We start from the raw sequence: 144,179 nt of genomic DNA, 5'->3' as shown, positions 1-144,179 counted from the left end.
ATTAATAAAAAAAAGCTCTCATCCCTATCATCGTCAACACCATTGATATAGACTAGAACATGTACACCCCTACCAACTTCCCCTCCCCTTCCCCCAGAAGTCAATGGCCAGCTCTTTTGTTTTGCTGACATTGAGGGAAAAGTTGGAAGCATGACACCATGTCACTCAGCTGTCCATCTCCTTCCTGTGGTTATTTCCTCATTGTTATCTGAGATATAAACCACTACAGTAGTACCAACTCCAATCTTGTAGATCAGGGGCTCCCAACCTACAGCCTGTTAATTATTTGCTTCATGGTATTGATCCATGGCATAAATACGATAGGGAATGCAATATAGATGGAGTAAGAGGACAGTTGTTTATTTTTCTAGATTTCAGTACCTACAGTCTCTCCTTTGAACTTCTAACATTTTGTTTGACAAGTTGCTAAAGGTACTTTTTAAATGGAAATATTTTTTCTTGCAACAAATCATCTACACTTCACTCAGGCCAGTTTTCATGTAAAAGTGTCAGGATGCATATGCTGACAGCTTGGTGAACACACGACTTCAAATGTTATGGACGGCAGGAAGCTAGGCACGGTCAGGAAGAATCCATTAAGATTAACTTGTTCCCCTGGACAACTAGTTCTGCAACACAAAGCCAAGCAAGTTTATTTAAAGATATCTTTCCGCACCAGTGCCATGCGAGCTGTTTTCTTGATAGTGATAAAAAGGCAACTTTAAAAGTGAGCACGTTAGCTAGGTGAAAGGAGTCTGGAGATTCATATCTCTCTCTCTCTCTCTCTCTATAAATATAAATATATATAATATACAGTACGTGCAAATGTCTCAGGTGCTACTTTTAGACAGTTCTGGAGTATTTTTCATGAAAAAAAATCCTGACGTATGTGAGTGATGATAAACCTGATTCTGATATGGGTCTCTAATGTGGACTGAGATTGGGAAGGGGGCAGTAGAGGGGAATTATGGTTGTGAATAGGGAAAGGGAGAGGAGAGGGAGCAGGAAGCACCAGAGGATCATTCTCCAGTGGTCATTAAGCCAATTGCTTGGAATCAAATGACCTTACCTGGTGTCTCAGGGCTGGGTGTATCTTCACACGTGCCACCTCCTGCCCCTGGCACTCCTTCTCTGCCATCTCCTGTAGCACTTCACCGTGGACATTCCCAAAATCCTTTGCTGCCGCCAGATTTGCAAGCTCGCTCTCCCCTCCACTTTGACAAATACAATACTGTGCAATAGTCTTAGGCAGCCTAGTTATATATATGTATCTCTAAGTCTTTTGTACAGTACTGTACACACACACACACACACACACACACACACACACACACACACACACACACACACACACACACACACACACACACACACACACACACACACACACACACACACACACACACACACACACACACACACACACACACACACACACACACACACCTCCAGCTAGATAGATATAAAGACACAGATATAAACAAACCCATATATCCTTTGGTAGGGGAGTCTCAAACTAGAGGATGTACTTTCGACTAAATTGAGAGCAGAAAAACCTAAAAGAGATTTTAAAATCAGTACTTTAATTTATTCCTCAGCACCATCACATATAACTAACTGCGTTGTTAAACTAAGGTACATTTGCACAAACTGAATTGGGATTTTATATGGATAAATGTAGGCACAAGATCACTCCCCATTTCTGGTAAGTTTTTGCCTTCAGCATAACTACAGTCTAGAAAACCAGTGTATTTTAAACGTTTTTGACTGACCCAAGGAGAATTCCTATGTTTTTTTATATAACTTTTTCTCTTCTCTTCCTTTAATGTGTAATTGGTTTTTGGACGGTGTTGAATGGAGCAGAAGCCTTTATCCTGGTCAGAGAGTTAATGTGATTCAGCTTAATGAGACATCCTGTTCACCCTGTACACATCAGACTTCCAATATAACTCGGAGTCCTGCCATGTGCAGAAGTTCGCTGACGACACGGCCATAGTGGGGTGTGTCAGGAATGGACAGGAGGAGGAGTATAGGAAACTGATACAGGACTTTGTGATATGGTGCAACTCAAACTACCTGCATCTCAATATCACCAAGACCAAGGAGATGGTGGTGGACTTTAGGAGATCTAGGCCTCATACGGAGCCAGTGATCATTAATGGAGAATGTGTGGAGCAGGTTAAGACCTACAAGTATCTGGGAGTACAGTTAGACGAGAAGCTAGACTGGACTGCTAACACAGATGCCTTGTGCAGGAAGGCACAGAGTCGACTGTACTTCCTTAGAAGGTTGGCATCATTCAATGTCTGTAGTGAGATGCTGAAGATGTTCTATAGGTCAGTTGTGGAGAGCACCCTCTTCTTTGTGGTGGCGTGTTGGGGAGACAGAGCCCGCCTTCCTTACCAGCTTATTAAGATGTGAGGCGTCCCTCTTCTTAATGCTTCCTCCCCAACACACCACCACAAAGAAGAGGGCGCTCTCCACAACTGACCTATAGAACATCTTCAGCATCTCACTACAGACATTGAATGACGCCAACCTTCTTAGGAAGTACAGTCGACTCTGCGCCTTCCTGCACAAGGCATCTGTGTTGGCAGTCCAGTCTAGCTTCTCGTCTAACTGTACTCCCAGATACTTGTAGGTCTTAACCTGCTCCACACATTCTCCATTAATGATCAGGTTCCAGAGGGTCCCTGAGGCCTCTCGGTGAGTTCCAAGCTCCTCATCAGTCTATATTGCCCTGCTGTTTGCCTCCATCTACAATTCTTGTTCCAGAGCCCGAGGCTACGCATGTTGACCATACCCGCTTGATGCTGACTGAAAGACGAAGGAGAATCAGCACCCGCTCCTGTCTGTACTGTGGCCAATCAGAACATTTCTTCTCCACCTGCCCAGTAAAAAGCCAGTGCTCACCAGTAGGATGAGGAGTATTGGTGAGTGTGACCCCTGTCTTGTCCTCCTCAACACCACTCAGTTTCATACCTGCTTCTCTGGAGTGAGGTGTCCAACGGCGAGCAGTCTCCACCTTGGTCGATTCTGGTGCGGAGAGGTGCTTTATCGGTTCCGGCTTGGCTGCCCAGTGGGGACTAATGCTGCTCTCCAGTCACTATTAATGGCCAATGCCTTGAACGGTCAGAGACTGGCTAACATCACCCATGTCACGGCCCTGGTGAGTCTCAGTTTATCTGGCAACCATCATGAACAGTTAACCCTTTGTGTTATTGACTCTTCTCAAGCTTCCATTGTCCTGGGCCATCCCAGGTTAGTCAGACACAACCCCCACATTGACTGGCTCAGTCGCAAGATTGTAGGCTGGAGCCCATTCTGTCCCTCCCACTGCCTCTGCCATGCTCGGACCCCCATGTCTCCAAGCCCAGATTTCCCCCCCCCCCCCCCCCGCCGAGGAATTTCTGGACCTTAGTACCATCCCTCCCGAATACATGGATCTCAACGCTGTGTTCCGTAAGTCCCGGGCCACTTCCATATCATTGCGCCATTGACCTCTTGCCTGACACATTTCCCCCAAGGGGCCGCCTGTATTCCCTGTCCATACCCGAAACAGAAGCCATGAATAAGTACATTCAAGAATCTCTGGCTGCTGTCATCATCCGGCCGTCTTCCTCCCCTGCTGGTGCTGGGTTTTTTTCTCATTTTTTCCCGCATCTGCGAAAGGGACGAGTGGAAGACGGCCTTCAACACCACCTCAGGCCATTACGAGTATTTGATCTCACCATTGCCCCTGCCATCTTCCAAGCCCTGGTAAATGATGTTGTCAGGGACATGCTGAACCAATTTGTTTCTGTGTATCTCGACGACATTTTGATTTTTTTCTAAGTCCCTTGCTGAGCACACAGGTCACGTCTGTAGAGTTCTCCAGCACCTTCTGGAGAACCAGCTCTTTGTGAAGGCTGAGAAATGTGAGTTTCATCGCAATACCGTCTCCTTCCTGGGGTATGTAATTTCAGGCGGTTCCATTCAGATGGACCAACAGAAGGTCAAGGTGGTGGTCGAATGGCTCCAATTCTCGACTCATCGGGTGTTGCAATGCTTCTTGGGCTTTGCTAACTTCTATCGCCGCTTCACCAGAAATTACAGTACACTGGCTGCACCACTCACTGCTCTTACCTCATCTTCTGTCAGATTCTCCTGGCCCCCTGCTGCTGAGAAAGCATTCTCTGACCTGAAGGAACGTTTCACCTCTGCCCCCATCCTGATTCAACCCGACACCGACCGGCAGCTCAGTGTGGAGGTGGATGTGTCTGACATTGATGTAGGAGCTGTTCTCTCTCAGCGCTCGGCCAAGGATGAGAAGGTTCACCCCTGAGCCTCCTTCTCTCACCGCCTCGCTCCCACAGAGCGGAATTATGATGTTGGAAACGGGGAGCTGCTGGCTGTGAAGCTAGCTCTGGAGGGATGGAGGCATCAGCTGGAGGGAACAAAGGTGCCATTGTTAGTCTGGACTGATCACAAGAATCTGGAATATATTCACATGGCCAAGCATCTCAACTCCCGTCAAGCCTGTTGATCCTGTTTATCTCAAGATTCAATTTTACCGTCCTTCTGCCCCAGTTCCAGGAATGAAAAACCTGATGCCCTCTCCCAAAGATTTCCTTCCTCTGAGACCCCTGAGGTACGCAATGCCACCTTCCCTGCTTACTGTCTCGTGGGTGCAGCGCAATGGGACATTGGAGCCATGGTGCGAGCTGTTCAGCAGAGCGAGGCAGCCCCGAGTCAGTGCTCCACAAACTGTGTTTATGTTCCCAGCTCTGTCCGCTCACGGGTATTGCAGTGGGGTCATTCTTTCCGGTTATCCTGTCATCCTGGAACCAAGCGCACTCAGGCCTTCATCATTTGGCGGTTCTGGTGGCCATCCGTGGGAGACAACAACTTTGTCTCAGCCTGCTCGGTCTGTGCTCAAGGCAAGAACTCCAACTGGTCACCCGCTGGTCTGTTACAACCCCTGTCTATCCCCAAAGGACCCTGGTCCCACTTTACCCTGGACTTTGTTACTGGTCTTCCCCCATCAGATGGTAATACCACCATTCTCAGTAGTTGATCGTTTGTCTAAGTCTGTACACTTCATTCCTTTACCTAAACTCCCCTCGGCCAAAGAAACAGCCAAATTACTAGTACTGCATGTTTTTTAAATTACATGGTTTAACTGTAGATGTTGTGTCAGACAGGGGCTCTCAATTCACATCCAACTTCTGGAGGGCATTTTGTAATCTGGGTGCCTCTGAGTCTGTCTTCAGGATTCCACCCACAGACCAATGGCCAGACCGAGCGGCCAACCAACAGCTAGAGACTATATTGCAGTGTCTGGTCTCCCAGAACCCCTCCGCGTGGAGTCAGCAGCTACCCTGGGCCGAGTACACCATAAACTCTCATCCATCCACATCCACCGGTCTGTCCCTTTTCGAGTGCTGCCTTTGCTACCAAACTCCACTGTTTCCTGCCCAGGAGGAGGAGTTTGGTGTTCCATCTGCCGAGGCGTTCATCCGCCATTGTCGGCGGACATGGAGGCGCACTCGCTCTGCCCTTCTCCGTGTCTCTGCTAGGATCAGGCATCAAGCTGACCGCCATCGCTCCAAGGCCTCACGTTACTGCCAGGGACGGTCTGTGTGGCTTTCAACCCAAGAACTGCCCCTCATGGTGGATTCCTGCAAGCTCACCCCTCACTTCATTGGCCCCGCTCCCATTGCTAAAGTCATCAGCCCTGCTGCCGTCCGTCTCAAGCTCCCCTCCACTCTCTGCTGTATTCATCCAACCTTCAATGAGTCCTGTATCAAGCCTTTTATGAGCCACCCGTGTCCTGTCCCCAAACCCCTCCTCCCCCACGGCTCATCGATGGGTCAGAGGCCTTCACGGTGCGACGACCGCGGGATGTTCGTCACCAGGGCCGTGGCCTCCAGAACTTTGTGGACTGAGAGGGCTACAGTCCTACAGTCCCTGCCTGTAACATCCTGGAACCCTCCTTCATCGGGGACTTTCATCGCCAGCACCCAGCTCTACCTGCCGTGATGCTCAGTGGCATCTGTGGGGGGTACTGTCGGTACCTCCAGTTGAACTCTGTCTTTTTGTGTGTTTCCCCCTAGCTGTCAGTCTGTGGTTTTGTATTGCCATGAGCTCCTGTCCCCTCTCCTGCTCTACGCCGGCCCCTGTATTACTGAGTACTCCGTCTCTCACCTGTTTCTCATTATTACCTGTACTGCTGCCGCCTGTATCTCATTGTGCTCCACCTATGATCTGCCTCTCTGTTTATTGCTCAGTGTATTTCAGTCCTGTGTTTTCACCTGTTTGTTGCTAGATTGTGCCAGTGAATTTTCCTGAGCCTTTCTAGCATTTATATCTGTACTCTGCCCGTCTGAATATCAACTCTGCCTGTTTCCCAGTTCTGCTTTTTGGAGATTTCTGGCTGTACTTTGACGCAGACTTTGTTTACACTTGGGATTTGTTACTCAATTAACATCACTGTGCACAGTACTGGGTCAGCAGTTGGATCCATGCTCCAGCTCCCTGACAAGTAGTGAGGTAGTGTTCATGGGTTCAATGTCCATTCAAAAATCGGAGGGCAGAGGGGTAGAAACTGTACCTGAATCACTGAGTGTGTGTCTTCGGGCTCCTGTGCCTCCTTCCTAATGTTAGCGATGAGAAGAGGACATGTCCCGGGTGGTAGAACAGTAAGAACTTCATCTCTTCCAAATGTGTGGCTGTTTTCATGAGTCACAGCTCTGTGGTATTTTGCCTGAATATTCTCAGTGGCACACTCAGCTGGGGAAGGTGATCAAGAACAATAATTGGGTTATTCTTTCACTCTGTCATAACTACTCAGGATGTAATTTAATGTCAAAACCAGACATTGTCATCAGACAGGTGTTCCTGAATTATTTGAGCGTGGGCAGTCTTTTCCTTCTTGATGCCTATGGCGATGACTTGGCTGCACTGAGAGCTCTTTTGTCACCGGACCTGAAGGCAGCATCCTGGGCTTTTAGTAGGGAGTACACCTCAGTGTTCAGCCAGGGCTTCTGGTTGTGCTGTGAGATGTCTGTTCTTCAGGTACCAATGTCATCTACACACTTACTGATGTAGCTGATCACAGATGGGACATATTCCTCCAGGTCTGTGTCTTCTCCATTTGTTGTGACCTCCTTCAACATTTGCCAATTTGTCCATCAAAACAGCCCTGAAGCATAGAGATTGCCTCATTAGGCCGTACACTGATGGTCCTCTTGACTCGATTCTCCATTTTCAGTAGCGGTAAGGATGCTGGGATTAACGTTATGGAGGAGTAGTCAGAGAGACCAAGATGAAGTGTGGGATAGATTTTTAAATACTGCATCTGTTTGATTAAGCATGGTCTGGTCTATTATTCTCCAGGTGACCATGCTGGAATTTGTGTAAAATGTCCAACAGGTTAACATGATTGAAGTCTCTGCAATTATGAGGAGATGACCTGGATGCTTGTTTCAGAGAACTGGTGATACTGTAAAGGTCTCCCAGTGGGAGCTTGCTGTTTGCACTCAGTTGTTGGGGTGGGGGGCAGGTAGGGAATGTAGACAGTGGTAATGATTCCAGGATTTAATGGCTATTCATATGAAGAAGGTTTGATGACCCTGGACCTGTATTCACTGGAATTCAGAAGAATGAGGGCTGACCTCATTCTGATGAGAGGTCTCAACAGAGTGGAGGTGGAGAGGATGTTTCGGGATTGTCTAAGACCAGAAGACATGGCCTCAGAATAGAGGGGCATCCTTTTTAAAAGGAGATGAGGAGGTATTTCTTAAGCCAGAGAGCGGTGAATCTGTGGCATTCTTTGCCACAGGCAGCTGTGGAGATCACGTCTTTATGTATACTTAAGGCAGAGGTTGATAAATTCTTGATTGGCTAAGGCATAATGGGATGCAGAAGAAGGCAGGAGAATTGGTACTGAGAGGGAAATGGAACAGCCATGATGAAAGGGCAGAGCAGACTTAATGGGTTAAATGATCTAATTCTGCTCCTATATCTTGGGGTCTAATGAACGTAACAGTAAACATCTTGATCAGGTAATGTGTCTGGCATTTAACTGTAATGTGTTCAATTGCCCCAGGTCATTCCAGGTAAATGGGAAATCCACTCCTAATTTTCTTGGTAAAGTTAATATCCAGTTGAACTGAGGCCTTGACCTGATGTCTCATTCACATAGTGGTGCCTCTGAGCATTGTGAGGATCTTCAAGCCAATATCTTCTGACTTATTTCCATGGATGTGTTGCAAGTAATAGGAAGCTGACAGCATGATAAGGGATAACAGATCATGATGGACCTGACTCAAAGGGCTGAATGGCCTGATGCTCCTCCCTTGGCTTCTGATCTTATGAACAAATAAAATATCAAGCCTTGATGAAAGAGAATCATAAGGTTCGAATGCTGGAGACCAGAAACTAAAGAGAAGAACACATTAGGTTATGCCAACTATCATGATCTAAGTGGATTATCCCTAATATGATGCACATCTCAACAAAACAGACTATTAGAAACAACAGGAGCTGCTGTAACTTACTGTGATGAAGGGTCTGTGCTGTGGTGAACCGCTCAATGGTCAATGAATTACCCTACAGTTATAGCAAGACTGTGGTGCCAGGATTCCTAACCTGGGGTCCACAGACCTCTCGGTTAGTGGTAGGAGTTCGTGACGTTAAAAAGGTTGGAAATCCTTGCTGTAGAGGAACAACACCACAGGGAAGGACATAACGTAGAGGCAGGATCTACCTCTCCACTGGAAAGGGCAATATTGGACGTTTTATTTAAGATATAATGTATAGGATCAAATGACAATAAAAGTGAACTTGAAATTTATTTCCTCTGGTCACAGTGTGTACTATTTACAAAATCACTGAGTTTTTCATCAATGGGCGCAGTAAAGGAACTACAGTGAGAGGAATTTGGTAGATGAGATGAAGATCTTTTGCTTGTTAACAGCTGGTTTGTATATTTATTCTGCTGATGTATCTTGATTTGCCTGTCACTGACACAGCTTGCTAACCTACAGGATAACAAGCTCATCTTCAGATTACACTAAGTGCTGGCCAGTTGACAGTTCACACGTGTTGAGTTGGACATGGGTACACTGTGTACCAGAAGCATGCTCATTTGTGAGGTCACACATAAATAGATGTAGCTTATCATTATTATGTTCAGTGCCAAAGATGAAACCATTTATTGAGTTGCTTAATCAGCAAGTACAAACGTTTGTATTTTATCTCTTTCCGTGAATAGTTACTATGATGCAGGATATCATGAACTGACATCTCTGAGCTTTCTGTTGAAGGCTTTCATGTGGGTAATGCACAGTGTGTTTCAGTAAAACTTCTACAACCCTGGATGCTCGGAAGTCCCCTGCTAATTTTTACAAAGGTACATGATGAGGTTAAATGGAATTGGGAGCTGTGGCATGTTAAGGATAAAGGGAGCAGGGGTGGTGAGCCTGGTGCGTTGAAGAGAAGTGAGGGTACTATGACTGCACAGAGTTTAAAGGGAACTGAGGTTTTAAGACCATAAGACATAGGAGTCGAATTAGTTCATTAGGTCTATCAAGACTGCTCCTCCATTCCAATAATGATTGATTTATTATTCATCCTTTGGTTAAAGAGATTCTTCTTCATACCTTTAGTGAATTTGATGGAGTCATTGAGGAATACAACAGAGATATAGGCCCTTCGGCCCAACAAGTCTATACTGACCATGGTGCCTACCCAGCTAATCCCAATTTCCTGTGTTTAGACCATATCCCTCTAAGCCCCACTCCTCCGTATATGGATCCTAGTGCTTCTTAAATGATAGTATTGTACCTGCCTCAACCACTTTCTCTTGCAGTTTGTTCCATATATTTACCACCTTTTGCATGAAAATGTTGTCTCTCAGATTCCTTCTGAAGTCTTTCCCCTCTCACCCTGAAATTATGCCCCTGAGCTTTGTATTCCCCTATTCTAGGGAAAGACTGTTCCCATCCTCCTATCTCAATTTTGAACACTTCTGTGATGTCGCCCCTCATTCTCCTACAATCCAAGTTTTAAAAAAAAAAGACAAGGCCTGGCCAACCTCTCTCTCCCTATAACTCAGACCCTCTGGTCTTCAATACTCTCATAAATCTTCTACACTCTCTTTCCAGTTTATCTATGTTTTTTTCTATAATGGAATGATCAAAAATGTACACAATATTCCAAGTGTACCCTCACCAATGGCATACAACTCCAACGTAATGTTCAATTTATGTTGAGTACACCAATGAAATAGATTAGATTAGATTCAACTTTATTGTCATTGTGCCAAGTACAGGTACAAAGCCAAATGAAATGCAGTTAGCATCTAACCAGAAATGCAAAGAATAGTGTTATTTACAAAATAATTGAATGAAAAGTAAGTGCTACAGCGCACAAATATAAAAGTACTGAGACAGTACAATATGGGTGCAATACTGCTTAGTGCCGTGATGTGAGGTTCAGCAGGGTCACAGCCTCAGGGAAGAAGCCCTTCCTGTGCCTGCTGGTTAAGGCCAAAGTTCAAAGTAAATTTATAATCAAAGGACATACATGTCACCGAATAATACCGTGAGGTTCATTTTCTTCAGGCCACTGTGCTAAAAGCTTTTTTCAGCACCATGTCTGCATGTGATGCTGCTTTCAATCAACTGTACCTTAGAGCTCCTAAGTCCTTCTGGCCCATTATACTTCCTAGTGCCCTACTGTTCATAGTATAAATCTGACACTAGTTTGACTTTTTAAAATGCATCACCTCACACTTAACTGCACTGACATCCATTAGCTGCTCCTCGGCCCACTTCTCCAGCTGATCATGAAGCCCTTGTGACCTATGATAGCCTTCTTCACTGTTAACACCACCTCCTAATGTTATGTCATCTGCATTTTGTGATGTTATTATTTGTGAGTGGCAAGGGAGGGGGCAAACATCATATGTATGCCATATATTGAGCCATTAGGATTCCTGGATAGCAAATGATTGGAGTTTCACTGTATTGCCTGAATCTGAAAGTGTTCCCAAAGCTCGGGAGGAAGTGAAATTTACATTGTGCGTAAATGTGAATGGAGTAACTTAGAAACAAGAGATTCTGCAGATGCTGGGAATTTTGAGCTCGGTAGGTCAGGCATCGTCTATGGAGGAAAATAAACAGTCAAAGTTTTGGGCGAAGACCCCTCATCAGAACTGGAAAGGAAGTGGGGTAGAAGCCAGCCACATTTTTCAATAATGAATAGATTGGGTTTTCACTGTTTGGATTGAGTTCTGATGTAAGAACACAAGACATTCTACAGATGCAGGAAATCAAGAATGACCTACACATTTTGCTGGAGGAACTCTACAGGTCTGGCAGCATCTATGGAAAGGAATAAAGAGTTGATATTTCAGGCCAAGACCCTCATCAGGTTTCTCTCTTCACTAATGCCAACTGAAGGGCTCAATATTTCCAACTTCTACTCTTAAAAGTAGAGCTGTTCTTTTGCCGAACACATCTTCAATTATTTTATTTTCCTTTATAAATCTTGAGTCTGATTTACCAGTCACATCACACAACTTTGGTCAGAGAGAGCAGATGACTCAAATATTCCTTATACGCCTGATCGTGTCGATGGTCAGCTGCACCATTACTCTGTGCGGTTGGATTGTTTCCATTGACGCCAGGTTTCTAGTGGGAACAGCAACACCAGAATGCAGATAAAAGCAGGAAAGGATACTACACACTAATACGATAATGAGCTATATGAAAGGGCTTGTTTTCCAGAGACTCCCAAGCAGAGAGTCGAGAGGCAGATCTGGTAGTGTATTGGTTAGTGCATGGCTTTGCAGCTGTAGCGGTCACTGATTTGGATTCAGTTCCCGCACTGTCTTCCAAGAGTTGCCATGTTCTGCCCTTTACTGAGTGGGCTTTCTGAGGGTACTCTGGTTCCCTCCCACTTTCTAAAGATGTACCATTAGGGTTAGTGAATTGTGGGCAAGCTCTGCTGGTGCTGGAAGCCTGTTGAACATTGCGGACTGTCCCAGCACAATCCTCAGGCTATGTTGGTTGTTAACACCAAACAATGCATTTCACTCTAAGTTTCAATGTTTCCACGTACGTGTGAAAAATAAAGCTAACCTTCGTAATCTTTTTTAAGATGCGCTCATTGGGACATGCACGCACAGGTGCAATTGAAAACTTGATTGTATCAGCATCAGAAACATGTCAAGAAAAGTTTAAATTAAACATAAATTATTGACTATTTTACAAAAGAACACAATTAGATCCAAAAAAAAAAGCTAAGTCTGTTCTTGCGCAAAGTGGTCAAAGTGATTATGGTGTTGGTATACCGCCACAGTGATTATTTGTGTTGGTTCACCCAAGAACTGAATGGTTGAAGGGAAGTAGCTGGACCTGAATGTGTGGGACTTCAGGCTTCTGTACCTTCTGCCCAGTGGTAGCCGTGAGAGGATGGCATGGCTCAGATGATGGAGAAGTTCGATGATGGATTTTCCCTTGAAAAACCACGCTCTGCAGCAGTGTGAGTCAAACACTGAGGGAAGTGGAATTCATCTAATACATACTTCCAGCTGGAAAGAATTTTTTGAAGTCACTGATTAGGAATAACACCTGTTGTCTATGGCTGTTTTATGAATACTGAGACCATGAGTCGCAGATTCCTTGAAAATGAGTCAGCAGGTTGTGGAATCAGTTTAGGCTTGTGGCGGGTGAAGTTATCCACGCCAGTTCAGTAGGATTTTGTGGTCAAAGTAACAGAGACTAAGATGAAAAAAAAATCCAGACTAATTTAGTTATTTAAAAGTTAAGTATTTTAAAATAAGTGCTTTGATAACATTTACTTTGACTAAATCATCTGTTTAAAAAAGCATTTATTTATTTAGGGGTACTGCATGGTAACAGGACCTTCCGGCTCCACAAGCCAGTGCTGCCCAATTACCACCATGTGGCCAATTCACCTAAAACCCTGTAAGCCTTCGGAATGTGGAAGGACACCAGAGCACCTGGAGGAAAATATGCTCTAATAGCATTATACCAACCACTGCTCTCCTTTGATGGATCACATTCACTTAATTCTTTTAACTGGTGCAATTTTAATTGAAAGTATGCAAACTGCATGTTCTTTCTTTTTCAATCTTTTTATTAATATCAACATCGTAAGATTGATACATAATCATTGGGATTACAAAATTACAATGAACATAAAAGGATACATAAACAATAAGTGCAATATAGTTAAGTCATCCCAAATCACACATGATACGAGTACAATATGAACAAGACAAAAAAAAACTCGGTATATCGATATGAAAAAAAAACAGAAAAAGAAGGAAAAAAATTACCCCAGAAAACAAGAACTAGCAAACTAACCACTAACTAAAAAAAAAGGAAAAAAACATGGGCTGTTTATAGTATCTAAGAAAAGGCAAAGACTCGTCAGCGTCATCAACTCCAATCCTCTCTACGTGTATATAATCAGAAACAGAAAAAAAATAGGATTGGAACAGGGTCAAATTACATCATATGAAAATATTGAATAAATGGCCTCCAAGTCTTTTCCAATTTAATAGAAGGGTCATATATGACACTTCTAATTTTTTCCAAATTTAAACATAACATAGTTTGAGAAAAGCAATGAAATGTGGTATGTGGCATGTTCTATTGTACCATTTTGTTGAAAATCAACAAACCTGTCAAAATTCATGGGGAAGCAATGGCAGGCTTAAAATTAAGTAGACTTATGCAAAAAATATGGAGGCACGAGAGTGCGAACATAATTGAAGATCAGGGAAGCAGTAGAAATTATAGTATCATCATAGAGATCAAAATGAAAGATACACTCATTGGCCAGTTTATTAGGTACACTGGTACACCTGCTCATTAATGCAAATATTTAATCAGCCAATCATGTGGCAGCAACTCAATGAACAAAAAACATACAGACATGGTCAAGACGTTCATTTGTGGTTCAGACCAAATGTCAGAATGGGGAAGAAATGTGATCCAAGTGACTTTGACTATGGAATAATTGTTGGTGCCAGACAGGGTGGATTGAGAATCTCAAAAACTGCTGATCTGCTGGAATTTTTACACACAGCTATCTGTAGGGTTTACAGAGAAAGGAGGAAAAACAAAAAAATAAATCCAGTAAGCATGATACAAAGGATATACTTTGTATCGAAAGGACGGGCAGGAAGGCATAGGCAGTGGTGTGGCTCTGTTGGTAAGAGATGGAATTACATCTTTAGAAAGAGGTGACATAGGGTCAGAAAATGATGAATCTTTGTGGATGGAGTTAAGAAACTGCAAGGGTTAAAAAAAAAAACTCCTTATGGGAATCATATATAGGCCTTCAAATGATAGCCAAGGTGTAGGGTTGAGATTGCAAAGGGAGGTGGCATGTATTTAGAGTAATGACACAATTGTAATAGGGAACTCCAATGTGCAAGGGCATTGGGAAAATCAGGTTGGTGTCAGATCACAAGAGAGGAAAGTTGTTGAATGCCTATGAGGTGGCTACGTAGAGCAGCTTGCGGTTGAGCCTACTTGGGGAAAGATTATCTTAGATTGGGTGTTGTGTAATAACCCAGATTTTATTAGGGAGCTTAATGTAAAGGAACAATTTGGATAATATATATATAATAATATGATAGAATTCATACCGCAATTTGACAAGGAGAAGTACACATCAGATGTGTCAGTATGAAATTGGAATGAAGGGAGTTACAAGAGGCATGAGGGAGGAGCTTGCCCGGATGGATTGGAGGAGGATGCTGGCAGAGCTGAGGTGGCTGAAGTTTCTGGGAATAGTTCACAAGGAGCAGGATAGATATATCCCACAGGGGAAGAAGTTCTCACATGGCAGGGGTAGATAAAAGAAGATCAGGACTGCACAAAAGCCAAGGAAAGGGCATATAAGGTAGCAAAAGTGAGTGGGAAGTTGGATGACTGGGAAACTTTTAAAATCCCAAAAGACGGCAACTAAAAATGCTATAAGAAGGAAAAAGATTAAATATGAGGGCAGACTAAGCAATAGTATAAAGCAGGATACTGAAAGTTTTTTTCAGTTACATAAAAAGTAAATGGGAGGTGATATTAGACTACTGGAAAATGATGCTGGCAAGGTAGTAATGGGGGACAAAGAATTGGCAGATGAACTTAATGGCTACTTTGCACCTGTCTTCGCTGTGGAAGACACTAGGAGCATGCAAGAGACCTTGAGTGTCAGAGAGCAGGAGTGAGGACCATTGCTGTTACAAAGGAAAATTGCCAGGTGGATAAGTCACCTGAACCAGCTGGACTACATTCCCAGAGTCCTGACAGAGGTTGCTGAATAGATAATGGATGCATTGGACACAATCCTTCAAGAATCGCTTGATTCTGGCATGGTCCTGGATGACTAGAAGATTGCAAATGTCACTCCACACTTTAAAAAGGGAGGAAGGCAAAAGAAAGAAAATTATAGGCCAGTTGGCCTGACCTCGGGGCTTGGAAAAGTGTTGGAGTCTATTATTCAGGATAAAGTTTCAGGGTACTTAAAGACTAATAATAAAATAAGTCAAAGTCAGCATGGTTTCTGTAAAGGGAAATCTTGCCTGACGAATTTGTTAGAATTATTCAAGGAAGAAACAAGCAGAGAGGACAAAGGAGAGGCAGTGGATGTCATTTACTTGGATTTTCAGAAGGTGTTTGATGAGGTGCCACACACGAGGCTGCTGAACAAGATAAAATCCTATGGTGTTGCAGGAGAGATTCTGGCATGGATAGAGGAATGGCTGGCAGGCAGGAGGCAGTGAGTGGGAATAAAAGGGAGCCTTTGCTGGTTGGCTGCCAGTGGGTAGTGGTGTTCCTCGGGGGTCAGTATTGAGACCGCTACTTTTCACATTGTTTGTCAATAATTTGGATAATGGAATTCATGGCTTTGTGGCAAAGTTTGCAGATGATACCAAGATAGGTGGAGTGATAGGTAGTGCTGAGGAAGCAATGCCATTGCAACAGGACTTAGACAAATTGGAAGAATTGGGCAAAAAAGTGGCAGGTGGAATAGAGTGTTGAGAAATGTATGATAATGCAGTTTGGTAAAAGGAACAATAGTACAGACTATTATCTAAATGGAGAGAAGATTCAAACATCATAGGTGCAGAGGGGCTTAGGAATCCTTGTGCAAGACTCTGAGTAAGATTCATTTACAGGTTGAGTCTGTGGTAAAGAAGGCAAATGCAATGTTAGCATTTATTTCAAGGGGAGTAGAATATAAAAGCAAGGATATAATGCTGAGCCTTTATAAGACACTGGTCAGGCTGCACTTGGAGTATTGTCAACAGTTTTGGGACCCATATCTCCGAAGGATGTGTTGTCATTGGAGAGAGTCCAGAGGAGGTTCACGAGGATGGTTCTGGCAATGAAGGGGTTAATATATGAAAAGCATTTGGCAGCTTTGGTCCCATACTCACTGGAATTTTAGAAAAATGCAGGGGGATGCCATTGAAACCTACCAAAGGTTGAAAGGACTAGAAATGGTGGATGTGGAGAGGATGTTTCCTATGGTGAAGGTATCCAGAATTAGAGGGCAGAGTCTCAAAATTGAGGGGCAACCTTATAGAAAAGAGGTAAGGAGGACTTTTTTTAGCTAGAGAGTAGTGAATCTGTGGAAATGGTCTGCCACAGACTGTGGTGAAGGCCAGGTCTGTGGATATATTTAAGGCGGAAGTTGATTGTTTCCAGTCAGGGCATCAAAAGGATATGGCAAGAAGGCAGGTGTATGGGGTTGAGTGGGATTCAGGATCAGCTATGATGGAATGGCGGAGCGGTCTCAATGGGCTGAATGGCCTAATTCTGCTCCTGTGTCTTATGGAACTGCAGTTCTGCGGGTGAAAATGCCTTGTTAATGACAGAGGTCAGAGGAGAATGACCAGACTGGTTCAAGCTGACAGAAAGGTGACAGGAATTCAAATAACCGTGTGTTACAACAATAGTGTGCAGAGGAGCATCTCTGAACGCACAACATGTTGAACCTTGAAGTGGATGGGATACAGCAGCAGAATACCACAGAAACAGCGGAGACACCTCCTTCTCCCTCATTAGGAAGAAAGATGGCCTGTGGTATGTTGTATACCGGGTGAAACGCCAAGTCTTTGGGGTAACTGCAAGTCTGTGTCTTTGCTATTGCTTTGCTCACGTCTGAGCGCTCGGTGACTTTTTTTTGCTGGTGGGGGAGGGGGGATTGTTGCTCGCTGCCACTTGCGTGGGGGAGGGGAGCTAGGGAGAACTTTGGGGTTCCAACGTTCAACTGTCGTTCATTCTTCGGGGCACTCCTTTGTTTTTGTGGATGGTTGCGAAGAAAAAGCATTTCAAGATGTATATTGTATACATTTCCCTGACATTAAATTGGACCTTTGAACATACACTCAGTGGCCACTTCCTAGGTACAAGAGGTACCTAATAATGTGGCCACAGAGTATATAATGGGAGTAGTTAGAATGCTGACAAGTAATATTAAGTCCAGTGAGTCATGTATGCACAGGCAATGCTTAGATTCCTAAAATAAAGCAACGTATTTTCTCAGCATTCTTAATTTCCTTGTTGGTAAATGTCTTTCAAGCGTACAGAAATTGCTTGGGAATACACAAATATAAAGACGCAAAGTTTAAATGTTTCCTGACCACCTCAATCATTCACAAATTTTGTTTAAACATGTTCCAAACTTCTTGGTATGCCGACCTGTTTACCTTGACTAGGCCTCATTTACAATGGGCTTCTTTTGGTCTTCGGCACTCCTAGCTCTTCAATGTAATTCTCCATTCCTGGCTACATCCCTGTGAGCTTCCTGCGCATTTTATTCCTGCAGTTCCATTATTCTCATATCACTGGCAGTTCTTGAGTCATAGGGTAATGCACCATGGAATCAAGCCCTTCAGCCCTACTTATTCATGGTGGCCAAAATGAGCATCAAATTTAGTCGCATTTGTCTGTGTATAGCACATATCCCTCTCAACCTTTCCTATCCAATGTACCTGTTCAAAGGTCTTCTAAGTGTTGTTATTGACCTTGACCACTTCCTCTGACAGCTCACTCCATATACGTGCCAATATCTGTGTGAAGAAATTGCCCCTCTGGTCCCTTTTAAATCTTTCACCTCTTACTTCAAAACAATGGCTGCTAATAATTCCCTTCCTCTGTGAATAAAATACTCTGAGTGAAGCACTAGATCCCGTTTCAAAATACTGTGTTCATTTACCCTTTCTATGGCTCCATGGATTCGCACACCCCTCAATCTCCTACGCTCAAAGGAATAAGGGCCAAACCTTCCCTTTAACTCTGGCCCTGGCAACATTCTTCTAAATCTTCTTTGCACTTTTTCGCACATTATTATGTTTTTCTTATAACCTGGTAACTAAAACTGTACACAATACTCCAGGTGTACCCTCAATAGTGTCTTGTACAAATGCAACATAGTTTTCAGCACTTCGAGTCCTGACTGTTGAAGACCAACACCAATCTTCTCCACCAATCTTCATATCATCTGCAAACATGGCAACAAAGCCATCATTTAAATCATTGATATCCAGCATAACAAGAAGCGATCCCAACACCGGTCTCTGCAGAACACCACTGTTGAACAAGTTAGGTCTTTATTCTTTAGAGCGTATAAAGTTGAGGGGGGACTTGATAGAGGTATTTAAAATTATGAGGGGGATAGATAGAGTTGACGTGGATAGGCTTTTTCCATTGAGAGTAGGGGCAAAAGGGGCAAAAGTTTAGAGGTAACACGAGGGGGAACTTCTTTACTCAGAGAGTGCTAGCTGTGTGGAACAAGCTTCCAGTAGAAGTGGTAGAGGCAGGTTGGATTTCGTCATTAAAAAAAAAATGAATCGGTATATGGACAGGAAAGGAATGGAGGGTTATGGGCTGAGTGCAGGTTGGTGGGACTAGGTGAGAGTAAGTGTTCGGCACGGACTAGAAGGGCCAAGAGGGCCTGTTTCCATGCTGTAATTGTTAGGTGGTTATATAGTCACTGGCAGCCAACCGGAAAAGGATTGTTTTATTCCCACTTGCTGCCTCCTACCAATCAGCCAATGCCCTAACCGTGGCAGTAACTTTTCTGTATTACCATAGGCTCTTAACTTGGTAAGCAGCCTCATGTGTGGCACCTTGTCAAAGGCTTCTGAAAGACCAAATATACAACATCCACTACATCCCCTTTGTCTATCCTACTAGTAACCTCCTCAAAGAATTTCAACAAGTTTGTCAGGCAAGATTAAGGAAAACATGCTGGCTTTGTCCTATCTTGACCTGTGTCAACCTATTTTAACTTATGACTTGTATGTGCTTGTAATCCTATGCCCTTCTGTTCTACGGCACTCCCCAGAGCCTGCTATATATATATCCCCTCCCTCACCGGTGCATCGGGACATGCCTTACCATTTCTTTAACATTTCTCTGCTTTGAGGTCAAGTTGTTAGCTCAACGCTCATCCCAGAAAGGCTGGAAGCAAGGAGCTGGCTGGATTCAAACCGAGGACCACTCGTACCGAAGCCCGGTGCCGATATCATTACACCTCCACTCGGCTATAATGCCAGTGACGTTAAAATCAATTCTGATACCTTTCTTTACTGTCTATGAAACCAGCTGCAAAGTAACTATTAGTTACATTCTCTTCCAAGTCATTTATATAGAGGAACAACGATGGTCCTAGCACTGACTCCTGGGCCACATTACAAGTCACAGACTTCCATTCCTAAAAACAACTGTCTACCATCATCCTTATAAGTTCCATTTTATTGTTCCCACAAACAAACATACACAGGGTGTAAATGCCATGAAAGTTTGTTTTGTGTCGCAGCAGCACAGTACAAGGTGAGGGCAAACATAAGTTAACATTCATTATAGATTGTTTGCATGATACACCGAACTAAACTCCATGATGTTAGTGCAAGACTGAGTGAAAATTAATCATTTGAGGTAGTGTTAAGAAGTAGGTGGCAGCGGGGAAGAGGCTGTTGTTGAAACTTGAGGTTTGCATCTTCAGGCTCTGTTTTCTACCATCAAGCCAATCCTTAGTCATCTCCCCTGGATCCTATGCAATCTCAGCTTCCAGATCAGCCTTCCATGTGGGACCTCATCAAAGGCTTTGCTGAGCTCCATGCACACAACATCCACTACCCTACCCACGCCAATCCTCTTGGTTACATCTCCAAAAAAACCCTGAACAGATTTACCTTGCAAAAAGTCATGGTGACTGTTCCTAATCAGTCCCTGGGTCTTTGTCTGTCCAAGTTCGAACAGATTTTGCATTTACATGACCTGAGATAGTGTTATGTTTTGTAAATTCAAAACTTTAAACTAGTTCAAAGAAAATCACGGGCATCTGGGAATGCATATGTAGCTTTGCCATATCTTTAAGCGAGGTACACATGTATCACATGGTAGTATGATGACATTTGCAATTAATGTATTTTTACATAGAATCTTTTTAGCCAGAGGATGGAGAAAGGGTGGAGTTCATTTCCACAGACATCAGTGGAGGCCAAATCATTGAGTATATTTAAAGCGAAGGTTGAAGGGTTCTTGATTATTGAGCGTGTCAAAGAGTATGGTGAACAGGCAGGATAATGGGGTTGAGAGGGATAATAAATCAACCATTATGGAATGGTGGGGCAGATCTGATGGACCTAATGACCTAATTCTGCTCGTATGTCTTATGGTCTTAACACCCCAGTTCCCTTTAAGCTCTTGAGTTCAAAGTTCCCTCACTTCTCTTCAACTCACCAGGCCCACTACCCCTGCTCCCTTTAACCTTAACATGCCCATGTTCCAAATTCTATTTAGCCTCACCATGTACTCTTTTAAAAATTACCAGGGAACTTACGGGCATCCAGAGTTGTGGAAGCCTTACTGTAAAACGCTGTAAAAGCCTTCAACAGAAAGCTCAGAGCTGTCATTCCACGAAATTCTGCATCATGGTAACAATTCAGGGAAAGAGATGAATTACTTGCTGGTTAAGCACCTCGTAAATGGTTTCATCTTTGGCACTGAACATAATCATGATAAGCTACATCTATTTATGAGTGACCTCACAAATGAGCATGCTTCTGGTACACAGTGTACCCATGTCCAACTCAACACGTGTGAACTGTCAACTGGCCAGCACTTAGTGTAATCTGAAGATGAGCTTGTTATCCTGGAGGTTAGCAAGCTGTGTCAGTGACAGGCAAATCAAGATCCATCAGCAGAATGAATATACAAACCAGCTGTTAAAAAGCAAAAAATTCTCATCTCATCGACCAAATTCCTCTCACTGTAGTTCCTTTACCGCGCCCATCGATGAAAAACTCAGTGAATTTATAAATGGAACACTGTGACCACTAGAGGAAATAAAGTTCAAGTTCACCTTTATTGTGATTTGACCCTATACAACAGTATACCGTAAATAAAACAGTGTTCCTCTGGGCCAAGGTTGCACAACACAGTACATACAACTCACACACAACACATGAAGTAGCATTATCACTAATAAGTTAAATAGTAAGGTATATTTCAGAAGGTTGACATTTAGCATAAGGTACATTTACGACACATTAAAAAACAAATGGTGTAATGCTCTTCTATGTGATGAGACCTGGGTGGTGACAGGGAGTTCAGAACCCTCACGCCTGGGGGGAGAGGCGGAAAGGATTAGAGGGGTTGCTGAAATACCAAATAAACAAGTTACTTTCTACTAATGGTGTCATACCTTCCAGTTTTGTTTCTTTTCCCTTTTCGTGTAGGGAGGTGGTTGATGGCTTTTCTGTATTTCATGGCTACCTGGAGAAGACGAATATCAAGAGTTGTATTGCACATGCACACTTTAACAATAAAATGAACGTTTGAAACTTCCAGTGTTGTCCTTTCCACTGTGCAGTATATCCTTCCTCTACAGTATGTTCTTCCATGTGGTGTCATTCCTCTACAGCAAGGGTTCCCAACCTTTTTTTAATGTCATGAACCCCTGCCATTAACCAAGAGCTCTGTGGACCCTAGTTTGGGAATCCCTGTACTACAGTCTTGCTATAACTGTAGTGTCATTCAAAGACCATTGAACAGATCATCACAGTACAGACCCTTCATCATGGTAGGTTTAAGCAGCTCCTGTTGTTCCCAATAGTCTGTTTTGTTGAGATGTGCATCATATTAGGGATAATCCACCTAGATCATGATAGTTGGCATAACTTAATGTGTTCTTCTCTGTAGTTTCTGGTCTCCAGCATTCGAACCTTACGTTTCTCTTTCATCAAGACTTTATATTTTATCTGTGATCCTAAGACCATAAGATATAGGAGCAAAAGTAGGCCATTCAGCCCATCAATCTTGGGCTGATCCAATTCATCCAGTCATCCCCACTCCTCTGCCCTCTCCCCACATCATTTGATACCCTGGCTAATCAAGAGCCTATCTATCTCTGCCTTAAATGCACCCAATCACTTGGTCTCCACAGCTGCTCATGGCAACAAATTCCACAGATTTACCACCCTCTGACTAAAGTAATTTATCCACATCTCTGTTCTAAATGGACATCCTTCAATCCTGAAGTCATGCCCTCTTGTCCTAGACTCCCCTACCATGAGAAATGACATTGCCATATCTAATCTGTTCAGGCCTTTCAACATTCAGAAAGTTTCTATGAGATCTCCCTCATTCTGCTGAACTCCAGGGAATACAGCCCAAGAGCTGCCAGATGTTCCTCATATGGTAACCCCTTCATTCCTGGAGTCATTCTCGTGAATCTTCTCTGAACCTTCTCCAATGTCAGTATATCCTTTCTAAAATAAGGAGCCCAAAACTGCACCCAATACTCCAAGTGTGGTCTCACGAGTGCCGTATAGAGCCTCTACATCACATCCCTGCTCTACACCTCTAGAAATGAATGCCAACATTGCATTCGCCTTTGTCACAATCGACTCAACCTGGAGGTTAACCTTTAGGGTATCTTGCCCAAGAGCTTCCAAGTCCCTTTGCATCTCTGCATTTTGAATTCTCTCCCCATCTAAATAATAATCTACCTGTTTATTTCTTCCACCAAAGTGAATGACCATAAACTTTTCAACATTGTATTTCATTTGCCACTTCTTTGTCCATTTCCCTAAACTATCGAAGTCTCTCTGCAGTATCTCTGTTTCTTCAATACTACCCACTCATCCACCTATCTTTGTATCATCAGCAAATTTAGCCACAAATCCATTAATTCCATAGTCTAAATCATTGACTTATATTGTAAAAAGCAATGGTCCCAACACCGACCACTGTAAAACTCCATTGGTAACCGGCAGCCGGCCAGAATAAAATCCCTTTATTGCCACTCCCTGTTTTCTGCTGATCAGCCAATGCTCCAACCATCCTAGTAACTTGCCTGTAATTCCATGGGCTCTTATCTTGCTAAGCAGCCTCATGTGCAGCACCTTGTTAAAGGCCTTCTGAAAATCCAAGTACACTACATCTACTACATCTCCTTTGTCTACCCTGCTTGCAATTTCCTCAAAAAATTGCAGTAGATTAGTCAGGCAGGATTTTCCTTTCAGGAAACCATGCCGGCTTTGGCCTATATTGTCATGTGCCACCAGGTATTCCATAACCTCACCCATAACAATCGATTCCAACAAATTCCCAAATACTGATGTCTGGATAACAGGTCTGTAGTTTCCTTTCTGCTGCCTCCCACCCTTCATAAATAGCGGTGTGATATATGCAATTTTCCAGTCATCGGTACAATGCCAGAATCTATTGATTCTTGAGAGTTCATTGTTATTCCCACCGCAATCTCTCCAGCTACTTCCTTCAGAATCAGAGGTTGCCTACCATCAGATCCAGGAGAATTATCCACCCTCAGACCATTAAGCTTCACATACTTCACTTCCTTGGTGCTCTGAAATGTCCGGTATACTGCAGGAGTCTTCCACTGTGAAGACTGATGAAAAATAAGCTTTCAGTTCCTCTGCCATCTCTGCATCTCTCATTATACTACCTCCAGCATCATTTTCTATCGGCCCTACCCTCAACTCTCTTTTATCCTTTATATACTTAATAGGATCAGAAGACATGAGAGGAACATTAAGCTGTTAAACCATTGGGTCTGCTCTGCCATTCCATCATGGCTGATTTGTTATCACTAATCATGCTGTCAGCTTGCTTTTACTTGTAGCACTTCCATTGAAATAAGTCAGAGGATATTGGCTTGAAGTTCCTCTCAGGTTCCTCACAGCGCTCAGAGGCACCAATATGTGAATGAGACGTCAGGCCAAGGCCTCAGTTCAACTGGATATTAACAATACCAAGGTAAAGCTCAAAGAAGATTGGGAGTTGTTTTCTCATTTACCTGGGAAAATTGACATGGGGCAATTGAACATATTACAATTAAATGCCGGACGCATTACCTGATCAGGACGTTTACTGTTGTGTTCAGTAGAACGTAAGTCCATAGAGCAGATTTAAACCATTTGACCCATTAAGTCCGCTCTGCCATTTCATCATGGCTAATTCATTTCCCACTCAATACCAATCTCCTGCCATCTTTCCTACATCCCTTCATGCCCTGGCCAATCAAGAATTTATCAACCTCTGCCTTAAATATACATGAAGACTTGGCCTCCACGTCTGCCTGTGGCAAAGAATTCCACTGATTCACCACTCTCTGGCTTAAGAAATAGCCCCTCAAATCTGTTCTAAAAGGACACCCCTCTATTCTGAGGCCATGTCCTATAGTCTTAGACTCTCCCACCATAGGAAACATCCACTCTATCGAGGCTTTCATCATTTGATAAGTTTCAATGAGGACACCCCTTATTCTTCTGAATTCCAGTGAATACAGGCCCAGAGCCATCAAACACTCTTCATATGACAAGCCATTGTATCCTGGAATCATCACCACTGTCTACGTCCCCCACCCACCACCAACCACCCCCCACCCCAGCCACCAAACCATACCAACCAAGTGCGAACAGCAAGGTCACAGTGGGAGACCTTTACAATATCACCAGCTCACCAGCTCCCTAAAACAGGTATCCAGTTCATCTCTTCATAATTGCAAAGACTTCAATCATGTTAACCTGCTCGACATTTTACACAAATTCCAGCATGGCCACCAGGAGAATAACAGATCGGACCATGCTTATACAAACAGATGCAGTATTTAAAAATACATCCTATCCCTCATCTTGGTCCCTCTGACTACGCCTCCATAACGTTAATCCCAGCATCCTTACTGCTACTGAAAATGGAGAAACCAATCAAGAGGACCATCAGTGTATGGCCTAATGAGGCAATCTCTATGCTTCGGGACTGTTTTGATGGATGAACTGGCAGATGTTGAAGGAGGTCACAACAAATGGAGAAGACACCGACCTGGAGGAATACGCCCCATCTGTGATCAGCTACATCAGTAAGTGTGTAGATGACATTGGTACCTCAAGAACAGTCATCTCACAGCACAACCAGAAGCCCTGGCTGAACACTGAGGCGTACTCCCTACTAAAAGCCCAGGATGCTGCCTTCAGGTCCGGTGACAAAAGAGCTCTCAGTGCAGCCAAGTCATCGCCATAGGCATCAAGAAGGAAAAGACTGCCTACACTCAAATAATTCAGAAACACCTGTCTGATGACAATGTCCAGCATATTTCACTGGTTATATTACTGACTACACAAGGAAAATCAGCGTCAAATGTACCAGTGACACCACCCTCCCTGAACCTCTAAAAACTTTAATGCACGTTTTGAAGTATGCAACACAGCACTGACCATGATAGCTACCCGTCTCCAAGTGAGCAGCCACTATCTGTATCAGCTACAGACGTAAGAAGGTGCAGAGTCAGCCACAGTAAGCCAGCCAGGCCAGATAACATCCCAGCCAAGTACTCAGGGAGTGTACATCCCAGCTCACTGACATCTTCAACACTTCAGCCATACAGACTGCTATCCACACATGCTTCAAATCAGCCACCATCATCCCCTCTACGTTTTCAGAACTAAATAACTTGTGTCCAGTGCCACTTACACCAATCACCTTCTTTGAATGGATGATAATGGTGCATATCAAATACTCCATTCCTGCCACACTGGACACTCAACAATGTGCTTACCAACAGAATGGTCTACGGTCTCAGATGGTCACGATGCACAATTGTTCCTCACAACGGGTGCCCCAGGGGCTGTGTGCTGAGTCCATTGCTGTTGTTATGATCCAGCAACAGTGAATATATAACTGAGACAGGTTTTTTATAACAAATAAGACATTTATTAAACACTGCTAAAAAAAAAACCCAGAAGTAAACAAACGACTAATTTAACCGGAAGTCGACTGCTCTACAGCAGCTCGAACAGTTCTTAAACCGAGAAATGCGAACTCAGTTCTTTAAAGTAGTATTGCAAAAAAAAAGTCCAAAATGATTTACAGTCAGTTAGGAGAGACTTTCCTTGAAGTTTCCGCCAGGAGTAAGATATGTTAAGGTGCCGGGGTTGATTGTATTTAGTGTATTTAAGTAAACTACTTAAGAACTTTTTAAAAGCTATTATTAATGCTTTTGGAGAGAGTGATTTAGATGCATATCATATTTTTACTGAGTTAAGTATTGTATGTAATTAGTTTTGCTACAACAAGTGTATGGGACATTGGAAAAAATGTTGAAATTCCCCATGGGGATGAATAAAGTATCTATCTATCTATCTATCTATCTAATAAAATCCTCTTTCGTGACGTTACTGCTGATCCCAGCTGAGGTATGCTTTGCCGAAGGATTTACGATTGAAGGAAATAAAACGGCTTAAAGGCACTGTCCTTTCCTTGGCAAAACTCTGTGTCCAGCTCTTTCTGCTTTCAGAAATGCAGGAGCTATCTTAGACACAAGTTACTAATGCCTTGCAGGAAGATTAAAAAAGGTCAAACCTGCTTTACAGCCGACAACACCAACTTTCCTGGATTCCTCGGTTTCCCAAACTTCGATAAATCTTCACTCTCTGACTGGACTGAACTGCAGTATTTTAGCAAAACTGCCGGCAATAACCTTTGAGACTTAAGGCAGAAAGTAAAACTCCACTTTAAAACAAAAATGTGTCATAACATCGAATGTGCAGCAGAACGGAGTCACTGGCGAATTCAATCATGAACTGTCCCGCGTCACAGGGAGGGGTACCCCTTTTATACCCTGTTGAAAAAAACTATCACATGACCTCTCACTGGTGGGAAAATTACGTCAATCCACCATCACAAGACCATTACATCATGCCCAGCAGAGCCTTAATTACATCATGTCACGTGACAGGCACAAGATACCCATGGGTGCATAACACTGTACACCCTGCTCACACACGACTGCATGGCCAAACACCCGGGTAATCACATTGTCACGTTCGACATTGGTGGGGCTCATCACAAACAACAATGAGCTGGCCTACAGAGAGGAAGTGGAAGAGCTCGACGCTTGGTGCCAGGCAAATAGCCTCTTCCTCAATGCAAACAAGACTAAGGATTTGGTTATTGACTTCAGGAGAACTTACAGCATTCACAACCCTCCTTACAATGGCAGCGCCATAGGGGAAACTGTGAGCAGCTACAAACTCCTGGAAGTGCATGTCTCGCACAACCATTCATGGTCCCAGAGCACATCCCACATAGTCCAGAAAGTTCACCAATTTTCTGAGGAAGCTATAATGAAATGGACTTTGTATATCTATATTTCTACTACAGATGATTAGCAGAGAGCATCCTAACAAGCTGCATCACTGATTGATACAGAAACTGCACTGCGGCAGACAGGAAGATGCCACAACAGATTGTGGAAACTGCCCAATGCATCACCAGCACCAGCCTACCTGCCATCAAAGACGTATATACAGAAAGGGCCAGTAACATCATAAAGGATCTCAACCTCTCCCGTCAGGGAAGAGGATCCGTAGCATCCATTCCAGGACCAAGTGACTCAAAAACAGTTTTGCTCCCCAAGCAGTAAAGCTGATCAACATCTCCACCCACTAATCCGCTGCTCCACACCCCCGACGACTAATACTTTACCATTTCCTATCAGTCACCTTCTGTACAGACACTCCTGTGCCTAGCATCACTTTATGGACATACAATCAATCTTATATATAATATATATTTATATTTATTCTGTTTCTATTTATTATTGTGTTCTTTATCCTATTGTGTGTGTTTTTTTGTGCTGCATCGGATACTGAGTAGCAAATATTTTGTTCTCCTTTACACTTGTGTTCTGAAAATGACATTAAACAATCTTGAATCTGGGGACTTACCAGTACGTGGCATAAAATGGTGCCGTCCCATATTTTATTACTGACTGTGAAACAGATTGCTTTCTGTTATTTTCAATATTACAGTGATGAATATTTATTTTCTTGACTGCAAATCACCAGGAGACAGAGGTTGATACTCTAGGAATATAAAAACTTTATATTCCCTTGTGTGACCTTCCCTGGTTTTGTCATTCAATTACATCCCGAGTATTTGTGACAGAGCGAAAGAATAACCCAATTATTGTTCTTGATCACTTTCCCCAGCTGAGTGTGCCACTGAGAATATTCAGGCAAAATGCCACAGAGCTGTGACTCATGAAAACAGCCACACATCTGGAAGAGATGATGAAGTTGTTATTGCCATATAGATAATGAGAGTTACTGTGTACAAAACTGAAAAAGATCGATACTTTGTAAAGATAAAACGGCTTCATGGCAAACCAAGTGGTGCCTATAGCGGAAAGTATTTAAGATTGAGGACAATCCAGTTTGGTTGTAGCTGGGAAGATAATGCCAGTAGCCAAAGCACCACAATCGTTGTGGATGAGTAAGAACGTAGTGGAGATAAAATAGGATGTTTGAAGCTATAAATGAGATATGACAGTGGCCATATTTCATTAGGAGTTTGAGGAGAATTGGTATGTCACCAAAAGCACTCACAACTATCTGCAGATGTAGTGCGGAGAGTATGCTAGCTGACTGCGTCACTGTCTGGTATGGGCAGGTGGGGTGGGGGGGAGAGAGCTATGGCACAGGATCACAGTAAGCTGCAAAGATTTGCAAAATTAGCCAGCTCCATCATGGGCATGAGCCTCCATGGTATCCAGGACCTCTTCAAGGAGCGGTGCCTCAGAAAGGCAGCATCCATCATTAAGGAATTCCACCACCTAGGACATGCCCTCTTCTCTTTAAAACCATGAGGAAGGATTACAGGAACCTGAAGGCACACATTCAACAAATCAGGTGCAGTTTCTTCCCCTCTGCCATCCGATTTTTAAATGAACAGCGAACCCATAAACACTACCTCACTACTTTATCTTTTATATCCTATTTTTTCACTACTTGTTTAATTTAGCTATTTAATGTACAGGTATATTTTTTTCTCTCTATTATCATGAATGCACTGTACTGCTACCACAGAATTAACAGATTTCACGACGTATGCCCGTGATACTAAACCTGATTCTAGTTCTGATTTCTGATTCTGAATTTAATAAGAGTTGCTAGTTATGGCTCAGTTGCTCAGAATGTAGTGACAGTACAGATTAGCCTAGTAAATCCGAGCAGATGGCAAGATAACTAACACAGCTGGAACTGAAAACTACAACAAAAGCTCAACAAGTCAGGCAGCAACTATGGAGAGACAAGGACAGCTGACATATCAAATCATGACCCTTTATCAGAGATGGAGGTCTGGATGGCAGATGGGAAGAGTTGGGGCAGGAGATCCAGTGAGAGGAATTTGTTGGTGATGGCCAGATGGAGTTGATATGATTGACTAATCTGACCCATACTGCTGTAGTTAAAAGATATGAAAGATATTTGTTCACACTACGGATTTTCTAGAGAAACTAATTCTGCTCTCCTCACATAATGTATATTTGTCTTAAAGTATAAACATTGAAACCTGTTGAATGTTGAAAGTCCTCAATACAGTGGATGTGGAGAGGATGTTTCCTATGGTGGGGGAGACTAAGACCAGGGGATGCAGCCTCAGACTACAGTGATGTCCTTTTAGAATAAAGATGAGGAAGAATTTCTTTAGTGAGAGAGTGGGGAATCTGTAGAATTCACTACCACAGGCAGATGTGAAGCCCAAGTCATTAAGGCAGAGGTTGATAGGTTCTAGATTAGTCAGGGTTACAGGGAGAAGACAGAAGACTGGGGTTAAGAGGGAGATGGATCAGCCAAGATGAAATGGCGGAGCAGACTCGATGGGCCAAATGGCCTTATTTTGCTCCTATATCTTATGGTCTCATGGTCTAAACATCAGGACCATAATGAGTGATTAACTTCAGTTTCAATGGTTATAATCACCTACTTACCTTTAACACTTTGAATGTAGACAGGTACTTTTGCAGAATTACGTATTTACCATGTTTGCATATCCGAACAAGCAAAACCCCTTTGGAAATTCTATACAGGTGGCTGGTCTGAAAGCTTCTCAGCAGACGCATTGATGAACTCTAACCATACCATCGACTCCAGGGGACCCAAAATGTGCCTCTTCTGTGACGGCATAGAGGTATGGCCTGTGAAAGTACAACTAGCCAGAACTTTACAACAAAAGAGACCTACTTTGACCATTTAATGATGTTTTAATACAGGTGATGGCCATTTAATGCTTTCCCTGATCTCATCCTGAAGCTTACAAGGAGCACCGATTAACATGAGCTGTTCCCTTACTACTTCTCCTCATCTGATTATTACCTCTCTCTGGGGCCCCTCTTCCTTCCCTTTCTTCCATGATCCACTCTCCTCTCCTATCAGATTCCTTCTTCTTCAGCCTTTTACCTGTTCTACCTATCTGCTCCCAGCTTCTCAGTTTATCACACACCTTCCCCTTCACCTGGTTTCACCTTTCACTTTCTAGCCTGTACTCCTTCCCCTCACCCAGCTTTTTATTCTGGTTTCTTCCCTCTTCCTTTCCAGACCTGATGAAGGGTCTTGCCCAGCGATATCAGCTCTTTGTTACTCTCCAGAGAAACTGCCTGCCCTGTTGAGTTCCTCCAGCGTTTTGTGTGTGTTACTCTGGATTGCCAGCATCTGCAGAATCTCCTGTGTTTATAGGTTGTCAACAGGAATTATATCCTGTTTGTATGCTCTGGTATCCTCTTTATAATTAATATCAGAATCAGAATCAGGATTATTATCACCGTCTTACACGTATGAGGTGAAATTTGTTATTTCAGAGCAGCAGTACATTGCAGAGGCATTAAATTACTATTACTTACAAAATAAATAAACAGTGCAAAGCAAAAGGAAGAGTGAGGTGGTGCTCATGCTTTCACGGAACATTCAGAAGTTTGATCGTGGAGGCAAAGAAGCTGTTTCTGAATCTCTGATTCTGCAGTGTTCAGAACTCCAGAATTATTTCTAACAGACTGGGTGGAGGAGGGGAAAATCAGGCTGATGAGGGTGGGGGTAGGAGGAAGTCAGTGAGGAAGGAAGAGAAGGCAACAGAGAGTGGGAGGTAGGTTGGAGAAATTGGAGATTGATGCAGCTGAAGTTGAATCATACCTGTTTGAGATTCAAACTGCTGTGTTGGTCATAAAAATGTTGCTGCAATATTTCATGTTACAATGCTAACAACCGTGAATGAAGGCTTTGTGTGTGGTTGTAACTAACTCTGGAAAGAATGCATCCGAAGACCTTGTCAGATCAGATGTCTCATTAAGCTGAATCACATTGACTCTCTGACCAGGATAAAGGCTTCTGCTCCATTCAACACCGTCCAGAAACCAGTTACACATTAAAGGAAGAGAAGAAGGAAAAGTTATTTATAAAAACATTGGAATTCTCCTTGGGTCGGTCAAAAACCTTTAAAATACACTGGTTTTCTAGACTGTAGTAATGTTGGAGGCAAAAACTTACCAGAAATTGGGAGTGATCTTGTGCCTACATTTATCCATATAAAATCCCAATTCAGCTTGGGCAAATGTGCCTTAGTTTAAGAAAGCAAATAGTTTTTTGTGATGGTGCTGAGGAAATAAATTAAAGTGCTGACTTAGAAATTTGTTTTAAGTTTTTCTGCTCTCAATTTAGTCCAAAGTACATCCTCTAGTTTGAGACTCCCCTACCAAAGGATATATGGTTTTGTTTATATCTGTGTCTTGATATCTATCTAGCTGGAGTAGCTGGAACTGTGTGTGTGTGTATGTGTGTGTGTGTGTGTGTGTGTGTGTGTGTGTGTGTGTGTGTGTGTGTGTGTGTGTGTGTGTGTGTGTGTGTGTGTGTGTGTGTGTGTGTGTGTGTGTGTGTGTGTGTGTGTGTGTGTACAGTACTGTACAAAAGACTTAGAGATACATATATATAACTAGGCTGCCTAAGACTATTGCACAGTATTGTATTTGTCAAAGTGGAGGGGAGAGCGAGCTTGCAAATCTGGCGGCAGCAAAGGATTTTGGGAATGTCCAGGGTGAAGTGCTACAGGAGATGGCAGAGAAGGAGTGCCAGGGGCAGGAGGTGGCACGTGTGCAGACACACCCAGCCCTGAGACACCAGGTAAGGTCATTTGATTCCAAGCAATTGGCTTAATGACCACTGGAGAATGATTCTCTGGTGCTTCCTGCTCCCTCTCCTCTCCCTTTCCCTATTCACAACCATAATTCCCCTCTACTGCCCCCTTCCCAATCTCAGTCCACATTAGAGACCCATATCAGAATCAGGTTTATCATCACTCAAATTTTTTGTAAATTTTTTTATGGCAATTTACTACAGAACTGTGTTAAAGTAGCACCTAAGACAGTTGCACAGTACTGTGTGTATATATATATACATAGAGAGAGAGAGAGAGAGAGAGAGAGAGAGAGAGAGAGAGAGAGAGAGAGAGAGAGAGAGAGAGAGAGAGAGAGAGGAGAGAGAGAGAGAGAGAGAGAGAGAGAGAGAGAGAGATGAATTTCCAGACTCCTTTGATCTAGCCAACCTTCTCACTTTTAAAGATTTTTTATAACTATCAACTCCCATGGCTCTGGTGTGGAAAGATATCTTTAATTAACTTTGCTTGGCTTTATGTTAAAGAACTAGTGGTCCAGGGGAATAAGTTCATCTTTAACGGATTCTACCTGACTATGCCTAGCTTCCTGCCATGCATGACTTTTGAAGTTGTGTGTTTGCCAAGCTATCAGTACGTGCATTGGCAGCTTTACATGAAGATTGGCCTGAGTGAAATGTAGAGGATTTGTTGCAAGAACAAATATTTCCATTTAAAAGTATTTTCATTTAGCAACTAGCCAAACAAAATATTAGATTCCAAATTAAAGATAGTGTAAGGAACAATAAGCAACTCTGCTCTTACTCCATCTGTATTACATTCCCAATCTTATTTATGCCACTAGGATAAATAAGTGGCAATTATATTATTTATAATGCCACTAAGGCGGAATTAGTGGCATCTTATTCCACTAAGATGGGTGGATCTTAGTGGAATACCAAGATCCACTAAGATTCTTGGAATAATGACTAACGGCAAAGACGAGTTCCCAGGAAGCATACGTGGCTGTGTTAACAAGTCTGGGTGAGCACATGGTTGAAAGTCAGAGAGCAGCAGAAATCACAGTGCAGGAGCAGTGAGAGAGGGTCTTGTAGAACTCCCATCAAAGAGAAGATTTAAACTTTTTAGAGTAAGCATACCTCGAAGAAACTTTGCGGTGAAAAAGTAAATCATAGACACAAGAGATACTGCAGATGCCGGAGTCTTGAGGAAGGGTCTCAGCACGAAATGTCGACTGTTTATTCCCATCCATAGATGCTGCCTGAGCTACTGAGCCCCTCCAGCATTGTGTGCGTTGCTCCAGATCTCCAGCATCTGCAGTACCCCTTATGTCAATGAGGAAATGTTCTTTTTGTAACTGGATCCTCTCCAACCAGGGAGGTTCATATCCCAGACTTTCATTTTAACATTGTGCAGAGCTTTGATCTTATGCATATTGACACTTAGAAATGCACTGCTCTGCCAAGCACTTTAGTTTTGTAGTTTTACATTGTTCGGGTGAAAATACTTCTGAAAGAGGAAGCGGAACAGACTCTGGTTTCACCTGAGTGATTCCACTGTGGATCTCATGCCTGCATTCGCAAGGACTTAGAAGAACGAGGAGTCATCTCAGAGAAACATACAAAGTTAATCCTTGGCTTGGCAAGGTAAAATGCTGGGATGATATTGTTGTTCATTATCATTAGTTAAATAATGTTTGCATAGGCAGCCTTGAAGTGTACTTTCTTGAATTTATTTGCAGGCTGGAGTGCTTTGAATCAGGATTCCACTTAAGACTTCAGCCATTCAGAGTGGAGATAAGAAAATTGCTTCACTCAGAGAGAGGTAAAGGTTTGAGATTCCTGCACAGCCTACAGGGCTGTGGAGGCCCAGCCACTGAATGCATTTAAGACAGAGAAAAATCGATAGAGAAACAGAAAATGCTGGTAATGAGTCTCTGAGGGGTCTTGGCACGAATCTTCAACTGTTTCTTGATTTCCATAGGTGCTGCCTGACCTGCTGAGTTCCTCCAGCATTGTGTATGTGTTGCTTTGGATTTCCACCATGAGAGGCAGCATCTATAGAGAGAGATGGTGTGAAGGTTTTGGGTAAGAGACCCTTCGTGTGAACTGGAAGGAGAGGCAGTCTTTTCCTGAGTCATGGTGTGACAAAGCCTGGAAGAAGCTCCTTCAGTCCAATTGTTCATGCTGACCAAGGTGCCCACTGGCGATGATCCCATTTGCCTGCATTTGGCCCATATCCCTTTGAATTTTGCCTCTTCATATACTTGCGCTGTTGCCATTTAAATGTTTTGAAGAAAGGCCCAAAATGTTAACTGGTTGTTCATTTCCAGCCTGACCTGCTGATTTCCTCCAGCATTTTGTGTGTGTTGCTTTGTATTTCCAGCATCTGCAGAATTTCTTCTGTCTATTATTTAAACATTGTAGATTATCTTGCTTCTAGCACAACCTCTGGCATCTCATTCCAAATGCCCACACTCCTTTTGTGAAAATGTTTACCCTCAAGTTATTTTTAAATCATTCCCTTACCCGCTAAAGTCACGTCCTCAAGTTTTAGATGTCCCCTCCCTAGAAAAAAAACTTTATCAACACCCTTTCTACATCTTTCCTGATCTTATATACTGTACCTCTGTAAGGTCACCCCCTCAGCCCCCGGTGCTCCAGAGGGAAAATAAGCCCTATTCTCTCCAGTCCCACTTCATAACTTAAGTCATGACTTAACATCTGGTGAATTTTATGTTCACTCTTTACACAGAAACAGACAGACTGAGTGAGTGAGAAAGAGAAAAAAAGAGAGAGGGAGATGCCCTCCCACCCCTTCACCCCTTCTATTTATTGCTCCTGTCACTGCATTGTAATGCTATTTACTTTGTAACTGAATGCTGGTATTTATTTATTTAGGCACATTTTATTCCATATCTGTACTTTAATCTCTTGTGTTATTTGTATATTGTTCTTTATTCATTGTTGAATGTTGTTTGTTGTTGCGCATCACACCCCAGCAAATTCCTGATACATGTAAATGAACTGTATATGGAAAATAAAGTTGACCCTTGACTCTTGATGCTCGAGAAGGAGATTGATTGCTGGAAACAGAAGTACGGACTACATAGTCTGAAGGGAATGCCTTTCCAGAATGCTGGGAAGAGAGGGGAGGTGAAGATATGAGCAAAGGTGAAATCTCATTAAAGGTAACAGAAAGTGCATCAACATATTCACTGCAGAGACTAGTAGGGTGAAAAGTGAGGACTATGGGAGCTTTATCACCACTCTGTCCAATAGATAAAGCAGGAATGTGAGGAAGAACCAAGATGCAGTCAAGAACCCCAATCACAATGGTCATGGAAAGGTCATGATGTAGGAAAAAGGAAAATATCTCCTAGACATCTTGGACTTCAATAGTATTAGTTATTACATTCTGGAGTCAAGGTCTGGAGCCCCGGATGCAGCTTGCCCTGGGGTTGGAGGCCTGTTTGTGTGTGTATGATGGCGCAGGGGTGAGAAGGTGGTAAAGAAAATTGTTTTGTTGTTGTCTGTTTTTAATTTTGTTGCCGTAGTGGTTGTTGTTTGTACGTTCTGGTGAGCATTGTGGGCACGCTACGTTGACGCCAGAATGTGTGGTGGCATTTGTGGGCTGCCCCCAGCACATCCTTGGGTGTTTTGGTTGCTAATGCAAATAAACATGTTTCACTGTGTGGTTCAATGTACCTGTGATAAATAAATCTGAATCTATATTTTAAAGGCATCAAGGAATATGAGGGTAGAGCAAAATGTGGCTCTGAGCTACAAATTATAACCGTACTAAGTTCAAATGTTCAAAGGTCCAACTTAATGTCAGAGAAATATGTACAATATACATCCTGAAATGCTTTCTCTTTGCAGCTATCCTCGAAAACACAGGAGTGCCCCAAAGAATAAACTACTATTGAATGGTAGAACCCCGAGGTCCCCCCAGCTCCCCTCCCTCCCACACGTAAGCAACAACCCCCCCCCCAACCACCGGCAAAAAAAAACCATCGGCACCCTCCACCGAGCACTCAAGCGTGAGCAAAAACACCGACTTGCAGTTACCCCAAAGATTTCACATTTCACCCGGTAAACAACATACCACAGCCTCTCTCTCTCCCTAATAAGGGAGAAGGAGGTGTCTGTTTTCCCAGTGAGCAGGGAGACGTAACAAGCATCTCACTGGTTTATGATGTTTAAAGTCTGATCGGTCGCTTTTTTCGAGCTCTGTGCCTGAAGATCTTAAAGATCTCAGGTTTCCGGGCGTATAGCCGTAGATGTTTCGACTGCCTCAACGGCACACGGGTCTTCTGCCGTGACACCGACCCTCAATCCACCCATCTCCAGAGCCCCAAGATCTTAGGCTTCCAAATCCGAGCCGGACTCTTAGGCCGAGCCCTTGGCGGGCCAACAAACGGCCAGTTATGAAACCCCGAGAGCAGGTCCCATTCCCACAAAGAACTGAAGTCAGCGTATAAGTGATGGAACACTGAATTAACTTAAGTTTGACTTAACGTTTATGACCAATTGGGAATTGAGGCACAGCCAGGGAACAAACTTCAAAACTGAAGGAGTTCATCAGCTTTCACGTGATCAGCCATGCAGGTGTATGGCAGTGCCTCTCATGCAGATATCACAATTTATGAGAGTGCTATAATTAAGAACAACATACAGTTTTATCTAAATTTAATTGTGGTCATGTTGTGTTGGGGCTGGAAGCATGGAGACGCTTGTACAATCCTCGCTGATTTGATTTGACATAATGCATTTCACTGGGGTTTTTTTATGTACACACAGGGAAAAAGGCAAAGACAATGAACTAGAGGTTAAATATCCAACATTTCCAAAAGGTTCTTCAACTACAAGAAATACTGCACAACAGGCCAATAAATGTGGTCATGGTGGAAAGTCGGTCAGATAGCTGCAGGGGCTGGAATTGCTCTCTACATCAAATGGCCTGAGTTTTCAGGTATCAGGTCCATAAGGTGAACAATAGACAGTATTTGTTCAGTAAGGGGCATTATGCCTGTTTAAAAATAGACACAGTACTAGGTTAGTAATGGATAGTGACACAAAATCGATGTTGCTCTAGTCAGTAATTGTGCTTGGTAAATCGTGAGCAATGAACTGAGGCGGGGGGGGGGGGGGAATATGGTACTGGGTCATATGAAGATAGTGTACTGGACTAGTAATAGACCCTGTACTGGGCCGCTAATAGACACTGTGCCGGATCAGTGACTGACACTATGCCGGGTCAGCAACGCGCACTGTCCCGGCGATCGGACGGAGAACGAGTGCCGGTCTTCCGAGAGCCGCTCGGGTCGCTGTGTTAACAGCTGCAGTCTGGCTGCCGGGAAATCACATGGCCCAGGGGAAGGTTGCGAAATAAAGTCGGTGCCAAGACAGAAGTGTGCGTTGTTCGCTCAGTCCAGGTATTGCCTGCAGCCGCTGAGCCATGTGCACTGACATTTGTGATGTGATCTTTCCCTGAGAAGGCACGCTGTCGAATCCCCGGAGTTACTCCCGACATCTGCTCCCTATGAAGAAACAAGCGGCTCCCTGCAAACTCGAGGCAAGTGACACTTGGTGCTAAATCGGTCTCCCGGTGCGGGCTTTCGTACAAGTGGAGAAGTTTCACTAATTGTTGTCAGGGCTTTCTCGCAGAGGGAGTCTTGGTTCGCCTCGGGCGCGCGATTATTTCCACTAAACTGATCATGTACAACCGATTAGGTCGCATCGAATCTGTTTCGCCTGTACTTTCACTTTCGAGCTGTTGTCTTTTACTCTTCTCTGTCTCCGAAATGCTGCGCTGTGAGAGTATCTGCATGCGAATAGACCCGTGCTCCCCAGTCACTGAATCCTGTTGGCCCCCTTCGCGTTGTTAGCCCACTCCTAAGATAACGTCACCTGCCGAGACCTGACCAGGTAAGGTTTCTTCTTGTCCCTGACTTTTTAAGAAAACGCAGCAGCGCGCTTGTGTTGCACTTCAGCGCGAGAGGGGTTATCTCCAAATCCAGAAATGATTCAAGGGCTGTTTTTGCGAAGGCCTCCTTCCCAGTGAGGTCCTTCAAATGCACCGTCAAACTTCACCTCTGCGTGCTCGCAGGTACATGTGTAAAGGCTCCTGATTTTATTGTGAGAGCACCGCCTAATCTTCCAGTCAATAAGCACCCAGATAGACTTCCATGCTTTCTGTCTGTGTGCGCGCGATCTTGCTGTGGCAAATTTCTTACACAATGACTTTAACCCAAAGTTATTATTGCTGTGACTTGATAGAGGTGTGCAAGATGATAGATGGATCCCTTCTAATCCGTAAACGCCCTGCGGGATATTTGTTTAATCTTTAAATTTGTGTTTATTAGTGACCAGTTTTTTTTTGAGTTACAGCGCGGAGCAAGATCCGTGGCGTCCAGCAATCCCCCGATTTAACCCTAGCCTAATCACGGGGTAATTTACAATGACCGAATAGTTCACCAACCCGCAGGTGTTGGGAATGTCGGTGGAAACCGGCGCACACCCAGGTGCTCACGGGGAGAACGTACACATTTCTTACTGGCAGCGACGGGAATTGAACCTGGGTTATTGGCATCGTACCCTCTAATTTGTAATGACCAATGCGTGCATAAAATCTTGTGCTGTGCAATTTTTTTTTTTGACCAGCGACAACAACATGTGCGCACCGAATAATTTATTCAATAATAACAGTATAAATAAGCCAGTTCTAAAATCTGCAGACGAATCATCGCAAACTCCACGTTGTCAACGCCGTCCGCATCGGAAATTGGAAAAGGTACTGTGATTGTGAGCGATCGTGAAATGTTCCTAACATGCCAACGAGATAGAGGGTGACAACTTTTTGTGTGCAGTTTAAGTTCCTTTGTGTGATAGTAGCAAATGATGTGTGCATGCACACACCTTAGAGGGTACGTTGGTTGCTGGCACAGTAAAGGATTGTGCTGACCACTTCACTACTGTGCCACCCAGTCTCTTGGTTTGGGTTTTCACCTCCTCACTCCATCCGCTGTGAAACCCCATTATTTAAAGATTAGTCAAGCCCCGACCTTTCCTGAGAACCGCCTTTTGGCAAAGGAGAGATGTACCAAATCAGATCCACTGTCACTGACTTACAATGTGTGAAAGTTGTTTTGCAGCCAGAAAGCGGTGCAAAGAGATGAAATTACTATAAACCTTGGAGTAAATAACTAGCGCAATAAAAACAGGAATAGCAAGGTAGTAGTGTTCATGGGTTAAGAGACCACTTAGAAGTCTGAAGCTGTTTTTGAATCGGTCAGTAGTGGATCTTCAGCCTCCTGCGCTACCTTTCTGGTGGCAGTAACAAGAAGAGGGCACGTGTTCAATGGTGGGGATTGTTAATGATGCAAACTGCCTTCCTGTGGCCTGCTGCATTTTGTGTGTGTTGCTTGAATTTCCAGCATCTGCTGATTTTTTAGTGTTTGCCCTTTATAGTGGGGAGGGTTGTACCCATGATGGAACTGGTTGAGTCTATAACGCTCTGCATCCTCTTGCGATCCGATGCACTGGATTCTCCCCACCAGACGCTTGTGGAAGTAGTGAGGAGAATAGTCTTATAGCTGGGTAGCTTTTGAAAAGTGATGGTCTTATCTCTTTGAGGTCGTTAAAATCATGAGGGGCATGGATACAGTGAAAATGTTTTTTCTTCCCCCGGGGAAGGGAAATTAAGAGCCAGAGATGACAGATGAGCTGGGAAAATTTTAATGTAAATCTGAGAGGCAACTTTTGTGTAGACAGTGGATGGTCCAGATATAGAACAGGCTGCTAAAAGAAGTGGTAGAGGCAGGTACAATAGCAGCTTTCAAAAGATAGCTGAATCGGTATGTGGATTGGAAAGGATTACAGGGATACGGACCACATGCAGGCAAATGGGACTTGCTTGGAAGGGCGTCTGGGTCAGGGTAGAGCAGCTGCACTGAATGAATGCACATTATGATTGAATTTCTCATACAAATGGAGGGTGCAATAGCTCGATCTTAAAACTTGTTTAGTGTTCTAAACAAGGAAGGCTACTAGGGGATGAAGGAGGAGTTGGATAGAGTAGACTGGGAACACAGGCTATATGGTGGGATGCCTGAGAAACAGTGGAAGACTTCCATTGAGATTTTTCTTTGTGCTCAACAAAAGTATATTCCAGTTAAAAGCAAGGACAGTAAGGGTAGGGAGAGTCAGCCATGGATAACTAAGGAACTAAAGGAAGGCATCAAACTAAAAGCTCGTGCGAGGTATCTGGAAAGAAATGGATCCATCAGGCAGACGTAGCATGGATTCAGCAAAGGCAGGTCCTGTTTGACAAACTTACAGTTCTTTGAGGATATAAAAAGCACAATGGATAGAGGGGAACAAATGGGTTATTTACGTGGATATTTAAAAGGCATTTGATAAGGTGCCACATAAAAGACATCCATAAAATAAGGATGCATAGAGTTGGTGGTGATGTATGAGTATGGATAGAGCAATAGAAAGCAGAAAGTTGGGAATCACGGGTGTTTCTCTGGTTGGCAAAGAGTAGTAAGCAGTGCGCCGCAGGGGTCTGTGCTGGGCATGCAACTGTTCACGATATACATTAATGAAATGGAAGAGGGGATCAAGTGTAGTGTATCTACGTCTGCTGATGATGCTAAATTGAGTGGAAAAGCAAACTGTGCAGAGGATACGGAGAGTTTGTAGAGAGATATAGATAGGTTAATTGAGTGGGCAAGGGTCTGGCAGATGGAATACAATGTTGGTAAACGCAAGGTCATCCTCTTTGGAAGGGAAAATGGAAGATCAGATTATTATTTAAGTGGTAAAAGATTGCAACATAGAGCTGTACAGAAGGACTTGAGAGTGCTTGGGTGTGAATCGCAAAAGGTTGGCTTGAAGGTGCAGCAGGCTATCAAGAAGGCAAATGGAATGTTGGCCGAGAGAGATTGAATTTAAGAACAGGGAGGTTATGCTGCAACTGTATAGGGTACTGGTGAGGTGCTGAAGTACTGCATGAGCTTCTGGTCTCCTTATTTGAGGAAGTATATTCTGGCTTTGGAGGCAGTGCAGAGGAGGGTCACCAGGTTGGTTCCAGAAATGAGAAGGTTAGACTATGAGGGAAAATTGAGTCGCCTGGGACTGTATTTGCTGGAATTCAGAAGGATGAGAGCAAATCTTATAGAAACATATAAAATTATGAAAGGGATAAATAAGATAGAGGCAGGAAAGTTGTTTCCACTGGTAGGATAGACTAGAACTAGTGGACATAGCCTCAAGATTCAGGGGAGTAAATTTAGGACTGAGATAAGGAGGAACTGCTTTTCACAAAGAAGCAGTGGAGGCTACTTCAGTAAATATATTTAAGAAAAGGTTGGGTGGATTTTTGCATAGGAGGGGAAATGAGGGTTATGGGGTAAAGGTAGGTAGGTGGAGATGAGTCCACGGCCAGATCAGCCATGATCTTATTGAATAATGGCGTAGGCTTGATGGGCCAGTTGGCCTACCCCTGCTCCTTATTCTTACGTTCTTATGAAGGACCTTTTCTGTGCTGTATGATTTTATGACCTCCTTCTGCACTGTTCAAGGACATGCAGAATCATTTCACAAACCCCGTTTTTAGCAGGATTCAGCTGTGGCTGTAGCACATACTCCTCCTTGCAACAAAATACCAGGGTAATCAATGTATGTGGACTGACTTTCTGGATCTCCACCTTTTGGTCTCTTTGCTGCCCGCGCCAACACAGCACGCCCATCATGTTCAGTAGAACAGCACAAAAGCCTCTGCAACAACTACACAAAACAAGCCCCTTTTTCCCTCAGATGCACAGACAGGCCTGCAACCACATGAGAGGCTGCCTCTGGTCCCCCAGACCTCCAGTCCCTGGCCTGGACATAGGGCCTACAGTTTCCGGACACCACCTCACTATTCCTCTTCCACACAATTTATTTATTTATTTTTGCAACTTATAGTGATTTCTATGTCTTGAACTGGTCTGCTACTAAACAATGCAAAACACCAAGTTTCACAACATTCCTCAGTGATAATAATTTAGATTCAGATTCTGTAGCCTATTCATAACAGCCTTGCTATTCAATATGATCAAACCAATCTATCCCAGGCTTCCTCTGTTCCACATTCTCCTAATCCTCAGTCTCCTGATCACTAAAAGGTATTTTTAATGAGCTGGACTCTCCAATTCTCCCGGGTGGAGAATTCCAGAGATTCACAACACCATGGTGAGAAGAAATTTCTGCATCCCTTAGTTACAAATGCTACCTCCCCCACCCATGCCCGATTTGGAAACTATGTGCCCTCTTTCAAGACTCTTCCACTTAAAAACATCTAAACATCTACCCTATTATATCTCCTTAGGATAAAGTATGTTCCAAAAAGCCTTGTCTGTGAATTCTCTAAACTCCAAAGAAAACAGACCCAAACAGTTTAACCTCCCTTGGCCAGCCAAGGCAATCAATTACCAAGCTCAGAGTAATGCAGTTATTAAAGGAAACATAAATCCTTGATATATTTAACAGCTTGAGAAAGGGAACTAAAGAATTTTGCTTCCTCTTCTTATGGGCCTACAGTTTCAAGCTAAGAGTCCTTATTGGATGGTAGTAGGTAATAAATTTAGTAGGAAATTATAGAAGACATCAGAATCAGATTCATTATCGTAGACTTACATATGTCGTAAAATTTTGGTTACTTTTGCAGCAGCAGTACAGTGCAATACATTAAAAATACAAAAGGTTACAATGAAAAATATAAAATAAAAATATTGCAGGAAGAGAGCAAAATAGGTAGTGTTCATGAGTTCACGAGCTGTTCTGAAATCTGGTGGCGGACAGGAAGACGTTCTTTCTAAAACATTGCCTATGCATCTTCACTCTCCTGTACCTCCTCCCTGATGGCAGTAATGAGGAGGAAAACCCTGAATGCTGGGGGCCATCAGTAACTCTTGAAACGTCACCTTTGGAAGATGTCCTTGATGTTGATGAGGCTTGCTCCCATGATGGAGTTGGCGAAGTCTACAAACCTCTGCAGCCTTTTCTGTTCCTGTGCAATGGTGCCTCCATACCAGTCAGTGATATAATCAGTGAAGATACTCTCCATGGTACATCTATAGAAATTTTCTAAGATAGTATACCAAATCTTCTGAAACCCCTAATGAAGTAAGGCCACACACAGGTGTACCTTTTTTGTGATTGCATCAAAATGTCAGACTCAGGATAGATTCTCTGAGATGCTGACACCCAGGAACTTAAAGTTGCTCACCCTCTCCACTGCTGACCCCTTAATGTGTTCTCCTGATTTTTGCCTTCCTGAAATCCAAAATCAATTCCTTAGCCTTACTGACGTTGACTGCAAGGTTGGTGGTGTAACACTGCTCAATCAGCCAACGTATCTCATTCCTGTTTGCTTGCTTGTCACCATCTGACATTCTTCCAACATCTGTGTCATTGGCAAATCTATAAATGGCCTTTGAGTTGTGTCCAGACAGAGTCATGGGTGTAGAGAGTGTAGAACAGTGGTTGAGCATGTACCCTTGAGGTGACCCTGCATTGTTTGTCAGTGAGGATGAAATGTTATTTCTGATCTGCCGACTGTGGTCTCCCAGTGAAGTGTACAGTTATAGAGAGAAGTACTGAGGGACAGGTTCTGAAGCTTGCTGATTAGCAGAGAGGAGATGACATTGAATGCTGAGCTGTAATCAATAAACAGCAGCCCATGGCAGGAGTTACTGTTGTCCAAGTGGTCCAGAGCCAAGTTGAGAGCGAGTAAGATTGCTTCCACTGTAAAACTGTTGTGGGTGCCACAATAGCATAGTGATTAGTGCGGCACCGGTATCCAGAGTTTGGAGTTCAACTCCAGTGCTAACCGTAAGGAGTTTGTACGTTCTCCCCGTGAACAGTGTGGGTTTCCTTCGGGGGCAAAAATTTCCATCCACAGTCCAAAAGATTGACCGATTAGTAGATCAACTGGTCATTGTAAGTGGTCCTGTGATTAGGCTAGGGTTAAGTGAGTGGGTTGCTGGGTGGTGCTGCTCGTTGGGCTGGAAGAGCCCATACCTCATTGTATCTCTAAATAAATAAACAAACAAATTGCAATGAATAGTGAGAATTTATTTGCTCATGGGCTGTCACTGCCAATGGCAGCACTTATCGTATATCCCTTGTAGCCTCTCAATTGAGGAGCTGATTAGTCTTCAGCACTGGGGGTGGGAGTCAGGCACAGTCTGGATTATGTAAGGATGGCAGATTGCCTTTCCAGTGAAATTGTAGTGAACCAAGCAGGTCTTTACATGGAGGTGCAAGAGATGCAGATGAATAAACATGAGCAAAGTCCATCTCAATGGACGTCAGACAGCATCCGCAGAGGGAAATAGATTAAGTCCTCTCATCCAGCCTCTAGATGATGGGTCTCAACCTGCAGTGTCAACTTCCCATTTCCCTCCACTCTTGGTTTTTATATGGTTTCATCACTGAGATTAGCTTCTTTTTTCTTCTTCAAAAATCCTTTTTTTTAAAAATTTATTTGAATTCTCTGTGGGACAGGGATGGCCAACCTCTGGCGCATGTGCCAAAAGTGGCGCATTGCACCCCAGTGATAATAATAAAAAAGTAAGCCTCCTCATGCAAAAAGTATTAACCAAAAACTGATTTACAGAAAAAAATCTATAACAGGAATTAGCTTAGAGCTAGAAATGGGTTTTACTTTACTGAGAATAAATCTAAAATTTAGCAATTAGCAATTTTATTATTTCGTGCACACCTTTTGGTGAATGTTATCTTCTTTCACATTAATCTGTTTTCAATTTTTAAAAATGTTCAATGAATCAAACTAGGAAAGAAGGACTTTTGTTCTGTAGTCATTCCATAACTGTTCGATACACGTATGATACTTGTTTGATCCAGAGGCACTAGGTGTCTGTACCAGCGGTGTGTCGCAGGTTTTTGCCAGTTTACAATTCACACTCATGCGCTATGGAGTTGTGCTTTGTTCATCCGTTGTGAACATTTGTAGTCTTATACTTTTTCGAAAATTAAGCCTTGTTTTTACATTCAGTTACCCATCACAGTACAAAAGAAAAGCAGAAAGTGATAGTAAACGTGAATTCAATGAACAGTGGGAAAATGAGTTCTTATTTATAGCGGGTCCATCAGGAAAACCGTTCTGCATTGTCTGTGAAAACACTTTCTCACGTAATGATCTTAATAGACACTATAAAACACAGCATCAGACTGAAATAGAAGGAAAACTGAAGCTAGTGCTTGGGTCTGAGTTACAGAAAGAATATGTGATTAAGAAAAAGAAAGAAATGAAAAGAAAACAGAATATATTTGTTAAAAGTCTCATTAAGGTAAGTAATGTTTATCTTGATTTTATATTAAATCAATATATCATGTAAAAATGCTAAATATGTCTATATTAACATATTTTTACAAGAATTGAATGGGGGTACAAGAGTTGTATGGCGCATCTGAAAAAAGTTTACACATGGAATGTAAAAGGTTGGCCACCCCTGCTGTGGGATTTGAACTCAAGGTGCATAGTCTAGAACTCCAGCTGCTAGTCTGGTAACGTAGCCACTGCATTATCACATCGCTTGGTATGACTGTCCGCAGATGATATGGTTACAAGGGTGTGGCTCTGTTGATCCAACACATAAATAAACACTTGAGGGAAGAGGGAATGATTCACTGTTCTGAGGTTTGCTGGTGGTGGAGAAGTGGTGCAGGCTAAACACTAGCATGGATTAGATGGAATCAATGGCCAGTGTCTGTGCTGATGCTTTATGTACTCTAATGAAAACAAACAACTGGTTCTTAGTCTAACACCACATGCTGAAACTTAATAGTTGATGTTGGGAATTGTTCAAATTCTGATGTACAATCTTATCTTAAAGTATTTTTACTTTTTATTTGTTCAACAATGAAAAATGTCAGTGTTTGTGCTAACACTTTCAGGAGATACAGCATGCCCAGATTATCAAGAGGACTTTTTATATTATGTAACTAAGGGCAGTGGAAAGCCCCGAGACAGATTACTTGCTTTAGAAGGGAAAGGAGGTTATGGCAAAGGGGTCGGCTAGGGAGTGGGGAGAGGGTTTGTGTGGGGTATGTGCATGGATACCATCTCATTCTATACGGTACGTTCTGCAATGAAGATAGTGCGTATACCATTCATAACCATGAGGGGATTAAACCATAGAACATGAAACAGTAGTGCAGTCACTCAAATTGAGTATGATGTTCTCCAAAGGGGTTGTGTATTGGCATGTCCTCAAGTGGCTGTAGGGGCCAGTCTGCGTTCTACATATTCCATGGGACTTAATCCAGGATGTTAGCATGGATTCCCTTAATTATCAAGGGAATTATTTAATTATTTCCAAGTTAGTTTGAGCCTGTTGGAATTTTAGTGTGCAATTCACCTTAACGCCCTGAGATTTTCAAACATGTCAATAAAAGGTTCTCATTCCAGTTCTAATGAAGGATCTAAACCCGAAATACTATCTCATTTCCCTCCAGAGATGCTGTCTGCCCATTATGCTGCTCTGGGACTTCTTTTTTTACTGATCTTCATTCCAGTACCTGCAGTCGGCTGTGTCTACATACTGACCTTCCTCGCAGACTTGCAGTTTTTAGCTCCTGGGATATTATTGCTGTGTTTTCATGTTAATCTCGACAAGCCAAATGTTGTGCTGTAGCTATGGAGTTGTACAGTACAGAAACAAGCCCTTTGGCCACCTCATTCATACTAGCCACTTTGCCCACATTGGGCACATAAACTTGCCTATTGAAGTGCCTGTCTAAATATCACTGAAACACAGTGATTCTATTTAATTCTGACTACCTCCTCTGTCACCATGTTCCAGGTATTAACCACCCTGATGTGCATTTAATCTTCAAATCCACTTTAGAATCAGAATCAGGTTTGTTATCACTAGCACATCATGAAATTCATTTTACTTCGTGGCACACATAAAGAATAACTAAGTCAGCAGTAAGAGACCCGGATCTGGGCCGTACCTTCCAAATATCTGGACTGGACTTGCACTACCTTACTTTCCCTTTTCTATTTTCTAATTATGATTTATAATTTAAATTTTTATTTATTTTGATTTGTATTTCAGGGAGCGCAAAGCGCAGAAACAAATATCACTGTGATGATTGTACGCTCTAGTATCAATTGTTCGGTGACAATAAAGTAAAGTAAAGTTTGTAATAAATAGATTAGGTGGATAGAGCTAAACAGTGAAGTAGTGTTCATAGTTCATAGACTGTTCAGAAGTCTGAAGGTGGGGGGGGGGGGGGGAAGAAGCTGTTCCTAAAACGTTTATCGTACAGAAGCATTAAGTCACACACTCAAAGATTTAGGTTCTTCCCCTTTGCCATCTGATTTCTGAATGGCCATTCAACCCATAAACATTACCTCACTACTTTTTATTTCTATTTTTGCACTACTTAACTATTTTATATATATATATATACTTACTGTAATTAAGGACCATTATTATGTATTGCATTATACAGCTGCCGCAAAGTCAACAAATTTTACAGCTTATGTCAGCGATATTAATCCTGATTCTCTAAACCCCTTACTCGCACCTTAAACCAGGGCCCTTTTGTTTTTGATACCGTTACCATAGAAGAAATGTTTCTAGAGCAACATACACAAAGTGCTGAACTCAGCAGGTCAGGTAGTATCAATGTAGAGAAATAAACAGTCAGCACTTGCGCCAACATGCTTCAACAGGACGACAAAGTCTCATGATTATGAAAAGTTTATATCTGTCCCAAGTCTCTTAGCATTATACATACCCCTATCATATCGCTCCTCATTCTCTTGCACCTGAGGGAAATCAAGTCACTCTATCCAGTATCTCCCTAAGTTCCTCCAGTATAGGAAAGGTCCTGGTGGACAGCCTCTGCCCTCCTGCCATCACCACCATATCCTTCCTGTAGTGTGGTGACCAGAAATGCACGCGGTACTGCAAGTGCTTTGTAAAGTTGCTTTATTGACCTTAAAGTGAGGGTGGCACGATAATGTAGCAGTTAGCATAACACATTAGAGTGCCAACTGTAAGATCGGGGTTCAGTTCCCACCACTGTCCCTAAGGAGTTTATAAACTTTCCGAGACCATGTGGGTTTCCTGTGGACGCTCCAGTTTCCTTCCGCATTCCGAAGATATATGGGTTAGGATTTGTAAATTGTGCACATGCTCTTGCCGGGGTGCCTTCAGGGCGCCAGTTGACACGTTGCACAGAATCTATCGACGTTTCAATGTAAATGTGACAAATAACGCTATCTCCTTAATCTCTTTAAATCCCATTTCGTACATCCCTGTGGTACGAGGTACACACAACATATGGCTGTGTCCCTCCATTTCCGTCATCTCAGTGCCAGCCTTTTGTTTGGCCGCTCTGTAGCTGTCACGCACTGATTAATTTAAGGTCTGACACTTGTTGCAATGTGGGTGATCATGCCTCGGTCAGAACACACCCAGGGAGAAATTGGCTCCAACTTGTATATGGACATTTCACCCTAATATTTACCATTTCCAGGTGTCATTTCTGTGTTTAATAACGGTCATAAGATATAGAACTAGGCCATTTGGCCCATCAAGTCCATTCCACCATTCGGTCATGGCTGATTTGTTACTCTTCTCAACCCTCTTCTGCTGCCTTTGAAACCCTCCACTTTAACTATACCTAATGATTTGGCCTCCACAGCCGTCTCTAGCAATGAATTGCACAGATTTGCCACCCTCTGGCTAAAGGACCAAGCCTGCTCATATTTCCTCTGTTACTAACACTGGGAACTTTGTGCAACTTCTGTCAAAAACCATGCAGGTTATGTTTCTACCTCTGTTAAATCTCGGTCACATCGATTGGTTAACTTTTTATGATGGACTCTGATTGGATGTTGCTGTTATTCACAGCGGATGTCTGATGCATCCAGAAAGGGCGTTTACCAAATATCTGGTAGTTCTTTTGATCCTTGGAACCAGATTTAACAATGGGCTGATGGGGTGGCCTCCTATTCCCACAGACTAATAGTTTACATAAGAGATTATGTAAACGCTGGAAATGCAGAGTAACCGATGCACAAAATGCTGGAAGAGCTCAGCAGGTCAAGCACCATCTGGGGAGAGGAATAGACATAGTTTATCGACAGAGAAAGAGGCTTCAAATGCAGCCCTTCCCACCACAGCCAGTGAAAAAAGAAGGTGCTGGAGCTATTCAGCATCTGTGGAAAGAGAAAATCTATTGTTATTTCACTTTGATAGCTCTTCCTCGGCACTGGGACTTTTGCTGTGAATATACAATTGGGTAGCCAGTTGTGCAGCAAAAACTGCTACCTCATTGCTCCAGAAACCTAGGTTCAATCCTGACATTTCCCTGTACTTCAGAGTGTGTGTATTTTCTCCCTGTGACTTCGTAGACTCCCCCTCCCCTCGTGCTCCAGTTTCCTCCCACTTCCTAATACGTGTAAGTGAATTGCACCTAGTGTGTGTTAGTGCTGGTGGGCGGTGAAATCTGGGAGGAGTGGAAAATGGGATTAACCCAAATGGGTGCTGGATGGCCAGCATGCATTTGTCGGGAGGGAGGAGGAGAGAAAGGTTGAGAAAAAGGGAGGAAGGCAATTATTTGTCACATGTACGTCGAAACAGTGATGATTGTGTTGGGCAGCCGGCAAGTGCCGCCGTGCTTCTGGCGCCAACAGGGCATGCTCGCAGCTGACAAACCCTAACGCGCATGCCTTCAGAATGTGGGAGAAAACTCGGGCAGGCAGAGAAAACACCTGCGGTCATGGGGGATAGAGCGGAGGGAATTAAATCCCGATCTTATGGCTGTCACGGTAAAGCAGTGCGCTAACCACGTCGCCCCACTTCTACTGTGCAGCCTCTGCCTCAGGTGGGACCAACTGAGCTGAGGTTTAGACCGACATTAATGCAGAGCACTCTGGTGTTCATAATGGTTTTGGAGAGTGCCACAAAAATGCTAGCCCTTCATCCTAATTGAAATCGGTTTGAAAATTCCCAACTTGAAGAGAGGTGAAGAGCACCCGCGAACATTAACGTACAGGTGTCCCCCGCTTTACAAATGTTCACTTGACGCCACTTCGCTTCTACAAAAGCCCTACAATAGTAACCTGTTTTCGTATTACAAAGAGGATTTTGGATTTTACGGAAATTTTTCCCATATAAGTTAATGGTTCTTTGCTTTACGCCATTTCAGCTTAAGAAAAGTTTCATAGGAATGCTCTACCTTTGTAAAGGTGGGGGGGGGGGGGGGACACCTGTACATGATTCAGGTACATGTAAGCGTTGACAGCAACAAGGGATCATTAACATTGTGGTTAAAGACTGAGATAATGAAAACTTACGCAATTGTACACCCATGCTATTATCTGTATGGGTGTGTTTGAAATTGCAATTAATTATCTAGTAAGATTAATTCAGAAACATTGTTTTCTTCCACACTGCACAACTAACTCATGGAATTTTCAAATCTTAACAGTAGAGGTTAAAAGTTATACCTATTGACTTCCTGCCCGATGACTGTAACTGTATGTCGCAAACTAAAATACTGCAGATGCTGGAAATCTGAAATAAAATCAGGCAAAGCTAGAAAAAGAGTCGTTCAGCATCGTAGTGGTTATTGCAATCACTTTATAGCACCATATCATCGATCGGGGTTCAATTCCCGCTGCTATCTGTAAGGAGTTAGTACGTTCTCCCAGTGACCACATGAGTGTCCAATGCATGCTCTGGTTTCCTTCCACCTTTCAAAGATGTGTGGGTTCGGGTTTGTGAGTTGTGGGCAGGCTGAGTTGGCTTCGGAAGAGTGACCACACCTGTGGGCTGCCCCTCCCAACACAATCCTTGCTGATTTGATTTGATGCAAATGACGCATTTCGCTGTGCATGTGACAAGTAAAGCTAATCGTTACCTATCTTTTTCTAAAAAAACGCTCAGCAGGCCAAGCAGCCGCTGTGAAGTAAGAAACAGATTCCATGTCAGTCGCTTTTCGTCAGAATACAGGCCCTGTAATGGGATCAGGGGGTTGGAGAGAAAAAATAAATAGTTGTGTAAGCAAGATAGGGCATCAACAAATCACAGAAGGTGAGTCTCAAGGAGAAGCAAGCATGAAAACGTGAATAAACAAGAGGAGATTGCCATGTAAATGTTTGGCAGGAAAGAATTCAATCATGATCCTACGATTCAAACCGGCTGTTGCTCCTTTAACTATATTGAATGGAAAAGCCTAAAAAGATTAAAAATGCAGGTAGCATCTCTCCCTGAAAAGAGAGCAAATAATTAATGTCAACAAACAATACAAATCAGGAATCTAATTTGGACAGAGCCACATTAACCTCAGGAATAATGTGGTTTGTGTCCTGTTTTAGGTTATGCAATGCCACAAGTAAACAGTTTGAATCTAACACACTGCATCATTGTTTATGCTGGAATGAGTGCTGTTGGTATAAATCCCTCCTAACACACAACTTTAGGCTTCATCTGCAAAGGGCAAATTTATGAAGGACATTGTCGTGTCTTTAATGTTTTAGTAATATTTAAGTAACCTTGTATTGCTTGATTAAGCACTTAAATAATTCATTACGAGTTATATGTAAATACATGTTAATTGCATACACTATCACGCTACATGATATGCATGCACCTCGCTTAAAGTAAACCCAATGTTAGACTCACATTTCATAATCCTTTGTCTTACTTTGAACTAGTTTAATGTTTTGATGTTACAAAACACAACAGACATGCAGTATTATACACCAATGACTTCTTCCTCCTCTGCTTCTAAAACGGCTCAGCATGGTCAAGGATGACTTTTTGAGATGGTCTCTTTTTCTCAGGCAAACAAAGGTTGAGATGCTGTCCTGGAGGTGGTGATCTTTATCATCAGTATGAGGTGGGTGTTCCTACCACACAGACATGATAGAATAAGATTGTGATCCAACAGCAAGGGGGTCCAGGAAGATTCTCACATATGTGTATATGGACTTGCTTGTGTTTCCCACTTAGCACACACACACAGAGCTTCTATGTGCTCCTGATGCACAATTCCAAAGGTCTCAATAACCTCTTCCACCTCCTGGCTCTCACTTCATAATGCCTTCTCTGCACACCCATCCTCCGCCTCACCCATCACCTGCCAGGTTGTAGCCTCCGTCTCACCCACACCTTCCTACTCTGGCTTCTTCGCCTTCCTTTCAAGTTCTGGTAGAGGCTCACAGTCCAAAATGTTGGCTGTTTATTCCTCTCCATAAAGGCTGCCCGACTTGCAGAGTTCCTCCAGCCTTTTGCGTATGTGAGAAAGTGAAGGAGGTTGTTTTCATTGCGAGGAGCGAAATGACGCCGGCCGGGAATTGAACGGGAAGTAGAGACGCAGGTCCCCAGTACAGGGTTGTGACTAGAAATCTGTATATTCCTTCCCCCCTCCCCCCGACAGCAGATGCTGCTCAGCTTACTGACTTCCTCTGGCCGATTGCTTGTTCCTGGAGCAATAAATAATCTAATGCTCTTTGACCCATTTCATAACCACAAAATATCACCCCCCATGGCCAATTATTTCTTCCTGCAGCGCATTCACCCTGAACTCTGAATGCTGTGAGCTGAGGCATAAATGTTGACTGGGTCGTCAGGAAAACCCCTGGCCATGTAATGGGAGCTTTACTTTATCTGAAGAATATTGAGAAGTATTGAACCAGCATTGCATCATGTTTGCACTAAGCTGCCAGCTGTGGTTACGGAGTGGGGGTGCTTAAATGCACAGCCTTCAGACTCATTAAGGAGAGCTGCAATGAGTCTGTTTTCTAGCTTCGCTGGAACATTAAGTGGTCCCGTCACAAACGCAAGAAGATCTGCTGACGCTGGAAATCCGAGCAACACACTCAAAGTGTTGGAGGAACTCAGCAGGCCAGGCAGTATCAGTGGAAAAGAATACAGTCGACATTACAGGCCGAGTCCCTTCATCGGGACTGGAAAGGAAGAGGAGAAGTCGGAGTAAGAAGGTGGGGGAGGGGAGGAAGAAGTGCAAGGGGGCAGGTGATAGGTGAAACCGGGAGGGGGAAAAGGGTAAAGTAAAGAGCTGGGAAGTTAATCAGAGAAAGAGATAACGGGCTGGAGAAGGGGGAATCTGATAAGAGAGATACTATCGATGAAAACGATACTAATAGTGGATTACGATTTTGCCAAAACCTCTAAATCCACTGGGGGGGTGGAGAATAAGTGAATATGGGTCAGTGCCCTCTCCTTGGCTTACATCACTGGCATTAAAACCTTAAGAGCACTTGGGTCCATGCCTGGATCGAGACTCCTGAAATGAACACTCTATTCCATAAAATTTAAAAGCAAGCAAGATGTCTCGTAGTTACAACGATGCCTTCTTATTGACTTTCCATGCAACTCAGGAGTGTTTCACAGACACTGCTTGACACGTTGCTACTGTTATAAAGCAGGACGTGCACAGGCCAAGTAATGCTTTGTGAGTACTGCTTGGCAAATAGAGATGCTGATCATAGCATCGGGTTTAATTCCCCTGCTCACGTGTTGCTTTATGTCCCCCTGAGAGGCCAATGGTGTCTTAAGACCCGACGTAAAATGTACGAACTCCAAAAGTGGCCAAGTTTCAGCAGTCCAACATTCAGCATTCTCCCTTGTTGACACTAAAGACTGTGCCATTTTCTCAATTGTTTCCAATATCATGCACTGTGCTAGCAGGTTCAGTAGCCAATCACTCTCCAACTGAAGCAGACATGGTGAAGGAGGCACCAACTTTGGTAGGTTTACTGAACGTCTCTGGTCAATCATTAGCTGCCAGCATGAGTGAAAGAAATGGGCACAATGCAACCCACTCTCCACAGTGAAAGAGTGCGGGGGAGAAGGCCAAACGTTGCACACAGCAATGACAAACGTGTGCCCAGGATGGAAGGAAAGAAAGAAGGAAGATGGAGAGAATAGCTTTATTTGTCAAATGTACATTGAGACATGCAGTTAAATGCGTTGCTTGTCCCCGATCAAGTCAGACAGGATTGTGGTGTGCAGCCCACAAATCTCACTGCACTACCGGAGCCAATATAGCATTCCCACAACTCATTAACCCTAACCCGTGTGGCGTTGGAATGTGGGCGGAAACCAGACGACTCTGAGGAAACCCACGCCGTCACAGGGAGAACATAAAGAACTCCTTCTAGACAGCGGAGGGAATCGAACCTCCCGATCTTATAGATGGTGCTGCAAAGCGTTGTGCTAGCCACTATGTTACCATGGAGATATAAGCATGAGTTTGACAAGAATCAATGCCATATTGGAGTGAAACTGGAATATAAAAAATCAAAGATGAAACTGCAAAGAAGTTAATCCAAAAGAGTGCACAGAGTAGCTTTAGCTTGTGTTTTTGATAGGTCAAGCCGAAACTTTGAACAGAAGATTGCTGTGTTCATAAGGTTAGACAGGAAGCCCCAAGAGAACAAACTGCCCTGCTCCTGCCTCTTTACAGTAAGCTCAGTGCTGCTAACTCAAAAGCCAATTGTGTTGTGATTAATATGTCACGGCAACCGATTAATAGTGAATGTGAATACCTTACAAATCATTTTCTAAACAAAAAAGTTAATTATTAAATTTTGCATTGATTGTTCTTTTTGAGTTTATTTTAAATCCGAAAGAAGTTCTGAGATTGAGAGGCGAGCTATGGACAGGGAGTCTCTGCTGGGGATTAACATTCAGGCTTCAATTATCATCTCTATACCTTCAACCACATATGAACCCAAATAATCTTTCTCTGGCCACTGTAGCTTCTGCTGCTACAGTAATGGCAGGAACCTCAGCCATCTGACTCCCAGTCAATGGAATCCTGCACTAATCCTTGTGGTATCTCGCATTAAAGAGATCTTTTCACAGCAATGTCTTGAGATACGCATCAAATCCTCAGAGGGGAGCATCTGGCTTTTTAACTATTTTTAAATAAAAATAGTCTGGGAATGGAATGAGTTATTAATAAAATCCTGTTATTTTTCCCTTGTATGTTTATTTTCTAACATATTGTTGCCATTGCCCTCTCCAAGGTGTGCGTGTGTGTGTGTGAGAAAGAGAGAAAGTGATTCCATATCTGTGTGCTTCTTCCCCTCCCCCCCACCATTTTACCCTGTCATCTTCCCCCTTCCTTTCCAATCCTGAAGAAAGATCTTGGCCTGAAACATGAACTGTTTATTCATTTCTGTAGACACTGCCTGACCTGCTGAGTTCCTCCAACGCTCTGTGTGTGTTGCTTTAGATTTCTGGCACCTGTAAAATCTATTGTGTTTTTAACTTGCTATCTTCCTGTGTCTGTGTGACGAAGTACCTATGGCAGTTATGTGTCAAGGAGTTTGCATGGCAGTATCTTGAGCACATGTGTCAATGGGCAAACAGGAGGAAGCTCCAGCTGAATCTTTGCAATTTTTTTAAAAGACAATTTTCATAAATCTATTCAGCTTGTTTATAATGATAAACTAAATCACATCAGGAGTGAAATTCCTTGGGAATAGATCAGACATTATAAATGAGGAAGAGCTTCTTTCCCAGTCCTGATGAAAGGTCTTGGCCAGAAATGTTGGCAGTTTATTCCCCTCTATTGGTGCTGCCTGATATGCTGATTTCTCCGGCATTTTGTGTGTTTTGCTCAAGACTTCCAGCATCTACATGTGTTTGTGCTATTGCTGTCTTTACCACTTTAATGATCATAACGCAATGGTACAGACTGGATCTACACGTAACAGGCATGGTGAAGACACCCCACTCCCTCCTGAAGCCCATTTCACAAATCAGTTACAGATAAACCAAATGAATTATTGGGACCACTTGATCAGCCTCCAACCTGATGGCATAAACAACGATTTCTCAAACTTCTGATAACTGCACCCCCCCACTCACCATTCCCCATTCCCTCTCTCAGCTTATCTCCTTACCTGTACATCACCCCCCTCTGGTGCTCCACCCCCTTCCCTTTCTTCCATGGTTTCTTCCATAGTGCCCACAATGCACTAACCCTAACCCATACAGTATGTCTTTGGAATGCAGGTGGAAGCCCAAGTCGTCATGGGGAGAATGTGCAAACTCCTTGCAGGCACCAACAGGAATTGAACTCTGATCAGTTTGCTGGTGCTGTAAAGCGATTGCGCCAAATGCTGTGCCAGCGTGCCACCCTTAGGCCTGTGACGAGACCTTAAACAGCGTGGCCTTCACTCAGTGAAAGCAGGCGTTAATGATACCACTATTTCCAAAGTGCCAGCACAGCCCTTGGACATCAAAAGATAGGAATGTTCAAAAAGAAAGATGTCAGATCCTGTGCAAGACTCTTGTTCTGCGAGCCAGCGGTGATGACGGCCACCTTCCTGTACGTTCAGAGACGTGACAGCTACAGCAGAAATCCTAGGGTACTGGAGAGATTCCATGAATGGATCCTCTGCAAAACCTTCCAAACCATCCAATAGGATGAGTAAGTACACTAGCAAGGCCTCACTTGGAGTATTGCGAGCAGTTTTGGGCCCCTTATCCATGAGAGAATGTGCTGACATTAGAGAGGGTTCAGAAGAGGTTCACGAGAACGATTCTGAGAATGAAAGGGCTACGTGAGGAGCATTTGATGGCTCTGGGCTGTGACTCACTGCAATTTAGAAGAATGAGGGGCCGATCTCATTGATAGTCAGGAGGCCTCTATAGTGTGTATGTGCAGAGGATGTTTCCTATACTGCGGGCATCTATGACCATGGGGCACAGCTTCAGAATAGAGGGACAACCATTTAGAACGGAGATGAGGAGGAATTTGTTTATCAAACCAAAGGATGCTGAATTTGTGGAATTTGTTGCCACAGGCGGCTGTGGAAGCCAGATCGTTAGGCGCATTTAGGTTCTTGATTAGTCAGGGCATGAAAGGTTGCAGGAAGAAGGCAAGTGGATGGGGTTGAGAGGCAAAATGAACAAGCCATGATAAAATAGCAGAGCGGACTCGATGGGCCAAATGGCCTAATTCTGCTCCTGCCTCTTATGATCTTATGATCTAAAACTAACATCAGGGTCCTCCCAAAGGGCAACAAACCCCAGCATCAATAACATGTCTCCAAACGAAGAGTCATATTGTGAGCTTGTCCAACACTAGACTTCTCTTAATAGGTGGTGTCACAGGAAACGATCAACAGTAGGGTAAAAAAAGCAGTTTCAGACCTCCTTCAGGGGGTATAAAAATGGAACATAATGGGAACCACTGTCTTAACACTGTTCAAAATGGAGGAGGTCCATTCAGTATGGTAGTAAGTACCTCAAGTTTCTTCAATGGGGGCACATGGGAGGTGTATAATAACAGTGATAGGAGTATATCGATCCCCATGCCAAGGACTTCTTTCCCACCAACGGCATTGTCTGGGAGTATCATATTCATTTCACCAGCCTCCAAAAATCCCACAGTTCTAAGTCACTCTCAGTACCAATGGGACAGGCCAAGTGGAAGATTATCATAGTCCATATGAGCTTTAGGAAATACATCCATAGATCAGAAGGTAGGTCACAATGTAGCCTCACCATGGCTTTGTATCTATTCATTTTGCATGATCACTTGTAATCATGGGACAATTGTTGCTTTGCTGTTGTTTGCGCATGGGAGAGGGAGGTGGGGGGGCTTTGGGGTACTGACATTTTTACTCATTCTTTGGGACACTTCTATTTTTGTGAATCTGTGTGATGAACAAGAATTTCAGGTTGTATATTGTATACATTCTCTGATATTAAATGGAACTATGGATGAAGAGGATGTAAAGGGCATTGATGGAAACGTTCATAGCTTCAGTGCAGTTGTGCATGACACAAGCAATAAAGAATTAAGCAACCGGAAATAAATGTCCAAACATCCAGTTTAAGGGATTATCCCCAACTCCCTACAGTTTCTTTTAAGATTATCTAACTGGATTATGACTACAAACTCAAAGTAAATTTATTATCAGAGTATGTATAGTCACTATATGCTACCTAGAGATTCATTTTCTTGCAGGCATTCACATGAAAATAAAGAAACACAATCCTGCTAGCAGTTACGATGCAAACACGAGGAAATCTGCAGATGCTGGAAACTCACCGATGATCCTTTCCCTTCTCCAGCTCTGTATCCCTTTTGCCAATCACCTTTCCAGCTCTCAGCTTCACCCCACACCCTCCGGTCTTCTCCTATCATTTCTCATTTTCCCCTCCCCCTCCTACTTTCAAATCTCTTACTATCTTTCCTTTCAGTTAGTCCTGACGAAGGGTCTTGGCCCGAAACGTCGACAGTGCTTCTCCCTATAGATGCTGCCTGGCCTGCTGTGTTCCACCAGCATTTTGTGTGTGTTGCCTGTTAGCAGTTGTTTGCTCATACACAACACTGCATGTGCAACATGCACAGTCAACATTTAGGGCCAAGACATCAAATGCTTATTCTCCTCCATAGACGTGCTGAGTTCCTCCATCATTTTGTGTATGTTGCTCAAGATTTCTAGCACCTGCAGAGTCTCTTGTGTTTATGAAATGCATGCCCTGTGTTCTTTAAAATGAAGTCTCGCCCCCAACCCTGTGCATGTTCACCACTAGTTGGAGTTTTGTATATTTTTGTGTATTGGTGTACCTGCCTTCATGCATTTTGAACAAAGTTTGATGCCATCACACCTGACAATATGTTTTGATATAAAGTGCAAGGGATGGTTTATATTAATGAAAGGGCACTGAAGACCAGTGCAGAGAGCGAAATGCTGGGCTTAATTGTGTGACTACAATTAAGGCCATAAAGAAAGTCAATAGTTCCATAGTTCCATATAATTTCAGAGAAGTATATATAATATACAACCTGTAATTCTTGTTCTTCACAGACATTCACAAAAACAGAGGAGTGCCCAAAGAATGAGTGACAGTAAAAATGTCAGTACCCCAAAGCCCCCCTACCACCCTCTCCCACCCACAAACAGCACCAAAGCAACAACTGTCCAATAGATATACAAATTAACATGCAAAATGAATAGATAGAAAGCCATGGTTAGGCTACATTGTGAGTATTGTGTGGTTTGGAAAACCCTATTACAGATAGTGTTAGAGTCACGTTTACTATCACTAACAAATGTCATAAAATTTATTGTCTTGTATCAGCAGTACAGTGCAAGACATAAAAATAACTATAAGTTATTAAAAAAAAGTGTAAAAGAGGAACAGTAAGGTAGTGTTCATTGGTTCATGGACCATTTGGAAATCGGATGGCAGAGGGGAAGAAGCTGTTCCTAAAATATACAGGGTGGGCCCTCGGGTTCCCGTACCTCTTCCCTGAAGTGATTAACGAGAAGAAGGTATTCCTTGGTTGGTGAGAATCCTTAATGGTGGATGTCACCTTCTTGAGTTAAATACTTCTTCCAGGTGACCCCTTATCCTATATCACTCCAGAGAATCAATCAATTTGTCCAACCTCCCTATATAGCTAATACCCTTTAATCCAAACAACATCCCAGTGAGCATCTTCTGAACCTTCTAGGACTTTGCGTTTTGAGGGTTAATGTTCCGTGTATCATTTGCTCATTTTTTTTGCCATTTGCATGACTTATTTTTTTGCATGGAGTGTGTTTGATGATTTCATCGAAGGGGTTCCATGGTGTTTCTTTGTTTTGGGGCTGTCTACCTGAAGATGAATCTGAGGGTTGCATACTGCATACATACTTTGATAACAAATGTACTTTTGAACTTTTGAAAGGTTCCACATTCTTCCTGTAATGCGGCAACCAGAACTGCACACAGTACTCCAAATGTGACCTAATCACCATTATACAGTTGCAGCACAATTTCCCAATTTTTACACTCAACAATCTAACTGATTAAGGCAAATGTGTAATTTTCCTTTTTTTACCATGCTGCATGTGTTGCCACTTTCAGAGAGCTATGTATTTGTACACCAGGTCACTGTATATCAGTCTTTCTAAGTGTCCTGCATTTACGGGATACTTTCCCCTTGTATTTGACCTCCTGCAGTATAATGCTGCTCACTTGTCCAGATTAAACTCCATCTGCCATTTCACTATTCATATTGGTATCTTGTCTACATCTTCATGAACCGTTGACAACTTTACTGACTGTCCACAACTCAGCCAATTTGTGTGCCATCTGTAAGCTTGTTAATCAGCCTCCCTACATTATCATCCAAGTGATTCCCCCCCCCAAAAAAAGTTACTAGCACTAATCTTTGTGCAATGACACTGGTCACGTACTTCCAGTCAGAATGACAAACCATTGTCTTAGTTGGCCAAGCCAATTTTTAATCTAGTCTACCAAGTCCGCATGGATCCCCGAGCCTTCTGGATTCAACTTCCCATGAGGAACCTTGTAAAAAGCTTTTCTGAAGTCTTTGTACAATAGACACAGATCTTTTACTCAGACTTCAGTGAAGCCTTTGACAAGATCCATCATGGTAAGCTGATCCAATAGATACAAGTCGTCCATGATGCATTGGACAGTTTTGATTACCCATTGTGCTATGTATATAATATTTAAGTAATACTGTAAATATATTGTTTGATTAAGCATTCTCTCTTGTTTACATAATCCTGTCGTTTATATGTAAAAGTATGTGAATGGCATACGTTATAAGTACGCACCTTGCTAAAAGTAAAAATGAAACTAAGACACATACCTCTCAGGCTCCCTTTGTTTTATTTTGGTTAGTTTGCAGTTTGGAGTTACAAACATAATGGTAGTGAAGTGTAGGTTTTAAAACAGTGCTGAGATGACTACCTACCTATTGAAGCACGGCGAGATATTTGAGTTTAAGGAAAGCACAGCATACTTTCCTCACAAGAGGAGAAGATGTTCAAGTTAAAAAAGGCAGAAAACAAACAAATTCATGGGTTTATAAACACTGAGTACAAGGTGATAATAATACTTTTTTTTAAAAATCAGAAATGGCTGGCTACATCCGAAAGATAAATGTGTTCAATTGCAGAAAAGATAACTGGCTGCTGTATACAGAACAAATTGAGCAGTATTTTGAAGAAAATGAAAAGCAAGTGCCAAATTTGCAGAGTGCATTGGATTTAAAGGCAATCAAACTTGCTTAGAAATTTAACTGTTCCAACCAAACCAGCTGAAATGAGCTTTGCTGATATTGTGAAAGTAATGCAGGAACATTTAGAACCAAAGCCATTGTTGGCTGCAAAATTCTTTGGATCTTATAAGCAGAATCAAAGGAAACAGGAGTCCATTTCAGTGTACGTGGTTGAACTGAAGAAGTTGACTGAGCATTGTGAGTTCCAAATTTTTTTTAAATGACAATATTGAACCTGCCTGTACCACTTCTACTGGAAGCTCATTCCACACATGAAAGTGAGCATGAACAAAATTGCAGTGTCTTACCATAAATTGGCCTGGCTGAATAAATAGCCAGGTAGCATGCCAGAATGACTATTGACCTGTGGCTCTGACATCAATTGCTATAAAGTGCTTTGAGCGATTGATTATGGCACATATCAATTATAGCCTACTGGTCAACCTTGATGCTTTGCAATTCGCCTACCGGAGCAACAGGTCAATGGCAGATGCCATCTCTCTGGCACTACATTGCTCCTTAGAACACCTGGAAAATAAAGACGCATATGTAAGGCTCCTTTTCATTGACTACAGCTCTGCCTTTAATACCAACATTCCAAATAAACTGATTCCTAAGCTCCAGATCCTGGGTCTTAGCACTCAGATCTGCAGCTGGATCTTCAACTTCCTCACAGACAGGGCCCAGGCTGTAAAAATAGGGGACAAGCTCTCCTCTACAATCACTCTTAGCACTGGTGTCCCACATGAGCCCATTCTAATTAAACAGTCAAATGTGCACAAGTTGGAGCTCATCTTGAACTTCTCTGTCACTCGGTCAACATGAAAGCACACGTCACTTTCCAAACGTCGCTTGCAACCATCTCGAACAAGCTGATCTCCCACCGGATCGTATGCTACAACCGGTTCTCTCCAGTGTCTTTTCTCTTCATCTCCTCTCGAACAAAAGCCCCAAGCCCAACCTTAGTGTCCCTCACCAGAGAAACCTCCCCTTAATCCAACCATCCTAGTTGGATGGCTCACGTTTCTCCTCATCTCATTTCTTCAACAGTAACCCAAACAAGCATGAAAACAGAACAGACTGCTCTTACAGAACTGCCAAAATGAAATACATACAGCATAACAGTAAAAAATATGAACCAGGACATTACAGAAGGGATGGCATGTTGTAAACGCAGGCATTTTTATTAGATTTCCTCAAGGGACTAGTTTATTGCTGGAGCAATTTGACTAAGCACTCTTATCTAACTTCCTTTGCTTCACGTTCTGTGCTTTCTTATTAAGAGATATTTCTCTTAAGAGGATCAAGGACACAAGGACATGAGATGCAGTTCAATCAGTCACGAAATACAAACATTTCTACATGGAGCATTGCTGCAGGAAAGCAGCATCCATCATCAGGGAACCTCACCACTCAGATCATGCTCTCTTCTCACTGTTGCCATTAGGAGGAAAGTATAGGAGCCTCTAGACTCTCACCACCAAGTTCAGGAAGCATTATTACCCCTCAACCATCAGGCTCTTGAACCAGTGGGGATAACATCATCCATCACTGAACTGTTCCCACAACCTTTGGAGTCACTTTCAAGGACTGTTCCATCCTGCGCACGGACTGTTTGATCTGCTTCTGTCTGGTAGGCTCTTCAGATCCCTCCAGACTAAGACTAATAGGCATTGGAGAAGTTTTTTCCCTACTACGGTCACTTTGCTGAACAGTTAACTGCCGGTTAACTGTCGGCTAACTATTACTTGGATTGCACTACCTGTATGTATAATCTATATTTTCATTTATATTTATCATTATTATTGTTATGAGCAGAGAGACAACATCTGCTGGAAGTAAATTCCTTGTATGTGCATAGGTACTTGGCGATTAAAGTCTGATTCTGATTCTGATATATTATTTTTTATTATTTTCTCTTTTGTATTTGCACAATTTGTTGTCTTTTGCACATTGGTGTTTGTCCACCATTTTGGATGTGGTCTTTCATTGTTTCTATGATGTTTCCTGGATTTACTGAGTATGACCACAAGAAAACAAATCCCAGGGGACATATATATATATATATACCTGGATAATTAATTTACTTTGAATGTTGCACTGCTGAGCAGTAGCCTCACTCATTAAGCTCTGATAACTTTACAACCCAGATTAATTTATCTGTTTTACGCCCAGTGACTGAACAAAAACTACTCAGGGCAACACATGCATGTAAGATAATTAGCAATGCAACATCTGATAAGGGTTGACGCTTGGAAAGACAGCAAACATTGCTTGCTCATGCTTCTGTTAATTCAAAGTTCAATGTTCAAAGTAAAGTTAAAAGTAAATTTATTATCAAAGTACATACATGTCACCATATACAGCCCTGAGATTCATTTCCTTCCAGGCGTACTCAATAAATCCATAATAGAATAATAACCATATTAGAATCAGTGAAAGACTGCACCAACCAGAGTGCAAAAGACAACAAGCTATGCAAATACAAAGAGGAAGATATAATAATAATAAATCAATAAGCAATAAATATGGAGAACATGAGATTGAGAGTCCTTGAAAGTGAGTCCATAGGTTGTGGGAACATTTCAATGATGGGCAAGTGAAGTTGAGTGAAGTTATCCTCACTGGTTTAGTAGCCTGATGGTTGAGGGGTCATAACTGTTTCTGAACCTAGTGGTGTGAGTCCTGAGGCTCTTTTCCATGTGATTACAGTGCATAAAGAAGACACCTCAGTATCGCACTCTCTGGGGCTATTGTCCAATAAATCACAAAATTGTTAATGATGCCTACAATTATATAAAAGAATGCTTCAACAGGCATTGCAAGAAGTTTTAGGATGTGGGCTAATAACAATTGGCAAATCATAAACACAAGTGATGCTGCAGATGCTGGAAATCTAGAGCAACACTCACAAAATGCTGGAGGAATTCCCCAGGTCAGGTAGCATCCATGGAAATGAATAAACAATCAACGTTTTGGACCAAGATCCTTCATCAGTCCTGATCCATTTCCATAGATACTGCCTGACCTGATGAGTTCTTCCAGCATTTTGTATGTAATTACATTTGTCACGACTGCATATTGTAAGTGTGCACCTGGACATCGGTATTGGTATTGGTTTATTATTGTCATACGGACCAGGATACAGTGAAAATCTTGTATACTGTTCATACACATCAGATCATTACACAGTGCACTGAGGCAGAATAAGATTAAAGAATAACAATGCAGAATGAAGTGTAAAAGCTTCAGAGAATGTGAGGGGCATGTAAATAAAAAGTGCAAGATCATAACAAGGTAAATTGTGAGGTCACAGAAGCTGTCCTTGAATGCCACAGTACATGCTTTCAGGCTTTTGTATCTTCTGCCTGACAGGAAAGGGTGGAAGAAAAAATGTCTGGTGTTGGTTGCACTCTTTGGCAATGCTGGCGGATTTTCTGAAGTTATGAGAGGTGCAGTCCACAGAGGGGAAGCTGGTTTCTGTGATGAGCTGAGCTGCTCTCTGCAGTTTCTTGCTGGGATGTTAAGGTAACTGCCGTTTAAAGCAGCATTTATTGACAACCCCTCGTCCAATGGAACTGCACTGCCGCTCTGCCCTGTGATATAGTAATGCCGAAAAGCAGTGGCCAAGAGCGTTCTGAAGCACTGTGGCATAGAGAAAGATATCGTCGGGGCAGGCTACAATTCTGGAGTTCAGTACAAGTCTGCATTAGGGACAAATTCTTGAATCAGCTCGATTATTTACATTTAGATTTAGGGAGATGCAGCACAATAACAGGCCCTTCTGGCCCAGTGACCCCGCCACCAAATTACACCCATGTGACACATTAGTCTGCTAACCCCTACACCTTTGGAATGTGGGAGGAAACTGAAACAATTGGAGGAAACCCATGAAGTCATGAGGAGAATGTGCAAATTCTTTACAGACTGTGGCGGGATCGAAACTGGGCCACTGGTGCTGTAATAACGTCATGCCAACAGCAGAGTTACTGTGTTGCTCATTGTCTCTGGCATGTGACGGAAGATTCATCGTCTCATACAATGCAAAGACCTAAAAATCTATAAATTACACAAAAAAATAGTACAAACAAAAAGAATAACGAGGTAGAGTTCATGTTCAAGATATGATAGATAGATAGATAGATAGATAGATAGATAGATAGATACTTTATTCATCCCCATGGGGAAATTCAACATTTTTTCCAATGTCCCATACACTTGTTGTAGCAAAACTAATTACATACAGTACTTAACTCAGTAAAAATATGATATGCCTCTAAATCACTCTCTCAAAAAGCATTAATAATAGCTTTTTAAAAGTTCTTAAGTAGTTTACTTAAATACATTAAATACAAACAACCCTGGCACTTTAACATATCTTACTCCTGGCGGTTGAATTGTAAAGCCTAATGGCATTGGGGAGTATTGACCTCTTCATCCTGTCTGAGGAGCATTGCATCGATAGCAACCTGTCGCTGAAACTGCTTCTCTGTCTCTGGATGGTGCTATGTAGAGGATGTTCAGGGTTTTCCATAATTGACCTTAGCCTACTCAGCGCCCTTCGCTCAGCTACCAATGTTATACTCTCCAGTACTTTGCCCACGACAGAGCCCGCCTTCCTTACCAGCTTATTAAGACGTGAGGCGTCCCTCTTCTTAATGCTGCCTCCCCAACACGCCACCACAAAGAAGAGGGCGCTCTCCACAACTGACCTATAGAACATCTTCAGCATCTCACTACAGACATTGAATGACGCCAACTTTCTAAGGAAGTACAGTCGACTCTGTGCCTTCCTGCACAAGGCATCTGTGTTGGCAGTCCAGTCTAGCTTCTTGTCTAACTGTACTCCCAGATACTTGTAGGTCTTAACCTGCTCCACACATTCTCCATTAATGATCACTGGCTCCATATGAGGCCTAGATCTCCTAAAGTCCACCACCATCTCCTTGGTCTTGGTGATATTGAGACGCAGGTAGTTTGAGTTGCACCATATCACAAAGTCCTGTATCAGTTTCCTATACTCCTCCTCCTGTCCATTCCTGACACACCCCACTATGGCCGTGTCTATGGACTGGTTATTCTTGAGAAGCTGGTGGTGAATGGTGTGTTGCAGCAATTATTGGAGCCAGAGTGTCATTGGTTACGGAGTTATGATAATTACACTTGAAAATAGATGAAGTTATGAAATCGACACGGAAGAATACTGGTGGGTTGATGGTCTGTTTACCCTCCCTCAACTCTTATCACAGAGAGTACAAGTGTTTTATTGTAAAATAATACACCATTGACTCATAAAATTAAATAACCATATGCTCCATTCACACAAGTTAATTAATACCAGTGACAAGCAGTTTCACGTGGTATTATTATACAAGTGTTACACTGTAACACAGTCATTTCAGGGTTCAACATGTCATGTGTTCAGAGATGTTATAACGCACGCTTGTTTGAGTTACAGTTACCGTCCTCTCAGTTTGAACCAATCTAGCCATTCTCCACTGACCTTCCTCATTAATAAGGCATTTTTCACCATTCTGTATAAACTTGAGCATGAAAATCCCAAGAGATCAGCAGTTTCTGAGATATTCAAACCTCCTCACTTGGCACAAACAATCATTCCATGGTCAAAGTCACTTTAGATCACATTTCTACCCCATTCTGATGTTTGGTCTGAACAGCAACTGAACCTCTTGACCATATTTACATGCTTTAATGCATTCAGTTGCTGCCAGATGATTGGGTGATTGAACAGTTGCGTTAACAAGCACGCATACAGGTGTACCTAACTAAGTAGCAACTGAGTCTATGTATGGCAGTGTCTACCGGGATGACGTGCAAACAATTTTTATCACTGTGTCTCAGTACGTGTATCAAAGATAGACAAGATGTGAATTATGTCAGGAGCACAGGTCAAGCAAGGAGGTGTTTGTATGTTCTCCCCAAGGGTTTTCTCTGGGTGCTTCAGTTTCCTCCCTGTTCCAAAGACGCATGGATTAATGTATAAGGGTTAGTAAATTGTGGAATTTCTCTGTTGGTGTTAGAAACATGGTAACACGAATGTGCTGTCCCCAGCATAACTTGGACCATGTTACTCACTGACACAAACAATGCATGTGTATGCTTCGATATTTTGAAACACATGACAAATAAAGCTATTCTTTAAAACCACTTTAACAGAGTTACAGAAATGAAATGCTATGTATGGCTAAGGCTTCAGCCCAATCAGATGGTCATTAAGTCCACAGGCCAATGCTCACCCTCACCTACACATTTGTTCCCAGTCTGACTGGTTTTTGGTGTGCCAGCCTTCATCAGTCAGGGCATTGGGCATAAAAGTTGTGAGGTCACGGTGCAGTTGTACCATGGTGAAGCCTCACTGGAAGTGTTCTGATCATAAGGCCATAAGATATAGGAGCAGAATTAAGCCATTTGGCCCATCAAGTGGGCTCTGTCATTTCATCATGGCTAATCCAATTTTCCTCTCAGCTCCGATCTTCTGCCTTCTCCCTGTATCCCTTCATGTCCTGACCAATCAAGGATCTATCAACCTGTGCCATAAATATCCATAAAGACTTGGCCTCCACAGATGCCTGTGGCAAAGAATTCCACAGATTCACCACTCTGGCTAAAGAAATTCCTCCTCATCTCCATTCTGAAAGAACACCCCTCTATACTGAGGCTGTGAACTTTCTGCCATAGGAAAGATGTTGTTAGACTGGTAGAAGTGCAGTAAAGATTTGCAAAAGTGAGGCCAGGACTTGAGGGAGAGGTTGAACAGGATAGAATGTTATTTCTTGGACTGTAGGATTTTGAGAGGTGATGTTACAGAGGTGTATAACATCATAAAGGGCATAGATAGGGTAAATGCACACAGTCTTTTTCCCAGGGTAGGGAAATGAAGAACTAGGGGGCATCAGATTAAGCTGAGAGGAGAGAGATTTAATAGGAACTTAGGAACATTTATATAGAAAGAGTGGTAGGAAGAGCTGCCAAAGGAAATAGTTGTGGAAGGTACAATAACAACTTTTACAGGGCAGATGGACTGGCAGACAGATTGGAAAGGTTATAGGGGATCTGGACTAAACACATGGAAATGGGACAGTTTTTGGCATCTTTATCTAAGAAGGGATGTGCTGCCATTGGAGAGGGTCCAAGGAGGTTCACAAAAGTAATCCTAGGAGTGATAAGGGTAACGTAAAAGGAGCATTTGATGGCTCTGAGGTCTGTACTCATTGGAGTTTAGAAGAATGAGGGGGTATTGAATGTTGAAATGCCTAGGTGAGTGGACGTGGAGAAAATATTTCTTACAGTGGGGGGGGGGGGGGGCGCCTCTATGACCAGAGGACACAGCCTCAGAATCTCTAAGGAATCTCTTTAGAATGGAAATGAGGAGGAATTGCTGTAGCCAGAGGGCACCTTGTTTGACACAGCCCAAGTGGGCTGAAGAGCTTGTTTCCGTGCTGTATGACTCTATGGCTTTAACTTTCAAATCCATCCTGGACCCTTGCAGACAACTTCTCAAATTGTTAGTCACTTATGGTCTTTCTAAGGAAATCAGTCAAGAGAAGCATTGCAACATAAGTAAATTTTAACTTCAGATTTGAAACAAGAGAAAAAGACTGAAATCAAAATCTTAAATTCAATTCAGGTGGACGAAGCACCTAGAGCAGGGTTCCCTAATCTGGGGTCCATGGGCCCTTCGGTTAATGGTAGGGGTCCATGGCATGAGAAACAGTTAGGATTCCCTGATCTAAAGTTTTAGGCTGGTGGTCGTCAAAGGATTGTTCAGTCCTCTCTTGCTTCATCCACCTGTATCGGGAAACAGCAACTTATGGGTTTCTATCCATCAAGCCAATGACTGAAATTCACAGACTACTTTTCCAATGCACACACCTGCTCTGTTGAGGTCCACCAGCAGATCTCTTATTGCTCTATATTACTTTCTTTATCTTCCAGCAGAAGTTATGGCTAAAACCATGAGAAATATGTGAATTTTAATCCTTTGCCAAGACCAGAGTTTCTCACTGTCAAAATTATCCAAGCGCCTTAGAATAGAGTGGGCTGCGCATTGATTTATTGCCAAATTGCTGAGAGTGAATTTTTGATTTTTACTCTACTGTAATAGAGGATACTCCAGGCATGGAGATAAGTGTGACATTAGAAAGGAATATAACTTAAACTCAGTGGCCACTTTATTAGGTACACCTATACGCCAGCTCATTGATGCCTGCAGACATGGTCAAGAGGTTCCATTATGGTTTAGATCAAACATCAGAATGGGGGAGAAGTGACTTTATCCATGGAGTGACAGTTGGTGCCAGAGGGGGTGGTTTGAGTGTCTGAGAAATTGATGATCTTCAGGGATTTTCACACACAACAGCCTCCAAAGCTTACAAAGAATGGGGCAAAAAAACAAAAAAAAAAGAACCAGAGAACTATTGTCAGAGAATGGCTGGACCAGTTCAAGCTTATAGGAAGGTGACAGTAACACAAATGATCACGCGTTACAACGGTGGTGTGCAGGTGAGCATCTCTGAGCACAGAACACATCGAACCTTAAAGGTGGATGGGCTTCAGAAGACAATGAGCATACACTCAGTGACAGCTTCATTAAGTATAGGACGTCCCTAATAAATGGCCATTGAGTCTGTTGTTTCAGAATAGTATAAGCCGGTGATGTAAGTTATTGTGCAACAGAGGGAGTGTGTATGGAAGAGCGAGGGGGAGACTGTGTCCTCTTCATTACTTCTCATTTTATCACCCTTGTCAGCTTGAAATGACAATTCCTTCAGCATTTTAACGTTCCTTGTGACCACAATCGCAGATGAGTAAATTGGTCAAGGCTGTCTTCCAAACGTCTTTCCAGGGAATACATACAAAGCATTGTGAAAGAACTTTGATTAATCCAGCCGTTGTCCTTGATAATATTAGGAATAAAAATCAATAGGGAACAATATACAGAAATGGGAAATAGTTTAAATACTTGGCTATTTTGGAGTGGGATATCAAATTACTGTTTTAGGTTGGTGCCATTGAACGTAACTAATGAATGCTAGAAATTAAAAATTAAGGGTGCAGAGAACTAATCTAATCTAATACATCCCTGGAGAAAGTGCACCTGGTGTCCATGGGTACAATTGGGGGGGGGGGGGTCCTGGGGCAAGTGGGCACCACAGGGGCTCGATCACGTTCTGGATAGCAATGATCAGGTTATAACTTGAAACTGTAAATAGTGACATCAAGGGGTGTAATGTGTTAATGTGATTCTGTAATCACTGAATTACCAGCTTTGGAAAAGGAAAAATAAAATTACTTGTTCCCTGAGTTACTTACAGCAGGGGTTTTGGAGACATCTCCCAAATAGAAAGGATGTGGAAGCTTTAGAGAGGGTGCAGAGGAAATTTACCAGGATGCTGCCTGGATTAGAGAGCATGTCTTACGAGGAAAGGTTGAGTGAACTAGTGCTTTTCTCTTTGGAGCAAAAGAGGATGAGTGATGACTTGATAGAGGTGTATCTGATAAGATGGATAGATTGAGAGGATAGACAGAGACTTTTTCCCAGGGCAGAAATGGTTAACCTGAGGAGGGGGGGGGAGTAAGAACTCCCATGGGCCCCAGTGACCCTCTGATTTCAGTCTCTGAGGCCGATGTGAGAGTATCCTTCAGGAAGGTGAATCCACGGAAAGCGTTTGGCCCAGACGGGATACCTGACTGAGGACTGAAGATCCTGGCTGATCCGCTGGCTGGAGCGTTCACCAATATCTTTAACCGGCCTCTTTGGCAGTGTGAGGTACCCACCTGCTTCAAACAGGCTTCAATAATATTGGTGCCTAAGACGAGTGTGGTAACCTGCCTCAATGACTATTCGTCCAGTCTAGTGGGAGGGACAGAGTTCGATTGATCTCAGTGTAGTTGAAAAGGTTGGCACAAAATTGTGGGCTGAAGGGTCTGCAGTGTTCTTTGATGTTCCACGTGATGTCAGGTTGAACTCAGATTTCATAAAGACCAGGGGAATAAAAAGAAGTTAGACTCTCTCCTGAGGACTAATCTTCTAAAATCTGTGTGGGGACCTTGTGCCGCTGTGTTTTCTCTCTCCCCAGGTTGTGCAACATGTCCACTGCCTTCTTATTTCAGGGTCATGGCACCTGCATTGATTCATCTCTTACAATTCCAGTTTTGTGGTGTTACAAGGATTTACTATTAGTCATAAAGATCAGGCCAGCCGGTGGTGCAGTGGCATCTGCATCGGACTTCAAGGCAATTGATGCTGGGTTCAAATCCGGCCAGCTCCTTGCATACTTTCCATCCCTGCTGGCCTGATTATCAAGTTAGCAAGTCAGACTCATGAAAAAACAAACAGATGCTAAAGAAATGGCAAGGTTGCTGCCCAGTGCGCAACAAGGCATGGAGAGGAACAACACAATGAAGATCAGTTAGACACAGGGAGGACCTGTATTTACTAAAAAGTGCCTTTATTGGCTCATTACACAGGCACATGATTTTACACAACTGCATAACTTTGTGCGCACCTATTAAGTATCCCTGACCCTCCAGTCTCCGCTGGCCAGGTGTTCCTCATCCTCCCAATCTATAATCAAGTAACCATTCAATTGCTGTGATTAAGTTATCCCAGAGCAAACAGTTCACACAGTTCACAAAATAGCGGCTGCAAGGACAGCCTCACAAAATGGCCACATCCATTCCTGGTCACCGATTGTCATTCCTTCTGGTCAACAGGGTTTCTCTCTCCCTCCACTCCTCACATGTAGCTTTCTATGTACAGCTCTTCCAGACAGATCAGCTATGTTTAACAAATCTTCATCAGCCACCCTCAACCTGCACCACCACTATTACTTAACATATTCAATATTTTGTGCTCTCTATCCAATAACTGGCATTATCTTTGTCCTTTTGGGTTATTGTGGTACAAAGGAAGAATTTCTTTTGCAATGTATACATTATTTTTTAAATGCTATTCCTTGCCTATTCATTGTCAAACATTGGAATGTATTTTGCCTCATAATAAATAATGAAAATCAAGGAAACAGAGCAGCAATAAATTTGACTTAAAATTTGTGGTACTAAATATGCAGTGTTCCCCACATTCCAAAGACATACGGGGAAGAAGGCTAACTGGGTGGTGCAGGCTCATTGGGCCAGAAGAGCTATAACTGTGCTCTATCTCTAACTAACTAGACAGATAAATAAATAATCTGTTCACTGCATTCCACCTCCAAGATGCATTCACTCTGAGTCAGCTGCAGAGGTCAGTTGCTGCAGCTGGAGATGAAGTTTGTGGCTCCACAATCTCTAAGGTCTTGCACAAAAAGGGATATTTACAGAAGAGTGGTAAGGAAGAAGCCCTGGCTAAAATCAAGCATATCCTTGCCCATGGGGATGAATAAAGTATCTATCTATCTATCTAAAGACTTTGCAAAGCGCTGCTTAGAAGGTACTGTAAAGGTGTAGAAGAAGGTCTTGTGGTCAGAAGAGACTGAAGTGGAACTTTTGACCTCAGTACTAAGCAGTACATGTGTACATAAATCTCCCACTGAGCATCAGCCAGATCGTGCTGTCCCTGCTGTAAAGTATGGTGGAGTATGCTGTGGGGATGATTTTCAGCAACAGGGACTGGAAATCCGTTCAGAGCTGAAGGGAAAATGAATGCTGCTAAATGCAGAGTGATCCTGGATTTTAAAAAAATCTGCTAGCCTCTGCCAGAAAGCTAAAACTGGGGAGGAAATCCGTCTTTCAACAGGATAATGGCCAAAGGCACACTGCCAGAAGCAACTATGGAGAGGTATATTATGTAAGACTAGATACTAATATCCCTTATTTCTACTCCTGAGACATGCTGCCTAGACTGCGGGATAGCCATGTGAGCGGTGGCATCTTCTGGGTTATCAAGTGGGTGCCCTCTTTCCTCAGTGTTTTACTGATAGGTCCACAACACCTCCAGAGGGTTCAGCAGTGAATCCCGGTGTCCTGGGCTCACCTCCTAGATGCCATTCACTCACTTGGGGAGCCCAGATAGATCCTTTCTCTTCATCCAGAGCCACTGACTACCCTTTTCAGCAGCTCTGGAGAGGTCTTTGACTGCTTGTTGGTGTGTCTTCCCTCGCACACCCAATTCGCGGAGTAGGCTCGATGTTGATGTGGCTACAAAGCCTCTGCAGCCTAGTTCGACTGGTCGAACCCTTGCTTCCCAGCCACGTTGCTGCACATTGGCTGCAAGCTCAGCGTACCTCAGCTTCTTGTGCTCGTGGGCCTCCTCCACTGCACCCTCCCAGGGCACTGTAAACTCGAAGTAAACAAGATGGAGTGAGTCCGACCATAGCACAAGGTCTGGTCTAAGGTTGGTTTCCGCGATTTCATTTGGGAAGCAGAGCCTCTGGCCTAAGTCTGCCAATCACGTGCCCTGCCTAGCTGCCCGGTGTCTGGTCTCGATGTACCGAGTCTGGTTTGATCCTCACATTCCCGGACAAATGCTGTTAACGACCAGCGGGATGAAGGGGGAGGGAGAGCGTTGACGCTCGTCCGCCGACTCTCCAGCACTGCTGCAAGACACCGTAGTACCTGGTTGTACCGCCAGGTGTATCGGCCTTGAGTGAGGCTGGTCTTGCAGCCCACCAGAATGTGGTTTAGTGTTGCTGAAGTCAGGCAGAGGGAGCACATGGGGTCATCTCCATACCACTGGCTGAGATTCATGGGAGACGGCAAGACATCGTAGGCAACCCTGATGGTGAAGCTGGCTCTGAATGTCTCCCATCTCCCACAGCTCTCTCCAGAAGATTTTTTCTTTCTCCACTTCCTCCCATCTCATCCATTGCCCTTGCCCTGCCTGAGCGACGGCCTTTACGCACCTTGCCGCCTCCTCCTGCTGACGTATCTCCTGCGTCTCTGAGACGGAGCAGCCTTGTTCCAGGCTGGTGTACTGCCCTCAAGGCCCAGACCGCTCCTCCCTTGCTGCACTTGGCCCACGATGTCCCTGTGCCTGAGTGCCGCCTTTGCTTGCTCAGTTGCTTCTGATGGAGTCCATTTCCTCCCAGTATCCAGGATGAAGGCAGCTTGTGCTAAAAGTGGATCACTTACCTCTGTTAACGTCATCTCCAGTCTTACTTTGGTGCACTTGTACTCCTCTGAAAGACTGGAAATGGGTGACTCCAGGACTCCTTTGCCTTAGAGCCCGATGCTGCTGAGGCACCTGGGAAGACCAAGCCACCTCCTTACGTATGAGCTGATCAGTCTCTCCAGCTTTTCCACCTTCAAGATTGGAACTTCATACAGGGTCGGTGGCCACATGAGGCTTGGAAGGAGCCCAGATTACATACACCAGAGCTTCAACTTGCCAGGGAGGGTGGTTCTGTCGAGGCCAGTGACGGTATCCTTCCTGAGCTGACCTACCTGCTCTGTGTCTTTGGGGGATGCGTTATACCACCGACCTAGGCTCGTCACAGGCTTCTCGAAGACTGTTGGAATCGTCTCATAGCCCATGTAGAAGTGTTGGTCTACCAACTTCCCCTTGACAATGGAGATGCTTCTGGACTTGCTCGGCCTGATCTTCAGCTGAACCTGCTCGATATTCTCTTGAAGCTTTCTCAACAGGTGTACAGTACAAGCCTTGGTCGTGGTGAGTGTTGTGAGATTGTCCATGTATGCTCTGATCGGCGGCAGTCTCAGGCCAGGTCTTATACGCTGTCCTCCAACCACCCATTGAGGTGCTCTAATGATCACCTCCATGGCCATGGTGAAGGCTAGCGGGGAGATGGTACAACCGGGCATGATTCCCACTTCCAGATGTTGCCATGCTGTGGTGTAGTCTGCTGTTGTCAAACATAGCTGCACTTGCTGGAAGTAGGCCTTAACGAGGCTTGTGAGGGCCACTGGGGCCTTGAAGAAGTTGAAGGCAGTCCAGCGGAGGTTATGAGGGACTGAGCCGAAGGCGTTGGCGAGGTCCAGGAACACCATGTGGAGATCTGTTCCCTCCTTCTTGGCGACCTGGATCTGATGCCAGATGGTGCGAGCGTGTTCCAGACAGCCAGAGAAGCCCAAGATCCCTGCTTTCTGGATAGATCAAATGGTTTATTTTCAGGTATCTTGACAGCCTATGAACCACCACACTAGAGAAGAAGATTTTGCCCTCAACGTTTAGGAGACTGATCTGGCGGAATTAGCCGATTTCTGATGAACCCTTTTCCTTTGGGATCAGGATTCCTCTGGCTCTCCGCCAGGATGTTGGTATCTCCTGCTCATGCCATACCACCTTCATGAGCCTTCGGAGGAACCGCAGGACACCTGGTGCATTTTTGTAGAGCCTGTATGGCACTCCATTGGGACCTGGGGCTGATGCGGCCCTTGCTCTGTGCACAATTTTCTCCACCTCACTCCATCTAGGTGGGCTGATATCTAGTTGCTGTTCCGGTGGATGGATTGGTGGCAGGTCAGGTGGGAGGGTGATCTCTTCATAGCGTCGGTTTTCTGGGTGTTTTTCCAGTTCTGCCTTTGACACTGAGAGACTTCCACCCTTCTCCCCGTGAAGGGACCCTTCACAAACTTGAAGGGTTCTTTATAGAAGCTTGTGCTTCTTCCTGTGTTTCCTTACCAGGTTCTCAGCTCTCCTCAGTGTCGCAAGCATGCTCCGGATGTCTGCTTGCAACAGGTTTATGCCTTCTTTCTACTCCTCTGTGGCCTTCCTCCATTGTTTCTTCAGCTGCCTCCTCTCTCTAACTAGACAATCTATTTCCTTCTGCCTCCTGGACTTAGTGCAGCTCGTCGGTTGTAGTTTTCTTCCTCTCTAGCACTCCAAAACGTTCCACTCCATAGCTATAGATTAATTCTCCCATTCTTTCCAACTTCTTCATGGTGGTACCTCTGAGCTTCTCTAAGATGTTACAGAGATCAGCACTGACCTCCTCCCACATTGCCTTCTCGCAGGTTTTTGGCCACTTGATCAACGGCTTTTGCCCCTGGACCGTTGCAGGTCGTAATGGGCTGGGTCGGGTTGCTCTCCTGTGCCATGCTCCTCCTCTGCTGGGACAGGGGTATTGATGACATGCAGGCTTTGGGTTTTGTCCTGCTGCTGAACTTCAGTCGACTGACTCGACCTGCTTCTCACAAAGTAGCTGTCGATGCGAGTTCCCTGTTGCCCCTTCTTCAGGCATCCTTTCCTGCCCTGATGTATTTTCAGGCCTGTAGTGGAAGTGACCTTTCCCCAGCCGCTTATGCAACCCTGGAGCTTGTGTCCTGCTGCAGCCTCATGTATGCTGATCATCCAACTCATTGTCTGTTCCATCTGTTCATTGTCTCATCTCATGAGTCATCATGAGATGACTCATGTCTCCCGATGAGTCATCTTCCGCCCCTGCTCTGGTTGACTCGGGGTATCTTCTTCTTATAAGTTTTCGTAGCCAAGGGTGGGTGGGACCCACGCACCTTTGCGTGCTGGATCCTGCTGCCGTGGGTAGCTAGCCCGCGGAAGCCCCAGTGGGGTCTGTTCCCTCCTGCTGGCTGATTGAAGACCTTGTATGGCCCGGTCAGAGCCCTGACTTTAACCCAATCAAACTTCTGTGGCACGTCCTCAAGATAGCCGTCCACCACTGCTCCCCAACTAACCTGGCATAGCTTGAGCAATTTTCCAAGGAAGAATCTTGCTCCTTCACATTGTGCCATTCTAATAGAGACTTATCCAATAAGTTTACTGGCTGTAATAGCTGTGAGAGGTCACTCAGCTAAGTACTGAGCAAAGGGGGATGAAAACTTCTGAACGGCTAACATTTCAGCTTTTGAATTTATAATTTTTCATGCTTTACAATTTTCCCTGGTTTTTTTGGGGGGGGGGAGGTTGTACTGTGAAAAAGGGAGCATGTAATCCACAAGTAAAAATTCTCAAGTTAAATTGATCAAAAATCCCTGGTTGTAATACTCGCTTATGTGAACAAAGGCTGAATATTTTTACAAGGCACTGTAGCAGAGGCAGAAGGTCCCATACCACCAGGTTCAGAAACAGTTTCCCTTCAACCTTCAAGCTCCTGAACCAATGTGGGTAACTTCACTCATCTCAACTCTGTACTGATCATTGAATACAACCTATGGACTTACTTTCAAGGACTTTACAAGTCGTGTTCTCTGTTTTATTTACTTACTTAGCTATTTATTATTAATACTTGTTTCTTTTTGTATTTCCACAGTTTGTTTTCTTTGTGTGCAGTTTTCCATTGTTTCGGAATTAGAATCAGTTTTAATACCATTGGCATACTGTCATAAAATCTGAGTACCAGTAAGTATATATATTTAAAAATTTAAATAAATACAGCAAAAAAGTAGTGAGATAGTGTTCATGGGTTCAAGGTCCATTCAGAAATCTGAAGGCAGAGGGGCAGAAGCTTTCCACTCTTCATTCTCTTGCGAATTCCTGCAAGAAAATTAATCTCAGGGTAGTATTTTGTGACATATATGTACTTTGATAATAAATTTACTTTGAACTTCTGAACTTTGATCTTTGAATCTGCCTTGATAGTGGAAACTTTAAAATTAGAAGATCCAATCTAATCTGTAACATTACGTATGCTGAAACTAGTAAATTGGGTTACTATTGTCACATGGGCTGAGGTACAGTGAAAAACTGTCCTGGCATACTGTTGATGAAGGTCAGTTCAAGACACTGCATTGTGATATAGCATAAGGTAAAAACAATAATAACAGAGGATATTTATATTTTTTGGCAAAGACATAAATCGAAAAGGCCATGCTCGAACTGTGTAAAATACTAGCTAAGCTACAGATGGAACAATGCATACAGTTCCACTCACAACAGCAGAGGAAAGATTTGTGATTGATAAATGCAGGCTTAAAATTGCACAAACTATCTTGGTTGGGCGTATTTTCTTTGGCACAACAATAATTGAAGGAAGCTTCTGTTGTGAAGTAGAAAGCTATTAAGGGCCAAAAAGTAGTTGTTTGGTTTAGTGAAGAATGTAGCAGCTCAAAAACATTGATTTAAATTGATTGGTAGAAGGATTAGAGAAGAGCTCAGAATAAATATAAACAGTCAACGATGGAAGGTGCCTGGATCTTAATTCTTGGAAGGATAATGGATGCAGAAGCATTCACTGTGTTGAGGAAGGATGTCGATGTATAAGCTATGTATAAAGGATGAGAATTAGCTTTACACTCAGTTGGGCCAGCATGGACATGAAGTTCTTCGGTGCTGTAAATTCCTTTGTGTTGATGAGCTGCAATATTTAGCTCAGGAATCTTTAGTTTCAACATCTGTGATGTCCAATCCATTTACCATTGTTTTGCAGATCTGAACCAGAGGCATAATCTGAATCAGGTTTATTATCACTGACAGATGTCATAAAATTTGCAGTTTATCATAATATATATGATAAATTTATATAGAACAGATATAAAAGATAGAAAATTTATATAGAAAAGATAAATAAATTTTGCAAGAAGAGAGCACGAACAGTGAGGAAGCATTCACGGATTCAATGCCCATTCAGAAATCTTATGGTGGAAAGGAAGAAATGGTTCCTAAAATGTCACGAGTGTGTTTTCAGGCTCTTGTAACTGCTCCCTGATGGTATTAATTAGAAGGGGGCATCTTCTGTGTAGTGGGTTCCTTAATGATGGATGCTGCTTCTTTGAGGCATCGCACTTTGAAGTTGTCCTTGATGGTTATTTAATTGGGGTTGTTTCAAACTAGACAATGCTGGCCAAGTTATTTAGTTCAAGGAACCTTCAGACAAGACTGATATTATCACTCAGCACATCAGACATCTAATCCGTTAATAGATGGAACATTTGTGTACTCAGGGAGTTAACTTCACAGCATTAATTGTAGGAATCTGGGATCTATGTCTCCAGAAGTTTTTAGACAATTTGTGTGAGAAGGTATCTGAAAAAATAGCACATGTGTGAAGACACACAAGTCGCAGAGAAACAGTATAAGTGCAAAGAAAGCAGTCCAGGCTTTTTAGGAATGGTCCAGAAACATCAAGAAGAATGACAGAAACTGAGAGTGGATTAGAATCCATTCCTCTGCTCTTGATTTCTGTGAGGGACAATTAATTCATCTGTGGCTTGTAGGCTTTTTAGCTTAAAGGAGTTGTAATTGTGTTTTGGAAATCCTTTGTGTCTTAGAAATGGTTGTAATTTGGAAATTTTGTGTGTGATAGAGATCTCTGTGAGTTTCAAGTCTGTTTAAGTTTGTTGTTTGGACTTAAACTTGTACCACTGAAAATAAATGAACTGAGTTTAAATTACTTTGGTAGCTGGAAGCATCCCGTCCTTGTAGGAAGGGGAGAGCCACTGCTCAAATAGTGGTACGGACAGCTAATCTCACCATGGAAGATAAAGAGGGAAGTGGTTACAATATAACCTCCCTTTAGTGAGGATACCCGTAACTATCTATATTGGATAAGGTTTAAGGTTTTCATCAGAGTTTACCCCATCGCACTGGAAAAGTGTGAAGTGATTCTCTTGGAACTGAGAACTTGAAGGAAGAACACAGGGTTAATGGCAGGATCTTGGTAGTTTGGTGGAAGAGAGGGATGTCGAGGTTCATGTCCATAGATCCCCCAAAGTTGTAGAGCATTTGATAGGATGGTTAAGAAATTGTGTGTTGGCTTCATTAGTTGGGGATTGAGTCTGGGGCAGGGGGATAACGTTGCAGCTCTATGGAACTCTGGCTAGATCACACTTGGAGTGTTTGTTCAGTTCTGGTCACCTCATTACAAGAAGGATGTGAAAGTTTCAGAGAGGGTACAGAGGAAATGTACAGCATGAATGAAAAAATGGAGTGTTATGTAGGAAGGAAGGATAAGGTAGATCTTAGAGTAGGTTAAAGTGTCAGCTTGACATTCCGGGCCGAATGGCTTATATTGCACTTTATTATTCTGATTTCTAACTTCTGATTATTCTGATGGTGGGGTGGCTCGTTGGGTTTACAACCCTGTACAGTGGTGCTTCCGTATCAGTCGGTGACGCAGCCAGTTCAAATGCTCTCCGTGGTACGTTTTCAGTATCCAGAGTGACATTTGGGACCAGAGTGAGTAGAGAGAAATACAGCTGAGTTCCAGGGCAGTGTACAGGTTGTCATTGCCATGGAAATGTATAATCTACCGGGTGAAGGTGAATGAAGTACAAACTGAAGCTGATAAAGAGAAAGCTGGCAGAGCTAGTGAAAACCTGCCCTCTGTCCATTTCCTAAAGTTAAGAGAACCTATCAGCTTTATTTGTCACATGAACATCAAAATGTGGAATGCATCGTTTTGCATCAAAGACCAATGCAGTGTGACAGGACATGGACTGCACATGCATGTAACAAGAGCTGTATAACTCATCTCCTTCTACCTTGGGCCACAAACTTATCAATCACCCCTGCAGTGGACCACCTGGAGATCCAAGATGCTCTTGTTACGTGCACGTGCGGTTCAGTGCTTTGAGTGATAATGCAGAAAGTTTGAAGTTAATAACTCATCTCCTTCTACCTTAGGCCACGAACTTATCAATCACCCCTGCTGTGGGCCACTTCTACAAAGAAGGGATCCGTATGCTCCGTGACCGCTGGACTAAGTGTGTACATGTAGGAGGGGACTATGTTGAAAAATAAATGTGCCAGATTTTCTAAAATTGAATCCTTCTACCTTAGGCCACAAACTTATCAATCACCCCTCATTCTCTCCACCACACATCCATAGGTGCTTGATCCAGATTAGATTGTTCCAGGAGGAAATTAGGCTGAAGACACAGTTACTGACACTCTTCTATATTGGGTTTCCTTGGTTACTGTCCTAGGTAAGCAGCACACAGATTGAGTATGGGCTGAATCACACAGTAACTATCTCTTTGTTTTTTCAGCCCTTATTCATGGCAGAACTGGCATTAACATTTGGTGCTCTTTGAATCTCTGAAGTCTTTAGCTCTGTACACCAAGCCAATTTAGAAGAACACTCATCTTGTTCTCTGTTTTTTTTGAATCCTGCACTCAGAAGTAAGAGGATTATTCAGAATTAATCATTCTGTAAACTGTCAGCCAAATTTTGTCAGCCTGTAACAAAGCTGGCTGTTAAAGGAATTCATCAGCTGTGTATTGTAGAAGAACTTAGTTACAACTGGGCAGTGTAAAAATTGCCATTATTTACACCAGAAGAAAACATTTCAGCATTTACATTGTATCTGCTACTTGTCCTCAATGATAACTGGGCTTGTTTCATTGCTTTGACAGTGGGCTTGTTTCAACTCAGGGTTAGTCAGGCCAACTCTGAACCCCATCATAAGCCAAATCTAGGCCATAGAGTCCAGGCCCGAGAGCGTATCGAAGCAACAGGGACCACGTCCAAGAGCAAGGAGCAACCCAAAGGTTTGAATGATTTAAGCAGCAGGCCTAATTGAAGCAGTAGGGTCTAGGGATGGGATGATCTCGAAGCAGCAAGTCCAAAAGCGAGGAATGACCCGAGGTTTGGGTGATCTAAGTGCCAGGCCACGGTGTCAGGACCTGAGGCTTACTCATTTCTGCACTGAACCAAGGCTATAGCCTGGGCCACTGGATCGGCTGCGGTGATGCCTGACTTCGCAGCTGTGGGCTCGCTTTCATCAGCTTCATTTCTCTGTTCGCTTCTGTTGTTTGCACTATTTTGTTTATTTGCTGCACCTTGGGTGTTAGACAGTCTTCTTTTTTCAAAGAGTTCTCTTGGGATTCTTTGTTTTGTGGCTGCCTGTAAGGAGGTGAATCTCAAGGTTGTATATAGTATACATCCGTTGATAATAAATGTACTTCGACTTTTTGTCAGAATTTTACTGTTTGGCCATGGTTAACCTCAAGTGAGGTTTCTTAAACTTTCCACTGAGTAGTTTTATAAATCTATCTCAGAATCAGAATCAGGTTGAGTATCATTGGTATATGTCATAAAATGTATTGTTTTGCAGCAGCAGTACATTGTGATACATAAACATTACTATAAATTACAGTAAGGATATATAAAAAAACAAATTGTGCAAAATGAGAGAAAGTAGTGAGGAACTGTTCACGGATTCGTTGTCCAGTCAGTTATGTGATGGCGGAGAGAAAGAAGCTGTTCTCAAAACATCTTCAGGCTTCTGTACCTCCTGTGGTGAACTAGATATACCTGTCTGACTGCTCCTGTGGCCTCATCGGTGGGGAGGCTGGTGCCATCGCTGAGTTTACAACCCTCTGCATTTTTTCTCCCCGATATTGTCCACTGATGCCTTCATTGCAGACAATGATGCAACCAGTCAGAATGCTTTCCATCGTGCGTCTCTACAAGTTTGCGAGGGTCCTTGGTGGCATATCAAATCTCTTCACAGTCCGAATGAAATATAGACACAGGTTTGCCTTCTTCGTAAGTACCTCAATATGTTGGACCCTGAATAGTTTTTCAGAGATGTTGACACCCAGGAATTGAAGCTGCTCATTCTGTCCTCTGCTGACCCCATCCTAGCTTCCCTCCAATTATAGGGGCATGAATAGGGTGAATTGGGACACAGATTGGGTGAATGGACACTGTCTTTCTCCCATTATGAACTAGAGGTTTCGGGTGCAAGGAGAAAGATAGGAACTCGGGTAACTTTTTCTTATAGTTGGTGGTACATACTGTATATTGAACAAGATGCTAGAGGAAGTGGTTGAGGCAGGTATAGTGCCAAAATTTAGAAGAACATTTGGACAGACACATTGGTAGAAAGCTTCAGAGGGATATAGTAGTGGAATGGATTTGTTACTGTCATATGTACAGATCAAATCATTATAAGACCATAAGGCCATTTGGTCCATTGAGTCAACTCCACCATTTTGTCATGGCTGATCCATTTTCCCTCTCAGCCTTCCCAATCTCCTGCCTTCTCCTCCTACCCTTTCATGCACTGACTAATTAAGAATCTGTCAGCTTCTGCCTTGTATATACCCAATGACTTGGCCTCCGTAGCTACTTGTGGCAACAGATTCCACAGATTCACCACTCTCTGGCTAAAGAAATTCCTTCTCGGCTCCATTCTATTTTGAGGCTGTGTCCTTTCATACAGTGTAAAAGCTTCTGGACAAATGTGGTGCAGGTGAACAATAAGATCATAATGAGGTCATTTGTGATGCCAAGTGTCCAACTTACTGTACGAGAGGTCGATTCAAAAGTCTGACATTGGTGGGTCTGATATTGGTCTCAATATCACCAAGACCAAGGAGATGGTGGTGGACTTTAGGAGATCTAGGCCTCATATGGAGCCAGTGATCATTAATGGAGAATGTGTGGAGCAGGTTAAGACCTACAAGTATCTGGGAGTACAGTTAGATGAGAAGCTAGACTGGACTGCCAACACAGATGCCTTGTGCAGGAAGGCACAGAGTCGACTGTACTTCCTTAGGAGGTTGGCGTCATTCAATGTCTGTAGTGAGATGCTGAAGATGTTCTATAGGTCAGTTGTGGAGAGCGCCCTCTTCTTTGTGGTGGCGTGTTGGGGAGGAAGCATTAAGAAGAGGGACGCCTCACGTCTTAATAAGCTGGTAAGGAAGGTGGGCTCTGTCGTGGGCAAAGTACTGGAGAGTTTAACATCGGTAGCTGAGCGAAGGGCGCTGAGTAGGCTACGGTCAATTATGGAAAACTCTGAACATCCTCTACATAGCACCATCCAGAGACAGAGAAGCAGTTTCAGCGACAGGTTACTATCGATGCAATGCTCCTCAGACAGGATGAAGAGGTCAATACTCCCCAATGCCATTAGGCTTTACAATTCAACCGCCAGGACTTAAGAACTTTTTAAAAGCTATTATTAATGCTTTTTGAGATAGTGATTTAGATGTATATCATATTTTTTACTGAGTTAAGTATTGTATGTTATTAGTTTTGCTACAACAAGTGTATGGGACATTGGAAAAAAAAGTTGAATTTCCCCATGGGGATGAATAAAGTATCTATCTATCTATCTATCTAGAAGCTGTCGTTGAGCCTGGGTGCTTCCAGGTTTTTGTATCTTCTACCAGATAGGAGAGGGAAAAGAGAGAAGGTTTGGGGTGGTTGGGGGGGGCTTTGATTATGCTGGCTGCTTTAGTCAAGCAGTGAAAAATGTAGACAGCGTCTATATGAGTTAATCACAACAGGCGGATGTGACTAGCTTGGATGGGCATTTGGTCAGCATAGTTGAGTTGGGCCAAAGAACCTGGCACCATGCTGTATTACTCCATCACTTAGTAAGACCATAAGACCAGATAGAACCAGATTTAGGCTATTTGACCCACCAAGTCTCCTCCGCTATTTGATCATGGCTGATTTATTTTCCCTCTCAACCCTATTCTCCTCCCTCCTCCATGTAACATTTGACATCCTGGTCAGACCCCACTTGGAGTACTGTGCTCAGTTCTGGTTGCCTCACTGCAGGAAGGATGTGGAAGCCATAGAAAGCATGCAGAGGAGATTTACAAGGATGTTGCCTGAATTGGGGAGCATGCCTTATGAGAACAGCTGGAGTGAACTTGGCCTTTTTTCCTTGGAGCGTGTGGATAGTCAGAAGCTTTTTCCCAGAGCTGAAATGGCTGCCACAAGAGCACACAGGTTTAAGGTGCTTGGGAATAGGTACAGGGGAGAGGTTAGGGGTAAGTTTTTTATGCAGAGAGTGGTGAGTGTGTGGAATGGGCTGCTGGCGACGGTGGTGGAGGGGGATACGATAGGGTCTTTTAAGAGACTCTTGGATAGGTACATGGAGCTTAGAAAAATAGAGGGCTCTGGATAACCCGAGTAATTCCTAAGGTAGGGACATGTTCGGCAAAACTTTGCGGGCCGAAGGGCCTGTATTGTGCTGTACATTTTCTATGTTTCTATCCTTACCTATCCACTGCTCAATGGATTGGCTTCCACAGCCATCTGGTACTGAATTCCACAGATTCACCGCCTTCCTTCTATTCCAAGAAGCCCCACTAATGAAAATATAGTAGGACTCAATCATCTATTACAACTTGAAGGAATATTAATTGTCTTTCCCTCACTAGAGATATACATCCTACTGATTGAGACAGTTTGCAAACATCATCAGCATCAAGAAGAGAGTTAGTCACAAGATGAATAAGAAATGATACTTATTACTGTGGTTTATGGCAGAATGAAGATGGAACCCAATCATAGGTTAGGCATACAGAACAATGGGGTATCTAAGGTGTGGCAGGTATGGCATGTGCCCTGGTTGCCACTTGAAGGGGGGGGCGCCACCGAGCAGTTTCTATTAAAGTCAGACAAGCCATCCTTGGATAGTGAAAAAAATAATTTTCTTCAGATGTATGATCTGTCTTTGATTATCATGGGTGAGAAGCGCTAGGATGGCCTTATTTCAGAGCATTGTGTAAGAAGACCATGAAAAGTTTCTTCACGAAGAAGAAGGAAAATGGAGCTGAAGGACAGAAGAGACGAAGGTTGGAGGCAGCGGAAGCCAAGAAGTCGAGCAAGTTCTTCAAGCCCTTCTTTGAAAAGCCCAGAACAGGTAGTTCGATACTTTTCATGGAGTCGCCTGCACCTGCTACAAGTTTGTTAGGATCCGAAGGAGGATCAAGTACAAATGCGACACAAGCCGAGGAGGAGGTCAAGTCAGATAAGTCCGAGTATGACAAGATTAAGAGTGAGGCTGCCACAGAGAACGTGGGCATGACAGGAGGGGAAGACGATGGTGGTGGTGGCAATGTTGAGTTTATTGATGAGATTGAACCTGATGACACTGAACGACAAGGATACTGGAAAAGCAATTCTACCTGATGTGTTGAGAACAGAAATAATAAAGCTAGGTTCGAAGTATTTCCAGAACAGTGAGGGGCCTTTCCTACCAACAATTAACCACTCAATGAATAAAACTTGGTTCAAGAGGAAATTGGGAAATGGTTGTGGTGAGGAAGTGACTCACTCATTGCTGGTCTATTCCCCTTCTAAAAAGTCTGCATTTTGTATCTGTTGTCTTCTTTATTCCCAGTCAGACCATCAATCCTTATTAGAGCAGGAAAGTGGATTCAACCAGTGGAAAGCAGCTGAAAGGATTAGTGTTCATGAAAATGTCAAGAATCATCGAAAATGCTTCACACAATGGAATGAAATGGAAAGAAATTTAGCTGGAAACAGAAGAGTTATTGACACGGTATTTCAGTCACAGATTGAGAAGGAAAATTCCTTGCAACTCAGAACCTGGCTTTGTGAGGACACAGGGAGTCACTTCAGTTAGACGATGACTCCAACGTGGAAAATTTCCTTGGCTTACTGAAACTACTGGCCATCTTTGACCCTGTCATAAAAGAACACCTCACTCATTTTAAAAGTCATCCTGGATCCACGTCTTATCTTGCACCGGGTGTCCAGAACGAATTCATCCACATGATGGCATCCACTGTTCACCAGAGTTTACTGAGAAGCATTCGTAAAGCCAAGTACTATGGTCTCATGTTCGACTCGATTCCTGATCAGGCACACCGTAAGCAAATGTCAGTAGTAGTGAGGTACGTGGAAGTTGATTTTGAGAGGAAAACAGTCAGTTTTAGAGAGTCCTTCCTTGGTTTTATCCAGATAAGCCAGAAGGATGCTGAGAGTTTGGTTGAAGACATCTTGAAACAGCTAGAGAAGGATGAAATGGAGCTACAGTATTGTCGGTCACAGTGCTATGACAACACTGCTTTGATGTCAGGACACAGAAGTGGTGTTCATCAAAGAATAAGTGAGAAAAACAACCTGGCAGTGTTTGTGAATTGCAACAATCACTCAACTTGGTGGGTGTACATGCAGCCAAGCAGGATCCAATGATGGTCAAGTTTTTTTGGAACCATCAAAGCTCTCTACATGTTTTTCTCTCGTTCAACACAGCGCTGGTAAAAACTCAAAAACGCCGTGCCTGTGGTTGTTAAGTTGGAGTCCGAAACCAGGTGGAGTGTAAGGACAGAAGCAGTGAAGCCCATCAACAAGTACCTTGAGGAGATACTTCAAGTTCTCCAGGACATGATAAACAATGAAAATGAGACCGGTGAAACAAGAAGTGATGCAAGGCAGCTGTATAATGGCACGTTGAGTTACAATTTTCTGATTTTGCTAGGATTTTGGAACGAAGGATTTTGGTACTTATTCACATTGACTGTATTCAAAAGAGGCTGTAGGATCCTGGCATGAACTTCCACGATGCTGCCCTGGATTTGAAAGCCCTCCGAGATCATTTTTATGATGAAAGAGAAGTGTTGGTCAGTGAGTCACTCAAAGAAAGAGTCGGTCTCTGCCAAGAATGGAATATTGAAGTTGAAAGAGGTCAGAGACGAAAGAAACGAATGGCTGATGAGAACTCGAGAGACGCTGGGTTAACACCTAAGGAGGAAATTAAAAGAGTCATGCAGGGAATGCTTGACCGTCTTCACAGAGAAATGTATGAAAGGTTTGCTCGTTTGCATGACCCTGACACCAAGTTTGGGTTCCTTCTGATGTCGAGGGACTATGTTACAGCACCAACAGTAACAACCTAAAGAAGAAGTGCAAAAATTTGGGCGAATTGTATAACGCTGATGTTGGTGGACAGCAGCTATATGAAGAAATTTTGGATTGTAGAATATTGCTATCAAGGTGGGTCAGCATGAAAATATCAAGACCTGAGAGCTTCTTGAATTTATTGTTCAGTATGGAGATGAGAATGTCTTCCCCAATCTTCGCATTGCTATTCAGATAATGCTAACCATTGCAGTTTCCATCACCAGCTGTGAGAGATCATTCAGCAAGTTAAAATTAATACTCTTGTATTTGAGAGCCTCCATGGGTCAAGGCAGACTCTGATCTTGCTTTGCTGAATGTAGAAAGAGAAGAAACTGAAAAAACTGACTTTGATCACATCATAGACCAATTTGCATCAGTGAAAGCAAGGAAGGTGCATTTTATAATTTTCATGTAGTGCCATAATTTGTTAATTAAAAGATTAATGAGCTAGACTTGTATTTTTGAGCTGATATTATGGTAAAGTTATCTAAAAGATGGGTGTCAGATGTTTGGACAGGGGCACAATTTCAGTGCTTGCCATAGGCGCTATTTTCCATTGATACGCCCCTGATACAGAAGGAATTCCATTCTTCACTAAAACATTGTGCTTTCAAGAGTAATAGCTACAATGATCTAACACATTTCTGGAAAGGGTTATAATACTTCTCATCTTACTGGAATGTCACGTTACATGTTTAAAATATGCGAGGATGGGGATTTTTAAGTATTTGGTTTCAGAGTTGTTGAACTGTAAAATTCTGATTGCTTTCAATTCCTTTGTGAAGGATTCATAATAGAGTAAGGGAGTTTGCCAGGAAGTTATTCCATAGAATGTTAAGAAGGTACTTGACCTAATGGATTTGGCTGCGCTTAAATTGACAAGTAATGTTTTCTGAAGCATTGTGCAAGTGACCCTCCCACAGAGGGTTTGTGAGCAACCTCCTCTTGGGAAGTTAGGCTGATGGGTCAGTGGAGGAGCAACTTAGAATGAAATAGAAAGCTATTAGCTTCAGAGTAATTCTGAAATTAGATAGTGATAGGTTTTGAAGGACTAGCTTTAACGGCAATAGAGAGAAAATCGAAAACGTTATTTGGCAAAAAGTGTTGCTTTGTACTTTCCCTATATGGCAAATAGGAGATTTTTAATAGTGAGATAGAATGAGTTCAGGGCCAGCAAGGTCCTATTAGAATGAAGGTCAAGACTGGCATGATAATGGAACAACACACACAAAATACTGGTGGAACGCAGCAGGCCAGGCAGCATCTATAGGAAGAAGCACTGTCGACGTTTCGAGCCAAGACCCTTCATCAGGACTAACTGAAAGAAAAAATAGTAAGAGATTTGAAAGTAGGAGGGGGAGGGGGAAATCCAAAATGGTAGCAGAAGACCGGAGGGGGTGGGGTAAAGCTAAGAGTTGGAGAGGTGATTGGCAAAAAGGATACAGAGCTGGAGAAGGGAAAGGATCATGGGACGGGAGGCCTAGGAAAAAAGAAAGGGGGAGGGGAGCACCAGAGGGAGATGGAAAACAGGCAAGGAGTGATTGTGAGAGGGCAGAGAGAGGAAAGAAAAGGAGGGGGGAAATAAATAAATCAGGGATGGGGTAAGAAGGGAAGGAGGGGCATTAACAGAAGTTAGAGAAATCAATGTTCATACCATCAGGTTGGAGGCTACCCAGATGGAATATAAGGTGTTGTTCCTCCGACCTGAGTGTGGCTTCACCTTGACAGTAGAGAAGGCCATGGATAGACATATCAGAATGGGAATGGGACGTGGAATTACAATGTGTGGCCACTGGGAGATCCTGCTTTCTCTGGCGGACAGAGCGTAGGTGTTCGGCAAAATGGTCTCCCAGTCTGTGTCAGGTCTCACCAATGTATAAAAGGCCGCACTGGGAGGACCATATTCGTCCCGCCCCTCCCTTCCCACTGAAGATTGTTTCTAAGTTTAACTGTTTGGGAGTTATAGACACAGAGCATGTTAACTTCGTTTTAAGTTAGTCGCTTGTTTAATTTTCTATGTTTCTGCTTAAATGTTAATAAATTTAATTGTTTTGCAATAATTCCCCGACTCCATTCTACATCTATTGTTGCTGGTTCGTAACAATGGAAACACCAATGCCCTAGAATGGAAAATCCGACATAAGGGAGTGGATACAGTTCAGTCCATCACAGGTAAAGTCTTCTCCACCATTGAGCACATCTACATGGAGCGCTTTCGCAGGAAAGCAGCATCCATCATCAAGGACTCCCAATTTCCAGGCCATGCTCTGTTCTCATTGCTGCCATTATGAAGGAGGTGTATGAGGCTCAGGGTGCATGCCACCAGGTTCAGAAACAGTTATTACCCCTCAACCCTGAGGCTGCTGAACCAATGTCAATAACTTCACTCACCTCAACGCTGAACTGATTCCACAACCTATGGACTCTTTCAAGGACTCAACAACTCATTTTGTCCACATTATTTATTTACATATTATCATCATCATCATCATTATTATCATCATATTTATTTTTTTCTCAGCTCAAACTGGTAAAAGCTGAGGTACATGCATAGCCAAATGCACTCATTTCTTAATTGCTAAGAACTTTAAGATTATTCTAGTGCAGTTTATTATTGCTGCTTCCTGGAGATTTACATACATATTGTTGTGTAGGCCTACTGTTTAATGCTATTGTGTAATGCCTTTGGGATGATACCAGTCATAGATATTACTATTGGGACAATATATACCCTGTTCATGTTCCATAGTCTTTCAATTTCCTCTTTTAATTCAGCATATTTCTGGTGTTTTCACTTATTGACTCCTGTATGTTATTTGTTTTTGGAATGGCTATATCTATTAAGGAAGTTGTTCTTGCTTATTTATCCTGTATTATTATATCTGGGCAATTATTATGGATTATCCTGTCTGTAATAGTTGATCATTCATAATATAATATGTGGGACTCTGACTCTAAAAATGCATCAGGCTTGTACTTATACCAAGGGATGGTGTCTTTTATGAATTTGTATTTTAAAATATTATTTTGGTGAATAATGTTTACCATTTGATTGTGCCTGTGTAGGTAATCAGGTTGAGTTAAACTGCAGCAGGATCCTGGAATATGTTGGATTGTTTCTAGTTTCTCTTGGCATTTTCTGCATTTATCATCTTGAATTTGTTGATCTTTTAATATGTATTTTTGATAATTTTTTTTGTGTTAACCACTTGGTCCTATATTGCCACAAGGAACCCTTCTGTTTCTGGGAGGAGATCTCCAACTCCAACTCCAACTTCGATGCTTCCTTGTTGATATCTAGTCTGCTCGGATCATGGGAATGTCTTACATGGAGGGTCATGCTCTGCCATTGGTTAACTTTTTCTTCAATAGTGATAATTTCTTAATCTTTCTGGGTTGTGCTCTCATTTAAGTTTAGTGATGTGTACTTATTAGAATTCCTTATGCTTGTGTGGAGTGCTGAATCCAGTTTTCGTTGATGATTTCAGGATTTTAAAGAAAGTTGTTAATGTGCATTAAAGGTACAGATGAAGTCAAATATTTTTATACCAATAATTATGAAAGTTATCACTGCCAATACTTTTCCAGTTGTGGGTATTTTTATAACCTCTTTTAGCATATCCATTGTAACTTCAAGTGTTTGCATGTCTTCAATTGTGTGAGTATGCTCTTTTTCCTCCCTAATCCAGCTTGCTTCTTGATTGTGCATCATCCTTTTTGACCAGCTATTCGACCAAAAGTTCATTTTCTCTGTGTTTGTTGGTAATTCTGTGCTGGGGTTGGTAACATTTTGGCATGTCGAATTTAGTTTCAATGCCCTGTATAACACTTTTTAATTATTTCTGAACTGATTGTTCTACTTTTTTTTTTCATCTGGCACATTTCATGTATCCATTTAGTCTGGCTTCTTATGCACCAAGCTTTTGTTTTAGTGTATTTATAAATTCTACAATGCTTTTGTTAGGTGGATCATATCTCATATGGACCTTTATATTTCCTTAGAATTTTCTTAGCTTTTCTCTTAATAACTTTCTTGCTCAGGTTATCCATTTTATATTCTATTACATGGGCTATTTCTACCCCTAAAGTTTCAATTTTGTTTCTTAATCTGTTCTGCCATTTTAGTGTTCTCATTTCATTACTTAGTTTTGAGTTTCTATTTTGGAGCCATTGCACTGCCCTGTTGTTAATGCTCAGTGTGTTATTGTGTGTCATTCTTCAAATGTTTCAAGTTTTCCTAAATGTGGTAATATAATATTGTTGAGAGTATTAAATTATTTTGCAAATTTTGATGACTTTCTTTGTTTCAGTATGTAGGCTGTCCTTGCTGAGTCAGTGCCCATATGTTCTGTTAGTGTGGTGTTAAGTGTTAGGATTATTTTGTCTGCAATTATTATTGTTGTTGTATTTGCACAGTTACTGTTTATATATGTATTTATTATTATATTTGCATAATTTTCTTCTTTTGCACATTGACTGTCAGTCTTTGAATGTAGTTTCTCATTGGATTTCTTTGTTCAGATGTAAATGCCTGCAAGAAAATGAATCTCAGGGTAGTAGATGGTGACAAAATAAATTTACCTTGAACTTTGAACTTTTGCAGGTAAGATAAAGGAGGATCTAAATAAAACGAAGCAACTAGGGAGTGAATTGGTGTTGTGTGAAATCTGGTTCGCAGGTTCGATGAGTAGGGACAGAAGACACTCACTACCGGTAAGTAGTTTAACTATTTATTTAGAGGACAAGACAGGCACTAAACATTCAGCATACCCTTCAATTTACAACTCAGTTACCAATACTTGTCTAAGGTGTACACCCGAAGTAGCAGGACAAGACAGACGCTGAACATACAAACAGTGGCAAATGCTGATCGAAAGTGTGCTCTCAGCCCCTCTTTACTGCAGCACACTTCCACTGTTCACTGTTTCCACAGCACCAGCCAACCCTCATCCCCCAGTCCATGGCAACACTGAGAGTTAGTAAAAGGAGTGCATGTTTTCAGTGCACTAGATTTATACTCTACCTGCGCCATCATCAGCTAAATTGCACTAGTGGGAGGGGCTGCAGTTTTCCTTAAACAACCCCATCCCTAGCTAGCACAGTGGAGCGGGTTTCAATGAACAGCTAAAATGGACAATTACTGCAACAGTGGGTCTTCTGAAGGTTTAGTTTGTAATGTATTTGTGGAGCCATTGGTGATGGGGAAACTCTTAAATGTATACTTCTTTCTGTATTCAAAAGGACCTGTTTCTGTGCTGTAGTACTCTGTGACAGTATGCTGGGAAGCGTTTCACTTATCAGAGAACATAAGATGGTGGTGTTTCATTGTATCTGTTTTTGCCCAGCCTGATGGTGAAGGTCACGTTTGGGACGTTCTGTCCTGAAGAAGGGTCTCGACCTGAAGCATCACTTCCATAGATGCTGCCTGACCTGCTGAGTTCCTCCAACATTTTGTATGTGTTGCATTGGATTTCCAGCACTTGCAGGCCTTCTCATGTTCTGTCTATGTAGCCTGTTTAAAAGGAGAATGATTCCAGGAATGAAAGGGTCAACACATGAAGTGCATTTGATGGCTCTGGGCCTCTACTTGCTGGAGTTCAGAAGAACGACAGGGGATATCATTGAAACCTATCGATTGTTGAAAGCCCTAGATATAATAGATTGGAGAGGATGTTTCCTATGGTGGATGAATGTAGGACCAGAGGGCACAGCCTCAGAATAGAAAGACGTCCATTTAGAACAGAGGTTAGAAGGAATTTCTTGAGCCAGAGGGTAGTGAATCTGTGGAATTCATTGCCACAGATGACTGCGAAGGCCAAGTCATTGAGTATCTTTAAAGCAAAGGTTGATAGTTACTTGGTTTGAGTGTCAAAGGTTAGGGGAAAAGGCAGGGAAGTGGGGTTGAGAGGAATAATAAGTCATCCATGATGGAATGGTAGAGCAGTCTCAGTGAGCCGAGTGGCCTGATACTGGTCCTGTCTTAATGGTCTTACGGTCCTAAGCAATTTTTCTGACCTCACAAACAGGTGTGTCAATGGCACCCACTGTGGAGAGTCCTGCCAGCGACGCAAGGAATGAACGTCCATAGCGACGGACAGAATGAGAGCCAAACAAATGAATTTGTCCTGGATAAGAGTCAAACTTGTTGAGTGTCATTGGACCTGTAGCCATCAAGTCAAGTGGAAAATAATCAGCCATACTCCAGATTTCTGCTTTATGGGTTTGCTCCCACCACCCACCCCACTACAGTGTTGCACTGAACTGACAACACCAACTTGCTTTTGTTGCTATAGTGTTTACATGTCAGGATAAATTGGGAGACCTGCCAATAGCAATGGTCAGTGGTGTAGTGGCATCAGCACTGGACTTTGAGGGACTTTGAGACAGAAGGTCCTGAGTTCAAATCCGGCCAGGTCCCAACATGGACTGAAGAAAGTCTTGGCAATCTACGTCCATATCTTGCCACAAAACCACAATGGACAACTACACTCTCCATAGGGTCACTATGAGTCACCCTATGACTTGATGGCACTCAACAACAATACTTCCTGATCCTAAAGGATTTTAAAGAGTTCTGCAGCCAAACAGTGTGGTTTCTGTTGTAAAATGCAGAGAAGTATGAACATTCACTGTGGAGAATGTCCTGCTATATTCTGAAATAGAGCCATGGGGTCTGAGGGGGACGTCAGATATGCATTCCCCCCCAAGGGCTGGCACTCTGGACAGTGAAGTACTGACTGTCAGCTTGGATTACTTGCTCAAGTCTTTGCTGTGGAATTCTATCCCTGAGCCTTCTGGCTCAGAGGCAAGCTGAGCACATCTGACTTTCTTTGAGAAGTGATTTTGTCAGATATATTTGTTTAAAGATGCAGCGTGGAATAGGCCCTTTTGGCCCATCAACTCAACTGTTTAACACACAGGACAATTTATAACGGCCAGTTAACCTACTAACCAGCACATCTTTTCGAATGTGGGAGGAAAGCCAAGTACCCAGTTGAAACCCACACGGTTCACAAGGAAAACAAACAGATTCCATATGGACAGCCACTGAAATTGAACTCCAAACTTCAGAATGTCCTGAGCTATAACAGTGTCACACTAACCCCCGCACTACTGTGACGCCAAGAATATACCAGAAAATATCACCAGATGTGGGTTGTCTTTGGTTATGAAATACATGAAGGGATTTTTTACACCATTTTGCCTGGAGAAGCAGTTCGTTTCAGTCCTTTACACTGTATGTCTCCCTTTGCTTCTCAGCTGCATTAAAATTGTTGAATCCCTTTTTTTGATTTTCACAGGGATTTTTTTTTAAATAATGGCGTGTGGTTTTGGAATTCTGCAAGCACAATGAAGGGCAATTCCAATGTTTTCGAGGGGGATTTCCCCACTGCCAGATAAAAGATTTTCTATGTGACCCTTTTGAAACTTGGTCAACAGTAGAGAAATTCCTAACATGCAAAAAAAACTAATTATTTCACTGTCTTAAACTGTGCATCCAAGTTTTATTGCCAGTGGAGAGATGCTTCACAAACCTAAGTTACCAATAATATCCTGATTGTGCCAAATCTTCCCTTCACTGAGAAGATTTTGTAGTACATTTTTTTTCTAGTTATTACAAAAGTTCAAAGTGAGTTTATCATCAAAGCACATATATGTCACCATATACTTGAGATTCATTTTCTTGCGGGCATTTACAGGAAAATAAAGAAATACAACTGAGATTATGAAAAACTATACACAATAAAGACTGACAAACAACCAATGAGCAAAACAAGATAAGTTGTGCAAATAAAAACTGATACTGAGAAGTTACTATCTTTCCTTTCGGTTAGTCCTGACGAAGGGCCTCGGCCCAAAACGTCGACAGTGCTTCTCCTATAGACGCTGCCTGGCCTGCTGTGTTCCACCAGCATTTTATGTGTGCTGTTGTTTGAATTTCCAGCATCTGCAGATTTCCTCGTCTTTGCACTGAGAACATGAGTTGTAGAGAGTCATTGAAACTGAGTCGGTTGTGAAATCAGTTCAGAGTTGAGGTGAGTGAAGTTATTCATGCCAGTTCAGGAGGCTGAAGGAGGTTGGGTATTAGCTGCTCCTGAACCTGGAGATGTGGGACGTAAGGCTTCTGTACCTTCTACCCGATGGCAGTAGCAAGAAGACAGCATTCCTTGGATGAGGGGGGCTTTGACTGATGGATGTTGCTTCCTTGTGGCAGTGCTCAATGGAAATGTATTCATTGATGGGGAGGGCTTTGCCTGGGATGGAATGGGGCGTGCAAGTAATTTAAAATAGTGGAAAAAATATACTAAGAGCAAGTTGTAGAGTCCTTGAAAGTGAGTCATTAGGTTGTGGAGTCAGTTCGGCGTTGAGATGAGTGAAGTTATCCACGCTGATGGATAAGATCTGATGGTTGAAGGGTAATAACTGTTCCTGAATCTGGTAGTGTGTCACATAAGACTCCTGTACCTTCTGCTCAATGGTAGTAACTGGAATAAGTCCGCTCATCCTATCTCCATCAGAACTGTAAACTGGTATTGTCTATCGCCATCTCATAATGTAGTACATTGCAGTTTGGATGGAGACAATTCAACACATAACACTGTACACTAATGAAGTTAAATATAGCCCTGTATACCCACTCTATTGCTTACCATGATTTAAAACAAAACGCTTTAACTTTTTTTTGAGTGGGGGAAGGAATTGTCAAAGTTTCAGGTCAGACCTTGCAATGAAAATGCCTTCCCTCTCCCCAACAGATGCTGAATTCCACCAGCAGATTGTTGCTCCACACTGTAGCATCTGCAGGCTCTTGTATTTCCTCTTACTTTTAGGACATTGTATTTCTTCATTTTCTTGCTTTTATGTCCTTGCACTTGGAGTTCAAATCCTACCCAGTGTGGCAAGGTAGGAGCCCCTTTATCTAACAAGTGTAAGGGTGGATCTGAGATACCCTTGAACGTGTCAAATTCCTTCCTGAACATGGGCTCAGAATTCAGCAATGAGGTTATTGAGGTTGGTGTGGTCTAGCACCTTTTAGGAAATTCAGGATTAAGTATTTTTATAGACTAGCTTTATTTGTAACATGTGCATCGAAACATAGAGTGAAATATGTCATTTGCATCAACAACTAACACAGTAAGAAGATGTTTTTGGGGGTGAGGGTGGCACCCTGCAAGTGTCACCATGCTTGTGGCACCAGCATTGCGTACCCTCAATGTACTAACCCTAACCCGCACATTTGGAATGTGGGAGGAAACTGGAGCACCTGGAGGAAACTCAGTGTGGTCACGGGGAAGAACGTACGGGCAGTGGTGGGAATTGAACCCCGATATTCCATTCACTGGCACTGTAACGCATTACACCAACAACTCTACTACCGTGCCGCCTTGCATCTTACTGTGCCACTTAGGAGTCACTGACGTGGACACCGTCCACCACACAAACGTTTGGAAGTGTTAAAAGTATATAAAGTAAGGTGAAGATATGGAACTTGCCTTCATGTGGCAAGGGAGCCAAAATACATTTAGCCCCTTAACACATTACCAAATCCCTCCTCCACCTTTTTTTGACTAAACTCCAGATTGTCGACTTAACCTTTGGTCTGAAATCCTTATTCCTGGATCGCAAGCTCTAAGTTCTAGCTTTTGTTTCTCAACAAAATATAAATTGTCACAATGGCATATGAACTCGAAGGATTTACCCAAGCAGGGGATTTAGTACCATAGAGAGTGAAGAGGAAGGAAGTTTTATTCTGGAAGGTAAAACTGGATAAACAGAGGGAGATGTCGATAGGTCATGGTGAGATATGGCTGTTGGGCCAAATAGCTATTATCTATAGGTGACTGTATGACATGACTGAGCCACACCAATGGCAGTGATTGTATTCTCAATTTTATTGCAGGCACTCTTCTTCATGTGTCTTGTGCTTCTGCCGCATATTAATGCATCAGGTTCAGATTCATGGAGAAAATTCAGCAAAAACATAAAAGGAGTGGCAGGGCACTGTCGGGAAAAGATCGATAAACTGGTTAGAAAACTGAAGCATTATAATGCTGACACTCCAATGTCTAATGCATTTGTCCTTGTTAATACTAATAAACCCTCCTCTCTCCTTAAGTTAACGCTAATAAACCCTGCTCTCCCTTTAAGTTAACAAATTTCACGACATATCTGCTGGTGATATTAAACCTGATTCTAATTCCGATATACCCATCAATCTATTATACCCTGAGCTATGATTTCCCACGTGGACGCTACTAACCTTGATATAGCTTTTAACTCTCTGTAGAGCTGCCTGTAAGAGCTTCAATCCTTTTTAAAATACCCCAGAGGTCATTAACCCTAATTAACTTCAAATGCATTCATGTCCATCATCTTAACTGTATATTTCTTTTCCAGACTAGTACTCTGCTTCCAAGTGTGGTGCAATATGAAGTTTTATCAGATACAGATGTTGAAAATCTGGTAAGAAATTCTTACATTGTATCAATTTTACAACAACATGGAGTGATGTTCTCTCTAAGTTGTTTTGCTGTGATTGAGTATCAACGTATGAGGTGGAACACAGAAGCCAGATACTGATGTTTCAATTTCAAGTTTAGTTTATTGTCATTCAACCGTACACATGTATACAATCAAACAAAACAATGTACCTCCGGACCAAGGTGCTTAACACAGTACATATAACTCAGACGCACAACACATAAAGAAATGTTACTGGTATAAATTAATAAGCATAAGATTTATTTACAACATAAGTTAAAAAGTAAACAATATAACACTACTGGCATTTCATATGTGATGAGACCTAGCTGGTGGCAGTGAATAGACTAGACTCACAGCCTGGGGAGGAAGCTGTTTCCCATTCTCACAGTCCTCGTTGTAATGCTGCGGTACCTCCTGCCTGATGGTAGGGGGTCAAAAAGATCGTTGGATGGATGGGAGTGATCATTGATGATGCTATGTTGAAAGACTGGAGTGACTGGGCTTGTATACACTGAAATTTAGAAGGATGAGAGGGGATCTGATTGAAACATATAAGATTATTAAGGGATTGGACACGCTGGAGGCAGGAAGCATGTTCCCGCTGATGGGTGAGTCCAGAACTAGAGGCCACAGTTTAAGAATAAGGGGTAGGCCATTTAGAACAGAGATGCGGAAAAACCTTTTCACCCAGAGAGTGGTGGATATGTGGAATGCTCTGCCCCAGAAGGCAGTGGAGGCCAAGTCTCTGGATGCATTCAAGAGAGAGTTAGATAGAGCTCTTATAGATAGCGGGGTCAAAGGATATGGGGAGAGGGCAGGAATGGGGTACTGATTGTGTATGATCAGCCATGATCACAGTGAATGGTGGTGCTGGTTAGAAGGGCTGAATGGCTTACTCCTGCACCTACTGTCTATTGTCTATTGCTAAGAGCTCAGCATATGCAGTGCTCTGAATATATATATATATTTATATTTTTATATATATCTGATGGGTGGAATAGAAACCGCAATGGTCCTCTAGGAATGGAGCATTCCTAGAGTAAAACCAGAAGCAGTGGGATTCCCCAGCAACTCAGGAAACATTGTGGAATGAGAAACAGAGCTAACATTTTGAGTTGACTGTATTTCATTAGGACTGTGCCAAGTTAGAATTAAACCAAGTTTTACAATGGGAAGAGGTGGAGAGAACAGATAGAGTGGAAGGCAGGAGGGATACAGTACTATGCAAAAGTCTTGGGCGCATGTATATTGCTAGGGTGCCTAAGACTTTTGCACAGTACTGTATTTGTCAACAGCGGATTGCAAGTTTGTAAATCTGGTGCGAGCAAAGGGTGCTGGAATGTCGGGTGTGGAGCACCGTGGGAGGGGTGTGGCACAGGTGACAGAGAAGGAGTGCTGGGGAGTGGGGGGGGGGGTTGCAGATGCAGACACACCCAGCCCTAAGATATGGGCCAAGGTCATTTGATTCTAAACACGTCTTAGGCACCCTAGCAATAGATATGCATCTCAGGCTTTTGCACGAAACGGTATAAATCAGGACTGAATCTTGCAGCTGGGTGATGAAGAGAGGTGATCAAAGAGATTGTTAGGGGGATCGTAAAATCATGAAGCAAAGGCTTAAACAGCCAGCAATCCCAGGGTGGAAATGGCAAATGCAAGAGGGCATGTTTTTAAGGTGATTGGAGAAAAATATAGGGGGCACGTCAAAGGTTACTTTTTTCTTCCGCATAGAATGTGGTGAGTGTGTTGAACGTGCTGCCAGGGATACATTAGGGGCATTTATGAGACTTTTAGATAGGATGTGGATTATGCAAAATGAGGGCTACGTGGGAAGGGGAAGGGCTGGATTGATCTTCGAGTTGGTTAAAAGGTCAGCACAACATTATGGGCCAAATGGCCTGTACTGGGCTGCAATGTTCTATGTGTTAAATCAGCAGATCAGATAGTAAGGAGGCACAAACCAGGGAATGTGATTGAGTAAGGAATCAAAAGTGACAGGAGCGAAAACCCCTTCATGCAGTGAGTGAATTCAAAAGAGTGCAACAATGATTCATGAGAATGTTGTCCTCAGTTATCAGGAGAGACTGGTCAATCTGGAACTTAATCATTGGAGTGTGGAAGATATTACAGAGGTGTATAAAATCATGAGGGCCATAAGAAGAGAAAATCATGCAGTCTCTTTCCTAGGGAAGGGGAATCAAAGACTAGAGGTCATAGGTTTAAGGTGAGGGGTGAATTGGCTGTGGACCTATTTCTTCACACAAATGCTGGTGCATAGCTGGAACGAGCTTCCAGAAGGAATGCTTGAGGCAATTACAATGATAACACTAAAAAGACATTTGGAAAGGTACATGGACAGGAGAGGTTTAGAGGGATTTGGGCATTTTGGCTGGCATTGTGAGATCTTGATACTCTTGCGATCCAAAGATTCTTTGGAAGTCAAGTTTGAGGTGCAAGCCTTGTTGCTTGTGGCCATTTTATTGACTGCTACAAGAACAAAGAACAGGCAAAGAGAGCTGAGAGAAGCAAAGTAAAGAAAAAAAATTGTAGTCCTGGTCATCTCATGCTCAGACTAGAAATAACAACATTTCAGTGATAAAAGAGCCAAATCCAAGTGGCATGACACCTACAGAAAACTAAGAAGCTTCTAGAAAAGTGCAGAAGCAGCTGAACTTTTCACTGAATAATTACATGTATATAGATTATACATGAATATAGGTGATTATATATTAAAATACAGGCAAGCATAGCAAAGTAAACTACAAAAAAAAACAAGGAAAAGGACAATTCCCAATACACCCAATCCAACAACATGGACAAGTTAGGCTGAAGGGTGTTCTACTGAGCTGTAAGACTCTGAGTTATTGGGCTAGGGAATCGACTGGTAAGAAAGGCTCCATCATATCTTCTGGAACAGAACTGGAACGATATCCAAAAGGAAAGAATCTAGAGAATACAGTACTGTGTAAAAGTCTCAGGCACATATAGACATAGCTAGGTTACCGAAGACTTTTGCACAGTATGGTATTTGTCAATGGGGAGCAGAAAGTGAGTTTATAAATCTTCCAGGAGCAAAGGGTGATGGGAATAGTGAGGGTGGAGCACCACGGGGGAAGTGTGGGACAGGTGGCAGAGAAGGTCTGCCAGGGGCAGGGGGGGTGGTGGGTGGGGTGGTGGAGCGGGTGCAGATACACCCAGCCCTGAGACACCGGGCAAGGGAATTTGATTTCAAACAATTGGTTTCTTGTTCATTATGGGATGTCTGGTGCTTCCCGCTCCCTCCCTTCTCCCTTCCCCTTTTCCCAACCATGATTCCCCTCTCCCTGCCCCCTTCCCACTCTCAGTCCACAATAGAGACTCATATCAGAATCAGGTTTATCACTACTCATGTATGTCATGAAATCTGTTGTATTTTGGGTCAGCCGTACAGTGCAATACATAAGATTACTACAGTACTGTTTAAAGTTCTTAGGCATCTTATCTATATATATTTACCTTAGACTTTTGCACAGTACTGTAAAAGGAGAGGGAGTGGGGCAAATTGGAGAAGTCTTATATTGGGTCATTTGGGGACTGAAGAGCCTCCTTTGCTGCCAGCATTTTGTGATTCTGTATTGGGACAAAGGAAAAGAAAGGACCAGATTGGAGCAAATGTAACTATACGAAGCAGAATCATTGAGAATTGCAAGTGGAAACACCATAAGACAAGACATTGGTTCCATCATCTGCTCTGTCATTTCACCTTACCTGATTTATTATCGATCGCAATCTCATTCTCCCGCCTACTTCCCGTAACCTTTGATGCCCTTACTTATCAAGAACCTATCAAACAACAGCTGACAACTCTCCTGTCCATGTACCTTTCCAAATGTCCTGACGAAGGAACTCGGCCCGAAACATTGACTGCTTGTTTCCACGGATGCTGCCCGACCTGCTGAGTTCCTCCAGCATGAATGCCACCGATTCACCACCTTCTGGGTAAAGAAATTCCTCCTCATCTCTGTTCTAAGGAGAAGTCCTTCTATTCTGAGGCTATGCCCTCTGGTGCTAGACTCTCCCACTATTGGAAACGTCCTCTCCACATCCACTCTTTCTAGACTTTTGAATATTAGGTGCACTTCAGTAAGATGCCCCACTCTCCACTTGTCTTGATAAGTGTAGCTGGATGAAATCCTGCAAAGCTCAACAATGCCTAGAACCGAGCAGCCCGCTTGATTAGTGTCCTCAGCCACCCTGACCATGAGCTCTTCATCAGTTATTGGGTCCAAGTCTTGGAATTCCTTATCTAAGAGCACTGTGGAGTACCTTCACCTGGCAAGCAGACTGAAATAGATTAAAACATTTCACCACCAAGTTCTAAGAAGTATTTAAGGATGGATATAAATTTGCAATTAAGATATCTGAGTAAACTTAAATATTCAAAAAACCTCCAAACAAGTTCGCCCAAACATAATACCATAAGATATAGAAGCAGAATTAGGCCATTTGGCCCATCGAGTCTGCTCTACCATTTCATCATGGGTAATCCAATTTTCCTCTCAGCCCCAATCTCCTGCCTTCTCCTCATATCCTTTCATGCCCTGACCAATCAAGAACCTATCAACCTCTGCCTTAAATATACTTAAAGACCTGGCCTATGACAAAGAAATCCACAGATTCACCACACTCTGGCTAAAGAAATTCCTCCTCATCTCTGTTCTGAAAGCACACCCCTCAATTCCAATGCTGTGTCCTCTGGTGTTAGACTCTCCCACCATAGGTAACATCCTCTCCACATTCACTTTATCAAGGACTTTAACTCTTTGATAGGTTTCAATTAGGTTTTTCCTCATTCTTCTGAATTCCAGTGAATACAGGTGCAGAGCCATCAAACACTCTTCATATGACAAGCGAATCAATCCTGTAATCATTTTTGTGAATGTCCTTTGAACCCTCTCAAGTTTCAGAAGTTTCTAAGATAAGGGACCCAAAATTGCTCACAGTACTCCAAGCGAGGCCTCGCCAGTGCTTTATAAAGTCTCAGCTCTTTCTTTATGGTCAACAATTCTTCATACACTTTTCCCTGAGCACTAGCTTAACTTGCAAATAAAACCACTCGTGAAGTGCAATCAGATGAGGTAATTTGTGCTCAGCAGCTTTCCAGGAGCAGCAATGAAAAGCGCACTCATAAATCAAAAGCAATCACCAGAAAATTCTGGAGGAACTCAGCCAGTCAAGAGACATAAATGGAATTTTAAAAAAGCTATTGTTTCAGGTCAAGAACTGTGGGTTGACGAGCAGCAATAAGCCGTGTGAGATAGAGCTATTAAAACAAAAACAAAAACTTTATATCATCATAAGAGTTCCTTCCCTTAGGCAAATTATCTGATTAACGGTTCTAATTGGCCCCCCACCCTGCTATTAACCCTGAAAATGCACTGAACTGCAGTTAAGCCACTTATTGTAATGTATACATTTTAAATTCATGTTGGCACTTACGTATTTATGCTCATTTTACTGTACTTAACCTCTAACTTAATCTTTAGATAACACTTCTTTCTTAATAATTGTTCAATGCTGTCATTTTTGGTTGCTATCTCACCAACACATCATAGCAAATGCCCCATAAATCCAATGTCATATTTACCTTTGCTGACGACACCAGTGTCATTGGCCAAATCAAAGGTGATGCATCAGCATGTAGGAGAGAGATTGAAAATCTGGCTGAATGATGCCACAACAACCTGTCACTCAATGTCAGCGAGACCATTAAGACTTCAGGATGAGGAAACCGGGGGTCCATGAGCTAGTCCTTATCAGGGGATTAGAGGTGGTGAGGGTCAGCAACTTTAAAGTCTTAAGTGTTATTATGTGTTTCCCTCGCTATCCAAAGGTAGTGCGTTCCAATGAAGCCGTTTGTAAGCTGAAATGCCGTAAAGTGAAGACGCAATTATCATCAATTTATATGGGAAAAATTATTGACCATTCCCAGACCCAAAAAATAGCCTACCAAATCATACAAAATAACACATAAAACCTAAAAGAACACAAACACATAGTAAAAGCAGGAATTATATGATAAATATACAGCCTATATAAAGTAGAAATAATTGTATGTACAGTGTAGTTTCACTTATCAGAATTAGGAAGACAGAGAGCCAAAATCGATTTGGAGAAAGAAATCGGCACGTACACGCATGCGCACACAACTGCCTGCACACGGCTTCACGGTTGTGATAGTCTTTCTCGGGGTAAACACACGTACAAAGTGGGCGTCTTTTTTGTTGTAAAAGCGAAAATCTTCTTTGGTTACCAAAAAAACAGGTACGAATGTAGGTCTTTCGTAACTGCGAGCTGTCGTAAAGCGAACGTTCGAAAGACGGGGCTCGCCTGTATTTCGGAGGATCTCTCCAGGGCCCAGCACATAAGTGCAGTTATGAAGAAAGCACAGCTGCACTTGTATCTACTTAGGAGTTTGCAAAGATTCAGCATGACATCTAAAACTTTGACAAACAACCATAGATGTGTGGTAGAGAGAATATTGACTGGTTGCATCACGGCCTGGTATGGAAGCACCAATGCCCGCGAATGAAAATGCCTGCAAAATATGAGTAAAGCCCTCCCCACCATTGAGTACATCTACATGGAGCATTGTCACAGGAAAGCAGCATCCATTATCAAGGACCCCCACCACCCGCCTCATGCTGTCTTCTCTCTGCTGCCATCAGGAAGAAGGGACAGGAACCTCAGGACTCACAGCAGGTTCAGGAACAGTTATTACCCCTCAACCTTCAGGGTCTCAAACCAATGGGGATAACTTCACTCAACTTCACTTGCTCCATCAAAGAACTGTTCCCACAACCAATTAAATCACGTTCAAAGACTTTTCATCTCATGTTCTCAATATTTATTGCTTAATTATTTTTATTCATTTTTTTTCTTTTGTATTTGCACAGTTTGTTGCCTTGTGCACATTTGGTTGTTTATTGTGCACGGTCTTTTCATTGATTCCATTATGGTTCTTGGATTTACTAAGCTTTCATAAAAATGTGTTACGACACGTGCCCATCCACGCCAGCTTCCAGGATTTAGACACTCAAACTCCCCAGAGCATGGATACCTTTAAAGATTCAGGACAGTCCCACTAATTGCCAATCAGGTCTTAGGCACCAAGGATTGAGCATTTAAGGAGCACCTGAACTGTGGTTCAGTGTTCAATTGTAAGCCTACTCGCAATTTCGACGAGTATTCATTTTGAGCTCAGATTCTCTTTCCATTTTGAAACCCTGTCTCGATCCTAGCCTTGGATACTCCTCTTCTGAGTCCAAGCCATTCTCGTCAAAGACACTCATCACAGTACGATTGAGTCAGTATGGACCCAGTGGGGTGCCAGAGTCTTTCGTCTGCTGTGACCAGCCACAGCGAAGATATTTCCCGACAAATTCTGGAGATACAGCACATCCTCCAGGTAGCCATGGGTCAACTCGTGCAACGAGGAGGCCAGAGTCGCTTGGGAAAACCAATCAAGGCCAGTACGTCCTCCAACCCCGGAGAGATTCGAAGGTCACCCGGGTTCTTACCTCAACTTCCTCATCCAGTGCTCGTTAGTGTTTGAGGGATTCATTCGGCCCTTCACCTCTCCAGCCAGCACTGACTTCTTCTTAGAACAGAAGGGGACAGAAATCAGTGGCCTTACATTGACTATAGAGGGCTGAATCGCAAAATAGTCAAGGATGGTTACTCCCTTCCACTCATGAACACTGCTTTTGAGATTTTCCAAGGGGCAAGAGTATTCTTGAAGCTGGTCCTGCAGAGTGCATACAACCTCATTCACATAAAGGTGGAATATGACTAAAAGACAGCATTCAACACACCGACAGGACACTATGAGTACCTAGTTATGCCGTCCACCTTATGAATCTACCAGCAGTTTTCCAGGCCTTTATAAATGACATATATATGATGCTCTCCATAAGTATGTCTTCGTCTACTTGGATGACATCCTAATTTTCTCAAATTCATTGGAGCAGCACATCACTCACATCAAAGATATCCTAAAGAGGCTTCTTGAACATGAATCTTACGTCAGGCTGGAGAAGTCCGAATTTCACATAACCACTATTTATTTTTGGGTTTCATCCTCTCTAATGACTGTCTCAGGATGAATCCTAGAAGGATGCAGGTAGTTGGAGATTGGTCACCACCATCCAGTGTGAAGCAGATGCAGCAATTCTTGGGTTTTGCCAACTTTTATCAAACGTTTGTCAGGAACTTCAGCTCAGTGGTGGCTCCGCTGACAGCACTAACCAAGAGATCCATGGGCTCTTTTGTTTGGACTACCGAGGCAGGGGTTTTTTTTAACTGAGCTCAAACAGCGGTTCATGACAGCTCTCAATTTGGTCGCACCTAACTCAGGCCTTCCCTTCATCGTGGAAATGGACGCCTAAGATGTCAGAGTGGGTGCAGTGTTGACTTAATGAACACCTTCAGGCAATAAACTGCACCCATATGCTTTCTTCTCCAAGCGACTATCCCCGGCAGAGGTGAATTACGACATCAGGAATAGGGAACTGCTCACGGTCAAGCTGGCTCTGGAGGGATGGCATCACTGGCTCAAGGGAGCCAAGAACCTTGTTGCCGTATGGACGGACCACAAGAACCTGGCTAGTATTCAGGAGGCCAAGAGACTGAATTCCAGGCAGGCCAGGTGGTCTTTTTTCTTTAACCGTTTTGATTTCATCCTGACCTATCGACCAAGATCTAAGAACCAGAAGCCTGATGCCTTGCCTGTCTGAGCAATGAACCTGAACAGGAAAAGCAGCCTACCACTATTTTGCCCCAAGCCAAAGTGATAGATTCTATTCTTTGGAGGATTGACATGCTTGTTCACAAGGCCTAGGCATAAGGGGAAATTCCTCAGAATGCCCTCCGGCTCAGCTGTTTGTTCCTAGTCCTGTCTAGTCACGGGTTCTTCAGTGGGGATATGCATCAAGATTCACATCTCACCCAGGGATTTCCAGAACCCTCAAGTTCATTAAGAGATATTGGTGGCCTGGAATGCTGAAGGAGGTCCGTCAACATGTGCAGGCATGTGAGGTGTGCGTGCAGAACAACGGGTCCTGCACCCAACCTCAAGAGCTCCTTCATCTTATGCCTGTTCCAGACAGACCATGGGCGCACATGTCCGTGGAATTTGTCATGGTAATTGAGGATCGTTTTTCAACTTCCACCTGCAGCAAAGACAGCCAAGATTGTCCTGCAGCAGGTCTTCAGGATCCATGGTTTTCCAGTGGACATTGCGTTAGATCGCGGTCCACAGTTCGCATCATGTTTCTGGAGGGCATTTTTGCAAACTGATTGAGGCAACAGCGAGTCTTTCCTCTGGGTTTCACCTGCAGTCCAATGGCCAGTCGGAGCGAGTGAACCAAGATATGGAATGTACTCTAAGATGCCTGACCTCTAAAAGACCGAATGAGTGGAGAAACCACTTGATGTGGGCAGAGGCCACCCAAAACACTTTACAGCATTCGGCGCATGGGATGCCCCCTTCCAAATGCCAATTTGGGCACTCCCCACCCCTCTTCCCTGAGCAGGAGGCAGAGGTTGGGGTTCCTGTGACTTGAAGATCTCATCCGACACTGCAAGGTGGGATGGACTAGGGCAAGGGAGATTTTGTCACCTTCTACCCAGAAGGCTGAAGTAAAGGCTAACTGCAAGAGCAGAAGGGGTCCAGTTTTGCAGCCTGGGCAACAGGTCGGTCTGTTGACACAGAACTTGCCTCATGGAGTGGAATCCAGGAAACTGGCACCCAAGTTCATTGGACCCGTCAGGATTCTCAGGAAAGTAAACCCGGTGGCCTACACCTTGCAGCTCCCCGAGACCCTCAAGATCAATCCCATTTTCTACGTTTCTGAGTTAAAGCCTGTGTACACCAGCCCATTAGCCTCACCACCATTAGCCTCGCCACCACCCAGGTTTGTTAATGGGGAACAGGTTTTCACTGTGAGAAGAATTTTGGACTCACATACTGTTCAAGGTTTTTGGCAATATCTCATGAACTGGGAAGGATTCGAACCGGAGGAGAGGGGTTGGATGTAGCTCTCACCCATAACTACAATTGTCTCTCCAAACAGCCGTAGAGAAGGAGGGCCTGGTATGACACACACCCGTCTGTGCCAGCTACTGAGGCTTAGACACTCTAATTCCCCAGAGTATGGATAGCTGACTCGGCCCCTTTAAATATTCAGGACAGTCCCGCTTATTGGCAATCATGTTTTGGGTGCCAAGGCTTGAGCACTTAAGGAGAACCTGAACTGAGGTATGGTGTTCAATCGTAAGCCTACTCGCAACTTTGTCTAGTGCTTGTTTTGATTCTCGATCCAGTTTGAAACCTTGTCTCGATCCTTGCCTCAGATACTCCAACATTTGGATCCAAGCCATCCTCGTCAAAGACTCTCTTTATAAAAATGAATCTCAGGATTGTATATGGTGACATATATGTACTTTGGTAATAAGTTTACTTTAAACTTTGATATATGGAGAATGAGGCTTGATAAGGTTTCTTGAAAAACAGCGTGCACATTTTTCATTAGAGTTGAGACGGCGGATAAACCAATCTCTTACGTATCACCCCTCCCTCTTACATATCTCTCCATTTTTCTATCATCCATGTGCCTATCTCAGAAACTTCTAAGTGTCCCTATTGTATCTACCCTTATCTACCTGTATCTATCGAGCAGATGGGGCTCATCAGCCATGGTCGGCAGCTGGTCTAGGAGAAGGATAACTCTGATCTCAAACCTCCACTGCCTTGCAGCTATACCCATTCATGGGGAAGGCTTTGGGAGTAAACCCGGATGGAAAAATCTGGAGCTAGAGTCCTTAATGTGGTCCTACGTTGAGTTCAACGCAGACTGGCAACCCCTGCGATGCTGCTGGTGCTAAAACTGTTTTATCGGTCTCTGCCATTCCTTTGGTTTCACCAGATGCGTGGAGAGGGGGAGCTTGCTACGTGAACAGCTTGCTCTCCATATTGTACTGCTCAGGCTTGCGTGTCTAGACAGCTAGGACACAACGTCCATGGTCGACCCTAACTGATGGAGGCCTCAATCTCAATCTACCTGTACCACCACCCCTGGCAGGACATCCTACATACCTCACACTCTCTGTAAAGATCTTACTTCTTGTATCTCCTCCCCATACTTTCCTCCAATTGCCTTAAAATTGTGTCCCCTCATATTAGCTATTGCTATCCTGGGAAGAAATCTGGTCTTCCATCAACAATGGCAGTTCTTTGCTCCCCTTTGGTGACCATCATTCATAATGCTCTTTGGGAATGTCAGCAGGTTATGTGATAGTTTAGTCCAAACCTTTCCTCTTAATTGTTGGATTGGTATCCAGAGGTCGGATACCTGCTGATAGGCGGAGCACTTAAACTGAAATAATCAAATAAATCTATTTTGTATAAGAAGCTAGTCTCAGTAGCAGGTACCATGAGGCAGCCATATTATTGTGGGGGAAAAAACATCCTCATACTGATTCAAAACACTAAATATACCACGGTCAACAGAGGGGTAACTTTTTGTGTAGTGTGATCCATATATGGAATAACTGCCAGAGGGAGTGGTTGAGCCAGGTACAATAACAACATTTAAAAGACATTTGCACATGGACGTAGATAGGAAATGTTTACAATATATTGATATGGGCTACATGCATGCAAGTGGGAAAAGCTTTAATGGGTATCTTGGTTGGAAGTGACAAGTTGAGCCAAGCTATTTCAGTATTGTACCATACTACAGAATATATAACATAGCACTGTACCGGCCCTTCAGCCCACAATGTTGTGCTAACCTTTTAACCTACTCTAAGATCAATCTAACCCTTCCCCCCTACAGAGCTCTCCATATTTCTATCATCTATGTGCCGAAGGGTTTCTTAAATGTTTCTGATGTATCTGCTCTATAACCACCCATGCACCCACCAATCTCTGTTTAAAAAAAGCCTGTCTCTGACATCGCCCCTATACTTCCCTCCAATCGCCTTAAAATTATGCTCCCTCGAATTTGCCATATCCATTCTGGGAAAAAGTCTCTAGCTATCCGCTCAATCTATGCATCTTTTCATCTTGTACACCTCCATCAAGTCGCCTCTCATCCTGCTTCACTCCAAAGAGGAAAATCATAGCTCACTCAACCTATCCTCTTAAGACATGCTCTCTAATCCAGACATCCTGTCTAAAGCTTCCATATCCTACCTATGATAAGGTGACCAGAACTGAACACAGTAGAATCAGAATCGTAGACTAATACAATACAGAAGCTGGATCTTTGGTCCAACTGAGCCATACTGATCATCACATCCTCTCTGCTAGTCCCAGATGCCTGTGTGTTTTACCCATAACCCTCTAAGCACCTCTCTTCTATGTGCCTACCCAATGCCTTTTAAATGTCGCAATTATACTTGCTTTGATCACTTCTCCTGGCAGCTTATTCCAGATAGTCACTACCCTCTGTGTAAAAAAGGTGTATCTTAGCTCCCTTTCAAATCCTTCTTATCTTATATCTGTGTGCTCTAGATTTGAACTCCCCTGTCCTGGGGAAAAGACCTTATCTATACTTCTCATAAATTTATAAACATTTAAGAAGTCACCCCCTCATTCTCCTGCATTCAAGGAAATAAAGATCCATTATAGCCAACATTCCTCAATAATTTAGGTCCTTCAATCTAGTCAGCATCTCCATAAATTTCTTCTGCATCATCTCCACCTTGACAATGTTCCAAGTGTGGTCTAACCAGGGTGTTATAGAGCTGCAATGTTATGAAATGCCTCGATGGCAGTATTTCCAGCAGGGATATTGTATGAATGCTCATTTCTTAGATGGAAGAGACAAGGTTCACATTGTTTCATCATCTTCTCCCCACAGACCGTGTGCTGCTTTATCAACATCACTGCTCAACAGCTGTCCTACACATTCGGCAACCTATTGAAAAACTTTACAGATGATTCCATGCTTGCCAGCAATATATCACACTGGCTATCAAAAATTTGCTGTGGGAAGAATGCTGTAGTCAAGGTTTGGTCCTCTATGCTGTTTTCCTGTTGTTTAAGTCACAGTGGGGTGGATCGCTGTATGCGGTGCATGAGAAAGGTTGCATATGTACACAGGAGTTCCGACTGTCCCTAAAGGGACAGATGTTAATCATGCTCAAGGCACAGTGTCAGTCACCTAAGCATTTCATTAAAGGATTAAAATAAACACAGATAAGGGTTGAAACATCCCACAAAGCATCTATTGGTTCCTTTTGTGTCAATGCTGTCCATTTGTCTATATGAATAAATAACTGTGGTATTTATTACATTGCTCCCATTCTTAAAACTGGGATCAGTAGATGTTTAACTTGGGTAACTTTGGTTTTAATTTGATTCCTCACTATGCTGAGAAGAATGGTGCTGTCTTGTGTAGCCAGAAGAGATACACTTACAGTCCCCTACTATTGAAATCAGTAAGGAGCCTTCAAAAAAGATGCAACTAATTTATTTGCGGATCCAAAAGATTAGGTCAGAAGTGTGGGATGGCACAGTCAAACAGCAGTTAATGCAACACTATTAAAGCTCCCACTGTAAGATTCCCGCTGCTGTTTGTAAGGAGTTTGAATGTTACCCCCCTGACCACGTGGGTTTATTCCTCCTACATTTCCATAAGATTACACTTGAGGTTAGGAAGGTGTGGGCATGCTATGTTGGCATCAGAAGCATGGCGACTCCTGTGACTTGGCACAAAACGTTGTTTTGACGTACGTGTAACAAATGAAGTTCATCTGTCTCAGAATCCAATTTATCAGCACTGACTTGAATGATGTGAAATATATGGTTTTGTGGCAACAGTACAGTGCAAAGACGAAAAATTGCTGTAGATCATAAAGTTTTGCACAAAAGGGTGAAGAAGACTCTGACAAACTACCACCAACATGTCATAAGACGATAAGTCAAGGGAGCAGAAGTTGGCCATTTGGCCCATCAAGTCTGCTCTGCCATTTTATCATGAGCTGATCCATTCTCCCATTTAGTCCCACTCCCCCGCCTTCTCACCATAACTTTTGATGCCCTGGCTATTCAGATACCTATCAATCTCTGCCTTAAATACACCCAATGACTTGGCCTCCACTGCTGCCCGTGGCAGCAAATTCCACAGATCGGCCGCCCTCTGGCTAAAAAAAGTTTCTTAGCATGTCTGTTCTGAATGGGCACCCTTCAAACCTCAAGTCATGCCCTCTCGTACTAGACTCCCCCACCATGGGAAACAACTTTGCCACATCCACTCTGTCCATGCCTTTCAACATTCAAAATGTTTCTATGAGGTCCCCCCTCATTCTTCTAAACTCCAAGGAGTACAGTCCAAGAGCAGTTAAACATTCCTCATATGTTAACCCTCTCATTCCTGGAATCATTCTAGTGAATCTTCTCTGAACCCTCTCCAAAGTCAGCACATCCTTTCTTAAATAAGGAACCCAAAACTGCACACAGTATTCCAAGTAAAGTCTTACCAGTGACTTATAGAGCCTCAACATCACATCCCTAATCTGTAGAATGTTGATGCTTGTGATTGGTATTGGGGAAAACTCCAAGCAGACATTTCAATTCCATTTTGTTTTCCAGAAGGTTGGCATTTATTGGTTAATTGAGATTATTCTCACGTTTGCCCACTAAAAATATAACAGTAAATGTTTAATTGTGGAAAATAAATGTTTTCTTTTAATTGCTCTCCACAGTGTAATGAAACATGTTTGAGACCAACACCAAGGATTGTGACAGGGTGTACAAATAACCTCTTTAAATATGCTAAGACTATCCTGCATCTATATGAAGAGTTAACAGAGCGAAGTAATTCCAGCATTCAAGACTCATACATTCTCAGCTCCCTGAGAAGTAAGTGGGACTTAGTTGAATTTTACACATCAGAAAAATTATCTTTCATCCTACCGCCAGCTCTTTAAAAGAACATTTCTTGGTCCTAATAGGTTATCTTCTCCTCGCGCCTTAGTACGTTACATATATCGTTTCACTTTTCAGCTTTTGGCCCATGAGACTTTGTTTTTACAAAACTCCAGATGTGTGCATTTATTTGAAAGATTGATACTGCCTTCTGGCTATTAGATATTTTATCCAAAGTCTACATACTAATGCTTTAAGACTTCCTTCCAAAGTGCTGCAGCTTACTGGGAAAGTAAGTTATTCCTGCCAAGGGCATTCTCAAATCACATAAAACTGTTATGACTTCTTCCTGCATTTGCTTCTTTGACACCATATGGTCCTGAGTACAGCCGGCTATTCAACCCATTCAGTCATTGCGGCTTCCTCTTTGATCTACTCAATTGTTGCAGTTTTCCCTTCAACCTATCCAATCATTGTAGCTGCCCCTTCAACCTATCCAATCATTACAGCTTTCTCTACTACCTAGCCAATCGTTGCAGCTTCCTCTACTACCTAGCCAATCGTTGCAGCTTTCTCTACTACCTAGCCAATCGTTGCAGCTTCCCCTACTATCTAGCCAATCGTTGCAGCTTTCTCTACTACCTAGCCAATCATTGCAGCTTTCTCTACTACCTAACCAATCGTTGCAGCTTTCTCTAGTACCCATCCAATCATTGCAGCTTTCTCTACTACCTAGCCAATCGTTGCAGCTTCCTCTACTACCTAGCCAATCGTTGCAGCTTTCTCTACTACCTAGCCAATCGTTGCAGCTTTCTCTACTAGCCATCCAATCATTGCAGCTTTCTCTATCCTCTCCAGACAACCATTCTGCTTCTACTGTTAATCAGTACTTTTTTCAACTGCCAAGGAATAGCCACCTTTTATTAATGTTGGTTGAAATGAGTTGGCATTGATCCATGGTCTGCACTTTATTACAGTGGTGTTACTTGTGTCCTGTGTTGTGAAGAAGACATCACAGAGTCTGTGTATGAGCAGCAATGTCTGGAATATTTGAAATACAGCCTTCCAAAAATCTAACGTTTGATTCTTTCTGCAGATCACAGCACTTCCACTGATTTGAATTCTTGTGTGATTAATCTTTATGATGGATTGCCCTCCAACAATTTGCTCACAAGCTTATGCTCTCAATATTTGTCTACTGCGAGCCCACCACCACAGACCTCCATTTCCACGGTGCCTACCACACAGACTGCAAAGAACGAAGAGCTTAGCACCAGCATAAAAGGCACAACCGCTCCAGCCAGTCTGGTGACAGAAGTCAGGCATCAGAGGCCTAGCATCACCGAGGAAGTATCAACAGCCGAGACAACTCATCAGGATGTCACTTTGTCACACACAGCAACCAGCTGGAGTGGACCTTCATCTAACACACAGCCTCTGTCCCACTCTACTGTTCTCTACTCACAGACTACAAGTGTTGCCAATGGCGAAACAGGAAAAGTTATGTTCAAGGTGGATGTAAAGAACAGCAAGAACAACACAAATGTATTGTTTATAACCGCTGTTCCGTTGGCAGTGATTATCTTGGTTATTGTGTTCTTCTACACATGCAATAAAATAAGGGTAAGTAATTGGCCTCATTCAGTCCTCCTTTCCTGATCTAAGTGTAGAATAAGAGAATTAATAAATAGGGAAACATTTCATTCATGTGCCAATGAAACCACTCCCAATGTGCCTGGCAACTACAGCTTATTTTTATCCATGCAAGTCATTCTGTCTTGAGTGCATAGACAATTCACTGATTTATTCAGATTCAGTCAACTCAAGTATATCAAAATAACAGAGCCAACATAACCCAAGGAGGCGCCAGACAATTCTGGCGCCAACCTAGCATGCCCGCAAGGTTCACCAGAATGACACAAGCAACAACAACAGCAGCAAAACAAGCCCCCTGCCTCCATCCCACACACCTACTCATAAACAGTCCTCCAACCCCAGGACAAGGTACCTCCGGCCTTCAGCCTCCAGTGGACTCATGGTTCACACCTTCTCTGCAGACAGCGAATTCTTGACCATCATCTCTCCCGTATCTTTTGGTCAATTGTTGAAAGCTGTTCCAACCCCAACACCCCTAAATCCCCATCCTTGTCTCGTGCATTTTTCTGCTACTTTTCTATCTAAACCAGTAATATTTCACCATAAATCTTCTCTCAGCATTCTTCACTCAATGAAAAAAGCCGCTCATCTCCAGAGAGCCTTGTCACTGAAATCCCAGTGCCTGGAACCATTTTGTGAAACCTTTTTTTTGCACTTTCTCCAGAACCTTCATATTCCCACTTAGAACAAGGTGATCAAAATGGAATCCAGTACTGCTGTCATGACTCCATCTGTGCTGGTGTTGTCTCCATGTTTTGCCTCTCTGAAACAGGAAGTGGCACGTAAAGGATGCGAATCAGAGCTTTTCTTAGCAATGTGGAGGAACAGAGGGATCTTAGGGTCCATGTCCCTTAGGTCTCTCAAGTGTTGCATATGAGCCTGTATGCACCACTTACGCTGGCAGCTCGTTCCACACTCATATCACCATCTGAGTTAAAAAGATTCCCCTCAGGTTTCCTTTTAATAGAGCCATAGAAAAATACAGCACAGAAAAGGCCCTTCAGCCCATCTAGTTCATGCCAAGCAAGTTAAACTCCCTACTCCCATTGATCTGCACCTGTGCCATATCTGGCCATACCCCTATCACACGTGTACCTATCCAAACTTCTTTTCAGCGTTGAAATTGAGCTTACATGCACCACTTGTGCTGGCAGCTTGTTCCACACTCTCACGGCCCTCGGACTGAAGAAACTTCCCCTCATGTTCCCCTTAAACTTTTCACCTTTCACCCTAAACCTGGAACTTCTAGCTCTAGTCTCACCCAACCGGAGGGGGAAAAGTCTGCACGTATTTATCATATCTATACTGCTCATAATTTTGTATACCTCTAGAAGATTTCTCCTTATTCTACCACTCTTCAGGTAATAAACATAGAACATAGAAATTTACAGCATGTTACAGGCCCTTCAGCCCCCAGGTTGTGCTGACCATGTAACCTACAAGCTAATTTCCCTCACACATAGCCCTCTATTTTTCTAAGCTCCATGTACCTATCCAAAAGGCTCTTAAAAGACCCTGTCGTATCCATTTAATAAAGTCCTAACCTATTCAACCTTTCCCTCTAGCTTCAAGTCCCAGCGACATCTGGGATGGAATTTGACCCTGAAGCCTTCTAACCCTGAGGCAGGAACATTACCATCACTGAACTGTTGTCAGATTCTGAAGGGATCCAGCCCAGCTCTAAAATTGTTGAGCCTCTTGAGAAACCACATACAAAATTTGGAGGTTATGTCATGGAAAATGATTTTTGTCACCTGCTACCTCTTTTTTTTTTATTACTGTTTTGGGTGGAGTGGTAGGAAAAGACAGTAGAGGATATCAGTTCGTTGCCAAGTGATGCAATATTGTAGAATTTCCCTGACAAATAAACAGTACAGCCTGTTCCAACTTGCTAGGTTGTAAATGAGTAGGAACAGAGGTTGCAGATACATTTTCACCTGACAGTATGTTAAGAATTGCCCAATACTTGAGACACTTTCCTAACATTCCAGACTTCTCATCTTCTTTTTCCAGTCCTGAAGAAGGGCCTCAGCCTAAAACATGGACTGTTCACTCGTTTTCATAGATGCTACCTGGCATGCTGATTTTCTCCAACATTTTGTATGTGTGATTTTGATTTTCAGCATCTGCAGATTTTCTCTTGCTTGTGATTCCAGATAATTACCTACTCCTTTGTTGGACTGGGTCAGTTCAGAGGCAATTTGCTGCAGAATGAGAGACAACGGCATCACCTCTCAATGGAGCGAAGCCTCAAATTTAAAACCCCCACCTCTGTACCCAAGTCTGCGTCAGGTGTCATCCCTCCTGATCCACCTAGAGAAGCTGCAGAGAAAAATTCCCGGGATGCTGCCTGGATTAGGGAACATGTGTTATGAGGAAAGGTTGAACGAGCTGGGGCTTTTCTCTTTGGAGAGGAGGAGAACAAAAGGTCACTAGATAGAGGTGTATAAGATTATGAGAGGCGAAGACAGCCAGCATTTTATTTTCCCCAGGGAGGCATGATTAGTACCAAAGAGCATCCTTTGAATGTAAGTAGTGAAAAATTTAAGGGGGATCTCAGAGGTAGTTTTTTTTAAACACAGAGTGACAAGTGCATGTAATGCACTGCCAGTGGTGAGGGTAGACATAGATACTTCAGTGACATTTAAGGGACTCTTAGACCAGGGCACAACAATTATAGAAAAATGGAGGCTTATGTGGAAGGGAAGGATTAAATTGATCCTGGAGTAGAGTAAAACATTGGCACAACCTCGTAGGCCAATGGACCTGTCTGTACGGTACTGTTGTATGTTCTAATCCTCTCTGTTTTTATTTAATAAGTACGGAGTTTTTTACATTGTTATAATCAGCCATACGTTATGTTAATTATGACAATCAACCTTCAGATTCATTCTCAATGCATGTGATGGTTCACTGGTGAACCAGAGATTTACAAAAACCTGTTGTATGTATATGTTCCAAGAGAAAAGTGTATTGATAAGGAGAAAGACAATTAATTGTTGTTTACTGACAAGTGTTACAATGCAGTTTGCATTCCATCTATTCTTTCTGATGAAGGTAGATGAGGGTAAGGCAGTGGATGTTATCTACTTGGACTTCCACAAAGCCTTGAATACGGTCCTGCATGGTAGACTTGTTTGGAAGGTTGGGTGCCATGGAATCCAAAGAGAGCTGGTTAGGTAGATTCAGAATTGGCTCAGAGAAAAGAAGCAAAGGGTGGAGGTTGAAGGCTGTTTCTTTGATAGGACCCCAGTGACAAGTGGTGTAACAAAGTGGTTAGTGTTGAGGCCCTTGTTACTTATTATTTATATAAATGATTTGGCTGTGAGTGTACAAGGCTTGATCAGTAAACTTATGGATGACATAAAATTGGGAGGTGCTATTGATTATGAAGTTATTGTAGATTACAAGGAGATCTTATTCAGTTAGGAAAGTGGGCTGAGGAGTGGCAGATGGATTGAAATGCAGTTAAGTGTGAGGTGATGTATTGTGGAAAGTTGAAGCAGTGTAGGACTTATTCTATGAATGTGACACTAGGGTGTGTATTGGAACAGGGGGACTTGTGAATGCAAGTGCATACTTTGTTGAAAGCAACATCGCAGGTGGACAGGGTGGTGAGAAAGGTGTTTAGCACTTTGTCCTTCATCAAGGCGTTGAGTATACAGTATGAGGTGAGACATTATGTTGCAGTTGTACAAGTCATTGGTGAGGCCACACTTGGAATATTACATACAATTATGATCACCCCGTTATAGGAAAGAATTGGTTAAACTGGATAGTGCAGAAAGGATTTTTGAGGATGTTGCCTAGGCTAGAGGGCTTGTGTTATATGGAGATATTGGCCATTCTACGTCCATTCAGTCCCTGGAACACAGGAGAATGAGGGGCAGCCTTACAGGAATGTCTTAAGTGATGAGAGACATAGATAAGGTGGTTGGTAATAGTCTTTTCATCAGGCTAGAGGAGTCTAAAACTAGGAGGGCATTGGTTTAGGATGAGAGGGGGAAGACACAGAGCATGACAAGTACATGGAACAGGCTGCCAGAGAAATTGGTTGAGGCAGATACAATAGTGTCATTTAAGAAACACTTGGATCGGTACATGGAGGGGCAGGGCTTAGAGAGATATGGTCTGAACACAGAAATATGGGACAAGCTGGGTGGGCCCTGTGGTCAGCACAGACTCATTGGGCCAAAGGGCCTGAATATCTGCTGTATTGCTCCGTGACTGTATGAAGTCAATGGGTAGCCATACTTTAGCACCAGTTAATGCTAGCAACCAAAGAAAAAACTCTGCCTGCTAGTGCTTTTCCCACACAGCAGTAAGTTTGTAGATTAGATGCCCAATCATCCAATCATAGACATTTTGATGGTAGAAGGAGCTTGATTTTTCTGTAGTGGTTGGCAGACTTACTTGGACTAGTTCGGTTTCCAACTCTTACAAATAATGGCAGTATGTCATGTGCAAGTCATCCCACTGGAATAATAATGAAAATCTAAAGAGAAAAATGCATCATTGTGAATATTAATATCATCTTAATATTACCTTCCAGGCACAGAAGAGGACCTACCAAACATGGTCCTTTCAAGATTCTGCAGTACATATCAGGTAGGATTTTACTCTATTTTTCACTCTCAGTTTCTCAAAATGCAGGCAGTCGCAGAGTCCCTGGGTTCAGTTCCTGAGAGCTGTCCAAACCCCTATTTTTCCTGTGTCAATGAGGACTGATGGTTATTAATTAGAGACAGAGAAGCTGCAGATGGTGGAATCTGGAGCCAAAAAAAATGGTATATGAGCATAGTGGGTCAATCAGTATCTGCAGAAGCAAAGGGAATACATTTATTGGCATGTATTATTATCATCTTCCCTGATGTTTCAGTGTTGCTAAATCAGAATGTTCCACATCTTATGCTTAGAATGGTGGAATTTAAGTATCAATGGATACTACATTGTTTGAAGTAGTATTTTACAAGTGTCAACTGAAGAAATTTGCCTTGTCAGTTTCCAGAGCAAATCTGTTAAGTGGCCTCCCACTGTGAACTGGTAACTGTGTTCTTAATCTGTCTGACTACTGCAAGATTATTTGTAAACAGTTATGTTTTAAAGACTGCTAGTCTTTTGAATTAAGTAACTGCAATGCCCATTCTAAAATTTCTGTAACTAACTTCCATGTATTGGTAAATGCTTTGGAAGTTTTTATGGGAGAATTTGCATAATGTCAGTGATTACAGGCTCTAGGGATCCATTAGTCTTGAGAGACAATGGATTTGCGCCTTGTAAGGTTTCCATGGCGCAGGCCTGGGCAGGGTTGCATGGGAGACTGACAGTTGCCCATGCTGCAAGTCTCCCCTCTGCACGCCACTGATGTTGTCCAAGGGAAGGGCAAGGGCCGATACAGCTTGGCACTGGTGTCATCACAGAGCAATGTGTAGTTAAGTGCCTTGCTCAAGGATGCCTTAGCTGAGGCTCGAACTAGCAACCTTCAAATCACTAGGCCAATGCCTTAACCACTTGGCCATGTGCCAGCACTGAGATATATACTGGGTACAGTTTCCAATTATGGTACACTCATTGTAATCCAGAGCACACTCGAGCCCCTGTGGCACCCACCAGCCCCAAAAATTCCTCATTGTGTCCGTGGATAAATTGACATTTTTAACAGTACTGGACAATTAATTGCAAAGAGCCTGGTCATCTGCTCTTCCCATCTCTAATCCACTGGTGGATATAGCTGCTAATGGACACTCTGAGTATAAAATGAAGAGTTCAGGATGTGTTATTGGTTGGAATTAGGCAGTGCTTCAGTCTTCTCTTCAGATTGCCAATCTTCACTAATTTTCTCTTTACAGCAATAGCTGTGCAGAAGAACCCTTTAATGATCTGTAAAGGAGCAGAAGAGAGGTAAGTGTTTAAAAAGTTTTACCCGTGTGGACCTGAAAAACACTGCAGCTGATGATATCAGCAACTGTATAGGAAGTCATACTTGCGAATGGTTTCAAATGTCACATTACACTGAGGTCCCATCTGCCCACGGGTAAAATATCCCAAACCTCTGCTTTACAGAACAGATACCTGGTATCCAGGTCAATATTTATACCTCAGTAGGCACTCTAGTATTATAATGTTGCAGTTAGTAAGACCTGTGGGGACAAATTCCTTGTCATCTATCTGACACTGCAAGAAAAATTACCTTGATAAAAACTACCCACGATGTCTTTGCTAACCGGAGCCAAACTAAACCCACAGCTAAACACAAGAGATTCTGCAAATGCTGGAAACAATGAGCAAAACATTCAAAGCGCTAGAGGAACCAGCAGATCAGGCAGCATCTGGAGGGGAATAGGCAGTTGATTTTTCAGGCCACGGCCCTTCATCAGGACTGGGTGTGAAGGGGACTGAAGTAGAATAAGGGGGTGGCAGGGAGAGGAAGGAGTACAGTTTGGCAGGTGAGGCGAAAGTGAAATAAGAAGCTGGGAGAGGATTAGTGGAAGAGTTAAAGTGCTGAAGAAGAAGCAATCTGATAGGAGTGGGCAGTGGACCATGGAGCACCACAGGGAGTTGAGGACAAGAGAAAGGGAGCCGGAATAGGGAATGTAGAAAGAGAGAAATAGGGGATGGGAAAAATTACTGTAACTTAGAGAAATTAATGTTCATCTGGAAATTAGAAAAATTAATGTTCAAAACTAAACCTAACTGCCTGCACATGATTTTCATTCCCTGCACATACTAGTGGCCTTCTGAATGTCTTAGAGGCTACATTAACATATCTGCTTCCTCCATTACATCTTGCAGTCATTCCAGACACCCATCTCTCTCCATGCAAAAAAAAAATTATCGTGTATATCTCGTCCAACTTACCTTAGAGGTCTGTCCTCTAGCATTTGACATTTCTACACTTTGAAAAAGACTCTGACTATCTACCCTGTCATTATCCAGGAGGTCCACGATATCCAATATCCATGAGGTCTCCCCTCAAATCCTCAACGCAGCAGAGAAAATGTCCTAAATTGTCAAACCGCTCCTTATAGTGAAAACTCTAGGCAAGCAGCAACACACGCAACACTGGAGGAACTCAGCAGGTCAGGCTGTGTCTATAGAAACGAAATTGTTCATTCATTTCCATAGATGCCGCCTGACCTGCCGAGTTCCTCCAGTATTTTGTGTGTGTTGCCCAAGCTTTTCCACATCCACAGAATCTCTGGTGTATAAGATCAGTTTTGAATGTTAGCCTCTGCCCATCCATCCCCCATGGAGTCAGTGAATTCCGTCGATGGACACCATAGAATGCAGAGAATTGGATGTGCGTTGCCGTGGAAGCGTGCCGGTTAGCGCGGCACTATTTCAGCTCGGGCGCGCCAGAGTTCGGAGTTCAATTCTGGTGCCGTTCTGTAAGGAGTCTCTGGACATCCTCCCCGTGGAACGTGGGGGTTTTCTCCGGTTTCCTTCCACAATCCAAAGGCGTACCGGGTAGGTTAATTGGTCATTGTAAAATGTCCCATGATTAGGTCAGAGTTAATCAGGCTTGTTGGGTGCTCGAAGGGCCAGAAGGGCCTACTCTGCGATGTACAGTAGATATAGATAGATAGAAAGAAAAAAGAGGTTTTCAAGAATAACATGTAAAAATAGAAGTTCTTGGTGAATTGATATAATTCCGCAAAGCCTAAAAATATCTATAGTATGCTGGTTGAGAGCATTAGAAAGGTTTTAATCTGAAGTGGATCTAAGTGAATCTAGCATCAGCCTGCTTACACAGAATAGATACCTAAAAGACAATCACAACCAAAAGAAGATCTGCAGATGCTCGAAATCAGAGTAACACACACAAAATGCTGGAGGAACTCAGCAAGCCAGGCAGCATCTATGGAAAAGAGCTAACAGTTGACGTTGCGGACCGAGACCCTTCATCGTGACCGCAGTCCGAAACCTCGGCTGTTTACCCTTTTCCATGGATGCTCCCTGGCCTGCTGAGTTCCTCCAGCACTCTGTATCTAAAGAGCAATGCACGCTCAGTCCACTTGTTGTCCTGCTCCCCACAACTATCCTGAGACCCAAGTGAATTCATCCGCTGCAAACTTGGAAACTTGGCCCTAATTTTGTGTGCATCACACAATTTATATTATTAACTGTGTGTTCTGGCGTGCTTCCAGAATCGAGTTCCATTGAAGCAGCTACCTCAAGCAAAGCTCTATTCCTTCATGTTTTATCATTTATTCCTTCATGTTGGTGGATCAGCTGTACTGGCTGTGCTACTGTACCACCCTGAATTCATAACCAGGGAAACCTCTATCAATTACAATTCGTAAGCAAGCAGGACCACTGCACAAGCTTGCTCTGCTATTCAATTAAAATCACAGTTAATCTCAACATCGGCTGCATTTAATCACCCAATAAAGTAGGAATCAGAAAGCAGCAGGAATTCATATTCTGCTGAAATAAACGGTCATTAATTCCCCACAAGCATTCTGTTCCCTATCTGAGCTAACATGCAGCCTTTCTGTTGCAGGTTTGGTGGAATTCGGGAGGTTTTGGCTTCTGTGAAGCAGAAAGAGTTTGCATTCTTACCATTTTATTGATGGGCCTGGATCATGTCATGAACTTTCCCAGCAAAATTAGCTGCCCGAGCTCCTTGCGAGTTTCTGGCTCCGGACTACAGCTCGCCACATTTCTAACCAAACTAATGTGAAGCCAAACAACGAATGCCGGACTCCTGCCACATACAAAAGGCACTTCTTTATTGTTCAATATCTGCAACTGGGAAGCATGAAGCGGTCTTTTCTTTCTACGAGGCTACCTGGCTAAATCTTTGTACCCTTCGCCTGTTGTTCTGAGCTAATGGAACAGAAAGTGTCTGCTGTTGAAAATAGCTGGAACAACTGGATTGTGTTTGTAAAAGGGGGGGGGATATTGGATAAGAAATTATTTTTATATTAAAAAATAGGTGTTGTATATAAAATAGATAGTAACTGATATTACTGATTCTACATACCAGAGTTGCCATAGTGATAATAATCTCACTTTACCAAGTCAGTAGTTAATGAGTAACCCTTGGTAATGTATCGCCATTGAGCTCTCTCAGAGTAATCTTACTGTTATTTCACTAATTATCCATCACCTGCTCATTACTAACTAACAGGATACCCAGTTTCCCGGTACACTAGTACCGATTCAAGTAAAGCAAGCCATTCAGAAGGCTAGCAGAATGTAATCGCTTATTGCCAATGGAATGAAATGCAGGAGGTTATGCCTCTGTCATACAGGGTACTGATGAGACCACACATAGGGTATGTAGTTTTGGTTTGCATATTTTAAGGAAGGATGCTAATGCTTTCAAAGCAGTCCAGCAGAGGTTTACTGGACTGAATTCATGCACTTTGGTGGAAAGAATAAAGGTGTAGATACTTTTCTGAATGGGGAGTGAATTCAGAAGTTGGAATTGCTAAGGGACCTGGGAGTTCTAGTACAGAATTCCCCAAATGTTAACTCATTTGAGTCTGTAGTAAGGAAGACAAATGCAATGTTAGAATTCATTTGACCACACTTGAAGATATTGTGAGCAGTTTTGGGCCTCTTATGAAAGAGAGGATGTGCTGACATTGGCAAGGTAACAGCGGAGTTTCACGAGAATTATCCCAGGAATGAAAGGGTTAACATGTGAAGAGCAGTCGATGGCTCTGGGCCTGTACTCATTGGAGTTCAGAAGAATGAAAGGAGATCTCATTGAAACCTATCGAATATCGAAAGGCCTAGATAGAGTGAACAATGTTTCCTATAGTGGGGGGGGGGGGGGGGTCTAGGACCAGAGGGTACAGCCTCAGAATACAAGTACATTCCTTTAAAACAGAAATGAGGAGATGATGTGATCTCTGCCAGAGGGTAGTGAATCTGCGGAATTCATTTTCACAGACAGCTGTGGAGACCAAGTTATTGGGTCTGTTTATAGCAGAGGTTGATAGGTTGGTTCTTGATTAGCAAGGGTGTCAACGGTTAAAGGGAGGAGGAAGAAAAATGGGAGTGAGGGGGATAATAAATCTTCCATGATAGAATGGCGGAGCAAACTCGATAGGCCAAATGGCCTAATTCTGCTTCTACATCTTATGTTCTTATGGTAGACTGTGAAATGGGCAGGTTGTCTCATAAGGAAAGGCTGGGCTCATAGAGTGAAACACAAGATGGACGTGGAACCCTTGATGGCAGTTGATGGTACCTAATGTGCTCCAATAGGCACATACAGGGTACACAGTCAGAATTTTTTATCCCAGGGTAGAAATGTCATACTGGAGGACACTGGATTCAGGATGAGAGAGAGAGAGCTTTACAGAGATGTGCGGGGCTTATTTTTGCACACAGAGAGCAACAGAGCTTCAAGAGGGTCGTGGTGGAAGCAGGTGCAATATTAGCATTTAAGAGGCTTTTAGATATACCGACGATTATGCAGGAAATGGAAGGATATGGACTGCATTCAGGCAGAAGAGCAGTAGCTTAATTCAGCTTCACACGCAAAAAATGCTGGAGGAACTCAGCAGGTCAGTCAGCATCTATGGAGAAGAATAAACAGTTGATGTTCTAGACCAAGACTCTTCAACAAGTGATTGGCGTAGGCATCACGTTCCTTTGGACAGTTTATGCCCCAGACACCTGTCCGACTCTGGCTGTCTCAGCAGCAGAGGGTAGAGGTGACTGAACTATGTCATCTGGCACAGCAGAAATCTGCAAGGATCCCTCTAGGGGACCAAATAAACATCGCTCCTAGAAAATTCCTGAAGATCTGAGACAAACCAGTTCTTGGCCATTTTCTATGGAACTTCTGTGGAACTTTGAGGTGTTTTAGTTTCCTAAGGTGTAAAGTAAATACGCAATTTAACAACTATAGAATAGATCACTATTATAATACTTTCATAGTGCTTACATTCTGAAAAAGCTATGTTAAAGTGCTTCCTTACCATGTTCTTTTGCTTAACATTGAAAGGTCAATGTTCCAGTATTTTATTGGAAATTACAATAGGAGAATGTTCCAGTGTAAAGAGTTGGCAGAAGCTGGTCTCTGAATTGTGGGTTCCTCTGAAAATTAAACAGTATGTTCAGCACACCACTAATTTCTTGTAAATATTCATTATTTAGTGCTCTATTTTAACCATTGAATTTTTTTCATTCCGTTGCAATGTGGTTTTTTTCCAAGATCTCTATTATCTGACACTCCAGGTGCCACTGCCAAATCTCTTCTACAACTCTATGAAAGCAGCCTTTGCCTTCCTTCCCTCAACCGCATACATGTGCTCTCACACATATTTTGTCGTTGGCTACCAACACACCCAAGGGTATGCTGAGGGCAGCCTGCAAGTATCAACACACATTCTGGCACCAACATTGCATGGCCACTGTGTTCAGCCGAGCAACGTGCAGGAAATCAGAACATACCATGCGACAATCATAACAAAACAAGCCCCGTTCCTTCCGCCCACCCAAACTCAAACAGGGTCCTCTCAACTGAGGGCAGCCGTCTTCTTCGTCCTCCAGCAGATACCGAGCCTTCAGCTTCCCCAGTAGATCATCAGAGATTCACAGATTCAGGGCTCCACCCAACGAGCCTCACCTTCTGGACTCTCGATCGATGTTCGGGCTTCAATCTGGACTTCCAGTCAACCTTCGGGTTTCGGTATTGACCCAGGACTCACTGGTAACGCTAAATAAGGACCCAAACTTCAGTCAACAAATCAGATATGATCAAATGGCAGAATAGATGGGCTAGATAGCCTAAGTTTGCTCCTACACATTATGGTCTTGTGGTGAAACCTTCCCTCTCCCGATGTTTAACCACATCCCAACCCATTATAAGCTAGAAATATATTGCCCTTCCTTCCTTCATTGTAATTCCTGGAACTCCCTGCCCAATTGCATGGATGGAGGACCTTCGCTGCAAATGCTACAACTGTACTAGATGATGACCAACTTCTCGTGGACAAGGAGGGATGGATATAATTGTCAGTGTGTGTGCCAAAAAGAGAATAAAATGGGTTTTACCCATTCCCTGTAACTTTCTTTTCCAGCTATTGGAAGATAACAGTAAGTGAGTTGGGTTGTTGCCAAAGGGGATATGGGAAGTTGTTACAGTCGCCTCCGGGATAATGGAGAGTTAGTGTGTCCATGTACAAGGTAGAAATGCAGATAATACTGTAGAGAGTTTCCTTGTATACACACTGGACAACAAATTTTTTGAAAGTGTTGCTTCCTCTTAATTTTTTTCCTTATGAGAGACTGCTTGAAGCTAAACACATATTATTTCAGACTACTTATATCAGGTAGGCATTTGTAGAAGAGAATGAAATTTTATTGAATATAATGCATTTAATTGCATAATGTTGCTGATGCTTTGTGATAGTTCAACTAAGCTAAAAGTGTTTTATTGACAAGTTAGTGTCTGAGACTTCTAGTTTAAGTGTCCAACAATAATCAGCCAGCATTGATGGATTCCAGTTGCCCCGATACCATTTCTGCATGACCACAATGACCTAGTGAAACCTTTCACCGTGCTCGTCACTGACAGCGCCAAGATTTGCAGGGGAGAAGTCTAAATGGAAATGCAGAAGATCAGTCTTTAGTGACATATTGCACTTAATGGTTTTGTATGCTTGAACCATGTTGTCAACCAGCTGCATCAAGTTTGGTGCTCTGTAGCTGCCAAGAAAACTTTCAGCAACATCCTCGAATGCCTTGTATGTGATTTTCTTCAGACCCACTTGAAGTTCCTCGAATTGCCTGACATTTATGACCTACTTGATTTGTGGATCACCATAAATGCTTTAATTAATCTTAGCATCGGTTATTCAGACTTGAATTATGAATTAAATAACAAATATAGGTGATTTTTTTAAAAATAGCACATGAGAGAGGCTACAGAAGGACTTAGACAGATCAGGAGAATGGCCAAAGAAATGGCAGATGGAATATGGTCTCGGGAAGTGTATGGTCATGCACATTGGTAGAAGAAATGAAAAGGTTGGCTATTTTCTAAATGGAGAGAAAATACAAAAAACGAAGGTGCAAAGAGATTTGGGGAGTCCTTGTGCAGGATTCCCTAAAGGTTAATTTTCAGGTTGAGTCTATGGTGAGGAAGGCAAAAACAATGTTAGCATTCATTTCCAGAGGACTAGAACATGAAAGCAAGGATACAATTCTGAAACTTTATAAAACACTGGTGAGGCCTCACTTGGAGTATTGTGAGCAGGTTTATCTCAGAATGAATGTGCTGAAACTGGAGAGGGTTCAAAGGAGGTTCACGAAAATGATTCCAAGATTGGATGGCTTGTCATGTGAAGAGCGCTTGAAGGCTCTGGGCCTGTATTCACTGGAATTCAGAAGAATGAGGAGTGTCCTCAATGAAACCTATCAAATGGTGAAAGGCCTTGACAGAATGGATGTGGAGAGGAAGTGTCCTCGGTGTGAGAATCTAATAACAGAGGACACAGTCTCAGAATAGAGGTGCGTCCTTTTAGTGTGGAGATGAGGAGGAATTTCTTTAGAATGGTGAATCTGTAATTCTTTGCCATGGGCAGCTGTGGTGGCCAGGTCTTTATCTACATTTAAGGCAGAGGTTGAGAGATCGGTCAGGGAATTAACCAATATGGGGAGAAGACAGGAATTTGGGGCTGAGAGGAAAATTGAATCAGCCATGATGAAATGGCAGAGCAGACCCGATCGGTCAAACGACCTAATTCCGCTCCTATATCTTATGGCCTATGGTGATAGGGAAATTTCATTGTGATTTTCATGATCAGCAACCAAAAACCCATAAGATACACCAAAAAGTATTCAGGAAGCAAAATATTTGTTGTTCAGTGTTACCAAAATAAAAGTTAGATGTTTGGATTCAATGCGCCCCAGCTCAATGGAGTGGCTGCATTCCTAGAAAAACACTGGTATCACAATACTCCAAACCAGGAATCCTTATCAAAAACTGGCATTCTTCCCATTTGCTTTCCTCTTTGTGTTGCTGTCATGTCAATTCCTTAGTTACTGTACGATACAGAAGCAGGTCCTTCAGTCTAACTCATCCACGATGACAGAGGAGCCCACCTGAGGTTGTCCCATTTGGTCCATTATGTCTCTGAGCCTTAATGCACAGTGCTTCCCAATGGGTCCTGTCCAGAACATTAGTAATTAGTATATGGTGAGCTTGGAATGGTATGGTGACAATTGCAGAATGTGCGGTGCCCCAAAACATCTGTAGGTGTGTTGGTTGTTAACACAAACACTGCATTTCAATGTAGAGGTGACGAATCTGAATCTGACAACAAGGTTAGAGAGCTGGGTGAAGCTGGTGCTCCACATGGCTGGAGATGGGGAGAGCAAAATGACTGTTCACATTTTGTATGCATTTCTGGTCACACCCACTGCAGGAAGGACACTGGAGACAGTACAGAAGTGGCTCGCCAGGGTACTGCACAGGTTAAAGGGCATGAGTCATAAGAAAAGTTTGGACAATGCAATATTGCCTTCTATGGAAGTCAAAGGCTGAGGAGAGACCCGACACAAGTTCATAAAATTATGAAAGGCATGATCAGATAGACAACTGCTATAACTTCCCCAGGGTAGAAAAGTCAGATAACAGAGGAGTGTTTTTTTAAAATTCTGTACCTCATATCTTTAGTGATGGTTTGTAAATTCAGAGAAGGCATATTTCCATTACAAGGCAGCTAAAGGGAGGAATAAAGGTTGGCTGCCAGTGACTAGGAGTAGATTTTAGATTTTAATGATCTTCAGAAACATTTTCCATCAGGAGTTCCAGAGCACGAGAGATAGTATAGCCTACTGGTCTCTCATTTCTTATGTGAAATACTTCTACCCTTGGTTATGAGTTGATTTATTTTTTCCAGCTTCTCAAGCATGCCAAACATTTTTCAATGGCCAAAGTATTACATGTCTATTTACAGGATTCTGTAAAATTTACAGCGCAGTATAACTCCATAAAATGCAGTACTGTGTTAATAGGTAATCTTAACTAAGCCTAAAGAACTTTAACATTTCAATATACTCTTGCTGCAAGATAACACAGCGTACTATTACTGTAATGAGTGCATTGCCGCTGTATTCTTCTTGTAAGTGGTGTCCTTTTACTGTACAGCGTTCCTGGAGAGGTTCCAGAGGTTATCCAGTGGCTTTTAAGTGCAGAGCATTGCAATTAATAATATAAGCCTTTGAAACATCACATGCTTAACCTGCTAGCTGATAATATCTGAGATTTACAGTATATAACTGCATCTGTTATCATGCACAAATTGTATATAAAACACCACCCTGGTCTCAATTGCTCTGACAGGTTTAAACTCGATAAGAGATTACAGGATAATTTCTGCCTGAATCATAGGCAGGAGTGACAGTGAGGTTGGTGAAAGAATTCAGATCCTCGGGTACGTTGATTGTTAACGCAAACGAAACATTTCACTCTATGTTTTGATGTAAACGTGACAAATAAACCTGAATCTTAAATCCTAATCTCGACTAAACTGGATGATTCATCAAAGAAAGAGGGTTATAAACTAATCATTTTCAAAGCAGCTAGTCACCTGGCAAAATGCAATCACCTGTGAAAACTAATCATTTAAACTTTGGTATTTCAAAGTCAAATCTCAAATTTACTGTCAAAGTACCAATAGATTAACAAACCCTACCCTGACATTCATTTCCTTGCAGGCATTCATAGTAGATACAAGGAAATACAATAGAATCAATGAAAAAATACACACAAAGACAGACAAACAACCAATGTGCAAAAGACAAACTGCAAATAAAAAATAAAGAATATTGAGAACACGAATTGCTTGTTAAACCAAGCTGGAAACAGGCAAGTTTCAGGAAAATTTTGATGTAAAAATAATAATAAACTCCTGACTTAGGAAAGATGTGGTGAATCATGGGGTTCTCCTGGATACATTGTGAGTTTGACTGAGAGCTCTGAAATCGTCGGGCAACTTCATGGTGGTGACAGGACGTGTTCCTATTTTATTTATTTTCCCGAACATGGGCATCTCTGGCAAGGCCAGCATTTATTGGCTATCCCGAAACACCCCTGACAGGGTGGTGGGTGAGCTGTCACTCCGAACCACTGCTGGTGCTTCTGATGAAAGCTCTCCACTGCTGTTTCAGAGAGGATACCAGACCTTCAAACATAGAACATCGAAAATGACAGCACGATGCATGACCTTTGGCCCTAGAATTTGTATTGACTTTTTAACCAAGATCAATCAAACCTTTCCCTCCAGCATAGCCTTCCATTTTTTTTTATCACTCATGTACCTATCAAAGATTTTCTTAAATGCCCCTAATCAATGTTCCCTCTAAGCTCTGGAGTGTAAGGTGCATGCTTGTGCACACACACACATCTTTTGCTACTAGTGCTCAAAGGAATTTAAACTGCACACAAAAGTCGCCACCTTCTACCTCGTTGGCGTGTTAAGTACATTTCACGATTGTACACAATCACATTTCCTTTTCTGGTTTCTGATGTGGACAGTGCTGACAACGTGGAGCTGTGATGATTTCTCTGCAGATTTTAGAACTGGCTCATTTATACTGATTTTATTGAAGACGTTATTGATTCACTATGTTGAGTTCCAAAGAAGCAAAGGGTGTGAGGTGCAGAGGAACTGCTGGTTCACTTAAAGCAGAAATGCTTAATTAAACAGTAGAAACTGCTGCACTGAAAGCTCGTGAGGTCAGGAACGTGCAGCAACGGAAATATTTATGCACAATACAGAAACTGGTGTTACCTACATGGATTGCCGTGATGCAGAAGTTCAAACGATCGAACACAGAGATCAAAGTTCTTATTGACAGTATAGTCAATGTTTTAGGCCGAGACCCTTCAGCAGGACTGGAGAAAAAAGAAGGCGGGGAGGGGAGAAAGAAACACAAGGTGGTATGTGAAACCTGGATGGGGGGAGGGGTCAAATAAAGAGCCGGGAAGTTGATTGGTGTGGGGGATACAGGCTCGGAGAAGGGGTAATCTAATAGGAGAGGTCATGGAAGAATGAAAAGGGGGAGGAGTGCCAGAGGGAGGTGATAGGGCAGAAAGGTGAGAGAGGGAAAATGAGATGGGGAATGGTGAAGTGGGGGGGGGGGGCGCGTGGCGGTTTGGACCATTACTGGAAGTTAGAGAAATTGATGTTCATGCCACCAGGTTGGAGGCTACCCAGACAGAATATAATGTGTTGCTCCTTCAAGCAACACCTTATAATTCCATCTGTATAGACTCCAACCCAATGGCATGAACAGCAATTTCTTGAACTTCCAGTATTGGCCCTCCCCACCCCCCCCCCCCCCTTCATCATTCCCCATCCCCTTTTATCTCTCTCACCTTATCTCCTTGTCAGCCCATCACCTCCCTCTGGTGCTCCTCCCCCCCTTACATTCTTCAATGACCTTCCGTCCTCTCCTATTAGATTACCCCTTCTCCAGCCCTGTATCATTCTCACCAATCAACTTCCCAGTTCTTAACTACACCCCTCCCCTCCCCTCCCAGTTTCACCTATCACCTTGTGTTTCTCCCTCCCCTCCCCCTCCCACCTTCTAACTCTGACTCCTCATCCTTTTTCCTCCAGTCCTGCTGAAGGGTCACGGCCCGAAACGTTGACTGTACTCTTTTCCATAGATGCTGCCTGGCCACCAAGTTCCTCCAGCATTTTGTGTGTGTTGCTTGGAGTTCCAACATCTGCAGATTTTCTCTTGTTTCTTATTGACAGTGTTTTGCTTGGTGTTAAAATGAATATCTCTATAAATAAAATTCAGTGTGCACATAGAAACATAGAAAACCTACAGCACAATACAGGTTCTTCAGCCCACAATGCTGTGCCAAACATGTTCTTAACTGAGAAATTACACAGGGTTACCCATAGCCCTCTATTTTTCTGAGCTCCATATACCTGTCCAGGAGTCTCTTAAAAGACCCTATCATATCTGCCTCCACCACCGTCGCCAGCAGCCCATTCCACGCACTCACCACTCTCTATGTAAAAACTTACCCCTAATATCACCTCTGTACCTACTTCCAAGCATCTTAAAACTGTGCCCTCTTGTGGCAACCATTTCAGCCCTGGGAAAAAGCCTCTGTCTGTCCACATAATCAATGACTCTCATCATCTTATACACCTTTATCAGGTCTCCTCTCATCCTCCGCTGCTCTAAGGAGAAAAGGCCAAGTTCACTCAACCTGTTTTCATAAGGCAACATCCTTGTAAATCTCCTCTGCACCCTTTCTATGACTTCCACATCCTTTCTATAGTGAGGCAAACAGAACTGAGCACAGTACTCCAAGTGGGGTCTGACCAGGGTCCTATATAGCTGCAGCATTACCTCTCGGCTCCGAAATTCAATTCCACGATTGATGAAGGCCAATACACCGTACGCTTTCTTAACCACAGAGTCAACCAGCGCAGCAGCATTGAGTGTCCGATGGACTCGGACCCCAAGATCCCTCTGATCCTCCACACCGCCAAGAGTCTTACCATTAATACTATATTCTATCATATTTGACCTACAAAAATGAACCACCTCACACTTATCTGAGTTGCACTCCATCTGCCACTTCTCAGCCCATTTTTACATCCTATCAATGTTCTGCTGTAACCTCTGACAGTCCTCCACACTAGCCACAATACCTCCAAGCTTTGTGTCATCAGCAGATTTACAAACCCATCCCTCCACTTCTTCATCCAGGTCATTTATAAAAATGACGAAGAGTAAGGGTCCCAGAACAGAACCCCAAGGCACATCACTGGTGGTTAACCTCCATGCAGAATATGACCCATCTAAAACCATCCTTTTCTTTCTGTGGGCAAGCCAGTTCTGGATCCACAAAGCAATTTCCCCTTGGATCCCATGCCTCCTTACTTTCTCAATAAGCCTTGCATATCTTGCATAGCCTTGGGTACCTTATCAAATGCCTTGCTGAAATCCATATACACTACATCTACTGCTCTTCCTTCATCAATGTGTTTAGTCACATTCTCAAAAAATTCAGTTAGGCTAGTAAGGCACGACCTGCCCTAGACAAAGCCATGCGGACTACTCTTAATCATTATGCCTTTCCAAATGTTCATAAATCCTGCCTCTCAGGATCTTCTCCATCAACTTACCAACCACTGAAGTAAGACTCACTGGTCTATAATTCCCTGGGCTTTCTCTACTCCCTTTCTTGAATAAAGGAACATATCTGCAGTTTTCCAATCCTCTGGAACCTCTCCCATCCCCATTGATGATGCAAAGATCATTACCAGAGGCACAGCAATCTCCTCCCTCGCCTCCCACAGTAGTCTGGGGTACATCTCTCCCAGTCCCAGTGACTTATCCAACTTGATGCTTTCCAGAAGCTCCAGCATATCCTCTTTCTTAATATTTACATGCTTAAGCCTTTCAGTCCTCTGTAAGTCATCCCTACAATCGCCAAGATCCTTTGTTGTTGTCACTGGGCAGAAAATTGCACAGCACAACTTTGTGCACAAAGGTTATTACAAATTAGAGGGAACATTGCCCCTAATGCATCTGCCTCTAACAGCATCCCTGACAAAATGTTCCAGGCACCCATCAGTCTTTGTGTAAAAAATTTATCTCTTATACATTCCTCTAAATCACTTTAAAATTATGCACTGGCGTATGTCACATCTGCCCTGGGGAAAAGGTCTCTGGCTATCAGCTTGATTTATGCCACTTCAACTTGTACATCTCTCTCATGTCACTTCTCGTCCTTCTTCGCTCCAAAGAGAAAAGTCCTAGCTTATTCACCTATCATAAGACATGTCCTCTAACCCAGGCAGGATCCTGGCAAATCTCCTCGGCATCCACTCTAAAGCTCCCATTTCCTTTCTAAAATGAGGCAATCAAAACTGAAAATAGCATTCCAAGTGTGGTCTAACCAAGGTTTTATAGAGCTGTAACATTACCTTGTGGCTCTTGGAACTCACTCCCCCAAACTATGAAGGCCAACACACCATATGCCTTCTCAGCATTTAGACCTAGTATTTGTGGGCAGTATTAATTCCAAGTCAGGATGGATTGTGGACCTGAGGCGAACCTCAGAAATGGAATCATAAGAATATTAATAATAAAAACTGAATTGAAGTAAATATATATATAATAGCTTAATAAATAGATCAAAAAAAGTAGTGAGATAGCGTTCACGGGTTCAGTGCTCATTCAGAAATCAGATGGCAGAGGGGATGAAGCTGTTCCTGAATCATTGAGTGTGTGCCTTCAGGCTTCTGTACCTCCTTCTTGATGGTAGCCGTGAGAAGGCGGCATGTCCTGAGCGATGGGAGTCCTTAATGATGGAGGCCACCATTTTGAGGCAACGCTCCTTGAAGATGTCCTGGGTGCTACAAAGAAGGCATGACAGCATTGATATATTGGGCCCAGGATAGATCCTCAGAGAAGCTGACATCTAGGAAACTGAAATTACTCACTCTTCCCATTTCTGATCCTTCTGTGAGGGCTGGTGTGTGTTCCCTCATCTTACCCTTTCTGAAGTCCACAATCAGATCTTTGGTCTTACTGACGTTGAGTGCTAGGTTGTTGCTGCGACGCCACTCAATTAGCTGATATATCTCGCCTTCTCATCACCATCTGAAATTCTGACAATAGTTGTGTCGTCAGCAAATTTATAGATGGCATTTGAGCTATGCCTAGCCACACAGCCATGGGTGTAGAGAGGCTAGAGCAGTGGGCCATGTTGACTTTCGGCAACCCGGAGATGTAATTTCCAATCCACAGAGACTTCCGGTGAGGAAGGGGAGGATCCAGTTACAGACAGAAGTACAAAGACACAGGTTTTGGAGCTTGTCAATCAGAACTGCAGGAATGATTGTGTTAAACACTGACCTGTAGTCAATAAACAGCGTACTGACCAGTACTGGCCAGGTGATCCAAGGATGCATGAAGAGCCAATGAGATAGGATCTGCTGTAGACCTATTGTACAATAGGCAAATTGCAGTGGGTTCAGGTCCTTGCAGAGACAGGAGGTGATTCTAGCCACTTCCTCAACGTAGACGTGAACGCTGCTGGATGATAGCGGTGGTGCTCCCGTGCACTGACTACCTTTGTCCATTGTTTTGGTAAAAGTGGGTTTGGTACCTCACTAAAGCAAGAAAATCTACAGGTGCTGGAAGTCCGAGCAACACACACAAAATGCTGGAGGAACTCAACAGGCCAGGCAGCATCTATGGAAAAGAGTAAACAGTCAGCACTTCGGGCCGAGACCCTTCATCAGGACCGGAAAGAAAGGGAAGTCAGAGAAAGGAGATGGAGGGAGGAGTGGAAGTAGTGCAAGGTCATTGGTGATAGGCAAATCCAGGGATATGAAGAGGGTGAAGAAAAGAGCTGGGAAGTTGATTGGTGAAAGAGATAAAGGGCTGGAAGAGGGGGAATCTAATAGGAGAGGTCAGAAGACCATGGAAAGAAGGGAAGAAGGAGGGGCACCAGAGGGATGTGATGGGCACATCAGGATATAAGGTGACAGAAGAAAACAGGAATGGGGTATGGTGAAAGGCGGTGGGGGGGGGGGGGGGGGCAATTACCAGAAGTTTCAGAAATCGATGTTCATGCCATCAAGTTGGAGACTACCCAGATGGAGTACAACGTTCTGCTCCTCTAACCCGTGTGTGGTCTCATCACGCCAGTGGAGGAGGCGATGGGCTGACATATTGGAATGAGAATGTGAGGACAGAGCATAGGTGCTCAGTGAAGTGGTCTTCCAATCTATGTCGGGTCTCACTAATACACAGAAGGCCACACTGGGCCTCAACTTAGACCAGATAAAGTCATTCTTTCTCCTCATTTCGACATAATGCTTGACTCTATTGAAAGGTATGGAGAATGAGTTTTGAATGTTGCAAGGTGCATATTTGCACAAGTGTCTACTTCCACTGCTGACAGATTTGAAGCATGTTACAGAATGTGTGGAAGGACGGCTGAACATATTAGAAAGGAATAACTATCCTGGCCAACGCCAACTGTAGTATTAATAGCCGCAAGACTGTTTGATCTCTTAGGCAGGAGAAGACGCCACTGAATGAAGTAACACATACTTTACTCAACAAACTGCATATTTGGCTGCTTTTTAACATTTATATGAAGGAGAAAATATAGCTCTTACCCAGCTGTACTCACCTGAATACAGGCAAGGGAAGTCCAGAGTACTTAATTATTAACAATCAAATGTTTTATGCCAACACAAAAAGACTATGGTTTGAAAGCATCACCAAAGACCTTTCAAAATACGATGGACAAGTACAGCGTGCATTTTTGTGAGCAGAATCAGAATTAGATTTACTATTACAGACATTCATAGGGTCATAGAAAAGTACAGCACAGAAACAGACCCTTTGGCCCATCTAGTCTGAGCCGAGTCATTTAAACTGTCTACTCTCATTGACATGCACTAGGAGCATAGTCCTTCATATGCCCTCCATCCACAAGACTATAAGACGTAGGAGCAGATTTAGGTCATTCAGCCCATTGAGTCTGCTCTGCCATTCCATCATGGCTGATTCCAGATCCCACTCAACCCCGCAGGCCTGCCTTCTCACCATATCCATTGATGCCCTGACCAATCAGGAAACAATCAACTTCCACTTTAAATGCACCCACAAACTTGGTCTCCTCCGCAGTCTGTGGTAGAGCATTCCACAGATTCACTACTCTCTGACTAAAAAAAATCCTCCTTACCTCTGTTCTAAAAAGTCACCCCTCAGTTCTGAGGCTGTTCCCCATAGTTCTGGATACCCTCACCAGAGGAAACATCCTCTCAACATTCAGTAGGTTTCAATGAGATCCCCACCCAACACCCCACACTCCACCCTCACCATTCTTCTAAATTCCAGTAAGTACAGGCCAAAGCTGCCAAGCAATCCTTATATGTGTGGTAAACTATGTATACCTGTCTGGACACACCCCTCTGCTGACTGCTCCTGTGACTCCTCCCACTGACCCCTGTATAAAGGCAATTGGAGGCACTGCTCCCCCCTCAGTCTCCGAGATGCCGTGCTCCGTTTTGCTGCTAATGAAAGCTTATCGTTCGCCTCCCGTCTCCGAGAGTTATTGATGCTGCATCAATATGTTAACCCCTTCATTCCTGTATAATCCTTGTGAACCTCCTCTGGACTCTCTCCAATGGGAGATGGGGCTCAAAACTGTTGACAATACTACAAGGCAGCCTGTGTAGTGTCTTATAAAGGCTCAGCATTATCTCTTTGCTTTTATATTCTATTCCCCTTGAAAAAAATGCCAACATTGCATTTTCCTTCTTTACCACAGACTCAACCTGTAAATTAACCTTCTAGGAGTCTTGTGCAATTACTCCCAAGTCCCTCTGCACCTCCGTTGTTTGAACCTTTGCCCCATTTAGATAATAGCCTGCACTATTGTTCCTTTTTTCAAAATGCAATATCATACATTTCCCAAAACTTTATTCCATCTGACACTTTTTTGCCCATTCTTCCAATTTGTCCCAGTTCTGCTGCAATCACATTGCTTCCTCAGCACTAACCCAACTGCCCCACCAATCTTTATATCATCCGCAACCTTTGCCACAAAGCCATCAATTCCATTATCTAAGTCATCGATAAACAATGTGAAAAGTAGTGGTCCCAATACTGACCGCTGAGGAACACCACTAGTCACCAGCAGCCAACCAGAAAAGGCCCCTTTTATTCCCACTCACTGCCTCCTGCATGTCAGCCATTCCTCTATCCATGCCAGTAACTACTCTGTAATGCCATAGGATTTTATCTTCTTAAGCAGCCTCCTATGTGGCACCTTATCAAATGCCTTTTGAAAAATCCAAGTAAATGACATCTACTTCCTCTCTTTTGTCCACCCCGTTTGTTACTTCTTCGAAGAATAACGGATTTGCCAGGCAAAATTTCCCTTAACAGAAACCATGTTGACTCAGACTTATTCCATCATTAGTCTCCAAGTACCCTGAAACCTCATCCTTAATAATAGACTCCAACACTCTCCCAACCACTGAGTTTAGGCTAGCTGGCCTATCATTTCCTTTCTTTTGCCTTCCTCACTTTTTAAAGAGTGGAGTGACATTTGCAATCTTCTAGTCCTCTGGAACCATGCCAGAATCAAGTGATTTGTGAAGATAGAGGGCTATGGGTAACCCTAGGTAATTTCAAAATTAAGTACATGTATGGCACAGCATTATGGGCTGAAGGGTCTGTATTGCGCTGTACTTTTTCTATGTTTCTAGATCATGACCAATGCATCCATTATCTCTTCACCATTAGTCACCGGCAGCCAACCAGAAAAGGCTCCCTTTATTCCCATTCACTGCCTTCTGTTTGTCAGCTATTCCCCTATCCATGCTGGTACCTTTCCTGTAACACCAGTGGATTGCTAGGTGAGATTTAGGAGTGGGCTGTGGGTCTGGAGCCAGATGCGTTATGTGCAAAGAATCTAGCTTTTAAATCTGTGGATGATAAGAAAATATTTTTAAATCAGGCAAGATTTAATTGTGCCTTATCTTAAAGGGAAGTCTAAGGAAGTTCATTTGTTAATTTCAAAGAGTAACTGAATGCATGGTTAACAATGAAATCTTTGCAATGGTGGTGGGGATTGGAATAAACAGAACAACACAGTCCATGTGGGCTGGTAGCTTCCTGTTCTGTATGATGACTTGCTGATTATTTTAAATGCATTCCCTTCCTTTATCACAACAGCCACAGAAACAAACTATTGACATTATCTTTAGTGAAACTTTTCATCAAGCTTAACATTTTTTGGATTGATAAAGATAGTTTTCCTCAAACTATCTCTTAGTTATTGCAACTTCTGCTCAAGAAGTGAAGATTTTAGTCAGCAATTTAATAACTGCATCTCTTATACAAACTCGAGATCTCTGCTGAAGCTTCCTAGCAAAAACCTTAATATGTGAGGTTCAACGAATCAAATTCAAAAATGTAGGAAAACTAAATACTTCAAAATAAGTTCATTAGTATCTTCCAGGTTTCCAGTAACTTAGATTCTGACTTTTACAATACTAAAATAATTTACTGTGGTGACCCACTTTCCAGCGCACTCGAACCGGCTCACAAAATGGCACACGACGGCAGAGAGGCCGGCCCCAAAAAGGGCGCCACGTCTTCTTCACCAGCAAGGGGAAAAGCCCGCGCGCGGGAAGGGACTGTGAATATGCGCCCCCTACAGCATTCCCGCCCAGGGAGGGTGGAAATGGGAAGGCTTAAAAGCGAGGCCGTGAAGTTTGAATAAATCTTTTACGCAACTGCAACTCACTGTCCGTGTGTCGTTATTCTAGCGCTGTGTGTAGCACACCGCTACACTACCATCTTACAGAAGAAAGGACAATCCGCAAAGAATTTCAATTAAACTTATTGTGGAAAGGTTTCTAAAGACACACATTCATTGTCTAGAAATTTTATTATTTCAACCCATTCACCTCTGAATTATTTCAATCACATAATTCAACCCACTGGTAAAAAAAACATCTGGAATTGCACAAAAAAAGCCAGGTTTTTAAATCAAATTGCTAAAAACAGATATGGCTTTAATGAGGTAGAAGTCCAATTTTAAATTTCATACTAAGATTGCGAAACATTTACTGGTAAAAATGTCACCAAATTGCACAGATTTCTTTATTGTTCACCCATAATCACTGCTCTTTAAATGAAATCCCAAATCTTACAATTGTGTTTGTGTAAAACTACATTAAACAAATTCTGTTTCATATGGCATTGATCTTCAATCAACAAAATCTTTATCTGGTTTTAATTATAAGAGGGGAAGCAAAGGGAGGTGGGGGGAGTGAGAAGACTGTCGAAACAGGAAGGAATGATAAAAAGATGTATTGGATGGATGTGGGGAGAATGGCTGTAAAGAAAATAACAGCTGGGGTTGAGAACCGAACGTGCTTTAACAGAGGAGCTGAATGATACCTTGAAGTGAAAGTGGTCTGTTACCCATGTCTTGGAACTTCATTATAAATCTGCTTGCTTTACAATCCAGCTAAGAGTACCACAAGCATTACTCGGTGCTACAAAGACCAGTCTTTTTAATATACTGCCCATTGTTCCTTGCTTATTCAAGAGCACTTCAGAATAATTGATATGTAAACCATTTCTCTAATTAAGGAAACCACATTTTAAGCTGTGCAATGATGATATTTTATCTTTATCCAGTTAGCAGTTTCGCTGTATCTTAATATCGGTGCTTTCCAATTCAGAGCAAACAAACTTTTAAGTACATTGTATTTTAACAATGGTGATCACAACAGCAGAACCAGCCAACTCTAGAAAGCAAAGCTAAAATATTGGCAAATACCTTCAGTCAGAAGTACCCAGTTGAAAATTTTTTCTCTTGGCCTTCTCATGAAGATCCCACCATGACCAACACTAATCTTCAGTTGATTTGATTCACTCAATAAATGGCTGAATGCAGTGAAGATTACCGGTCTCGTCCTCAAGCTGTCGAAGAATTTCTGTTTCTAAACCAGCTTCGTATCCAGTCAAGCTCCAATTTTGTAACTTAATTAACAATAACAGGCCCCCAGTCCTCGGGGTCGCATTGGTGAGGGCGTCTTAATATGCTTGGCAGAGGATGGTGCTCGGAGAAGCTGTGCCAGAGGGGATGGTCAGAGGTTTGACTGATTTGGAGTCCGCTGCGGTCAGGTCGCTTTCATTGTGTGCTGTGTCTGCGAGGCTGGGTTCGACGGAGCTTTCATTGTGTGCTGCGTCTGCGAGGCTAAGTCGGGCGGCGCCATGGAAGTTCATAGCGGGGGTATTCCCTTCTGCCGCCGGCGTGGAATGACGAGTCTATTGGGACCCTGGGGACTTGTGGAAACTGTGTGGTGATTTCTTTCGAACTTATAGTCTTTTAACATCTTTGGACTATTTTTACCGTGCCCATGGTCTATTTTTTTTAATCAAATTATGGTATTGTTTGCACTGTTGTAACTATGTGTTTTTGTGCAGGTCTTGTAGCTTTAGTTTTTGGTCTTGTTTGGTCTGGTGGATTTGGAGCTCCTTTCTGGGGAACGCACTAAGATGGTAGCACGATATTAATACGCAGCAGCCTCTCCGGACTCTGGATTGGGGATTGCCAAACGTTATGTGGATTTTCTGATGTAGTCTATTTTGTCATGTGCTTTGTTGATATCATTCTGGAGGAACGTTGTCTCATTTTTAAACTGCATTGCATTTGTGGTTTTTAAATGACAATAAACTGAATCTGAATATAGAAAACTGCTGCAAAATTTGGCCAAACCCAACTAGGGCCCAAAAAGTGATAAAAGTAATCGAAGTGGCCGGTGTGCTACCATTTGATTTTGGAACTTAAATCTAGATGTGTAATATGCACTCAGTGGTCATTTTATTAGGTACAGGAATGGAACTCAGTGCGGCCTTCTGCTGCTGTAGCCCATCCACTTCAAGGTTCAATATGTTGTACATTCAGAGATGCTCTTCTGCACACCACTGTCGTAACACGTGATTATTTGAGTTAATATCACCTTCAAGAAAGCTTGAACCAGACTAACCATTCTCCTCTGACCCCTCTCACTAACAAGGTGTCTTTCCCCCCACAGAAATGCTGCTCACTAGATGTTTTTTTCTTGTTTTACGCATCATTCTCAGTTAACTTTAAAGACGGCCGTGTGTGGAAGTCCCAGATCAGCAGCTGAAATCGAGTTTCCATACATTACTTCCGCTGGCAGTTTGTTCCACACTCTCATGACTCTCCACGTGAAGAACTTTCCCCTCATGTTCTCCTTAAATTTTTCACCTTTCACCCCTAACATGACCTCTTGTAGTCCCACCCAACCCCAGTGGAAAAAGCCTGCTCCCTATAACCCTCATAATTTTGTATTCCTCTATCAAATCTCCTCTCAATCTTCCACATTCCAAGAAATAAAGTCCTGACCTATTCAATCTTTCCATATAACTCCAATCCTGGCAACATCCTTGGAATACTCTGTATTCATTCAACGTTATTTATATCTTTCTTGTAGGTAGCTGACTAAAACTGCTCTCAACATAACATCCCATCTGATGTCCTCAGTACATTGTTTTATTAAGGCCAATGTGCCAAATGCTTCCTTTATGATGCTACCAACCTGTGACACCACTTACAATTAATTATGGACCTGTATTTCCAGATCCCTTTGTTCTGGTGACCTGCATTACTGATACTTCATTGCTACCCCTGCTGCCTATCCCATTCACACTTCTACAAATCCCTCGTTCTTATTGTCTTGCTGAACATTCTTTGTGAATTTTACAATTTCTGGAAGCTACATCTGTAATTTGTGACTGCTACAGTTTGTAGAAGTTACATACATAACTTTCAAACTTTACAGTTTCTGAAAGCTGCTTGTACACATACTGTGTAATCTGAACATAAAAAAGTCTGCAGGTGCTGGAAATCCAAAGCAACACACACAAAATGCAGGAGGAACTCAGCATGTCAGGCAGCATCTATGGAAATGAACAGTCGATGGTTTGGCCCAAGAACCTTCTTTGGGACTGAAAAGGAAAGGGGAAAGTTGACAGAATAAAATGGTGGGGGAGGGGGAGCGGAAGGAGGATTGCTAGAGAATGTTACAATTTTTAATCACCACAACTTTTGAAAACTACAGGTATTAATTTCTGAAAAGTTACAGTTACTGAAATTTTGATGTATGAATTCAATTTGTGAAAGGTATATGTATAATCTGGGAATGTGACAGCTTCTGAAGACTACATCTAGGAAGGTGATGTGTCAGTACCTTATCGGATACGTCCTGAAATAACTGGAGGTATTTTTGTTTTTCACATCATTCTCTGTAAATTCTAGAGACTGTTGTGCATGAAAATCCCAGGAAATCGACAGTTTCTCAGATACTCAAATTACCCCATATGACACAAACAATCATTCCATGATTTAATCTGCTTAGATCATATTTCTTCCCCTTTTTGATGTTTGGTCTGAACGACTGCATCTTGACCATGTCTTATTGAATTTTTCGAAGATGTTACTAGGAAAGTT

At 42.9% G+C, this 144,179-nt stretch overlaps 1 protein-coding gene across 3 annotated transcripts; it reads left to right on the top strand.

The window, feature by feature from the left end:
• The first annotated feature begins 37,747 nt into the window (after nt 1-37,747).
• LOC140717273 (uncharacterized) lies at nt 37,748-126,243 on the top strand. Of its 3 annotated transcripts, XM_073030695.1 has the most exons (11): nt 38,560-38,609; nt 39,238-39,293; nt 92,699-92,808; nt 97,997-98,122; nt 98,494-98,559; nt 111,486-111,635; nt 113,332-113,488; nt 114,591-115,117; nt 119,703-119,758; nt 121,000-121,051; nt 123,654-126,243. In XM_073030695.1, the coding sequence occupies exons 1-10, from the start codon at nt 38,575-38,577 to the stop codon at nt 121,034-121,036; spliced, it is 1,320 nt and encodes a 439-aa protein (XP_072886796.1). In that variant the 5' UTR covers nt 38,560-38,574; the 3' UTR covers nt 121,037-121,051; nt 123,654-126,243. The 3 variants fall into 3 exon arrangements, with proteins under 3 accessions (XP_072886797.1, XP_072886798.1, XP_072886796.1); XM_073030696.1 differs by lacking the exons at nt 38,560-38,609; nt 39,238-39,293 and adding an exon at nt 37,748-38,075; XM_073030697.1 differs by lacking the exons at nt 38,560-38,609; nt 39,238-39,293 and adding an exon at nt 38,292-38,433 and having other exon boundaries at nt 92,704-92,808.
• Nucleotides 126,244-144,179: the final 17,936 nt, after the last annotated feature.

The sequence above is a fragment of the Hemitrygon akajei genome, chromosome 27 (assembly GCF_048418815.1).
Source record: "Hemitrygon akajei chromosome 27, sHemAka1.3, whole genome shotgun sequence".
NCBI lineage: Eukaryota > Metazoa > Chordata > Chondrichthyes > Myliobatiformes > Dasyatidae > Hemitrygon > Hemitrygon akajei.
This window is presented reverse-complemented; position numbering and strand designations above follow the sequence as displayed.

Excerpts from the sequence above, each read along its gene's own strand:
- LOC140717273 (XM_073030695.1), top strand. The coding sequence starts at position 38,575 with ATGCACCGTCAAACTTCACCTCTGCGTGCTCGCAG. Across the intron at positions 98,123-98,493 it reads GGGAAAAGATCGATAAACTG|ACTAGTACTCTGCTTCCAAG; the intron begins GTTAGAAAACTG and ends TTTCTTTTCCAG. Across the intron at positions 115,118-119,702 it reads ACACATGCAATAAAATAAGG|GCACAGAAGAGGACCTACCA; the intron begins GTAAGTAATTGG and ends ATTACCTTCCAG.